At 34.4% G+C, this 144,179-nt stretch overlaps 11 protein-coding genes and 2 non-coding genes across 27 annotated transcripts; 5 read left to right on the forward strand and 8 right to left on the reverse strand.

Moving 5' to 3' along the window:
* Positions 1-18,199: 18,199 nt before the first annotated feature.
* On the reverse strand, positions 18,200-18,271 carry TRNAD-AUC (transfer RNA aspartic acid (anticodon AUC)). Its single transcript has one exon. It is a non-coding gene; the product is annotated as a tRNA-Asp (tRNA).
* Positions 18,272-28,003: 9,732 nt separating this feature from the next.
* LOC120079676 (heat shock cognate 70 kDa protein) lies at positions 28,004-31,079 on the forward strand. Its single transcript, XM_039033977.2, has 2 exons — positions 28,004-28,541; positions 29,169-31,079. The coding sequence occupies exons 1-2, from the start codon at positions 28,328-28,330 to the stop codon at positions 30,896-30,898; spliced, it is 1,944 nt and encodes a 647-aa protein (XP_038889905.2). The 5' UTR covers positions 28,004-28,327; the 3' UTR covers positions 30,899-31,079.
* A 1,616-nt stretch (positions 31,080-32,695) lies between these two features.
* On the reverse strand, positions 32,696-35,625 carry LOC120080089 (uncharacterized). Its single transcript, XM_039034645.2, has 9 exons — positions 35,426-35,625; positions 35,276-35,337; positions 34,990-35,080; positions 34,141-34,227; positions 33,895-33,948; positions 33,508-33,692; positions 33,349-33,431; positions 33,147-33,247; positions 32,696-33,051 (listed from the first exon to the last, which is right to left on the reverse strand). Exons 1-9 carry the CDS (start codon positions 35,474-35,476, stop codon positions 32,836-32,838), a joined length of 930 nt encoding a protein of 309 aa, XP_038890573.1. The 5' UTR covers positions 35,477-35,625; the 3' UTR covers positions 32,696-32,835.
* A 10,760-nt stretch (positions 35,626-46,385) lies between these two features.
* Positions 46,386-50,408, forward strand: PGGT-I (Prenyltransferase family protein). Its single transcript, XM_039034478.2, has 11 exons — positions 46,386-46,678; positions 47,608-47,683; positions 47,761-47,819; positions 48,000-48,139; positions 48,567-48,622; positions 48,706-48,782; positions 48,889-48,934; positions 49,094-49,218; positions 49,454-49,521; positions 49,599-49,686; positions 49,876-50,408. The coding sequence occupies exons 1-11, from the start codon at positions 46,457-46,459 to the stop codon at positions 50,023-50,025; spliced, it is 1,107 nt and encodes a 368-aa protein (XP_038890406.1). The 5' UTR covers positions 46,386-46,456; the 3' UTR covers positions 50,026-50,408.
* A 3,201-nt stretch (positions 50,409-53,609) lies between these two features.
* LOC120080207 (Putative membrane lipoprotein) lies at positions 53,610-56,035 on the reverse strand. The gene has a single exon (XM_039034783.2). It carries the CDS (start codon positions 54,981-54,983, stop codon positions 54,021-54,023), a length of 963 nt encoding a protein of 320 aa, XP_038890711.1. The 5' UTR covers positions 54,984-56,035; the 3' UTR covers positions 53,610-54,020.
* A 7,267-nt stretch (positions 56,036-63,302) lies between these two features.
* LOC120079129 (putative E3 ubiquitin-protein ligase ATL44) lies at positions 63,303-63,830 on the reverse strand. Its single transcript, XM_039033310.2, has one exon. The coding sequence runs from the start codon at positions 63,828-63,830 to the stop codon at positions 63,303-63,305; it is 528 nt and encodes a 175-aa protein (XP_038889238.2).
* Positions 63,831-68,909: 5,079 nt separating this feature from the next.
* LOC120079729 (serine/threonine-protein phosphatase 7-like) lies at positions 68,910-76,901 on the forward strand. Of its 9 annotated transcripts, none has more exons than XM_039034072.2 (14): positions 68,910-69,102; positions 69,677-69,773; positions 70,783-70,940; positions 71,034-71,084; positions 71,158-71,319; positions 71,413-71,958; positions 72,439-72,912; positions 73,247-73,387; positions 75,017-75,121; positions 75,467-75,526; positions 76,028-76,222; positions 76,299-76,370; positions 76,436-76,529; positions 76,631-76,901. In XM_039034072.2, the coding sequence occupies exons 1-13, from the start codon at positions 68,986-68,988 to the stop codon at positions 76,487-76,489; spliced, it is 2,232 nt and encodes a 743-aa protein (XP_038890000.2). In that variant the 5' UTR covers positions 68,910-68,985; the 3' UTR covers positions 76,490-76,529; positions 76,631-76,901. The 9 variants fall into 9 exon arrangements, 4 of the variants coding, with proteins under 4 accessions (XP_038890000.2, XP_038890001.2, XP_038890002.2 ...); XR_016530240.1 differs by having other exon boundaries at positions 68,914-69,102; positions 75,017-75,252; XR_016530241.1 differs by having other exon boundaries at positions 68,914-69,102; positions 75,017-75,252; positions 76,436-76,525.
* A 468-nt stretch (positions 76,902-77,369) lies between these two features.
* On the reverse strand, positions 77,370-80,103 carry LOC120079730 (heat shock cognate 70 kDa protein 2-like). Its single transcript, XM_039034078.2, has 2 exons — positions 79,653-80,103; positions 77,370-79,317 (listed from the first exon to the last, which is right to left on the reverse strand). The coding sequence occupies exons 1-2, from the start codon at positions 79,864-79,866 to the stop codon at positions 77,573-77,575; spliced, it is 1,959 nt and encodes a 652-aa protein (XP_038890006.1). The 5' UTR covers positions 79,867-80,103; the 3' UTR covers positions 77,370-77,572.
* A 5,854-nt stretch (positions 80,104-85,957) lies between these two features.
* On the forward strand, positions 85,958-86,029 carry TRNAP-AGG (transfer RNA proline (anticodon AGG)). The gene has a single exon. It is a non-coding gene; the product is annotated as a tRNA-Pro (tRNA).
* Positions 86,030-89,960: 3,931 nt separating this feature from the next.
* On the reverse strand, positions 89,961-92,984 carry LOC150035460 (serine/threonine-protein phosphatase 7 long form homolog). 2 transcript variants are annotated; one of them, XM_090314938.1, is made up of 4 exons: positions 91,991-92,984; positions 91,003-91,907; positions 90,520-90,912; positions 89,961-90,441 (listed from the first exon to the last, which is right to left on the reverse strand). In XM_090314938.1, the coding sequence occupies exons 2-4, from the start codon at positions 91,027-91,029 to the stop codon at positions 90,274-90,276; spliced, it is 588 nt and encodes a 195-aa protein (XP_090171064.1). In that variant the 5' UTR covers positions 91,030-91,907; positions 91,991-92,984; the 3' UTR covers positions 89,961-90,273. The 2 variants fall into 2 exon arrangements, with proteins under 2 accessions (XP_090171064.1, XP_090171063.1); XM_090314937.1 differs by having other exon boundaries at positions 91,003-92,984.
* A 3,684-nt stretch (positions 92,985-96,668) lies between these two features.
* On the reverse strand, positions 96,669-97,310 carry LOC120080211 (Oligosaccaryltransferase). Of its 3 annotated transcripts, none has more exons than XM_039034787.2 (2): positions 97,210-97,310; positions 96,669-96,956 (listed from the first exon to the last, which is right to left on the reverse strand). In XM_039034787.2, exon 2 carries the CDS (start codon positions 96,949-96,951, stop codon positions 96,838-96,840), a length of 114 nt encoding a protein of 37 aa, XP_038890715.1. In that variant the 5' UTR covers positions 96,952-96,956; positions 97,210-97,310; the 3' UTR covers positions 96,669-96,837. The 3 variants fall into 3 exon arrangements, with proteins under 3 accessions (XP_038890715.1, XP_038890716.1, XP_038890717.1); XM_039034788.2 differs by having other exon boundaries at positions 96,669-96,995; XM_039034789.2 differs by having other exon boundaries at positions 96,669-96,951; positions 97,210-97,274.
* A 35,340-nt stretch (positions 97,311-132,650) lies between these two features.
* On the forward strand, positions 132,651-136,464 carry LOC120079009 (UDP-glucuronic acid decarboxylase 6). 4 transcript variants are annotated; one of them, XM_039033173.2, is made up of 13 exons: positions 132,651-132,925; positions 133,449-133,563; positions 134,037-134,123; positions 134,324-134,411; positions 134,524-134,615; positions 134,730-134,794; positions 134,871-134,959; positions 135,133-135,210; positions 135,288-135,381; positions 135,507-135,573; positions 135,683-135,746; positions 135,823-135,863; positions 135,974-136,464. In XM_039033173.2, exons 2-13 carry the CDS (start codon positions 133,474-133,476, stop codon positions 136,157-136,159), a joined length of 1,041 nt encoding a protein of 346 aa, XP_038889101.1. In that variant the 5' UTR covers positions 132,651-132,925; positions 133,449-133,473; the 3' UTR covers positions 136,160-136,464. The 4 variants fall into 4 exon arrangements, with proteins under 4 accessions (XP_038889101.1, XP_038889103.1, XP_038889102.1 ...); XM_039033175.2 differs by having other exon boundaries at positions 132,872-133,049; XM_039033174.2 differs by lacking the exon at positions 132,651-132,925 and adding an exon at positions 133,061-133,295.
* Positions 136,465-137,162: 698 nt separating this feature from the next.
* Positions 137,163-143,613, reverse strand: OVA1 (methionyl-tRNA synthetase / methionine-tRNA ligase / MetRS (cpMetRS)). Its single transcript, XM_039035109.2, has 12 exons — positions 143,166-143,613; positions 142,061-142,204; positions 141,799-141,948; positions 141,389-141,556; positions 140,873-140,997; positions 140,555-140,648; positions 139,944-140,042; positions 138,578-138,758; positions 138,359-138,474; positions 137,965-138,120; positions 137,710-137,838; positions 137,163-137,612 (listed from the first exon to the last, which is right to left on the reverse strand). The coding sequence occupies exons 1-12, from the start codon at positions 143,478-143,480 to the stop codon at positions 137,454-137,456; spliced, it is 1,836 nt and encodes a 611-aa protein (XP_038891037.2). The 5' UTR covers positions 143,481-143,613; the 3' UTR covers positions 137,163-137,453.
* Positions 143,614-144,179: the final 566 nt, after the last annotated feature.

A 144,179-nucleotide genomic window follows, 5' to 3' on the forward strand; every position in this document is an offset into this window, starting at 1 on the left:
CATTTAAAAAGTAAATGTGTCAACAAATAAATGAATAACTGTGAAGTTGTGCAAGTGTCTGAGGGAATGCGATGGCAAATCTTGTAAAATGTATCAGAAAAAGAACGGGTTGGGGGAAGGACATCGCAAGTTCGTCAATCCTGTTGAGGATGCAACTAATGTTCCGCTTTCCCTTGGCTTACACCTCTCAGTGATCGGCTACGTTCCCATATCTCTATGGTGAATCAGGGATGAACGTTGTGAACGCAAGGTTGTTTCCATCTCTGGAAATACTTCTTACTTTAATTAACGCATTCTATCAACCTTCTTTTAAGAGGTAGATTAACATCTTCACTTCTGCTCTCACAGATGAAGATGCCATTGAGCATGCATTAGCTAAACTTAACTAACTTCTTCAACATGGATTAACTTACTCACTTAATCCTTCCCTCTCACCCTGGAGGATTAGTTACACATGATAAGAGAAATGGATGATGAATGTATGGTGGAGAACAGAGAGATGAAAATGAATATGATAATGATATTAAAAGATAAAGCGTTTGTTACAAATAGATGAAAGAAAGATTAGAAATGAATCACAGTTGATGAACAGAAAGTGAGAACAAATGTGGTCAGCGTGTCAATGTCTTGACACGGATCCCGATCAGAGTTGATTTGCTTGCCGGCATGTAGGAGGAGTGAGGTGGAAACTTCCTTCTCAGGAGAGTTTCCCAGGTAGAAATGATCCTTGCATAGAGCTTCTCTTTGGGATTGTGAATGATTTTCTGGTTCCCGAGACTTTCTTTCAGACTTATCTCGTCTATCTCCCGGATTCTCTGTGAATGTCTCTTCAGACCAGCCTCCTCTCTTTGGAATTGATGTAGCTATTTATAGACCTTAGCACCTCCTTCGCCAGTGGTCCCACTCTGAAAAGTTGCTTTTTCTACCGAGGCTTGGTGGAAACATCCGCTCTGCTCTACATTCAATTTGTCAGATCATATAACAGAAAAGCTGTACAATTTCAAAAATACCCACGAAGGCATCGCTCTTTTTATCTACGATCGATCGCCACATGCGGTGAAAATGCATTGATCTTTTTGTCCACGATCAATCGTATCATGCGGTGCAAATGCGTTGCTCATTTCGTCCATGATCGACCGTCGCATGCGGTGCGAATGTGTTGCTCTTTTTGTCCTCGAGCGATCGTCGCATGCGGTGATACCTATTTTCTACAAACAAAGACTTGGACATCCCTTTTTGCCATCGCAATGTGGTCACCCAGTGTGCTTCCAAAATTTTACAACTTTTGCGTTTCTAAGTCAATTTCTATAGGTTCGACGCAACTTTTTCCTTCTTTTTGCCGCATATCCTAAATAAGATGGTATAAATAACTTGTATTACTATAAGTTATCAACCCCCAAATTTAGATATATGCTTGTCGTCAAGTATATCCTCTACTAAGGCAATTCAGCTTAAGTCCTATCCTTACTTTGCGTCGATCGGCTACTCCAAATGCTCCTCTACATAATTTCTCAAAATTACTGATTCCTTCTATCTTTTCAACATTTCTTCAGCATGCTCTACTTTCTTCTTACCTAAGACAAACCTCTGCTTAAAGTTCTCTTCTTGTTTTGAAAAGAATGTTTTTCCTGTTCTTGTGAAAACAACGAAGTGCGCCTTTTATGCAGTGGCCTGGTTTGCATCTTACTATAGAGAGCGTTGATTATGGTTATACCCTTCGTTTTGGCTTGCTCCCACGGGTGTCATGCAAACATCCAACTTCGGTTGTGTACCAAGCTCAACTTCAACTCTTGACCCTTAGCCAATTTTTCACTTTAGTTGGTCAGTGGAGTTGTCTTCTTTTTTTTATATATTGCGTTGATCCTGGTAACCTACCTTCGTTTTATCTTGCTTCCACAGGTGTCATTCGAACATCTAACTACGAGCAGGTTCCTTTCACATCTTAACTCTTATCAGGTTGGGATTTTCCCTTGCGCTGGCAGCGGAGTTTTTTTTTCATTTTTTTTTTTAAGAACGCATTTGCTTGATATGAACAAAGTTTCCCTTGCGCTTGATCGCATCTGCTCAGACCTTTTCCACCCTCAAATTTAGAGAGTCCCAAGGTCTTCATTTCGTTGTTTTGGACAGAAAAGACAAAACACTTAGTCAAAATTTGAAAAGAAGGTTTGAACAGTGTCTTGTGATAGAGAAGGTAAAGTGGAAACTATTGCGATGAATTGTCTAAGTATTAGGCATAAAATGCAATATATAAAGAAATTGCACTAAGGTTACGCATAATACTCATCATGGCAGCGCAAATAAACAACGCAAAAGAAAAGAAAGGAAATACCGCATTAAATTGACAAAAGATGATATAAGTAAAAACGCCAAGACAGACAAAGAATAGTCACTCAATGTATATAAAAATTGTCTAAGTACACAAAGAATTGTAATGATTGCAAACACAAAAAATTTTAAGCATGTAAAGGAGAATACAAGGGTATAGCTATATAAAAGAATTGTAATGACCGCAAAAATTCAAAAATGTGAAGAAGAATACAATGGTATAGGAGAAGGTGGTACACCCCCAAATTTAACTTTGCGACGGGGGCTCGTGGTGAGAAGGTTGTTGCATAGGAGCTCCTTGCAGTGCTTCTTGAAAGAACAGAGGCTACTGAAGATGCTGAGGAACCACGGGGTCATGCAAATATGCGGCCAAGAAATTAAAGTACTCGTGGTTGCGTTCGGCCATCTATCTCTGATTCAGGCAAAGGGTAAAGATGTTGAGTTAAATGTTTATCATCGCCTGATGCAGCTCTGTGTTGCTCTCTCATAACTCCATCAATGTATGGTGGAAGGAAGATAATTCTTGTGACAAGAATCCCCACATGTTCTCGAGGGCAGCAGCTATGGATGCAGTGGGGGGCGGTGCCGTCGATGTCTCATCTGCATCGGTTTGGGGCTAAGCGAAAGGGCCTTCTCCCAAATCGTGTGGGTCATCAACATACGGCGATGTTTGAGGGGAAAAGTGGGGTGGAGATGGATGGCTGATGGAAGCTACTGGGGATGTGAGGTTGGATTCGGACGCAAGAAGAAGGTTTATAAAATGCTCGGGAAGAGGGGAAAGGGGTTCAGTGGTTGGACTTGGTGGATGGATGACTAAGGGTAAGTGATCCTCTAAGGGTAAATTGGTTTGCTGATGTGATGCACTTCCTTGGATTATTTCCGTTCCTTTGTCATTGTGGTGCCATTTCTTGGGTCTAGGTGGTTGCGGCACATTCAGGTTGATGAGGGGCCATTTCGGTGGAAGCTCTGGGCAATACAGCAAATCCTTGAGAAGGACTCTTAGGATTTTCGTGCTGATAAGGCTGTGAACTTCTGGCATGGGTTCTTCTTCAATGCTCGCGCCCACAGATAGGCATAGGCTAGAGATCATCCATGGAAAGAAGTATTGGCCCCTGACGCGGCCTACATATCCTCTGATTTGCTTCGCAAGAAGTTGGGCCACATCAATTGGAATGTCGTGCGTAATGCAGTATACGGCCATGACTCTATCCCTTGAAATAGTTTTATCATGCAACGTCAGGATAAGCTGTCTCTTCACCAAATAGACACAAAGGTGTGCTTCAGGCGGCAGACAGTTGGAGGCAAGGGTTTTAATGCCAGTCAAAGATACCGTCCACTTGGTGCCTGGTTGCGTCAGTACTCTCAGTGCATCCTCTATATGCTCTTCGGTAGTATCATCAATCAATTTGTTGCTCGGTGCTTCCGGGAAATTCTTCAACTGGTAGAGCTGATTGATGTCCTTCGCACTGAATGGAACTACCCTCCCGTCAATGATCACCGCATCTTCGATGTCATGGAGTTGGCCGTGGTAAAAGGCCCTCACTACCGCTGGAATGACTATGGATGGCATTGGCAGAAAGTTTCCCACCCATGCTCCACCACAATACTGATGACAAGATCTGGTAGTGGGACCGGCACAAGAAAGAAGCCCATTTCCATCAATAAATCATTGTTTTCCTTCGTGGTTTTTGGGCGCCTCCTGGCCGGCAAAAGCTCACTGCCTTCCACCTTCGCTTTTCCTTTTTCTTGAGTGGACACAAGGCATGATTTTTTTCGTTCAATGAATTCTCGTTCCTTGCACTGTCTTGCTTTTCCTTTTCCCACTCTTCCTTTTCTTTTATTTTTAACTCTCTGGTGCACTGAATGTTGGCTTTGCGACGCAACTCTTTTTTCTCCTTTTCTTTCTTGTCCGCTTCCTCTGCTTCTCGCATTTCTTTTTCAAACGGTTCGGAGGCGAGCACAATGCGCTGCTCATCCTCGAGCCTTCTCTTATCTTCTTCTTCTACCCTTGCGTTGGCAAGGCGAACCTTCACATCATGAAGTCGTCTGGCCAAATCGGCCGAGGCGATGATTTGGCGTGCCCTTGCCATTTTTTCTTCCTTCTCCTCTAATTTCCTTCTTCTTTCTTCCTTCTCCTTCTCTATGCATCATGGATTGTTGGGTCTCTTGTGAACCCTTTCGGCGCAATCTTTTTGCGACGCCGCATCAGCGAGGAGATGTTAGGGTCTTCCTTGTCATTCAAACCGTGGAGTTGAGCCTTCGACACAATTAATCATGAATGTTGCCATGAGGTTTGTTGTTACGTTGCTGGTTCAAATTGCGCTGACACTCCCACTTTTACCCTTGCGGTGGTTGATTCTCCATCAAAGTTCGTGCTTTCTGCCCTTTTCCTTCGTTCTTCCTCTTTTTCCAAGCGCTTCTCTTCTCGCCTACGTTGTCTTCTTTCACTCCTCCTCATTTCCTTCTTTTCTTTCTCCAACCGGGTAACTTCATCTTCCTCTGCCGTTTCTCATCGATTCTTCTCTCCTCCTTCTCCGCTTCTTCGGACTGCTCCGTCCACCTCTTTGCCCCCATAACCTCTAAAAATACCCTAATGGGTTCTTCATAGGAGTCTGTTGGGGAAGTCTCCTTAGGATCTAAGATGGTGAGGGTCATCCTCCGCGAAACCGAAACTAACTCCGCCTCTAACGGCAGGGGTTGGTATACTACTCCTACCTCCGACAACCCCCCGTCCTTCTTCAAATAACTCAAGATGCTTCTAACACCTTCTTATCACCTTTTCTCTTTTTCTCACTCTCGGTTGTAGGTAATGGGAGCGCCATCTCAAATCTGGTGGTAGGGCCACTCTCCGTGCTCGGCCTCTTTCGACGGGTAGACGGTGTTGCAGATACTGAGGGTTTTCGCATGGGTTTTCTGGCGATTCTGGGAGTTGGTTGGGTTGGCCAGCGAGGCAGTGGCTGGCAGCGAGGGAAGCCGCCTCCCGTGCTGTGACAGGGACTACGGAAGGGGATGATGGTTGAGATGAAGAATGTGACGACTATCCAGCCATGAGTTTGGTAAAGGGAAAGAAGATAGTGGTGATTTTTCTTTTCTCGGAAGAAAGTACAGATGGCGGTCGAGGTATGTGATGCTTATTGTTATGAAATGAAATTATGGATGATATGCGATGGTGAAATTGCATTGTGCACTCAATTTTCCTCAGCGGAATCCAAGTGTAAATTCCACTGAGTTTTTTGGTAAGTCCAGGATCGAATACAGGGACTTGTGAAAATAGGTTGCGATGGTAATTTTTATGAAAATATTACGGTAACCGATAACTCAATTAATTATGGGTTTGTTGTTGATTGCGTTAATGAAAAATAAACAAATGCAGCGGTTTTGAGAAAAGTTAGTTGTGTGATAGATGCACTGAGTATGCGGATGAATGGGTTGAGAAGATCTTTAGCTAGCGTTACTTGGGAATGCATCAAACTATGCGATCATGCTACAACCATGCACAGCAAGTCATTTTCCAATGCAAATGTGATGCTCCTAAGTCTAGGACACGTGTGTTGAATGCAAAAGTATCCATATAAGCTTATCCCTAAGTCTCTACTCTTTTCTTACGCGATGATGCAAAATGCATAAAGGCAAGGTGACCGCATACAATCATATCCTATCTCTAGGATGCATGTGATGAATTGATAATAAACAGTGCTTATTCTTAAGCTTCTATCTCTTAATTATACGTTCTAATCTAACTCTCCCGAGCCTAGATTCTAACCTGACCCTTCCAAGCCTAGATCTTGTCCTTAGACTACCCTCCTGAGTATTTCTAATGGACGAAGCATACATAATACAAGATAATCGCATAGAATGTCCCTAGTTGTGCTAGCTAAATACTTCTCAACCCATACAACTGATTTAGCTACTCATGCGTAAATAATAGAGAGTGAACAGATATAGAGAAGGAAATTCCATTTTTATAAATGAGTTTGAATACAAAATAACAATGGAAGATAAAGGTAGAGAGCCTAGTAGCAATTCCTTGCGGCCTGAGGCTTTTACAATGTCAATCTCTATTCGGTTCCAGAGATGTTCCTGCTTCTGCAGGCGTCGGCCCTCCCTCTATTCTAGCAGCTTCTGGCACTCTCTCAAGCTTATCGGAACGATCTATCAGCAACACCTTTCTCTCTCTCGTCTGCCTTAAAATGAATGGAAAACTATGAACAAAGACGTGCGAACTAAAGTACGAAATTTTGAACTGTTGAACCACTTTTCTGAAGGTTGCCTCTGGTATTTATAGAACATCCAAGGTGAACAGCGACTTCTCTCTCATGATTGCACCGATGGGAGAGCTTTAATTCCCTTGACTAATGTGCCAAATATTTATCACCGAAAAGTTGAATGTACTTGTTATCGTTAATCGGCTGTCAACTTAATTCGGATTCGACTATCATCAGCTTTTTGTCCCATCGCGATTAATTAGCCTTCCACCCAGATGCGCCCACCATGTTGTGCTGACCAAGTTGCGTCAATACTTCTCGGGCGAATATTTGCGAACACGATCACCGCAAAGCTTTGCAGTAATGCTGCTCTCGACCAATGATTTCCTATTATCGCAATTTCCGCCTTGTATCAGCGCATATTTTGCACAAAAATACAAAAATCAATTGTTCTAATGTCATGAGCGCATGCGTCCGCAATATAATAAACTTAATGCTTTTTGGACGCAATTTAACATATTTTATCAACGCAACCCAACATTGTTTAAGAACTTAGCACTATGATAACGTGCATTTCTGTCCGTTATCACACCCCCAAATTTAAACAATGCTTGTCCTCAAGCATAAGCTAAAGATTTCCTTTAGCAAATCAACCGCAATGTTCTTTTCCTAGATTTCTCAAGGATACTTCGTTTAAATCCTATATACCAAAGTTTCCTTAAGCCTTATTCAAGTCTCTTCTTGAAATATTTTTAAGACCTAGGGACTACAAGCTTAACCTTCAAAAGGACTTTACTAATTTCCGGAACATCACATGATTTATTTCAAAAAGAAAAATTTCCACCGGGGTGTCAAATGATTTTATCCTTGCATATTTCTTGGCATTATTATTTTTTTCTCTGACCTTGCGCTGATCCAATTGCCTTGCCTTCGTTTTGGCTTGCCTCCACGTGTGTCATGCGAACATCCAACTACAAGCAATGTGCTCTTTCTCAGACTAAACTCATACCTTTTTGGCAGTGGAGTTGCGGTCATTTATTTATGCGCTCATCCTAGTTACTTACTTTCGTTTTGGCTTGCCCCTACGTGTGTCATGCGGACATTCAACTACAGGTAAGTGCCTTTCACAACTTAACTCTTATCAACATGGGTTTCCCCATTGCATTGACAGTGGAGTTGTTATTCTCAAAACTTTCCCTTTTTCTCTTTTTTTTTTTCAAAATAGCAATATTGAAAATAAATACCTCAACCCTAAATTTAAAATGTGGCAATGTCCTCATTGCCAAAAGATTGAAATAAGTCATGCGATGTTCTTAGAAAGTTTCGTAAAGAGAGTTTGAAAGAAAGCTAGCAAACACCTAACTTCTAAAAATATTTTATGAGGTGACTATCTGAAAGTTAAGATGACTCTAGTATATATGAAAGAAATAGAAGCATATTTTTCATCATTGAAATCATACTTGGCAAAGAAACAGCATGTGGCGATTTACTAAATTTATCTATGTCAAATGATTGCGGTAATCAAAGAGGATAGGTGATAAAGCTTAAAAATTAACATACGATGCGATAGCGCCAAATTTGAAATAAGGATAAGGAAGAATACACCCCCAAATTTGCGTTGTCGCCTGCATTTTGTATTTGACACACCCATCTTTGCGGCGATCTCTCTGCTTTGGATTGCGGTGATCGAGTGAGATAATTTGCTGCTTCATGTAACATCTCCGCAATCCTGTGCCTTAATCGTTGTAAACAGATAAAGAGAGGGTCAAATGATTTTAAACAAAACAACAAGTTTTTTTTTTTTTTAGAGAAGTAAAAATGCATATAGATAACTAATGATTAAAGTGACAAAGGAATGAGAGTTCAGAAATCAAACAAAGGGTGTTCTAGGTTTTTCAGCTTCACGGAGATCTTTTCTGGCTGGAAATTACCTCCACAATATGCCTTAACTCGTTGTCCATTAACCTTAAATGTATGGCTTCCATCCTTGGTGATCAGCTCCACTGCACCATGTTGGAATATTTCTTTAATGATGAAGGGTCCAGACCAACATGATTTTAATTTTCCCGAAAAGAGTTGCAGACATGAGTTGAAGAGTAAGACCTTTTGCGAGACTTGGAGATTCTTACCGCATATGCGTTTGTCATGCCAGCGCTTGGTGCGCTCTTTATAAATCTTCGCATTTTCATATGCGTTAATCCTCCATTCTTCTAGCTCGACTAGTTGCATTTTTCATGCTTCTTCTGCTTTCTTCAAATTAAAGTTCAGCTTCTTTACCGCCCACAATGCCTTATATTCCAACTCCAAAGGCAAATGACACATCTTACCAAATACTAATGCATATAGGGACATACCTATGGGTGTTTTAAATACAGTCCGATATTCCCATAACGCATCGTCAAACTTTGTTGCCCAATCTGTTCGTGAAGGCTTTACTACCTTTTCAAGTATCAGCTTAATTTCTCGATTGGACACCTTGGCCTGACCATTCGTCTACGGATGGTATGCTGTGGCCACTTTGTGGAGAAGTTGTATTTGTGCAACAGCTTCTTAATAGTATGATTAACAAAGTGTGACCCCTCATCACTTATGATGGCACGGGGAGTGCCAAAATGAGTGAAAATGTTCTTCTTTAAAAATTGAAAGACTACCGCCGCATCGCTTACGGCACACGCCACTGCCTCTACCCACTTGGATACATAATCGACGACTAATAAAATATAATGCTTACCATTCGAGGGAAGGAATGGTCCTATGAAATCAATCCCTCATACGTCGAACAATTCAAGCTCCAAGATGGTGTTCATTTGCATTGCATGTTTCCATGAAATGTTACCTGTGTGTTGGCACTGATCACACTTCATTGCGTAGTCAGCTATATCCTTGAACAATGTAGGCCAAAAGAATCCACTCTGTAAAACTTTGGCTGTGGTGCGCTGTCCTCCAAAGTGCCCACCATATGGTGAGTTGTGACATTGCGATAATATGCGTTGTTGAGCAGTATTTGGTACGCATAATCGAAAAATCTGGTCTGCCCCTCTTTTATACAGATTCGGCTCATCCCAATAATAATGTCTACATTCATGTTTGAGCTTCTTCTGTTGGTGGTAGGTGTAATCTTCAGGAAATTGCTCGCAAAACAAATAATTGACTATGTCTGTATACTAGGGCAAATCTACAATATGGAACAACTGCTCATCCGGGAACACCGCACTCACCTAAAGCTCATTGCGGTCAACCTCAGGATTTTCCAGTCTAGTCAAGTGATCCACAACTTGGTTCTCTGTCCCCTTCTAGTCAATTATTTCTATGTCAAATTCTTGAAGAAGGAGAACCCATCTGATCAATCTTGGCTTTGCGTCCTTCTTTTTCATTAAGTACTTTATTGTCGAATGATCAGTTTGGATGAGTACCTTTGTTCCTAACAAATATGCCCGAAATTTTTCCAACGCAAAAATTACTGCCAAAAGCTTTTTCTCTGTGGTGGTGTAATTTGTCTGAGCAGGGTTTAATGTTTTACTCGCATATGTGATGGGATGCAAAATTGTTTTTCTCTTTTGTGCCAGAGTTGCTCCCATCGCATACTCGCTTGCATCGCATATAATTTCAAAAGGAAGTTTCCAGTCAGGTGCAATCAACACGGGTGCGGTAATTAGCGCATTCTTCAAAACTCTGAATGCATTGAGGCACTTGTTGTCAAATTCAAATTTTTTGTCGGCCTCTAACAACACACTCAGTGGTCGTGTTATTTTCGAAAAATCTTTACAAAGTGTCTGTAGAATCCAGCGTGCCCCAAGAAGCTTCGTACAGCCTTCACGCTTGTTGGAGGTGGAAGTTTTTCGATTGCTTTGATTTTTGCTTTGTCCACCTCCAACCTATCCCTGGAAACCTTGTGCCCCAACACTATGCCCTCTTTTACCATGAAATGGCATTTTTCCCAATTAAGCACTAGATTCGTCTCTTCGCATCTCTTCAGTATCTTCTCCAAGTTGGCTAGATAGACTTCATAGGTGTTCCCATAAACAGAGAAGTCGTCCATAAATATTTCAACAGAGTCCTCGAGATAGTCTAAAAAGATGGCCATCATACACCTTTGGAACGTGCTTGGCACATTGCAGAGGCCAAATGGCATGCGGCAAAAAGCAAATGTCCCATATGGGCAGGTGAATATGGTCTTGTCTTGGTTTTCTGGAGCTATCATAATCTGGTTGTACCCGGCATAACCATCCAGAAAGCACTAAAAGTCATTTCCAGCTAGACGATCTAGCATTTGGTCAATGAACGGCAGAGGGAAATGATCTTTCTTTGTGGTCGTATTCAGCTTGCGGTAATCCATGCAAATGCGCCACCAGTGACAATCCTTTGTGGTATTAATTCATTGTTTTCATTCGGGACTACCGTCATGCCGCCCTTTTTCGGCACACACTACAAGGGGCTGACCCACGTGCTATCTGCTATAGGATAGATAATGCCCGCATCTAACAATTTAATGATCTTCTTCTTAACGACCTCTTTCATCGTAGGGTTGAGTCTGTGTTGATGTTCGATCGTTGCTTTGTAGTCCTCTTCAAGACGAATGCGGTGCATACAGTACGTTGGGCTAATTCTTCTGATGTCGGCGAGCGTCCAGCCAATTGCTCGCACATGTTTCCTTAGAATGTTCATCAGTGCATTCTCCTGGTCTTCATTCAACTTAGAGGAAATAATAACAGGCAGCTTCTCATTCTGCCCTAAAAATGCATACTTTAAATGATTTGGTAGGGTCATTAACTTCAGTGTAGGTAGTTCTAGTAGGGATGGTTGCGTTGTTTTTCTTTCTTCTTTTTCTGTTGGCTCTTCTTCTTGATTTGCAATCTTCTCCTCTTCCTTGTTTGTTTTTGTCATGATCAAAGTACAGACAGCAACAAATGCGCTGGCATCCTCTTCTTCATTCTGTTCATCAAACTTTTCTTCTTCAGTCGAATTCTGGTCATCATTTGAGTCATGCAGGTCTTCTTCATCCGGAAACTTCATGGCACGGATTATGTTAAACATGAACTTTTGTCCGTTGATACTCAAGGTGATTTCCCCTCTATGCACATCAATCTAAGCATGACCTATTGATAAAAATGGTCACCCCAGAATGATGGGCACATCTTTGTCGGCCTCGTAATCCAATATGATGAAGTCGACTGGTAGGATAAATTTATCAATGGTTATCAGCACATCCTTCACCTTTCCTTCTGGATGCACTAGAGATCTATCAGCCAATTGGAGAGTCACCGTTGTATGCACAAGTTGCCCCACATTTAGCTGCCTAAAGATTGACAGAGGCATCAAATTTATGCTGGCTTCTAGGTCACACAGAGCTTGCCCGATGTACAGTCCTCTTATGGAGCAAGAAATAGTAAAGCTCCCAGGATCGCTCATCTTCGGTGGAATGATTGATTTTGAACTTTGAGTTAGCACCACCGTGGAAAACTTACCAGCTCCCCTCTTCTTAGTTACCATATCCTTCAGAAACTTTGCGTAGGCAGGCATTTCCTCAATCGCTTCACTAAAAGGAATATTAATATGTAATTGTTTTAACATAGACAGAAAGCGTTGGTACTGTACCTCTTTGTTTTTTTCTTCCTTAGTCTCTGTGGGAAAGGGGGTAACTGCACTTTCACGATTCCCGTCTCAGTTGGCTTTGAGGTTGATGCAACCTCTAGTTCTACTGCTTCTTTTTCTCTTTCTTCTTCTTGCATCACCGCAATTTCAGGTTCAGCCACAATGGGAGCTATCTGGCTATGCTTCTTCTTAAACTTTTCCACGACCTATTCTCATGAAGTGATCTCTCCCGACTCGAGAGAATATGCCTATTTTCTAGCCTGATCACAAAGAGAAAATGGGAACAAAGTTAGTCGAACTTCTTCGACAGAGATGTTCAGGAACACAAAAGTATTACAGATTTCAATAAAGCTTCGGAGGTGGGCATGCGGGTCCTCGCCACACCTTCCTCCGAATTGTCCTGTAGTATGGATCATCTGTAGCATCACCGGCTTCAATTAGAATCGGCTTCCATCGAGGGCAGACCTCATGATTCCTGGAGAGAAATCATAGAGGTTGGGTGATGCATAGTCCCTAATGGGTCTATTGCGATCGTTTGCCAGCAGGATTGGATTCACCATGACATTATTATCATTTGGTGCTCCATTTCCAGGCAGCACCGCCATCTCTTCTTTATCTTATTGTGGTTGATGTTGGCGGTTTTTTAGTCTCCGTCTAAACGTTCTCTTAATCTTCGGGTCGTAATTCGCCAGAGATTGAGAGTCTACAAAGAAATAAAAAAATTACCGTTAGCAAACTATTTTGCCGAAGTCCCCGGCAACGGCATCAAAAACTTTATGCTTATTTTTATGAAGTGAAATTATGGATGATATATGATGGTGAAATTTCGTTGTGCACTCAAGTTTCCTCAGCGGAATCCAAGTGTAAATTCCACTGAGTTTCCTGGTAAGTCCAGGGTTGAACTCAGGGACTTGTGAAAATAGGTTTTGATGGTAATTTCTATGAAAACCTTGTGGTAACCTGTAACTCAATTAATTGTGGGTTTGTTGTTGATTGCGTTAATGAAAAATAAACTAAAGCGGCGGATTTGAGAAATTTTAGTTGTGTGGTAGATGCATCGAGTATACAAATGAATGGGTTGAGAAGATCTTTAGCTAGCGTTATTTGGGAATGCATCAAACTATGCGATCATGCTACAACCATGCATAGTAAGTCATTTTTCAATGCAAATTCGATGCTCCTAAGTCTAGGACGCATGTGTTGAATGCAAAATTGTCCATAGAGCTTATCCCTAAGTCTCTACTCTTTTCCTATGTGATGATGTAAAATGCATAAAGGCAAGGTGACCGCATACAATCATATCCTATCTCTAGGATGCATGTGATGCGTTGATAACAAATAGTGTTTATTCCTAAGCTCTTATCTTTTGATTATGCGTTCTAATCTGACTCTCCTGAGCCTAGATTCTAACCTGACCTTCCCAAGCCTGGATCCGGTCCTTAGACTACCCTTCTGAGTATCTCTAATGGACGAATGAAGCATACATAATACAAGATAATCGCAAAGAATGAAGATTCCCTAGTTCTGCTAGCTAAATGCTTCTCAACCCATTCAACTGATTTAGTTACTCATGCGTAAATAACAAAGAGTGAACAGATATAGAGAAAGAAATTCCATTTTTATAAATGAGTTTGAATACAAAATAACAATGAAAAGATAAAGGTAGAGAGCCTGGTAGCAATTCCTTGTTGCCCGAGGCTTTTACACTGTCAATCTCTATTCGGTTTCAAAGATGTTCTTGTTTCCGTAGGCATCGGCCCTCCCTCTGTTCTGGCAGCTTCCAATGCTCTCCCAAGCTTATCGAAACGATCTTTCAGCACCACCTTCCTCTCTCGCGTTCGCCTTAAAACGAAAGGAAAACTATGAACAAAGACGTGCAAACTGAAGTATGAAATTTCGAACTGCTGAACCGATTTTTTGAAGATTGCCTCTGGTATTTATAGAACATCCAAGGTGAACGGTGGCTTCTTTCTCATGATTGCACCGATGGGACGGCTTTAATTCCCTGACTGATGCACCGAATATTTGTCACCGAAAAGCTGAATGTACTTATTATCGTTAATCGACTATCAACTTAATTCGGATTCGACTATCATCAGCTTTCTATCCCATCGCGATTAATTAGCCTTTCACCCAGATGCGCCCACCATGTTGCACTGACCAAGTTGTGGCAATCCTTCTCGAGTGAATATTTGCGAACACGATCACCGCACAGCCTTACGATAATGTTACACTCGACCACTGATTTCCTATGATCTCAATTTTCGCCTTGGGTCATCGCATATTCTACACAAAAATACAAAAATCAACTGTTATAATGCAATGAACGCATGCGACTGCAATATAATAAACTTAATGCTTTTTGGATGCAATTTAACATATTTTATCAATGCAACCCAATATTGTTTAAGAATTTAGCACTATGATAACGTGCATTTCTGCCCGTTATCAGTATGCAAAGGTTTTTTGTAGCGTTTTCGCGAAGAGAATGCAAATGAACTCCAAACAAGGATAGGGGGGAGGAAGGTGAGGGGTTTATAGGTTGGGCCTTGATGGGCCCAACGCAATCAGTAGTGCGCTGGCAGGCTTTGGTAATCCAAAAAACTGGTTGCGCCCCTCCCCCTTATGACATAGCAGGAAAGGACATCCTTTCGTCTGCTATGTAATAATTCACCTTAGGAGCTTAAACGATCGTTCAATTACCTTCTTCGCGAATATTTTATCATTTTTTTATTTATTATTTTCGGAGGATGGGTGCAATGTATACCTATTAACGCAACACATCCGTCAACATAATGCATATTTAGAGGATGGGCGCAATGTATATCTATTAACACAACACATCCATCAACACAATGCATATTTGGAGGACAGGCGCAATATATATCTTTTAACACAAGATACACCCGTCAACATAATGCATACCTAACATTGCATTGTATCACTAACATCGCAACGCTTATCCCAAAACCATAATGATAAGACATTGCGATGTTCACTTAAATCATTCATTCAATAGTAAATTAAAATCAACACAATCAGAGATTGAAATGGAAATTAATTCAAATAGGCAGGGAAACTAATTCAATAAAGCAATTATAAAGTGGTAGTAAAGCAGTAAAGATAGTTGATATGGATGCTGTTTAAAATGGGTTTTCAATGTTACCGCAAACGCATCCCCGCAGGCGATCAGGCTTGCCTGCCCAATGTCACCTCTTGACATTGCTCCATCCCACTTGGTCTAGGTGATTCTGAGTTACTGGGCAGCATTCCAGGTGTTTTGTTTCTAAGTTCGGCCGCAAGCTACCCGACCTGTACCTCCAAAGTCTTGATGGAAGATGTTTGCGATTGCATGATCGCATCATTCTTTTCTATGTATTGTTTGAGTAGTGCTTCCAAGGATGACGAATTGGATGAGGTGTTAGATGAATAGGGTTGGTTGTGCAATTGCCTGTTTTGATAATTACTCTGACCTTGACCCTGGTGGTGAAAACCTGGAGGATTTCCTTTATTCCCGGAATGATTGGTCTGCATATTTCTCTGGCCTCCTTGGTCGTTGTTTCCTCCCCTACTAAAGTTGGGATGATTCCTCCAATCTGGGTTGTTCTTGTTACTGAATGGGTTGTTATGGATAGAGTATACTGACTGCTGATTTGATGGAAAGACTTCCACTTAATGACTCCCTCCACATTGTATACAGCTTACTGCTGCCACTTGCATTAATGCATTGGCTTGCACTACACCCTGAGAGAGAGTTCCTTGATTTATAGCCATTGTTTGGAGGAGCAAGGTGGTTACGGCCATCTGGGTGGCAAGTGTGGTCATTTTATCCACTGGTACAATGGCGCTCTCTGTTTTCCTTCGTTCTGTTCCTCTCCCTCTATAACCATCATCAACACAGTTATCCGTATTTCGCATGATGTGATCTAGAATGACTTTTGCTTCAGTATATATTTTATCCATAAACCCTCCTGCCGCGAAGGCGTCTGCAACTGCTTGTGTTGCTCTGTCTAGGCCATTATAAAAAGTATCCATGAGGGCGCAATCGGGAATCCCAATATGCGAACATTTTTCACCAATCGTCGAAATCGCACCCATGCGGTGCTCAGAGTTTCATTTTCTGTTTGCTCAAAATTTAGCACTTCCCATCGTCTTCTTGCATTGACAGTGGGAGGGAAGAATTTCTTCATAAATCTTTTAACCAACTCATCCCATGAATTTATCTCATTTGGCTCTGATAACTTGTAGAAATACAAGTTATTTATGCTGTTTTATTTAGATTATGTGGCAAAAAGAAGGAAAAGTTGCGTCGATAGTATAAGAATTGGCTTAGAAATACGAAAATTATAAAGTGTCGTGAACACACCCACTAACCCCATTGCGATGGCGAAATGGAATGTCCAAGTCTTTGTTTTGCAAGAAATAGGTCACCGCATGCGTTAATTGCTCAAGGACAAAATGTACAACGCATCTACACAACATGCGCCAATCGATCTAGAATGAAAAATGATCAACGCAATTGAAGCGTATGCGACGATCGATCATGGATTCAAGCGATCAACAAATTTCCACCACATGCGGCGATCAACAAAAGATCAAAATAACTACACTGCATACAGCGATCGATTGAAGATGTGAAGAGCAACACATTCGCCGGACTTCTGACGTGTACAGCTTTCTGTTGTACGATTCTGACAGATTGATCGTGCAGCAAAGAGAACTTTTCCATTACGCCATGGCATGAATTATCAGAATTACACAGTGGGACCACCAATACAAGAGCCAAGGTCTATAAATAGCTTCCTAGAATTCATTACAAGAGAGGCTGGTCTGAAGAGACTTTATAGAGAAAATCTGGGAGAATGACGAGACAAGGCTGAAAGATGAGTCTATGAGCAAGATATTCTTTCCATTCCCGAAGAAGAAGCTCTGTACAAGAGGTCACTTCTACCGGGAAAGCAAGCTTGAGAGGGAAGCTTTTCACTCCATCTCATCCACACGCCGACAAGCACAACATCTTCGATCGGGATCTATGTCAAGACGTTGACACTCTTTCCGTATTTGTTTCTATTCTTTCATTCATCTACTGTGTTCATCTTTCTTTAATCTTTCATTCACAAATCATGTATCAAACACTGATCTTCAGATTTAAATATCATTATCGTCATCATTATCATCTCTCTGTTCCTTTTCATACATTTATCATTCATTTTTTCTGTCTTGTGTCCTTAATCCCCTGGGTAAAGGGGAAGAATTAAGCAAGTGAGTTAATCCTTGTTAAGGTAATCGGGTGAGTTTAGCTAAAGCATGCTCGACGGCATCTTCACCTGTGAGAGCAGAAGTGAAGATGTTATTCCAACTATCGAGAAAAGGTTGGAAGAAGGCGTTAACTAAAGCGAGAAGTATTTCTAGAGATGGAAACAACCTTGTGTTCATTACGTCCATCCCTGTTTCACCATAAACGTAAGGGAACGCGGCCAATCACTGAAAGGTGTAAGCCAAGGGAAAGTGGAACCTCAGTTGCGTCCTTAACAGGATTGACGAACTTGCGATGTCCTCGCCCTCAACTCTTTCTTTTTCTGATTCATTCACAAGACTTGTCACCGCATTCATTAGATTCTTTTGTACAACTTCGCAGCCAGTCCTTACCCTGTAACATTGGTAGTTTAGTCATTTATTTTATCATCACAATTTACTTTAATGCAATTTATTTTCATTGCAATTTACATTTTCTGCACAAACCAAATTCTTTATTCTTTATGATAAACCAGTCGCATTTACCACACTAGTATCTCATCTAAACAACAACAATCCCCGTGTTCGACCTCAGGTCATTTTGAGAAACTTGTGTTGGAATTATATTTGGTTCCAACATAAGAAAAATTGTGACATGCACTACATCATCGCATACTACGAAGCATATTACCATCAACGCATATACTTAGAACGTAGTATCGCAACAATATCTTTATCGCAAAATACTTGAGCGCATAGAGCATCATCATATTCATATTCATCATTGTGCATATGCTTAAAGATAAACTTAAAGAAATAAATCTTCATCATCAAGTTTATGGCGCCGTTGCCGGGGATCGAACCCAGGTCGCCCGCGTGATAGGCGGGAGTACTCACCACTATACTACAACGATCCTCAGCCGCCCGTGAAACTTATAATGAATGCAAGGTTGTTTCCATCTCTGGAAATACTTCTTGCTTTAGTTAATGCATTCTTCCAACCTTCTCTCGATAGGCGGAATGACATCTTCACTTCTGCTCTCACAGATGAAGATGCCGTCGAGCATGCTTTAGCTAAACTCACCCGATTACCTTAATAAGGATTAACTCACTCGTTTAATCCTTCCCTTTTACCCAGAGGATTAAGGACACAAGATGGAGAAAATGGATGATAAATGTATGGAAAGGAACAGAGAGATGATAATGATGACGATAATGATATTTAAATCTAAAGATCAGTGTTTGATACATGATTTGTGAATGAAAGATTAAAAAAATATGAACAAAGTAGATGAATGAAAGAATAGAAACAAATACGGAAAGAGTGTCAATGTCTTAACACATATCCCGATCGGAGACGTTGTGCTTGTCGGCATGTGGATGAGATGGAGTGGAAAGCTTCCCTCTCAGGCTTGCTTTCTCGGTAGAAGTGACCTCTTGCACAGAGCTTCTTCTTTGGGAATGGAAAGAATTTCTTGCTCAGAGACTCACCTTTCAGCCTTGTCTCATCGTTCTTCTAGATTTTCTCTGTAAAGTCTCTTCAGACCAGCCTCCCTTGTAATGAATTCAATGAAGCTATTTATAGACCTTGGCTCTTGTATTGGTGGTCCCACTATGTAATTCTGATAATTCCTACCATGGCATAATGGAAAAGTCCTCTCTGCTTTACGATTAATCTGTCAGAATCGTACAATAGAAAGCTGTACACGAGAAGTCCTACAAATGCGTTGCTCTTCACATCTTCGACCGATCATCGCATACAGTGTAGTTGTTTTGATCTTTTATTGATTGCCGCATGCGGTAGAAATGCGATGATTGCTTGAATCCATGATCGATCGTTGCATGTGCTTCAATTGTGTTTATCATTTTTCGTTCTAGATCGATTGGTGCATGTTATGTAGATGCGTTGTACATTTTGTCCTTGAGCAATTAATGTATGCAGTGACCTATTTCCTGTAAAACAAAGACTTGGACATTCTATTTCGCCATCGCAATGGGGTTAGTGGGTGTGTTCACGACACTTTATAATTTTCATATTTCTAAGCCAATTCTTATACTATCGATGCAACTTTTCCATTTTTTTGTTGCATAATCTAAATAAAATAGCATAAATAACTTATATTTCTACAAGTTATCAGGCTCCAACGAATAAGCCCACCTCTTTGCTTCGTCTCTAAGTGTGTATGGAAAAAGATATAGTCTGATGCCTTCTGGAGTCACGCCAAGAATGGAGAATGTGTTGCACATCTCTACAAAACTGGTCAGATGTGCATGTGGGTCCTCTCCTTGCAAACCTCCAAACTGACCCGCATTCTGAATCATTTGGAGCATGACAGGCTTAATTTCGAATCTGGCGTTCTCCTCTACTATAGGCCTTGCGATACCCGGCGAGAAGTCGTATAAATTAGGTGCCACATAGTTCCTCATGGGAATGTTACGGTCAGCGGCTAGCAAGACTAGGTCTTGTGGCGGCCATTCATTCCCCGATTCCCTTTGGGCCTCTCGTTGTTGTTCGCCATATTTCTTCTATGCCTAGTACGGTTTTGACGTGCTCTTCTGCGAAAGGTTTTCTCGATTTCTGCATCGGCGTTGAATTCTGGCTCCGTTCCTATGTTCATGCACCGCTAGCTTGCTCTTCGCTTATGCAGACTGTACGCCAAAAATCTTTCCTACAAAATATCACAAAAATATTCAGCACTAAAATTACCAAACTTGTTGGGTTTGAATTGCGGCGGACGTAAATGCATTGCTTAATCACGCTTCTCGATAATATATGCGATACTACGCTTTATAATGCTGTATGTGATGCTGCTCAAATGCGCTCGTAGTATGCGTTCATGTAGTATGTATGTGTCACAAGTTTTCTTGCATTGGAACCAAATATAATTCCACCGCAAGTTTCTCAGAGTGATCTGAGGTCGACCACAGCGATTACGATGCTAGATGCGATATTGATGTGATACACGCGACCAAAAACAAAATAATAATGCGTTGTGTTTAAAAAGTAAAATGCGTCAACAAACAAATAAATAAACAAATAAATGAATAACTGTGAAGTTGTGCAAGTGTCTGAGGGAATGCAATGGCAAGTCTTGTGAAATGTATCAAAAAGAGAATGGGTTGGGGGAAAGGACATCGGAAGTTTATCGATCTTGTTGAGGACGCAACTAAGGTTCCGCTTTCCCTTGACTTACACCTCTCAGTGATCAGCCGTGTTCCCATATCTCTATGGTGAATCAGGGATAAACATTATGAATGCAATGTTGTTTCCATCTCTAGAAATACTTCTTGCTTTAGTTAACTCATTCTATCAACCTTCTTTCGAGAGGTGGATTAACATCTTCGCTTCTGCTCTCACAGGTGAAGATGCCATTGAGCATGCGTTAGCTAAACTTAGCTGACTTCTTCAACATGGATTAACTTACTCGCTTAATCCTTCCCCTTCACCCTGGAGAGGATTAGTTACACATGATGAGAGAAATGGACGATGAATGTATGGTGGAGAATAGAGAGATGAAAATGAATATGATAATGATATTAAAAGATAAAGCATTTGTTACAGATAGATGAATGAAAGATTAGAAATGAATCACAGTTGATGAACAGAAATGAGAACAAATGCAGTCAGCGTGTCAATGTCTTGACACGGATCCCGATCGGAGTTGATTTTGCTTGCCGTGTAGGAGAAGTGAGGTGGAAACTTCCTTCTCATGATAGTTTCCCAAGTAGAAATGATCCTTGCACAGAGCTTCTCTTCGGGATTGTGAATGATTTTCTGGCTCCCGAGATTTCCTTTGGACTTGTCTCGTCTATCTCCCGGATTCTCTATGAATGTCTCTTTAGACTAGCTTCCTCTCTTTGGAATTGATGTAGCTATTTATAGAACTTAGCACCTCCTTCGTCAGTGGTCCCGCTCTGAAAAGTTTCTTATTCTGCCAAGGCTTGGTGGAAACGTCCCCTCTGCTCCACATTCAATTTGTCAAATCGTACAACAGAAAAGCTATACAATTTCAGAAATCCCCACGAATGCGTCGCTCTTTTTATCTGCGATCGATCGCCGCATGCGGTGCAAATGCGTTGATCTTTTGATGATCGATCGTCGCACGCGGTGCAAATGCATTGCTCATTTCGTCCACGATCGATCGTCACATACGGTGCGAATGCATTACTCTTTTTGTCCTCGAGCGATCGTCGCATGTGGTAATACCTATTTCCTACAAAACAAAGACTTGGACATCCCTTTTTGCCATCGCAATGGGGTAAGTGGGTGTGCTTCCGATATTTTACAACTTTTTCATTTCTAAGTCAATTTATATATGTTCGACGCAACTTTTTCCTTCTTTTTGCCACATATTCTAAATAAGATGGTATAAATAACTTGTATTTCTACAAGTTATCACCTATTGAATATTTCGAGTAGGGTTTTGAGTTGGAATAGGAGGACACTCCTCCATAAGGACGAACCGGAGGTCATCGATGATAAGTATTGTGTTTATCGTGTTCTTCCAACTAGCGTAGTTTTCGCCAGTCAGTTTGTCAACGGCTAAAAGAGCTAAAGTAGCGGTTGCCATTAATTAAAAGTTGCTAAAAACAAGAACAAACTTAAGAAGTCTACTTGCATTACCACTTTTCACACCAATTTTAGGTTTTAACAAAATAGTTATATTGTACCCTAAGTGACATCTATTTTGCAATGATGCCCCAGCGAAGCAGGACAAAAGTCACTGTTGGGGTGATCAAGTGCTCCTTCATTGGGATGAGACATTCTCAACTATTAAACAGAAACAACTGCTTGTAACTAACTCTAACAGTCACCGTTATTCGGTCCAGAATTTGTTAACAACCTTAACAATTTCGCGTAAGTGTAGCCCCCATTTTAGGCCCTAAAGTCCCGTCCTAATGCGTCCACCGTAGAGAGAAAGTAGATTAGGATAAGAGACTAAAGCAACCTTATCCTTTTCAGGAGATATGATAAGGAGTAATGCAAATAGAGCCATCCTTTAGGGGGACACTCCCAGGGTGCCTTAAGTTGATGCATGACAACGTTATCCAATCTAATGAGAGAGACCGTGGGATATATTGTCACATGTCCCACTCCCACTTACTATAAACATTCTCTCCATTCATCTTAGTATTGACCTACCCAAACACCATTCTTTAGGGGAACACTCCTAGGGTGCCACGAGACCGAGGATAGATCTCACGGTGTGAACTTTTAGGGAGAAACGTGTAGAGGTTTAAGTGAAGTATCATATACCCCAAGTACCTCCCACTAAATGTTCGACCTAGGGATTCATTAACTTAGTAAATCTGGCTATTGATTTTAACTAAGTGGGTATTTAATTTGCTCAAAAACAACTCTTGCTTTTGATAATTAAACAAGTTTGATTCAAGCCATATAAACACTTTGACAGACTTTCATCAAATTTGCATGCATGCAACAAATCTATCTAATTCACCTTTTCAGGTTGGGGTGTTTCGTTTCCGTCAGCTTAAATACCCCAGCCTAGCCAGAACCCGCCTTAGATAAAAGGTCCCTTATAGATAGATTTGGTACATATTTAATCTTTTATTAGTCAGTTTAATCCTATTAAACCGAATTAAAAGATTAAACTTAGATTACTAATCTCATTAGAACCGTAATCTTAAGCCTATCTCAATCAAATTTTAAAACTCTTTTAAAAAACATGATTAAAACCTAAGTTTGCATGCATGTCTTCCTTATTGATTTTAGTTCTAATTTCATTAATTATAACACTTATAAAAAAATGAAACTACTAAAAACATCCACATTGCCAAGTTAGACTAGGTATTCATAACTTTTATAAATTAACCTAAGTGTCATGCTTCATGCAATGTTCATTCATTACTATATATAACTCTTATATAATCTATAATGAACTAAGCATACATGTTCTCATACACCCTTATACTATAAAACTTATAATATAAAGATGATGTATGAATATGCTTAATGCATGCATATATTATAACTCTTATATTATACGATGCATGAGCATGCTTTAATGTAATTTAGTCATGCAAACTACTATATTATAACTCTTATAATATAAAGATGATGCATGAATAAATGCATAACCTATGGTGGGTTTTAAAACTATATGACATACTTTATGGCATATAATTAAACATATATCACATTCATCAAAATTAATGGACCGGGATAATTAGCCTCAAAAATCGAAAATAAAACTATTTATTACATAAACCACCGAGTCAACTGGTTCAAACAGGCGAACCAGGTCTTGAACTGCCCGGGTGAAGCCTCGTTCTTTGATCGTATAGCAGCTCCTTGTGATCGTCGAGTAACGTTGATCAAGTAGAAACGATTGTGTAGCATGGATCGAGTGCCTTAGACTATGCAATGAAATATGAAGGCCATGCGATCGTGCAGCACACATCGTGTAACGCATGCCTAAACGATCGAGTAAACGACTACTATACGATGAAGCATGATCGTCTAAACGATCGAGGATCAAGAGTCAAGTATCTTATACCGAATGATCGAGTAGCCAGTGACAATGCGATGAGCATGCTGGCCTACTCGATCGTTTGGTGCGCGCGTCTACCATGCATCATGTATCATATACTCTGCGATCATTTACCTCAGCGTCTAAGCGATTGAGTAGCCAACAACATGATCGAATAAACTCTTTACACGATCAAGTAGAACTTTCTACACGATTGTGTAGCCAAATTTAAACGATCGTTTAGCTTGGGCTACACGATGCGACCAACCCTTGGTCTCCTTCCTCGAAGTGAACAGCATCTCCATGCGTTGAAGCTTCATCATGAACGACTCAAACACACCAAACACTTTGAATACGACTCGATAGCAAAATATTTATGCCAAAAAACGTAGGGGGCCTTACAAATTAACTTTGAAATGTAAAGAAAGCTTTAAAACCAAAGGCAATCATCCCGTAACATCCATCAATTCACATCCACAACTACATCTAACACTTAAACGCATTGTAGAAACATAAACCCCACCAAGACTGCAAATGTAATTCAATACATCAATGGAATTTGGAATATCAGAACAACCTGGCTCTGATACCAATTGAAGGAACTCTAAATATAGAGAACCAATGAGCGGAAACGGATCGTTCCAAATCTCATTATGAAAGAACAAGACATTTCCAATCAAACAACAATTATGCATAACGAGTAAATTACAGCATGCTACAAAGGTAAAAACAAAGGGGATCAAGTAAACATACCCTTGAAGAACCTTTTCTTCTAGTATTTCCTCAATCGAACTCAGTAATGCGTCCCACAGCACGAATGCAACACGCCTCTGGAAAATACTCGAACAGAAACAAGTGAAACTCGATCCTTGACCCTCAAATAGAAACTTGACACTACCACGAGGCTATCTTGGTATTCTCGGTGTGAGAATTCAGGAGGTGTAGGCTCTATATGGATTTTGAAGAGGGAAGGAGAAACTGGACGATCAAGTAAGTGGGAGAAGGAAGAAATCTATCGTATAGACTTACGTACTCGATTGTTTAGCAAGTAAGTCAGTATCGTATAGTATCCTCGATCAGTCGTTTACTCTCTCAAAGCTATCGTATAACTTTTTGCTATTTGTGCCTGGATAAATAAAATAAAAACTATTTTCACTTTTATCCATTCGGTTTCCATAAACTGTCCATAACCAACTACTAAGTCAGTTATTGGAGAAAACCAAAATCAATTATCTTATAATTAATTTATTATAAATAAATATAATAGCTAATTTATCATATTATATTTATAATCTATATTTTTAATATCACATCATATGTAACATATAAACCATAGTTCTTTTTCTTCTTTATGGCATTTAATATAAATCATGTTTATATTAATTCCTCTAATCAAATAATGTATCAAACACATTAAATCAATTATATCACATATAATTGAATCAATTTAGTTATATCATATATAATCAAATTCCCTCTTGTTAATTTGAACACTTCAAACTAGCCCAAAAACTAATTCTCAACATGAATCCATTGAGCTATCAAGGGGACCTTATAAACCTACAGCTTGAAGCTCCAACGGTACGTGAATAACTAACTAAACTCTTTAATCACGATATCCACCATCTGTTAACTACTGGGCACTCCACTAAAGACCGGTAGCTGGATTCTTTGTACTAAAAATATATTTCTGTGTCCATTAGATATAACCAATCAACAGTACGATAACCCTTCACAAATCGCTCGTAAGTATAGTTGGGTCAATTCACCATTTTGCCCCTATAGTTACATCTAACTCCTTAAGTATCACTAATTCCTCTAATGAACAATACATCATAGTCCCACTATGAGTAAACCCTTCTTGTGCCAAGAGAAGGTGTGGTGTCACATTGTCAAGCCCCAGAATCAACCCTTAAGGGAGTAATTTATCTATTTACTCCTGCTTTGGGGAAAGAGTGAATTCCATCTTGTATAGCTGAGTTCTCAGCTCCTCAATCAAACGAATCCCCAAAGTGGTAGGTTTGAGTCGGCGATCTGGCCACTCGCACCCATGCAAATCAAAGGACCGCTTTCATAGGCAAGAGTTCCTAACTCACTCAGGATTAAGGTCATGTTACTTATGTCATCCTAGTGAAATGAAAGTCTCTGTCATGAACGATGTTATATAACGAGACTAAACATATCGTGGTCCGATCTTATACAAACTCCTTTATATAGAGCATCCTCATTCGTATGTCTAATACATGAATGGTCAGGATCAGACCATTTGTAGCACTTTACAACACTTGTAATATCTACAAAGCGGGCCACACTCATAAGGTCACCAGGATAAGGTTTCCCTCCTTTATCCATATACTACAGACCATTTAGGTTATCACTTAAAGTATGATCCACTTGTATGTCTCCACATACATGCTTAAGTTACAACAATAACCATGGATCTTAGTTTATTGATTTGTGGTTAATGAAACTAAAATATCTCATACTTTATAGACTGAAGTGGATAAAATATCTCATATTATAAATCACAAAACTGTTTATTCATACATATGTTTACAAACTACCGGACTCTACGAGATTTAGGGGATCAGCCCCAACAGTTGGATCTCAAGCAGGTTATTTGTTCACATGAGGAGGAACTGCTATACATGGCGATCAGTGAAACAGACCATAACGGTCACTTTCTCAAATCATGCTAAAATTCTTGCAATTCACGAGGCTAGTTGAGAATGTGTGTGGCTAAGGTCAATGACTCAGCACATTCGTGAAACATGTAGCTTGTCTTCTAATAAAAGTCTTCCAACAATATTATACAAAAACAACACAACTTGCATAACCCAAATCAAATGAGGATATATTAAAGGAGATAGAACAAAACATATTTTACCGAAACTTTTCTACACTCATGATCTTAAAAAAAATATGACGACATCACTGATTTGTTCGAAGGATAACCTAACAAACTTATTTATAAAGGCATTAAGAATCGTAGCTTTTGAAAAATTGGTGCACAACATTGCAATGCGGCGACTCAAAGATCTTAAGTGATGTTTTCGTGAGAGGGAGTAAATATATTGTATTCTTTTAGGAGTATATATTATATGAAATATGTACCATTTTTCCTTCACTAGGATTTTTTTCCCATTGAGTTTTTCCTAGTAAGATTTCAACGAAGCATATTTCATATATATATATATATATGGGCATCTAAGGGGGAGTATTATAAATGTCATAAAAAGAGATGTCCAATACTTAGTGTCCTAAAAGTCATGTGTCATTTTTCATGTTATCCATGTGCCTTGTAATAATTTATATTTGGTGTCCATGTAAATCCACATATTACTTGTCACTTTTCCTATTAATAGTGGCATTTGATGGATATTAAAATTATGCATATTGGTGAGAATAAAAAGAAAATTTCATATATTTTCTATTTCCATAAAATCATATTTTTTATTTCTATTATTCCTATTTCCATAAAATTATAGTTTTAGTTATTTATAAGTTTAGTTATATTTTATTATTTATTATTATTATTATATTATATTTTATTTATTTATTTATTATTGTGTCTATATATATATATATAGATATAGATATATAGATATATATTTTCTTCATATCTATTGTGCTCCATTGTGCTCAATTTCACAACACAAACATATTTTTCATTTTTCATTTTTAGAAAAGAAATACCAAACATATTTTTTCATTATTTTTAAAATAGAAAACCAAAAATAGTAACCAAAATGTTTTTCATTTTTTATTTTTTAAATACAGGTGCCAAACATTTATGAATTTTGTTTCTTAAAAACTGAAAATTAAAACAAATTTTCAAAAACCAAATAGTTATCAAATAAAGCCTAAAATTTTAATATAACCTATAAATCATTTTCACTATATATTTTGAGGTGATATATATAATATATGGCAATAAAGGTCTTCGTCTTCCATATAAGTTTAATTTTTACACATCAACTATCACATCAATTTTCGTTTCTTATATAACAAATATTTTAAAACAAACTCAAAGTTGCATAGTAAAAAAGGGGGGGAAATATTGAGTCTAACAACATAGTCCAAACTTGAAACAAACCCTAATTTGTTTTTAAATATTTATCATTATTTAACCCAAAAAAAACATCAATTTAAAACAAGAAAAAGCAAAATTGTGAAGAAACTCCGTGGGAATAATGACGGACAAACGTCAAACGCGGACTGAACCATCTCGATCCTGTTTTTTTCACTTTTAACGGAACATTCTAGACGTAGTTCTTCCTAGAACTCTCCAGACTCGCTCTACCCATTACTCAATAAAATTCCGTATATATTCCAATTTCCATCCCCAAGGTTTTTGCAATTTTTGTTCTAAGCAATTCGTTCCAATTCAATTCTACCAATCCGTTTGTTCTTCAAATCTCTGCTCAAATTCTTTTCTCCATCTACTTGATCTTCTTCAGCTTTGTTTGTAATTCGTTAATGGCGGGAAAGGGAGAAGGTCCGGCCATCGGTATCGATCTCGGTACCACTTACTCTTGCGTTGGAGTTTGGCAGCATGATCGTGTTGAGATTATTGCCAATGATCAGGGTAATCGGACGACGCCGTCGTATGTTGCTTTCACTGACACCGAACGACTCATCGGCGACGCTGCCAAGAACCAAGTCGCTATGAATCCTCTCAACACCGTCTTTGGTATGTAAATTCGTTTGAGTTTTCTTTCTTTACTTTTGTTCTTTCTTGTGTTTGTGTGTTTTGATCTCGTGTTTCTTTCTTAAATCTTTCCGAATCGGAAACGTAGGTTTTTTTTCGTCTCTGGTATGTTTTTGTATCTAGAATTAATCTAAACAACAATTATGAGTATACTTTGCGTTTCTGAATTTGTGTGCAAATTGTGGTTTTGTTAACATATGTAAATTCATTTGAGTTTTCTTTCTTTCCTTCGTCTTTATTGTTGTGGATTCTGCTGTTCTTTCTTGTGTTTGTGTGGTTTTCTTTCTTTGCGTAGGTTTTGTTTGTCTCTGGTCCGTTTTTGTTTTCAGAACTAATTTGAAGAACAATTATGAGTACTTGTATAACTAGAAATTACTGTACGCGTAATCTTGTGGTTTTGAATTTGAGCGCAAATTCTGGTTTCGTTAACATATGTTTCGAAGAAATATGTTGTCGGGTTAATTCTTCAGACGAATGACGCTTGATTTCTGGAACTGTTTACTGCCTCTGGACTTATGTCGCTTTCTCGCCGAATTAGACGTTGTTCTTCGTATCATTCTGTTGTGTTAGTTTAATTGCTAAATTCTAACTATCGTTTACGATCGACAGATGCGAAGCGGTTGATCGGAAGGAGATTCTCCGATCCCTCAGTCCAGAGCGACATGAAATTATGGCCATTCAAGGTAATCGCCGGTCCAGGAGACAAACCTATGATTGTCGTCTCTTACAAAGGCGAAGAGAAGCAATTCGCGGCTGAAGAAATCTCTTCCATGGTCCTTACAAAAATGCGTGAGATAGCAGAAGCTTACCTCGGTTCCTCCGTGAAGAACGCCGTCGTCACCGTTCCTGCTTACTTCAATGACTCTCAACGTCAGGCCACCAAGGACGCCGGAGTCATTGCCGGTCTTAACGTCATGCGGATCATCAACGAGCCTACAGCTGCAGCCATTGCGTATGGACTCGACAAGAAGGCAAGCAGCGTTGGCGAGAAGAATGTTCTGATTTTTGATCTGGGTGGAGGAACATTCGATGTCTCTCTCCTCACAATTGAGGAAGGGATTTTTGAGGTGAAAGCAACCGCCGGTGACACCCATCTTGGCGGTGAGGATTTTGACAACAGATTGGTTAACCATTTTGTTCAGGAATTCAAGAGAAAGCATAAGAAGGACATAAGTGGAAATCCAAGGGCTCTCAGAAGATTAAGAACTGCTTGTGAGAGAGCCAAGAGAACCCTTTCATCCACTGCCCAAACTACAATCGAGATTGATTCTTTATATGAAGGTATCGATTTCTACACAACCATAACTCGTGCTAGATTCGAAGAACTCAACATGGATTTGTTCAGAAAGTGTATGGAGCCAGTTGAGAAATGTTTAAGAGATGCAAAGATGGACAAAAGCTCTGTTGACGATGTTGTTCTTGTTGGTGGTTCCACGAGAATTCCTAAAGTGCAGCAGCTATTGCAAGACTTCTTCAATGGCAAGGAACTATGCAAGAGTATCAATCCTGATGAAGCAGTTGCTTATGGAGCTGCTGTCCAAGCCGCCATCTTGAGTGGTGAAGGAAACGAGAAAGTGCAAGACCTTCTTCTTCTGGATGTTACTCCTCTGTCCCTTGGTTTAGAAACTGCAGGAGGTGTAATGACGGTTTTGATTCCAAGGAACACGACGATACCGACAAAGAAGGAGCAAGTCTTCTCTACTTACTCAGACAATCAACCTGGTGTTCTTATTCAAGTCTATGAAGGTGAAAGAACAAGAACCAAAGATAACAACTTGTTGGGCAAGTTCGAACTTTCAGGCATTCCTCCAGCTCCAAGAGGTGTTCCTCAGATCACTGTTTGCTTCGACATCGACGCCAACGGTATCCTAAACGTATCTGCCGAGGATAAAACAACTGGACAGAAGAACAAAATCACGATTACGAATGACAAAGGAAGGTTGTCGAAGGAAGAGATTGAGAAATTGGTTCAGGAAGCAGAGAAATTCAAGGCTGAGGATGAGGAACACAAGAAGAAAGTCGAATCCAAAAATGCTTTGGAAAACTATGCATACAATATGAGGAATACTATCAGAGATGAAAAGATTGGTGGCAAACTTGCTCCAGCAGATAAGAAGAAGATTGAAGACGCCGTTGAACAGGCTATTCAGTGGTTAGATAGCAATCAGCTGGCTGATTCGGATGAATTTGAAGACAAGATGAAGGAGCTTGAGTCAATTTGCAACCCCATCATAGCCAAGATGTATCAGGGCGGTGCCGATATGGGCGGTGCCACCATGGATGATGATGCTCCGTCCGGTGGCAGTGGCGCCGGTCCAAAGATTGAAGAAGTTGATTAAATGTTTCTTTTTTTCTTTCCCCCTTAAGTTTGTTCAAGCTTATGATAATGTTTTGTGACTGCCATTTCCGATTCGATCAAAGCTTGAAGCTTCGATGTTTTTCATGTAATTTTTCTTTTCGCTGTTTGAAGTATAATTCTCTCTTATAAAAAGTTGCCGCAGTCATAATTTCTGTCTCAAATGGTATTAAAATTTTCATCGAAATATTGATATTTAGTCATACTTTTTCAGTTTTCACATCTACATTGTTATTACAAGTAAATAAGAAACGTTTTGACTTTTTAAAACAAGCGAGGAATATGTATTTATTAATTTGAGTAAATTGTAAAAATCATCTCATTTTTTAATATTCAAAAATCAAACTGTATAATTGTCTTTTAAGTTTTGAGGTCTGATGAAATTTATCATTTGAAGTAAAATTGGGATAAAAATGATTAGAAAAAAAACGTATCTTTCGCGATTTGAAATGTTATATATTAATTTTTAAGTCTTGGATTTAGTTTCAACAATTTAGTTCTTTCAAAATGCTATAATTAAGTCTAGTTTTAATTTAGTTTTAATTTTAGCTTTAATATGAGTTTTGCTTTGTATCTTATTTTTTACTAAATATAACAATTTAATTTGTTAAAAGAATTATAATTAATTAAGTTTTATAATTTTTTTTTGTCACTTTTTAAATAAAATTTTATTTTTTATTTTTTTAATTAATTTATAGAAATTAACTTCAATTAGGTGTGTGTAAATAATTCGATAATCTGAACGACCTGAGTTATTCAACTCAAAATATGAAGGTTAGTAAAGATTGGGTTGAATTATGTGAAGGTTAGGAAAGGTTCGGTTGAATTATGTGAAAGTTAGTAAAGGTTGGGCTGAATTAGTTTTGTTCTTGGATTGGGTTTAACTTTTTCTATTTTTATTAGGTTCGATTGGGTTGGGTCGTGGGTTGACTAATTTGGATTGACCAAGTCTAATTTGAATTTATATATATGTATTTTATTTTTTTTTTGTTTAAAGTTTGATTGTTTTGTATTGATTGTGAAATTTTAATATTTTATCTTTAAAATCGTTATAATATTTGTTTTTGTTTAAAATTTGCAATAAATATCATAGATATTTGGTATTTAATATCTAGATTTTAAAAGATTTTAATTGTTGGTCATGTGTTATATATAAATTTACATCTTTTTAATTTTAAAAAAATAATAATAAAAAAAAAAAGAAAAAGATATAGTCCGATCCGACCTGAATTTTAATGGTTGAGTTGAGTTAGAGACTTTATTTGGTGGTCTAAAAAACACCTTCAACTCAATCCAATCCAATCTATGTACACCCCTATCGTCAATGATTGAAAATAAGTATCTAAAGAAAATTAAAATTAAAAATATAAAATCTTGAAAAATCAGATCAAAATAAAATTCAAATTTTAAAGAAAAAATTGTAATATTTTAAAATTTAAGGACTAAATGAAAATAAGAATTTAAAAACTAAATGTGCAACATTCTGAGAACAAACCTAGAAACCTAAAACATATTATTCCAATTACTATCATATTTCAAGACAGTAGGCTTATAAATTTATACATTTTTTAGATCTCTTTTATTTTTAACTATTCATTGATATCAATGTTTTATTGACATTAGTTATTATTTAAAATATTTTTAATTTTTTATTGGTTAAATTACCAACACAATTTAGAAAAAGTTGAAATGTACACCATATGATTGGCTTTATCATATTACAGGGACAAGTCTAACTTTTAAAATCATAAGACTAAATTATAACTTTATTTGGATTAAATTTGTAATTTAACTTTCTTTTTAATTTTATAATTTGTAAGTCATGTGAAATTACTTCATAACCGAACATTTTTTTAAGAAAAAAAACTAAAAAAAGTTCTTAGTTGTTCTAAGAAAAATACAATTCTTAATCTGGAGGGATCATCCAAGACCACTATAACTAGAAATTCTCCTTACAACATCCTCTTCCATTTCCATTAATTGTTGACAGAAACTCCCAATATCTGTTGCTTCATTCTTCAACGTAAATCTGAAATCTTTCCACTCATACTGACCAAATTCACCATTCACAGCCAAGCTTGGGACTTTCCCCAGCAAGTCAAACCCCTTGCGATCCACTGATAACATGTATGCATCCTTAAACATATGAAAAACAGAGTTACAATTCCAATTGCTACCATTTTCTAGCTTCCCTCACAAATCTCCATAAAAATGATGGACAAATATCATACCTTTACATTTGCATTGAAGTAAACAAGGCAGAAGAGCATCAGAGCTCTACGTCTTGCGTCGCTTTGGTTTATTCCGTCAATAAGCGCTGCCGAGAAAGGTGCTGAGGGGAATAAGAAGCAGTCTGGAAGTTAGCTTAAGAACAAACCACACTTGCATCAAGTAAATAAACGGGGAAGGTTGGGCAAAGTGGGAAGTGCCTACTCAATGAATCGGCTTTCGATGTGCTGAAGTCCTCTGCATCAACCTCATGCATTCCTCCTTTACTATCAATAAACATACTCGATCTAGCGAAAAGAAATCTCAGTTCAAAACATATCATTCGAAACAGATTCGAAGAAGAAGGGGGGAAATATCCAATACCTCACATCAAACTTATACATCACATGTTCTCCATCCCCTTTTAAGAATTCATTAAGGTGTTGGCTACGTGATGTATATTTGAGATTGGAGGATTTCAAGACGTTGGAGACTGTACTACCAAAGTCTTCAATGGCTTTCTGTTCATACAGTATGGTTTCTCTAAGCCTTTCAACAGCAACCTGAGCCTGTAATTAGACTACCCAATAAAGTCGAGATCAAAACATAATACTTCAAGGAACAGCTTGTAATCTGGTACTTCCAAAGTCGTAAACACACCCTTCATGGCATTAGAGAATGGAGACCTCAATGAAGATCTTTACATGCGCTACATACTATTACCAGACTGTAGTGTTTATATTCTAAGTTGGAAGGACGTGTTACTGTTACCTTTTCACTCTTAAGACGTATCATGTCTCCAGTGAGAGCAACCCGTGGTGGTAACTGCACGATGAAAAATGGACAAATATTCAGGGTATTTGCTAGCTATAATCTAAGCTTGAAGTCCAATTATTTGGGTAACAAGTTTTTTCCGGGAAAAAGATAACAAGATCGTGTATGACTTAGGAACATATTAAGTCTCCTACAGCAGAAACGTTTTGAAACGAACTTACTGCTCATACATCTCAAGCTCACCTTTTCCAGAGATCTGAACAAGGAAGCTAGAGGACCTGGGAAAGGACTGGCCACAGCAAATGAACTACGCTCATCAATTATTGTATTCTGTAGAAAAACCGAATAACATGTGTTACCAGTGCCTAGTACAAGGAACTCAAGTTAATTAGGGTCTATTTGATTGTGTCTTGTTTTAGGTTTTTCTGTGTTTCAATTCAATGATTAAAGACTCATAATATCCTCTGTATTCTAATCTACTACCAAAAACGATTTTGAAATCCAAGCCAAGTGTTGAAAATAAAAATTGCAGTATCAGAAAATGTTGGGTTCTGAAATTTGTACAAATTATTAAAAATGTTATCAAAAAGTGGAAAACTAAAAATTAACAAGCATATGTATAAGTGGTTTTTACAGAAATAATTTTTAAAACTAAAACTAAATCATAACGAAATAGGATTAGTTCTAAATTCTATATTGCAGGTGAAAAGAGAGGGAGTACGTAGAGGCAACAGGGGAGGGGAGTTAAGAAAAGATGTAAGACATCCTTCACTAATCCAAGTGTAATCCAAGTGCATAAACTACTCCAACTCTATGAAATGATTAGGGTATTTCTCATTGATTAAAGTAATCGCATTGGCAAACAATTGTTATGTCACTCAACTAACCAATACCAACATCAAAACATCTAATAGTAATTTGACATATAACAACGCTAGATACTAGATACGATAAGTCAATATAAATCCAAGTCAGGAAGTTCATTTGAAATCAGTTAAACCTGAATCTTTAGAGTAATGGAAGGCTTCAAATAACAAGTTCAAGAGTTCTATGGAAAGAATAAATGACTAAATTTGTGAAGAAAAATTATACCACGTTATGCAAATCCTTCTCAGGAATCCAAATGTATGGCCTTCCTTTCCTGATCATGTACATAACTTTTGAAGTGTGAATGTTCTCCTTGCTGAGACAAACACAACAAATCAAAACAAATCAGTAAAGGCGTTTTCTTAACATAATCTTCAATAAACCACAATACCATTCCCATCACCAACATAAACATTTTTCAGTTCACCAGTAGATTAATGACTAAAATGAAAACTCGAGTGTAAGAATATGAAAATAGAACATGACCCCAATTGTAAGAACAAATGGGTACCTTCCTTTAGCATCGGCTTTGATCGTATTGAGAGTACCAATCCAGTTGGAAGCAAGAATATTCTGAAACAACAAGAAAAAACCAGATTTAATTAGCTGCAAAACTAAGCTTCATTATACTAATTTCAGAAGAAGAGGGAAAGGGGAGCACCTTGCACCTCTCTGCAAATTTTAGGAGAGCAGTTTTGTTAGCCTTCATCATATTGGGAGCCAAAAAATTTGTAGTAGCGCCCGCCAAGTGCTCGATTAAATTCCTACTCTTGAGTCTTGAAGCAGCTCTTCGAGACGAGACGGCTCCGTGGTTGCTCGAGAAGAACGGAAATGAAAAATCGAGTGAGGGTTCTTTAGTGGGGGTATGGGTATTGGGCTAACCTCTTTTTTTTAATCAATTTTTTATTTTTTTTTAGTAACTGTCACATGAGATCGAATCTTTGACCTCAAAAGAAAAATGTCATGTCAACTACTAAATTCACCTTGACGTAATAAGTTATAGTGAAAGTTTAGGATTTTTTACACGTATAGCCTAAATAAAATAGTCTCAATCACACAATTGTCTTTCATATTTTTTTACATTATAGTTTTTAGTCTATTATTTTATACAAAATTTCGGTTCAATTTACTTTTTCAAGACTCTTTATATATATATATGTAAAGGGGATTTTCAGAAATAGAAAAATAAGAGAAAATATTTATACAAAATAGCAAATTTTTAATCTCCTTTGATGTGGTTGATAGAAGTCTATCAATGATAGAAACTGATGGAAGTCTATCATTGATAGACGTAGATAGAAGTCTACGTCTTATAAGTTTTTTTTTTTTTTTTGCTATTTTTGTAAATAGTTTGACGTTTTTTTCTATTTGTGAAAATTTTTATATATATAATAATATTAATACCAAAATATGTATACTCCGTGATATGTTCAAGGAGAACGGAAGTGAAAATTAATCATTTCCCTCTTAGCGACTGATGTGGTTTCATTCTTTAGACACTACAATCTCGTATCATTTTTCTTTGAAAAAAAGCGAGGTAAACACATTCCATGCTACCTTCGGCTCTCCACTATACTAATGTGCTCCAATATTTCTTAAATCAACTGTAGTTTTAATTGCAAACGTGGCCTTAATTGCCTTGATATTCCATTTCTTCAAACCAATAGCATGTTCAAGTGGATTGACCTTAATGCCTCATACAAGATCCTACAAGTCTTGGCCTTGGAGATACGATTTCATGCATGTGAACCATGTGTTTGTAATTATGAGGATTAAGCTTCTTGATTCCTTCAACAACGAGAAGATCTCCCATCATTCTCAGTAATGAATGTACTCCACAAGTAGTTGTGTCCTAAACAGTAAACTTCACGGTCTCAAATTGTACTCGATATTTGGAAGCTCCACCATGGCAAGCTAAGCTAGTTGGCTTTAATACATTTATTGAAGAATTTTGTACAAAAGAAAGACAAATACTAGGAAGAAAGAAACTTTTATTAAAAATGTACAAAAATAGACACTTTTGAGATAATACTTTTTTACTTCTTTATGAAGAAGTGTCATCCTATATGTTGTAAAACTTCATAGAATTCAATGAATGATCAACCATTCCATACACGAGTAATACATAGTACAGTCATCTATTTAATTTTCGATAAGCACATGTTTTGATTATCCAATTAATTTTCTACCTTAAAATTAACAATGATAATTCCTCCTCTACTTTAACAAATTACTTTTGTACTTGAACAAAATTTTAAAACAAGTCGGGATTTAAACTTCAAGGAAGAGAATAAGGGCTAGACATTTATTAAAAAAAAAAGAAAGAAAACAGAGAGATGTTTCATCTAGAATATCATTTTTATTTTTTTAGACGGCTCAAATATATTTATTTTGATAATTCCAAACTTGAATTTTAAGAAAATTGTTATTCCTAATCGAAAAAGTTCTTTATTTTTTCAAATTAAACTCTTTTTTTAAATTAGTTTTCTAACTCCTTTCTTACCTTTTTCAACTTTTATTGGAGGCTCGTATTAGGGGTGTACATAATTCGGGTTGGGTTGAGTTGAAAGATTTTTGTAGACTAACCCAAAAATTCGGGTTGACTAATAATGAACCCTATTACTTCTTTTTTTGGAGGGTCAACCCAATCCAAAATTTTCGGATTGGGTCTTCTGCTTTTTGTTTTTAACTTTTATTTATATATTTATATATATATATATACGAGTCGGGTTCGGGTTGACCCGATCCTGAAATGGGGTAACCCGAGACCCAACCCGAATTTAATATTTTTTAACATTTTAACCCAACCCAAACCGCGGTTGGGTAGTCCGGGTTGGTCGGGTTACCGAATTTTTTGAACACTCTCGTATGGTGATGTTACATAAATATCTCTATGAAAAGCAATAAAAGATGTTTGAGTTTCTTTTTTCTTGGTTATTTGAAATGGACCTCTTTCTTACTTTTTCAACTTTTTTTTTTTATACGATTTGAAATGTGATTTTTCGTAGCACCATAGAAAAAACAAAAAATATTTCTGAAGAGAAAAGAGAATGAAGAAATTTCTGTGTGGATTTCAAACAAAATGAACATAGTTGAATTTCACTAAAAATCTCGTAACGATTTGACTTCAAACAAAGATTATTTTTAAAGAAACATAGTTTAACTTTTTCGGGATTGGAATTTTTTTTTTTAAAAAAAAAAAAAAAAAGTCGGAGATTTTTTTATTTAATTTTTAACTTTTATGTATTTTTTCTCTAAGAAATAGACAAAATACGATTAAATTTGATTAAAAAATCCATTGTTGCAAGAAATCGAGGAGGTCCTTACAAAAGACATATTTTACGGAGTAAATTTCATTTAAAAAAAAAAAAATCGTAAATGTTATATCAAAACAATTCCTATAAAATTTCTCATAAATATTTTCTAAAAAGTTGATGCATATCCGACAAAAATATATACTGCATTCTACATCATTAAAAATCATTAAAAAGACATGAATAAGCCGTAAATGGGTCATTTGAAAAAAGAAAAAAAAAATAAAAATCTTACGAGATTCTTTCTTATGGGAAAATTTCTAGATTTTTTTTTTTTTTCATTTTCTTTCTGCTTTTTCCCATACTACCCTTTAAGGCTTAGTCGAATGTTTTTTTTTTCTTAGTGATGCATCTAATATAGTAAGCAAGATTTTGTTTTTTTTTGGGTCAGGTATGCATAGTCTTTTCAAGAAATTTTTTGAGAATCTCGCCTAAGGTCTTATCAATTTTTGTCCCTTCATTCATTATTCCTTTCTTTCTTTGTCCTATAAGAATTGGTCTTTGGGTCGAGAATCGTTAATTTGACTCCAAATTGAAACAAAATTAAAATTTATATATATCGAACTACTCCTATCACTACAAAATCGTAACAATAATTGTAAGTCCGAATCGATCCGCAAGGAAGTGCGATTTGTTTCATTAAGTTAATTTTCTAACTAGAACGGTAAATTGGAGGTTTTTGTGTGGAAAAGATAAATGCATGAAATTGAAATAAAATGGTAAATGTAATCTAGAATAAGAGTCTATTTAATTTCTAAACCAAGAGAGAGTTTCCTACACAATTTCTTTCATTAGGCATCAATTAATTACACTGAATCTGCCAACCCCTCAACTTATTAGAAAATCTAATAGCTCAATTAGCTAAATTCGAATCAAATTAGCCCTAATTCAATTTATAATTCTTCCTTCCTAGCAACATACAAGTTAAAATTGAATTGCATAAAAGTGTTCAATTGTTGAGACATCCTATAAACCGAAAAGCCATATCTTATAGCACGATTTATTTGGAAAATATTATATTAGGGCATACATGTATTTGGTCAAAAAAAGTCTAGACTTTACACATGCGATCCTAATATGTGCAACTAAATCAATCAATATATGCATAGGCTATGATGATTTTGCAAACAAGAATTTCAATAAACTAATTTGTCAAATCAATTTATAAAAGTTCATTAAGATTCAATCAAATTATCCCAAATAATTCACAACAATTCAGTTAAGTTAATTAGAAAACCTTCAAGAAAATAGACATAGGGCTCTTGCTGAAATAAACTAGATAGAAGTTACCTTAATTCATAGACAAATCCGAGATATACATCCAATTTGTTGATTACAACCCAAGACAAAAAGAAAAACTAACATAAAAGATACTAAATTGTGAAGGGAAAGGAAGAAGAATGGAGGTTAACTTCGGCCTCCAAAATTCAGCCTATTTATGACCTAAAACCAAAGGGAGGTATTTATAGAAATCTTTGCAGCATTGCAATACTAGAAACGACGTTGCAACGCTCGAAAGGAAAGGGCCACGAGCGTTAGGAAAAATGTTGCAACACTGAGCATTCTGTCAAAAACTCGATACTTGATGCACGAGTTCCTTTACTCGATGCTCGACGCTCGATTACTTGATAGTATTTTACTCGATTATACTTAATGACACTCGATGGCCTTTTACTCGAGGATAATTTTACTCAATTACTCGATGGCTTATTATACTTGGTGAAACTCGATGACATTTTGGTAATTTCAACTATTTTGAAGCTCGAATGCTCAAATCAACTCCAAATTACTTCAAATTAACCATGTTCTTCACCAAATGATTAATTCTACCTCTTGATTGCTCAGTACCTACAAAATAGGGAAATAAACATGTAAAATCCGATAACGAGCCTGAATTAAGCTAGGAATAATAGCTCTTTTTGAGAGCTATCAAACGGATTGATTTCATATGAGAAAAATACATATGAATTTATAGGACTTTATTTTTTAAAATTAAATTTAATCATACTATGTCTTTTTTCTCATAAGATCCTAGTCAATTTCTTATGGGAAAAAGTATAGAAAATTTTACGGGAAATTTAATTTTAAAAATTTCCCAACTTTTTTCTTAGGAAAAAAAACCTAAATCCTTGTTAAACCCCATTTCTTTAAAAGAAAATTCTCAATTTTAAAAGGAGTTCTTATTTTAAGTTGAATCTTTACAAGATTTCTTGGTGGATTTCAACAAATGTTCTTTTTGTTTGAATCCAACTAAAAACTGTCGTTCTCTCTTCTCTTCAAAAGCATTTTTTCCTCATAATCCCAAATGGCTAAGAGGAATGAAACCGAACATTCTTTTTTTTCTTTTACAAGGGTATTTCTGTAATGTCACTCTATGGACCCTCCAATAAAAGTGGAAAAAGTTAAAAGAAATTAGAAAAACTAATTTTTAAAAAATATGTTAGTATTAAAAACCAGAAAACTTCTTAAGTTAAAAATAATCATTTTTTTCAATTTTTTTTGACAACAAAAAAAAAACTAGAATTGTGCTAAAAGTTAAAGGGTGTTCAAAACCCGAAAAAATCGATCAACCCAATCCAACTTGTGCGGTTTGGGTTGGGTTATCAACTCATCTAAGTTGGATTGGATTCAAATAAATGAAAATTTTATGGATTAGGTTGGTTCATGGGTTCACCTAATATAACTCGAACCAACCCGAATTTAATATAAACTTTAAAATATATTTTTTTTTGTTACTTATAACACAATTATTTAAACATATATTTATTTTAATTTTATTTAATTCTAATACTTTTTTAATAATTTATTTTTTAACAACTCTTAAAAGTAATTTCTTTTCATTTTATAAAGAAAATTTCACTATATAAATTGAAATTGAGTTGTTAATCTTAATTCAATATATAAAAATAATAAAAATAGATTTTTACATATTTACATTTTGCTTTTTTTAGAACAAAATTTTAAATAAATGACCTATTAACTCGAACCAACCCAATCTAAATATTTTATGATTGGATTGGATTCATTTTTTAACCAGAATTATTTGGGTTGAAGAAATTTACAATCCAACCAATTGGTTTGGGTCTAAAAAAATCTTTCAACCCATGAACACTCCTACTACAAGTTTAACTACATTTTGAAAAAATAAAATGATGTAAATGATAGATCTACATCTTTAATAACACACTTGATATTTTCTTCAACTTCTCCTCTTTTTCTTTTAATCAAAAAAGAACTTCTTGCAAAAGCCAAATTACAATTCTAAATCTATCAAGTAAATGAAAATTGATTTTTAAAGAATTAAATTTACGTTTTGTTCCAAACTTTTTAAAGTGATTTTCAAATATTTAAAAGAGATTTTGAATTATTATATTTGGTTCTAAAAGTGAATTTAACATGACTCAACTATTCAAAATTGTATTTTCTATTTAAGAAATTATTATTTAACTAAATAATTGCAGTAAATATCTATTTCTATTTATTTTATTGTTAAATTCTTATATGTAAGATTGATATTTTGAATAAGGTGAATGTTTATAATAGATATTGAATGAAAATTCAAAAAATATATAATTGTTTGTTTTTATTAATGATTTAATGATAAGCTATATCTCATCTGATGTTCTTGTGTTTAAAATTTAAAAAAAAAAAAAAAAAAAATCACAAATAGCTAACCAACAATATTTTAATAAAAACTAAATTAAATAGCTATTTTGGGACTAATTTTCGGTCAACCACCTAACAAAAACCACATATCAACTAATTCCTCCCAAATCAATTTGAAATGATTTTATAATTTTTTAAAATCAATTTTAGCTACACCATCATTTTAAGGAAAAGTGATTTTGGCAAGAGAAAAAGTGATTTTGACCATCTCAAAATCACTCCCAACATACGACTTTGTTCAAATTACTTCTATCATTCCGAGAATCACTTTAAAACATAATTTTAATCATTCAAAATTAATTTTAATGATATAAAAAATATATATAATAGTGTAAAATTAAATATTAAATTAAGATGGTAAATCGAATATCATATTTTAAAATTATTAGTTCATATTCATGTCATTAAGCTATCCTTAAACTGACTATTTTCTTTTTGGAAAATTGCAAAAACCACTCATGAAATATGGTGACAGGTACAATTACACCTTTAAACTTTCAATTTTAAAAATTTAACTCTCTAATTTATATGAATATTAGAATTGGGTCAAGCTTGAATCTTCAAACTTATGTAATTGTATAATTTATAACATTTGCATAAGTTTAAGAGTTCAAATTTATCATTTATGGATTCTATTTTTATAATTATTATAAATTTAAGGGTCTAATTTTAACACTGGTAGAAATTTATGAACTCAAATTTTATAATTAAAAGTTTGAAGGGTAATTTGTAACTACCATTCTATTTGAAGGTGGCTTTTCGAGTTTACCTTTATTGTACTTAAAAAAACAATTTTTATCATAAATTTTTCATTTGATTAAAGGATATTTGTAATACATAGTAGAATAAGAGAAAAAAATCTAAAAATTATATCATCTTTAAAATATTTGCAAATATGGATGAGTTGATTAGTCAATCTTTGGATTTTTTTTTTAATTTCTAATTTCACCGTCTCTTGTCTTATCTTGTTGTACACCTTTTTTTTAGTCTTTTTATTTTCTTTCTCTTCTTCGATTTTTGCTTCTTCCCTCCTTTTTTTTATTTTATTTTATTTTAATTTTATTTTCTTTCTCAATTTTTGCTTTTTCCCTTATTTTATTCTTTCCTTTATTCGATGTTTGCTTCTTTCCTTTATTTTTTTATTTTCTTTCATTTCCTTCTTTTTCCCTTTCTTTTTCTTTCATTTATTTTGTTATTTTCTTTTATTTCCTTCTTTTGTCTCATTTTTGCTTCCTTTTTTCTATTTAATTTTCTTTCCTTTTTTCAGTTTTTGCTTCTTCTCTTTCTCTTATTTTTAAATTTTTTCTTTCCTTTATTTGAATTTTTTCTTCTTCCCCTTTTTTCACAAGAATTATGAAGCTGAGTTCCGTACGTAGGACTTAGGACTTGAAAGTACTCAATTCATAAGTGACTTAACACCAAGAAGCCAATCATCAAGTTTGATTATTATAACAAATAATAAATATAAATAGCAAATGAAAGCCACTAATATTTTCTATCATTGATAGCTTAATCTTTGATTATATTTTCATAGTTAATATCCATTTATAGAAATCTATCATTGATAGCCAACTTAGTCAATTTAATTAATCAAGTTGAATCTCGAACTAAAATGTAAGTGAAATGCCTAGAAGTTATCACTAATAGCATATTTATCAGTGATAGAAACTATCATCAAAAAGAAAAGGGACTTATAAATGTTTGGGAAGGACAAGAAATGGGCAAAAAGGTGTTCACTTACTATAATTGATAGAAGCTACTATTGATAACATTTACCAGTGATTAGCATGTTATCGATGATAGAAGCTACCCGATAGCACGTTATTGGTGATAGAAGCTACCACTGATAGCATGTTATCGGTGATAGAAAACTATCACTGATAGCATGATATCAGTGAGATCATTGATAGCATCTTATTAGTGATGTTATCAGTGAAAGAAGCTACCACTAATAACCACAATATGAGTGATGTAAGTGATATCGGTGATAAAACTTAGGTGATATCTATATATCGAGTTTCTTTCAAAGGTGATTGTAACACCCCGCACATTTTTTAGTAATAATGTAATTTCAGTAACTTTATTATTTGGAATTTCAGTAATTGTTATTAGTTGGAGGGAATTTTTGGAATTTTGGACTTCAAGTGTAAGTGTGAGAATTTAATTGTTGGCATGAAATTATTCAAATTTAAAATTAATGGCAGGAATTAATTTTCTTTTGAAACGGAAAGGAATTTAATAGTATAAAACGGAAATGAATTAAATGTAATTATATTTACTTCCTTTTTTGTTTTATTATTATTTCTTTTTTATAAAAAGTCAAACCCCACCCCCTTTTTTCCTCACGTTTGTGAGCCCGTTCGACGCCGCCCAAAGCCGCCGCGTCAGTTTCTTCTTTATGACCTCCGTCCACCACTGGATCTATCAATTTGGGTAAGATTTCTGCCGTTTGGGTTTGTTTTCGGTTGATTCTTGAATACTCATTTACTTTTGGCATCAATTGGTTGATACTCATTGTTTGTGAAGGTATTGAGGTGTTGTTCAGTGAAGTTGGAGTTTGTTTCAGCGAGTTTTGGTAAGTTTTATGCTTTGATTACCCTCTTGTAGATTAATTTTGGTTGTTGAGAAATTTTGGTAAAGTCATTTGGAAGTGATTTTTTGACAAACTACATATGGATAATTTATTTGAGACATTGGTAGTGAAGTATGTATTTGATTCAAGCTTTAATCATGTAAGCCTAATTTCAAATTATGATTAGGGGGTTGATTCAAGAATTTCATTCAAGATGATGAAGAGTTTAGTTTGCTAATTATTCAGACTTAAAATTAGAGGTTTGGAAGGTGAATTCGAATTGGACCACACCTTAGATAAGGTCATCTGGAAATATTTTGTAATATTTTGGTGTTTGGAATTTGGCCTTAAGTATTAATTTTAAAGCTTGGTTTATGTTTAGGCTTGATTAAGGATTCAATAATTTCATAAAGATTCAATTGCTACCTAATATCAAGGTAAGTAATCTTACTATTGGAACTGCCCACGGGCCAGGCATTAGATGTATGCTAGCATGATAAATGTACGTTATGGCAAAATGTTAGCATGATAGACTGATAGTATAATATGATCACAGTATGTTCTAGTACGAGATATGAATTATTTATTTATGTACATAGACACTTGAATGCTAGTGTGAGATGGTATGTGCTTCCATATGGTTGTATTTGATCTGATGATGTTGAGGTACACATGTATGTTGTAGAACCATGATGTTGAGATACACATATATGTTATAGAACCATGATGTTGAGGTATATGTGTATGTTGTATAGCCATGATGTTGAGGTTTATATGTATGTCATAGATTCGTACAGTGATGATTATGATGTTGAGACCGTGCAAATGTCCTTACTGATTAGTTAGATGTCCGTTAGATTTTGTGTTTCCTTCGGGATTCACCAGTTTGTGTTTCCTTCGGGATTCACCAGTTTGTATCTCCTTCGGGATTCACCAGAGGTAGTGGGCATACTTAACTACAGTAGGATAAGACTCAGTCTTCTTCTTGTTTCATGTGCATATGTGTCCTATGAGGACTAAAGCAGTTTATATGTTTCACCAGAGGTGAGTATCTAGAGGACATAGATACCCAGCTAGACCTTAGTAGTGGGGTTACTTACTGAGTATTTTATACTCATTCTTTCTCATGTTGTTATTTCAGGTAAGGGTAGAGATGCACTGACGATGGACAAGCGAAATTCGTGATCGAGCCATTAGGACTAGTTTTTACGCTTTCGCAACATGAAATTTAGAGTTCTTTTCATGTTTCTCTTAACTTTTAGTTTTGATGTTTAAAACTTACTTTAAGAATCGTTTTTCAGACTCATTTACTATCCATTAGTATTTCAATTTAATTAAAGTCTTTTGAACTTACCATATTTAATTAGCATTTATTTCGCCATAACCGAGTGTCGTTTTGAGTTCCATGCATGCATGTATTTAGTAACGGCCTAACTTAAGTCTTAGGGGGTCGGGTCATTACAGTGATAACCAGTGATCAGTTATAAAAGTCTATCACTGATAGCCTTAAGTGTTAATATTTCAAGGTTGATTCTAATTGATGAAAGTCTATTAGTGATAATGAGTGGTAGTTATTATCGGTGATAGCCATGATAAAAGATTATTAGTGATAATTACTATGGTAATCAAAGTTGTTGTCTTCTTTCAAAGTTGATCACTATTTATAAATTTATCATTGATAGCCAATGATAGGCATAAGTAGTAATATTTAAATGTTGATTCCAATTGATGAAAGTGAATCAATGATAGCTACTAATAATTGATAGTAAATTAAAAGCTAATATTTCAAGATTGTATTAATTTTTCTCAAATTGAAAGCTATCATAGATAACAATTAATAGAAGCTATCAGCGATAGCAACTATCAGTGGTTATCACTAATAGTTGCTATCAGTGATAGCTTTTAATTTGATAAAACCGGGAAGAAGTGAACAAAATGATGACTAGGCATGAATTTTTTAGTCTTTTATCATTTTTGATCTATATATACAATTATTTTATTTTTGTACTACATATTCTATTATTTTGGACTTAATTCTGTTTATGCAACTAGCCCGATTAAAATGTCCAAAAGCCAAAGACATCGCACTTGCCAACGCAGTGAAAGCAGGAGTCTTCCAGGCATCTAGAGAGGCGTCGCCATGGATTCAGAGTCGAACCTTCTTCAAGATTCCTCCACTCCTTCTTCCTCTCCTCCTCCTCCTCCTTCTTCTTCTTCTGGGTTCGATAGAGATCGTCATGTGATGTTCTTGGAGATGATGTACCAGTTGTTGCCTTTTCAGTATCAAACTCAAGAGATTAACCACCTTACACTTGCTTACTTCGTCATCTCCGGCCTTCACCTTCTTGGTGCCGTGGATCGTGTGGGTACAATTTTTAATTCACTATTAAATTTAGATTTGTGTTATCATTGAAATGTTTAGGTTTCCTCTTTTCCGTTGAATTTCTATCCCTTTGATTATACCCAATACTGCCTATGAATTGCTCGGATTAGACTATTTGGAATTTTGGAATTGGGAATGTTTTTCTTTCTGATTATAAATCTTACTCTTGGTAATCGTTGCGGCTTAAAGGAACCTGTGCTAGTTATGTGATCCCATTAATTGTTTGATTGTAGATATGGAGAAGTTTTGCTGTGAGAACTGAAAATGAGGGTGATATTGAATTTGAGGGGTGGGGGTTTTTGGGAAGAGTGTTTTGGGCTGTTATTCGAGTTCTTGTATCTAAATTTTGATCTGAGTTGTGGATTTTTCTTTGTAAATCTATTCAACTCTTAATTATATTAGAGGAATGAGTTTTGAACCAACTAGCTGTAGAACTATCTTAATTATATTAGAGGAATGAGTTTTGAACCAACTAGCTGTAGAACTATTATAGTGATGACAATATGCTTGCTATTAACTTGTGTCTTATATGAGCAGAGAGGGACTCTTGTGAGCTTTGTTCCCTTGTGCATTATCATGTTTCTCTTTGAGCTTCGAATTTGAGGGTCTTTTGTAATTATTCTATAGGTGTTATTTTGTTTAGCTAGACCCCTTCCTTTAGAGGGTTCTCCTTTTGGTGGGCTGGGTTTTTGTCGCCCTTGTATTCTTTCATTTTTTTCTCAATGGAAGTGGTTTTTCTTATAAAAAAAAGAAAACTTGTGTCTTATATGTTTATCACCGTTTGTGCAGCTATTATCTCCATGATTAGCTAAAATGCGCAATGCATTGATTATTTCCTTAACCAACGTATTGTCTTAAAATAACGAAGCTTGAAAAGGAATAACATTAGATATTGGAAATTGTTTTAGGTGGACAAGGACAAAATTGCTAATTGGGTCTTGTCCTTTCAAGCAATTCCTTCAAACAAGGCTGAAAAAACCAATGGTATGAACTTCCTAAGAAAGAAAGTGTAAAATTTATATGGAGAAAGTGCCTTCTAATTAGCTTTGGGTTTGATGCAGGAGAGTTTTATGGATTCTGCGGATCGAGAAGTTCTCAGTTTCCTCCAGACGAGAATGGGGTATGATAAACACATTATGCACAAAGCTCCCTGTTGGAGTTTTGAAGATAGCGTATTAATGTTTATGATTTGTTTCGTCAGGCATCCAATATCTGCTCTTACTATTGGGACATACAGTTAATGCAGTGCAAATGAGACCCGTACATATTTTTTCTAATAATAGTTGATTTCTGCTTATAGGATTTAATTCACAACGGTAGTCACTTGGCGAGCACATATTGTGCCCTTGCAATACTGAAGGTCATTGGTTACGACTTCTCCAATATTAACTCTGAATCAATTGCAATCTCAATGAGAAACCTTCAACAATCTGATGGGAGGTATTCTTATAAGCTTTTATGTTCGTTGATTAATTGATCTAAAATTAATTAAAATTGATTCTTATATTGTATCTTCATCAGATTGACTGGGCTATTTATTGGTACCTCTCACATCTATTCATTATTTGATCTTAAGTAGATATTACTTAATGAAAAAGGTTGGCATGTATTTAAAACTTTTTTTTGAACCAAAAACACAAGGTGTATGCATACTGCTGCTAAGAATGTTGGTGAACCTTCTGAAGTTAAATGTTTATGTACTATTGTGGAAATTTAATATGTAACATGAGAATTTGTTTTTATCATAGATCCATCTCCATTATTATGCTGACACATTCTCTGCTTTTTTTAAAAAAAAATAAAAAATAAAAAATGGTGTAACAATGTCGAATCCAATCCTCTTTGGCACCAATGTTTGTTCTGACAGCTTTGTGCCTATCCATGTCGGAGCAGAGGCTGACCTTCGGTTCGTCTATTGTGCTGGTATATGAAAGTTTGTGGCTTTCTTCTTAAACTATGGGAATATTAGTATAATATATTTGTGATGCCATTAACCCATTACTCAGCTGCCATCTGTTATATGCTTGAGAATTGGAGCGGGATGGACAGGCAGAAAACTAAAACCTATATTTTGAACTGCCAGGTTTGTTTGAAGACTGCCACAATCTTGACGTATGTGTGTTTATTATGTTGTCCTCCTATAGAAAATAATGAATCATCTTGACATTTTTGTAATGCCTTTCTTGTAGTCATATGATGGTGGCTTCGGGTTAACTCCTGGTTCAGAATCTCATGGTGAGATTAACAATACCGTTGATTAATAAATTTAATACCTGTGTGCCTTTATTTGTAGAACTCACAAAAACATAAGGTCTAAGATCGATTGTAGTTTCCAGCGTTGTTCGTTTCATGAAGTTGATCGTTATTTACGAATGGTTGGATTTAGTGACACAGGCGGTGGAACGTATTGTGCTATTGCATCTCTCCGTTTAATGGGTTTCATTGAAGATGATCTTCTCTTTAGAGACAATCCTTCTTCCATAATAAACGTCCCGTTGTTGCTGGAGTGGTGCTTGCAGGTTTGTTTTCATCATTCTACCACAAAAGAGTTTCAACCCCTGGACATCGTAATGCTTCAAAATTTGACTTTTACTAGAAAATAAAGGGCCAAGGGTAGATTGGAAACAAAGACACATTTATGAAAAATAGTTTGTCCTCTCTTTGATTTTTCTCAACTTAGTTGCTTTCTTATGTCAATGCGTTTCTCAACTATTTATCGAGGCGTTGCCTAAATGTTATTGTATCCGGATGTAGAAACAGGCAGCCAATGGAGGATTTCAAGGTCGACCTAACAAGCCTGCTGACACTTGTTATGCGTTTTGGTAAGGAAAAATGTAGGTGTGACCGTTTTTCTAGGGTAATATGGGATTTAGCTCTTGACTAAGCAATGTTGTGGTAGGATTGGATCTACCTTGAGGATTTTGGGAGGCCTTGATTTCATTAATAAGAAGGCTTTGAAGACATTTTTGTTGACTTGCCAGTCTAAGGTAGTATCATTTCTCTTTACCTCCAGTTCACTTTCATTCTTAAAACAAACATTCAAAAATTTCCCGTGGATAAATCATGAAAGCACAGGTTTAGAATCGATAACCAAATTTTGATCCCTAGTCTCAACCTTTGAACTAACTAAAAGGGTTCGAAGTTCAATAACTTTTTGCCGTAATTTTGCTTGACAGTATGGTGGTTTCAGCAAGTTTCCATTGGATTTTCCTGATTTATACCACTCCTACTATGGATTTACTGCTTTTAGCCTGTTGGAAGAACCCAACATCAACTCTCTGTTTGTTGAACTCGGAATAACAGATGCTTCTGCCTGGGGAATCTAACATGGGAACGTTCCTTTGACATGTGATGAATCATTTTCACTGCTTTTGCCGATTTGGGTATCATTAGAACGTTCGTTTGACATGGGATGAATCATTTTCACTGCTTTTGCCGATTTGGGTATCATTCCTCTCCCCTTTTCCAAATCTTTCACTTGGCCTACACAACTTATCACAAAGAAATGTAGAGTTTGATCTTAGCTATTCACAACTCCAGATGGAGCTTCATCCAGAATCCCTGTTTGTATACTATCTAAAAAGCCCGTCATCCCTTCTTCTGATTGTAATTTTATATTTTAAGTTTTAAACACAGGATCTGGTTTTGATGCTATATTTCTTTAAATTCAATTAAACAAGTCTTTGCTTCCTCAGCAATTTATCAGTAACAATTTGTTCATTCTTCCAAATTTGCTTGCATAATCTGTGGGCATAGTGCATGAACACATTCATGTTTTGCCTCTGATGCCAAGATCATCCATTCATTGAACTTGTCTCTGTTAGAGCAAGAAGCTACTGATACTGAAGGAGGACAAAGAAACGGTATAAACACTTCTTTTTAATAGTACTTCAAATCTTATAATGTTTCAGTTTTTGCTTCACTTTCCATATGTCTAAAGAAAGGTGGAAAAAGCATTCGTAAGAGCTAAGAATATGGAATTCACTTTCTTCAAAGGAATGCTAGCAAATCATGCTGAAGTTCAATCAATCTGTCTATTTGATTTGATGATTTTGGTCCTTTTTAAAGACATTATTGGTCTACCAAAATATGATTTATTGCTCTTATAAAATTTTAGTTTGATCTTGTGAATCTTTTTGGTCAAATAAACAAAAGAAATGTTTGTATCAGATATTTGTTAAGTATTTTTTACATATATCTTCGAGTTGCCAAGCTAATTTGTAAATGTATTTGTTTAATGTCATGGGATAACTATTTTAACTTTTTTTCTTTTATAATTGTCAAGAAAATTCGTATAATGTTAGATATCACACTATCCATAGTTCCAAATTAGCCTGGACTAATTTCTATTCAAAATATCGGAATAAAACATAATTTCAAAAATTTTGAAACCCTTTTTTTAAAGTCAAAGGTTCAATCATCTTATTATAAAAAAATTATCGGAATAATATATTTATCTTTGTTTTGGGTGAATATAAGAATATAATTATCTTTTATTTTAACGAATATAGGAATATAGTAATCTTTTCTTATAGCAAATATATTACTTTATTACTATTAACTTCCTTTACTTTTATAATCATGAATGGTTGAATTTTCCTTCCTGACATCCCTAAAATATTGTAACACTTCAAATTTTTAAAAAAGATCAATAATGTAATATGATAAGGGAAGTTTAGAACCAATGTAATTTCTCTCCCACAATTGAGAGTCTGAGTTGGCTTGTGCTAACCCTTAAATTCAAAATCAAAATTTCATAAAATATATAGAACAAGTGAGTATTACAGCCTGAACTTAATTTCAAAATATAATTCCACAACTTGTCTCTTTTGGACCAATTCATACCAATAACAAATATTCCTTTTTGGGATCTACAAAGTACTGGAAATCGAATCAAACTATTAATCTTCAAAATAATAATAAATGTTCTTATTCACTAGAGATTTTTGTACATATGACCTTTTCACGAGCACTTTTATGTCCTCCCCACAAACGTATGAAATCTAACCCATTTTATACCGTATCACATTAGAGATGGTCATATCTATCATAACTTTAACGCGATGGTCATCTTTATTATGGTTTTCATTTTTCTCACCTCATTGTGATAGAGATGGTCATCGCATTAGAGTTACGATAGACATAGTCATTTCTAACGCGATATGTTATAAAATGCGGTAATGTGCTTTTATGTAAGCAAAATGTTAGATTTCATACATTTGTGGGGACCGTCATTAATCATAAAGATACTCATAAAAGGATCATCCGTACAAAAATACTCTATTCACTAAACTATATTTGAATCGACATGAACAAAAGTTTTAACAAAATCATGTTATTACACTCCCAAGAAGTGAAATGTGAGAAAATTGTGTTGAAAACATTTTGAAGGGTATGGGCCAAATAAAAAAAAGAAAGAACATATTATGAGTACATGTGCCACTAAAGTTCAAGAGTCATGATTCAGCTATGGACATATCAGCTTTAAAAAAAAAATATAAAACACAGGTAAAAGGCAATGGCTGTAATGATTCTTAAAGGTGGGGGCAGCAACCTATTCCGACAATACATTTTCACGAGCAATTTCCTACCTTTGTCGTTTTAAGGAAAAAAGAAAGGCAAAAGCATCTAAAAACCTGTCCACCTCTGTCTCTTTGTTGTGAGTGGTACTTTTTCAAGCCACGTACTGCTGAATAACCCTTTGCGAATTCATCTACCTATTTCTTAGTATAAAGTTGATGGAAGGCAAGTCTTAGTCTTTTCATAAGGATATGTTATATTGTTATGGAAGAGTTAAAAGTTGTTAAGATCTTATTCATAACGATTTTGTTTTCGGTTTCTTACTTGTTTCTTCATATTTCTTTACTGTGTTTTCCACCTTCCTTAACGAAATATTTGAGTTTCGAGTCAAATTACAAAAGTAGAAACAAGTTATTAAAAATTGAGTTCAAACATTAAGTTCATGTTTGATAACTATTTGGTTTTTTACTTTTGAAAATTAAATTTGTCTTTCTTTTTTTTGGGGGATAAAGAAACATTTCATATCATTTAATGAATGAATGTTGGAAAAACCCACGCCTAAAGGTGATTTATAAGAAAGCTCTCCAATTGTAAAGAAAAAAAAAATGAACTTTAATGCACCAAAGAAAAGTATTGGTAAAGACCAAATTCATATAATGATCAAAGGTAGAAGAGGAATCCCTGAAAATATGATGTTTACGTTCACACCAAAGAAACCAAAAGATTTGAAGAAATTAAGTTTGTAAACATTGCTTCCACTTAATGGTTTCTTTGTTTGGTTATCTACCTTTTAGTAGTATTTTTTTATATTCGTGAGTGTCCAGACCAGCTTATGCGTACCTCGACTAATCTCACGAAATAGCCTGCCTGACCCTACAACATTTAGGTGTCCAGATATCAATTCCTAGGTAGATGACCAACCATGGATCTTAACCATTTATTGAGACTATATCTCCTTTTTTACTATTAGGTCAATCTATGATGGTCAATCTACCTTTTAGTAGTATTCTTGAAATCCAGTAAAAAATTTGAAAGCTAAAATACAAATAGTTTTTAAAAACTTTTTTTTGGGGCGACTTTTGACTAAAAATCTAAATATATATTCAAAAAGATAAAAACAAATTAAGAGAAAATTGGAACGGTTTTCAAAAACTAAATAGTTATCATGCGAGATCTACTTTTTTCTTTTTAGAACTTAGCTTGGATTTTGATAACATTTTAGAAGGTAGATAACAAAGCAACGAAATAAGAGGTGAAAGTAATGTTTATAAATCTGATTTTCAGCAACTAAAAATAAAAAAGGAAATGGTTATCAAACAAACCCAAGTTTTCAACTAAAAAAGCTTAATGGAAATATGGAAAAAATGAGGGGAAGGGGAGAGGAGGAAGAGGAAAGAAACAGCAGAAAAGCATTAGGTTCAAAAAAGAAAAGGATTTTACAAAGCTCCCTTCTACCCCAAAGTTTCAACCTTACCATCAGCCACAAGAAGACTTATAGGTATCTGACAAGCTTAGGAGACATGGAGATTGAATAAAACAAATATCCCACAAGTCCACCCATCCACTTGCATCAGGCCCACCTTCCATTTCTCAACATCATTTTTCAGAGAATGTTGTCCTTCAAGTTTTTAAGACAGTCGAAAAAGGTAATTGCAATGCAGCAGAGATTAGCTTAGCCTACAAACTCCCACCCTTAAAAACACTTCAAAAGCAACAAGTTTAACCCAACAAAGAAGGGTTAAAGATTAAAAATAAAAAAAATAAATACCCATTTTCGACTTTGGTGAATCAATCCTAATGGTTAGATTGGCTTCTTGGTGATTGATGAACTGAAGGTTGAAGGTGAAGATGGCAAAGGAAGTACCTGTGAAGAAGTGCTTGAATGATACTGTTGTGTACATTGATGATGATGGTGATTCAGCTCCATATCTTGGTTCCTGTCAACAACAATTGTAATATAAGATTTGTCCTCTTCATCTTTAAGTAATTTCTCCATGGAAGCTTTAGTTCTTGAATCTTCAACAGACTCTATGGAATTATTATGAACCCCTTTCTCAGCTGCTTCAAGTAGTTTCCTCTTAAGTTTCTCTTCTGCTTCCTGTAGAAATTTGAATTTTGGAGGTGGAGATGATCTTAACTTGTTAAACTCTGCATCTGATGCTGATTCAAAGAGAGGATTGAATCCATGGGGTTTATAAGAATCTGCAGGAGTAAGAGGTGGTGTAAAAAGAGTTGGAGAAGCTAATGGAGTCAAATATGGAGTCTCCACAGTAAGAAGAAGATCACTCAAGCTCCTACTTTTTGATTCTTTTCCATTCTTATCTACTCTGGACTTTCCATCTTCAGACTCTAAATCTTCCTTGGTTTCTTCTATTATGGTGAAGAGAAATCTTGCTGGCCCTGAGAGACTTTGGAGCCTCATAAACTCTGTCTCTATGCCATCTTCTCCAAAGGGTTTCAGTAAGAAATCATTGTTTGTGTGCATATTAAACTGCCCTTCATCTCCATGAATCATTGTTTCTGTGAATCTTACTGATGAACTTAGATCTTGAGGATTTAGAGCTGTGTGGCTCAAAGAAGATGACCTTTTCCAACAAAACATGTAAAATAGCTCTCTAGCTGGGCTACTATAATCATTTTCAACATCTCTGTCTGTGAACCTCTTCTTCCACCATAACAGATAATAAAGCTCAGCAACAAGAGCCAAGAAAAGACAACCAAAGATCACACTCAAACCAAGTCCTACACTACTCAGAGACTTCATCTTCCTCACAATTACATCAGCAACCAAACCTTCTAATTACTTCAACACTTCACAAAACACAAACAGAATTTCTCATTTCACAAAGACAGACAAAACAAAACAAAAGAAACAACCTTCAAATTGTTCCTTGAGGAGAAAAACTTCACAAGAAATGCAGTAGCCTCAAAATCTTCCCACTTCCCAGGATGCAACTTTCAGCAGAAATTAAGCATGTGATGAATTTAGACCTCAACTTACAGGAAAAACAGTACTACATCATCGAGAAATCAAGAAAAAGAAGAAAAGCTTCAAGATTATCCAACTTTTAATGCCAATGACAGAAGCAAAACTCCCACTACATAAAAATAAACCCCCCCCCCCCCTTTTGTTTCTGAGAATCACACACACACTTCAATCATGAAACATGATTACAACTACGAGCTTCTCTTTTTTCCTTTTAAACCAAGAATCTATTAAACATACCCACAACTCTTGTGCTGAGAATAGCATAGTTTTAGCCAGAAATCAACACTCTACTGGCTTGAAAAAGGACAATTGCAAAGGAGAGGAGGTAGCAAAAGATTCCCAAACTGGAAAACCAGTGTTGTCTGTGTTTAAGGTGCTGAACAAAAACCAGGAGGAAGTGGGTAAAAGGAAAAATTAGAGGCGAATAGCAAAAGGGTGGGCAAATACAGGAGTTGTTTATGGGTTGGGCGGATGGATGCGGGCTTCGAGGGACGCTCACATGGGACCAGAAACATATGGAATTTTGCTCTGCTGTTCTAATTTATTACTCCATTTTCTTTCTTCACCTTCTTCCTTTGGGAATAGAAAATCTATTGAAGCCCGCGCTTCGTTCAACTTCGTTTCGGGCCTTTGGGCTCTCAATCTTACGCCACAACCCACAAGGAAAAGGGTAATCGGAGGAAATAGTAAAATCGGGTACCTCCTGATATATATATATATATATAAACCCGGAAAAAGTAAGATTTTTAGCTAAAGTGTATTACGCACCTGATATATATATTTTTAATCTCCTAAATTGTCCTTAGTATAGTTGATTAACAATTTTTTTCGAATACGGTATAATTGTTATATCGTGTATAAATTCTTAATTAAAATATAGTGTAAATAGAATCATATGTTAAATACAGTATAAAAAGAATTATTGGTTATGAAACTTCAACCTAACGGAATCAAGAGATAAAATTGTCAAATTTTTCTTCCATTTAAAAAATTTGAATTGCCGGTTTTATATCTGTTTTGATTTGATTTAACTACTTTTCGAAAATATTCAGAATTAATCTATCTTTAATCTGTTTATCACCATCTTGATTTTAATTTATAATATATCTTTAGATTTTACATTATTTTATTCATTTTTTATTATTTTAAATTCAGATTAAAATCCTTTTATCCTGATTAGGATTTTATTTTTCTACATATTATCGTATAACAAATCAATTGTATATTTAATTTACATTTTATCATTTTCTGTATTTTTTAAATCACATTTTATTCATTATCATCTTATTACATTATTATATCATTAGTTTATTTTTTTGACAAATAAATAAGTATTCATTTTTTTAATCTTGTTGTTTTTGCAATGCCTCTACAACTAATTAGATTTCTTTCATATGTTTTGTGGTTGATGGAGTTATAAATACAGTGTAATTGTTGGAACTTAAATGAGAATGGAACTATGAATGCATTGTAATTATAACTAAACGAGCTCTGCCTGATTTTTCTCCTCGTTTATATTAGAATTTATATTTTATCATCAAATTAGATTTTATCTAACTAACATAATAAACAAAAACTTCATGATTCTACCCCAGTTTATATTTGAATTTATCTTTTAATGTCAATTTTGATTTTATCTAACTAACTTTCAATTTGCTTAAACATTTGTTACAAATTCAACTGTATCTATTTTTTTTCCCATTATTTTATACATATTGTTATCAAATTAGTTTGATTTTTTTTTTTCATATTTTTCGATATTTTCAATTTTGCATATAGAAATATGTAAAAATGACTTGTTGTACTTAAAAAGGAACATATATATATATATATATGTATGTATGTATATGTATATGTTCAGTTTATTATTAATATTAACATTATCATTATTATTATTATTATTAAAATAAGATAACAAAAGACCCTAAATCTCATCTTCTTCGTCTTCTTCACTTAGTCGTCCCCTAAAATCTCATTTTCTCCTTCTCAATCTCATGTCTACCGTTGATTCAGCTACCATTTCTTGAATTTCATCGTCTGGTCTAGTTTTTTACAACCAACCTTGCCAAGTCGTCGACTTTTTTTACTCACACACATTTTTCCTGGTTTTGTTTCTACTTTGAACATCATTTTCAACAATGGCGTTCTAAGATTGATAGTATTTAAAGCTGGCTTTCAAGATCCTGAGCAAAATGGTCACATGGAATGAAGACGATAAAACTCCCTACAACTATTTTGGTGTCAAATGCAATTATATTTCCTATAGCCATATCGTCCTGGAGTTGTAATTTCTTCAAATATTCACTTGCCAACAACAATTTCATTGGTACAATCAACTTTGCTCTTTCTCACCTTGGAGGAAATTTATCGTTGTAGACATCCATAAGTTTCTAATGACCCCATCGCTTGGTCGTCATCTTCCCTCGCATACATGCGTTCATAGGCAACGGGAAGCATTAAGTACTATATTGGGTGATTTTTAATTTTTGCTTCTGGAATGTTTATATACTATATATTTGTGTTTAGTGTATTTGCGGTATTTGAGTTGTTTTTTAAGCAATGTATCTTTGCATTCTCGTTGTACTTAATTTTATTGTTTTAGGATAGTTTTATCATTTACTAATTAGTATTTTCTATTATATGAATTCATTTTGCTATTTTTGTAATTTTGAAACATTGCCATTTTTCCAAGTGAAACTTTAAAATTTGCCATTTCTTTTGTCAATCCAACAATTATTGGGACGGTGGATAAATGCCAAAATTTTGAAAAAAGGCCAAACGTATTTTTCTTTGTTAAAATGACCGAATGGCTAACTTTGAGACTATTTAAAATTTTAATAATGGACACAAATACTCCTACAACCTAGTTCCTATAATTATGTTGTATTTTGACATAGAAAAATAATAATCTAAAGCAAGGTCTAACAAACTTCACCAACCAAAATCTAACCTTAATTTTAAAAAAAAATATCTAAAATAATATCACATGCAATCAAAACTAAACGAAAGAGATGAATAATCTTATATATATGTGTGTGTTGTAGAAACGACAGGACCCAACAACGAACTATAAACTGTCAAGGCACGACGGTCAAGTGAAGAGCAAAACCTGTAAAACAAAAACTCGTTATAGGCTACCCAAGTGTGCAAGCAGGTCTGAAAATTGTCACGTCGTCCCTAGGATAAAACAGCCAAAGGAAAACTGATCGAAAATGCACCGTTACCGATCAGAACGTACACCCTTTCTAAACTCACTACTCGGAAAGCTAAGATGGAGGAGGAGAGGAAAATGAAGTGGAGAATTAAGAAAATAAATTCTGTGTATTACGAACTGCTAAAGGCCTTGCCTTTTATAGGCCTTTAGCGTCGAATGGTAGGGAACGAAACGTGTGTGGACGTTACGAATGGGTGGATGAAACGCGCGGATGAACAGACCGTTTCCCCCTTTTTTCGATTAAATAATAATAATAATAATAAATAAATAAATAAAATAAAATAAAATAATATTTTTTATTAAAAATAATCATCACACACACCTCGCTCGACCGATCGGACGACAGCGGCGCATGTGGGATGTCCATCGAACCCACATTGGTCTATCTCCTCGCGCGTGTGGGATGTTGATAAAATTAAAATAAGATGTATGACATATCCTTGTTGAAGAAACCACGAACCCAAAAACTTCATTCCAATCCAAAACTACGATTTCTTTAGAAAATTGGGAAATCATGAGCCGCAACACTATATTCTCTAGATGTAAACTATACAATGTCCGGATGAAAGAAGATATTATATTTATTATTAAAAATGTACATGAGATCCATTGGTATCCTTAGGAGCTCTCATAAAACAATTGGGAGAAGGGGTTAAATGATTTGTCTGAAAAAAGGGAAACGATAAAGTTTTAATGAATATTTAATCTAAATATCTCTTATACAGCAATAAGGGTAAATAGGGAAAAAGTGTAACCGACAATATTTGTTTGGTCATATTTCAATAGATTTTTTTTTTTTTTTTGGATATTTTTCAAAAACAATGGTTTGAAACGGCCATTCCACAAAATTTCTCTTTTATATATATAGCAATCATGTCTAATGTAAAGTTATTAATTACTATGCTTATTTGAAGCTTAATATGAGTAAGGCAATGATCAAGTTGAGTGGCATTATCTGCACAAGATTTTGCAACCACGTGATTTAGTTTATTATGAATTACATTTGAACAGAGACAGTTTAAGGCTTCCAGAGGCTTGCGTCAGGGAGGTTCGTTATCACCATACCTCTTTGTTATTTGTTTTGAAGGTCTTTCTACCATTCTCCAAGAAAAGAAATATTGTGCTACTTTTTCAAGTTTGCATATTAACCCTTTTTACCATTCTATTTCACACCTTTTTTTTAGATGACAACCTTTTCTTTTTTCGGTCAACGAAAAAATTACTGCAGTGTTGTGAAGATGATGTTAGAGACATATGAGAATATCGCATAACAGACGATCAATTTCTATAAATCCATGTTCATGGTCAGCAAGAATACAAGGTCGGATGTGATCCAATATTCCGGCTTGCCTTCCTAGATTTCTAAAAATAAGAGTGAGGTGTTCGAGCATGTTTGGAAGTTCCTGCAATGTTGGAAAGAGAAGATTTTCTTTGTTGGCAGCAAAGAAGTCTTCATTAAAGCAGTGGCTCAAATTGTCCCAATTTACATGATGAGTTGTTTTTTCTAGATTCCCAAAAGTTTGTATGATGAGATTTGTCAAATATTTGCAAGATTTTGGTGGGGGATCAACCAATGATAAAAACAAAATCCGTTGACACAGTTGGTCCCATATGTGAAAGGTAAGGAATATGCAGTTTATTCAAATTGCTATGGACCCGACTTTCAAGGGACGGGAGCACCGTGCTTGATAGCTTCTACAAGTACAAGTTATTATTCTCTCAAAGTTGAAATAATTAGGGTTAAAAATGATGTAAATACGGTTATAATAAAGGAAAATGTATGGAATTATATATATGTGATAAGCTCATGCAAAGTATCATTTAAGTAAAAAAAACTGCATCACTAACACACTTTAATGTAGGAATCAGAAAAATTTACTAAGTGTCGCAAATAAAGCCATCATAAAGAGCATGCATCCAACTGTTTCTACGCATAATAAATACATTTGGCTTGTGCAATCAACATCAAATTACAACTTGCAAGTATGGATATCTGACTGGCGGCATCTGATCAAGGAAAAATGGTCGGGGTGTCTTAGAGTATGAAATTTAATGCAATCACATCACCAAATGGCTATTTTGATTGCCTATATAAAGAGATGTCTGTAATTGAGGAGTTAGCTAGATTAGTTAGAGAGTTAGACAACTTTTATCCTTCATCTTTGCCAATTGCAAGAAAGAAATAGGAGGGATGATTGCCATTTTCCACTATTGGTAACAATGTGCTGCTGGAGAAAAGCTCGAGAGAGACATCTCCTTCACCCCTTCTACCTAGTTGTTAACAGCAAACACAAAAACAAGCCAAAGGGGACAAGAGATTGAACCTTGGTACTTGACTTCTTTCTTTTACTTAGCATTTTCATTCACGGTCCTGTTTGATTCAACTAAGATTATATGTATCAAGACATATTTCTTTAATTCAATCTCCATTTCAATCACTCTCCACATCTCCATCTGTTAATTTACCAAGTTGTTTGTGTATGTGAATCTTTTAACTTGATAATTGCATAAAGTTTGTTGCGTGAGTCCACTTGATTAGTTCATTAAAGTGAAAAAACATTTAGTTACTCAAGAGAGTAGTTATTTGTAGAACGCATCAAGTTAGGGCGTAAGTAATTTTAAGATAAAATCATTCATGTTATTTGCATGTTCATTTTAACTAATGCATGCAACCTAGAGATAGGATAAGTGTGGCATCCACATCGAGAGACATTGAGCATAAATTAAAGAGTAGACTCCAAATGCATCACACATCTACACTTAGATTTTAGCAGACATCTTCACCATCTCCATTTCATTCTCATTGTGCTTATATAGGCTTGTTGTTTTCACTAGAAAGTCAACGCATATCATCTAATGCTCGATCCAATCATCCATGTATCTTCTTCCCCTTTCTCTGAATTCCTATTTCCCCTTGCACGTGTGTTGGTAGTTTAGTGTATATAGCCAATGCACATTGACCAATTAGTAACTCTCTGCAATAGATCCAAAGACTAAGTTTGCGCTAATTCACTCTAAATTCCCTACGTTCGACCCTGGGCTTAGCAAGACACTTAAGTTAGATTTATACTTGTGTCTAGCTTAAGAGAACTTGTATGCAACTAGCAAGGTGTGCATGAACATAAGTCTATCCTCTATCTTACGCATAGCATCATCTTCATACCAAGAGATAGATTAATCATATTCCCCATAATCATTCATCTTCAAAAGCACGAACACGATTGAAACGTAACAGTGTCTCTTTGGATACTCCAATGTTTTGTAAGGGAGAAATGCGACATATCTCTTATCAGATAAGGGAGAGTGGAATAAGGAATTGATTCAGTCAAGATTCATACTTACTAATGCAGATAATATCCTTCAAATCTAACGCTCAAGGGGTAGCCAAGATGATGATAGTATCCTTCATCCTCACATTATTTATGTCACGTGATATTTTTTTGTTGTTATTTGGGTTTTTTCTAATTAGTTATTGTCCCAAGGAAAAAAATAGCACACTTTATGTTTAGTATGCGATACTTTATTAATGATACAAAGTTTTTAATACCGATGCCATACATTGAAGTTGTTTTTATATATTTACACAATCAAACGTTAGAAAAGAAGAAATGCAAATCCACTTTTTAACATGTTGGAATTCCTATAATCAAGTTGGACAAAGCACCAATTTTGTTTTCCTAATAAAACTAACAATGCTAGCATATAGCTCATGATCTTCGTGTAAAGCTCCTTTTGAAGAATAAAAATTATTCAATGCAGTTATGATAATATAACTTACTTTTAGTATAATAGAGATAGACCTCTTGATAGTTAATACATATTATATATCAGTTGAGTTATGTTCGTTTTGATAACAATAATGTAATCATCAATATAGATGAAACTAATAAAATATGTACACAAACCTTGCATTTATATTTACACTTTAATTTCTCTTCACTATTAAATAATCAATTTATAAACACTTGAACGATGTACGTAATTCACTTCAACTTTTATCACATTAAAAAGTCACACGTTCCATTTGAAAAGAGAGTAAAAACCCTAAACTTTTAGAGTAGGTTGAGGAGAAGTTGAATAGGCTCCCTGACTTATTAATTTTTTATATTATTGTCTCACGATTAAATAATTTTCAAACTAAACAATTTTACTTCTTATCTCAAACATTGTTTTTTAAGATTTCAAATACATTTAGTGGTAAAAAGAGAAATTTTTTCTTCTCTTTTTGTTATCGAAGTAAAAAGGGAAATTGACATTTTTGGCCCTCTTGAAGATTTTTTTTTGGAATTTAACACTTTTTGAAAAACTTGTTTTTTTAGATGTCTTGATGATGAAAATGATATAAACATCGAAAACTTTAAATGTGCAATTACTTTTGCAATCTCCCCATTTCATTAAACTCACACTTCATTCAATTCATCATACTTAATTCAATAACTAAATTTTCAAGAAATTAATTGTTTTACGACCAACACTTAACCACGATCTTAGAAACATCCATTTTAACCCATATATTAGTTTAGATATCTCAGAAAAATCCAACATCTTAGAAAAATCAACAAAATGAGCAAAAACAAAGGGTAAATCCGAAATTATATTGAAAATTATTTAATTAAATACGGCCGTAATCAAGAAGAAAATGGCAAGGAAAAGGAAATGGAGAGGGTTTCGAGATTTTTTTTTCTTTTCGAAATTCTAAAGGGCAGTAATGTAATTTCATATTTTGAAAAGTTGAAGGAGTAAAAAAAAAACCAGTTGTCAAGAAGGGTCCAAATTAAAAATTAAAAAAAAAAAATAAGAAAAGGGTAGAAATTTACTGTGTTGTCACGGGTTAGAAGGTAATTTTTAATTTTTCCATATATATAAAAGAAAGTATAAAATCACTCAATTCCTCGTGGAAGCACGTGCACAACAATCCCAGAACTCGGCTGCGTTTCAAACTGCAGCCTATCATGAAACGACGTCGGAGTAGCATTAGTACGACACATCGGACAGCTCGAGTGAGAGTAAAGCCACATGTCGATACACGGCACGTGATACGAATGCATACACTCCGGCAACGTCTTTATTTCCTCCCCTTCTTCAAATTCACTCAAACAAATCGCGCACGTGCCATCCCCTTCGCCGTGATCTCCACCGCAACCCCCGCCGTCCACCGCCATTCGCTTCTCATACTTGTGAGCCGGAATCAAATGAACCACCGAATTCTCGGTGCTCCGCGGCGTATCCGTAATCGGCAAGGAGTGAGGGTCGTTTGCCGGCGTTTGGCCACCGGAGTTGAAGCGGCGGCGATCGCACCAACAAGCCATGATGCAGTGGTAAATGGTGACGACGGCGCCAGCGGAGCCAATTGCGACGAGGAAAATGTCGAGTTTTCGGCTGTAAATTGTGGCGTCGGTGTCTGACATCGTGGATGATTAAAGGGAAATTAATGGTTTAATTAAGTTTAATTAATCCTTTTGTGTGTTGAAGTTTGTTAATTGGTGATGGTTTCAAGGCAAAAAGAAACTTCCAAAACACCTGCATTGTAATGGCGTTGTTTGTTATGAATTAGAAGAATCAGCATCTTAGCGAAAATTTCAAAAGGGTCTTTTTTGGAGATCACTTTTTGGCTTAAAAGGGTATTTAGGACCTTTCACCCATATACGTTTGTTTTGTTTTAGGCAACGTTTACAAATCTATGATGAAAATTAATATAATCTATTTTTGATCGCATTCCGAATTCCAATTGGTAGTATTTTAGGGTATATTAATTGAGGTTATAGGAAAATTTAAAATAAATTACAAATATAGAACCTTTTTGTTAATGCCGTGATTTGCTTGATGTATATTCTTAAAATGCCCTTGATTTCAAATGGAAAAATAGATATGCATGCAATTTTATGTTCTCCATTTTTTATCAATTTTTCGCAGCCTCGCACGCGTATTGTTGGTATTTTCCCTTTTTCTTCATTCTTCACCCTGATTTCTATGGTTTTTTTGCCAATTCTTCACTGTAATTTATTCCATTTTTCGTCGGATCTTCACATGATTTCTTCGATTTTTCGGCGACTCTTCATGGTGGTTTCTTCTGTGTTTTTGTCCATGCAAGTATGCTTTAGATTATGTTCGATTTCCTTGATTTTTTGGCGACCTTTCACTGTGATTTCTGGTTATTCTTCACCATGATTTCTTCTATTTTTTCGGCCATGTTGATATGCTTCTGGATTCTTTACCGTCGATTCTTTTGTGTTTTGTGTGTTTTCGCCGACTTTGTTCTCTTTTTCTCAATTTCTTTACAAAATTGGAATCATCTGAATTCATTTGTGATTTTGTAGGATTCATTGATTAATTTAATGATATTGTGTGATTTTTCTTCGGAGTCTTCCTCAGTTAGTTCATTCGTTTTATGCCATATATATATGTGTGTCATATACATATATATATATATATATATATATATATATATATAATATATATATATATATATTTGCAAGGTAGTGATGATTTTTTCAATACGAGTTGATAGACTAGTTTACTTCGCCTCATATCTTGAGTCTATCATCGATAGCTTGAAGTCTACTAATGATATTAGTCTATCACTTATAGGCTCGTTCTTTAGTTTATTGTTGATTTTAGTCTATCACTAATAGATTCCGTCTTCTATTCATTTTTATATATAATTATAGGATATTAGTCTATCAACGTTATGAGTGTAATAGTAGAGTGATAACAGAAATTTATATTTTTTGTCAAGTACATAGATTTCAAGTTATAGTGGTCCAATTCATCCCGTCGGAAATCATGCTAATCGGAGATTTGTAGAGATTAACATGAATATATTACCTTGGTAAGTATTACGTAGGATGGCCTAAAAAACCTATAATGTTATCAGGAGAAAAGTCTCACAAAATGCAGTCATTGTTATCGCATTGGTCACAATGGTAGAACGTGTAAATTGTCATCAATTTTACAATGACATAACATTAACTTTTTTTTTTTTACCATTGATGTGATTATTATATCGTTGATAAAAATATATCATTCTATTTGAGGAATGAAGAACGTTTTTCCATTTTTGTTAACAGTATATACATTCAATTTGCTGGTGACTCATGTATATTAGTGATAACTTACCATTGTTGTTAATCTATGTTGTCACTATTGTTCTCATGAAAAAAAAAAAGAAAAAAAGAAAAAAGGTAGGTATTTTATAATAGGAACCTAGCATTGTAGATTATCGTTTGAACAAAATATATCTGGAGCATTTGGGACAAGAAGTTGGTTATTATAGTCTAGGTTATTAAAGTTGGATTATAATAGTTTGAGTTTGAGGTGTAGATTATTTTAGTTTGTAATAATATGTATTTGAACTGTAAACTATTTTAGTTTAAGAAGGGAATAGTAGACACGGTAGAAAAAAAAATTATACATGTAAAATAATAAAAACTATAGCAAATAGTAAATATTATAGTAAATGAGATTTTGAAATAATATAGTATTAGAGAATATAAAATAGTATTTATTGTAATAAGAATTAATTATTATAATATTAGGATAATTTTTGTCCCAAACATATCCATAGAAATATTCAAATAGTTCATCATCGTCATTATTATTTGCAACAATCACTTTTGCTTTGTCTATGAAATTGCTTTAATCAATGACGTATTAATATTAGTTAAAACATTTTAACACAGGTAATCATTTTTACAAAATATTTATGTAGGACAAAAACAAACTAGGATAAAAAGTTGATTTTCTAAATACAGGGCTTTGGTATAAAGATTTTCCTAAATGGGCTTATGCTCTTGTTATTACATATATCTGAGAGGCTTAATAAAGAATTCATTTTTCAAATAATAATCATCATCATAATTTTTTAAAGTAACAATTTAATCGATAAATTTTGGTTTGCAATAATATAGTTAATATACTTTTCAAAACTGTAACAATTAGTGGTTGAACTTTAGCATGTAAAAATTTAGTGTCATACTCTTAAAATTGTAACAATTTAATTCTTACTATATAAATCTCATATAAATTTATCATTTATAAACAAATTTGATCTCTAATCAATTTATCATCTACATGTATATAAATTTTTTTTATCAAATATTATTTATATTTCTTTAGATAAAAACTAAATTGATACAAATTATAAAGTAGGTTATGTACCCTGTGAGAAAAACCAAATCTGAGGATAAAATCAAGAAGGTTACCTTATCCTAAGTAGACCCAATACATGCAGGAAACAGACACACGAGAGATGTCAATGAAGAGTGGACGAAATAATTGGATTGCTCGACCCAATTCGCTTGTCTTAACCTTAGAAAACGAGGTCGAGGTCAACTTGTCTCTCTTACTTTGATAGATACCAAAGATGAGAGGGTGAACCAATTGGCCCGCCTCGATCTTGAGGAGGACGAGCTCGCCCATTTCCTTTGGACAAAATGGCAAACAAAAGAGAGCAAAGCAATTGGGCCAATTGACCCACCTTGGCCTCAGAGGTCAAGGCCGAGGCCAACTTTGTTCTATTCTTTGGAGCATGTTCTCGGTAGACCTGACACTACCATGTTTGGAATGTTAAGCATGAAAATGTTTAGTCTGGGGTTAGGCTGAGAGATTTAGGTAGCCTTATTTTTTTTTTTTAAAAAAAAAAAAACTATGTTTAGAGTGTAGGTCTATAAAGTCTGGGTTTAAGAAACATGTGTTTAGAGTGTAGGTTTATGAATCTTAAGTTTGTAAAATATTTTCTTGTATTTAATCATTCGTTAAATTGTATATTAGTTTAAATTTGTTATCTTAATTATTTTAATATAGTTGAGTTCAAAATAAACTAAAAAATTTAGAAGAATATTTGTTTTTTTTTTTTTAAAAAAAAATTGAAATAGATATTTGACTAAAATTATAATTTTATTTAATTTATTATTTTAGTAATTTGATATTTTGATTGTATTAGGTTTTGAAATAAAGTTTCACCGACTTTTGTCACTTTAACTAAGTTAAATTAGGACTTTCTACACATACAAAAACCAAAACAAATATACCTAATTGTAGTATAATGAGCTATTATTTTACACAAAAATCTGGTTAAACTTATTTTCACAGCCCTCCTTCTATTATCTAATAATAATAATAATAGTAATAAAAAAGAAGCATGTAAGAGAAATTTCTTGTGGTTATGAACTTTCAAAAAGAGTTTTTTTCAAAACTTATACAAGTAAAGAACCTATAGATAGGTGATCGATTTTCAGCTTGGAAAAATAGAAGAAAATGAATGAAATCTTCTAAAATGAAGGAAAGGTTGATGTTAAACAAACAAGAGAAGAGAGAGAATTAAAAAGATAATTTAAAATAGTGATAATAATTGGAAGAAAAAAAAACTTCAAAAGAAAAAATTAGAAGAAAGAGAAAGTATATTCTAGAAAATATTATCATAATTAAACTAAGGGTCTGTTTAGAAAAATGTTTATACTATTAACCTCGTGGTTTGAGATTCGATTCCCCACCCCACACTTTAATTACAATACTTCTTCAAAAAAAAAAAATATTTTTCAAAAATTCATTTTTATTTTCACACTTTTGATTAAAAAAAACTCCTTACATAAAAACATTTGACAACTCTTTTTTAAAAATATTTTTATATAGAAGTTTGTTTGGTTTATTATATACTAAAAGTGTTTTATTAACATCTTTCAAAGTTAGCTGTGATAGGCAGAGGTTGGTTGGAGTTGGTGGTCGGAAGTTCGCTTGGGGGTCGATGGAAGTGGCAATCGGAGATTGGCCAGTAACGGTTGTCGGAGGTGACTGTCGGAGTTGGCCGACGGAGGTCACCGAAGGTGGCGTCCAGAAATTGGTCGGTGAATTTTCTAGATTAAATTAGAAAATAAAAAAAAAATGTAACTCATGTGTTTGAATAATATTTACTATTCAAACTTATGAGAAATAGTGTATGAAGCCCAGACTTCCTAAACTCTTGCCCCAAACAAAAGTTGGGTTTAGAATGCCTAACCCAACCCAAGCCTGGAAATAATTACTCTTTGAGAGTCTTATCGATTAAATGATGACGAAAATCTGAGCCAAAGATGAATGGTAGTCTAGGTTAGTCTCATTATATATATAAAACATGACAACGCCACATCAAGTAAATTCACTTTATTCTCTAAACGGTTTGCTCTTCGTGTACTAAAAACCGACTTAAGCATCAAGTGTCTATGATAAGCACTAGATCGATGTGTTATTTTGGAGCTAACCTCTTATCCAAAATATATGTTATCGATGGTATGTGAAGGGTAGGTGAATCTCCTTTTCAAATTTTGCTATAACTAACATTTACTAAATTGTTGGGACTAAATTATTTTAATTTCGAAAATAAAGGAAACAAATGAGTGGTTGGAACGTTTGACTAGAAAATATCACTAACTACCTGGCAGCGGCATTATTGTAATTACTAGTTGAACCATGGACGTTCATGTAATAACACAAACGCAAAACAGTGACGGCCGTGCTTCAGTCCGTTTTCTTGATTCTGTATTCTCGTCTCCGAACAAGCCCTTCATCCAACTGCGGTTCGGCGGGAGGATGGAATTTGCCGACGAGCTCACGGCCGGAGCCACAGCCTCCAATTCCAACCGCCAAAAGCCCTCCGATACTAGAGACAGCGGCGAGCTCTCAACCTCCGACAACGACACCGAAGATGTATTTTCTTCCTCCTCGTTTATTTTTTCGCTTTCCATTCTTAAAGTTCTTGCATCTCATTTTGTCTTCTCTGCTTCCAATCCTCTCGAACGCAAAGCTTATAGCACCGCCATCTTTATTACTCTGTTTTTACGGCAACAGCGGCTTCCTGAGCTAGATACGTTGCTCAAGTGGAGTTCCATGTGTGTGTGTTTAGCTCAATTCTTGCTACTTTTTTCTTTTCTTATCCTCGGAGTGGAAATAGCGAGAAGTTGTGGTACATAGAAGAAGTTAATCGATTTCCATTTTCGAACATTTATATCGATGCAGTAGATTTTATGACACTATGTAACGGTAGGGTTTAAGATATTTAGAGTCGAGTGTATTCAATCGATATACGTTCTAGTTCTGTCCACTCAATTATGATTCAAAATTGTTGGCATTTGTGAACAATTTTTATTTCTGGTAATCGGGATCGGCATATTGTTCTTCGTCGTTTTCAGAATTGTAGTTGCCATTGTTCATTAGGTTCTGCTATAGTAATCATGCTCTCATATTTTCAGTCTGGTACGACTTACGTGTAATATTTACCCAGGTACATCCTGTTTTTTCTAACATGCCTGCTTCACTTGCACCACCAGTGTCTCCCATTCTTCCTTTGCAAAGTAAATGTAATGTAGCAATTCAGGCTGGTAAGTATTTTTGAGCTTTAGTAGAGAGCAATTAGCTCTTTTTATTATCTTTGTATATAAATTCTCAATACTCAAATCATTTGAACTTGAACTGATCATAATCTTCCTACCACCGTTTTTTTTTGTAACATTGCTGTTTCTGTCTCGCTACTGTCCTGCACACTTGCTGAGTAATTTTGTTGATTGTAGTGCTTAGACATATTAGATGAAGTTGAGGATATGTGAATGCCTGCATATATGTGATGGGTACTGTGGATTCAAGTGTGCATCGTTTGTAAAATACACTTCAGGCAGCTAAATTGGTAGTGTGTGTGTGATCACTTTACCCCCTGGGAGCATGGATCCTCCAACTCTCACTCTTTGAGATTTTTTTAGGACGTGGACACAATTGCTCTGCCATTTTCTAGCTGTAGTACTTAATATGATTGCTGCATTTGAGGTTAGAACGTTTGGGCGTCCATATTCTCCAACTCCCACTGTATGCCATGAATTAACATTTATTGTTGTATTATTTTCGAGTAAATTCAGAAGAAACAATATTTGCCTCTTGCACAGAAGCTTGTTCCTGGAATTTTCTTTGACCTCTGTTGATATTTGCACCCGAACTGGTGCAGCTGAAAGTGGAGAGAAGTGTCTGTTTATTGATTTTTTCTTCAGAACTGAGTTATACAGAAAGGAAAACAATCTTGAACAAATCTGTTCTATAAGTTGTCAATTGTGTGTAGGAGTTCTTAGAAGTGTGCAATTGGCTTAGGAGTCATTTTCTTGCATTCTTTCTCAATGAAAGTTTGGTTTTTATCCAAAAATAAATAAATAAATAAATTCAGAGACCTTGTTGTGATACTCATCTCTTTTTCTCCTTTTAATAGAATTTTCCATCTCATTTTAGAAGTTCTCTACCTGTCATAGCATAATGAAACTGTATATACTTTAGCAAATTATACTTTTGCATAGTATTTATGGCTTGCTATGATATAGTGTCACATTTAAATGGCCTAATTTATTGTAGATATGGATGATAAATTGGAGACAATACAAAATATATGTCAGAAAATTGTGGACACCACAAACTTGTACTCATTTTCTAAATTGGATGACCAGCAAGTATATTCTCTTATGAGGCTGAGGGAAATTTCTCATCGGATTGTTAATGACCGTGATTCAAGGGTAAGTAAAAATGCTTTGGTGGAATAATAACTGTTTTGCTCTTAGGACAGGGACGTGAGATTTGTAATTAAAAGAATGTTTAATATGTTGTAGGTGACAAGAAATGATGTGATTAGTGCTATGTGCTTTTACATCAACAGGCTGGTAAGATTTGCATAGTTAATCACCTTAAGTAGATCCTCGTTAAACATTCATGGATTGACAAACTATTATGCAGGCAGGTAAGTGCAAGGATATTGTTGACATTTTAAATAAGATGTCATATAAAGACTTGGATGACCAGCAAATGCAGCAGATATTGAGATTGAAAGAGCTTCTATGCGGGATTGTTGATGGAGCTAAAGATGTGGAAACTGAACCTTCCCATATTGTTGAACAGGTAGGGCTACAAGCTGCAAAATTTTCTTATGGTAATATATATATTTCAAAATCGTTTCTATAATAATTACGAAGATGCTATTTACATTAATAGGGCATGGTAAGTGATATGTGGACGACAGAGAGTTTGGAGGTCGAGCCAATTGATTCCTGCAATGATGACGTACCACTTGGAGAGACACAAATTGTAGTGGTTGAAGATGAACAGGCAGTAGCTGAAGCTAGGCTTGAGAATCAATATTGTGACCTGTCACATGTTAAACACTCTGTCAGTTGGCCACCAAATGGTAGCTTAACCTTAGAGTGGGTTGTAGAGATGATGAAAACTCTCGAGCTGTCTTCAAGAAACTACTCGCCTGCAGAGTTTCAACTTATCATGCCAGTTTCTGTTGTAGATGCAATGCTCGATGTAGCTGCAAGTCTCCTTCACAAGGAACCGAACTGCGTGGAAATTGACTGCCATGGAGAAGTTTCAAAAGTGGTTATAGTTGGGGACATTCATGGACATTATCATGACTTACTTCATCTATTCAAACTTGCTAGTTTGCCATCTAAAAGCCAGTATTACGTTTTTAATGGTAATTATGTGGACAGAGGAGCATGGGGACTCGAGGTGTTTTTGGTCTTATTGGCATGGAAGGTAAGATGAAGTTGTTTTACTTGTTATTAAATGTATAAAATAGAAGGCCGAGGCGGGGATACGATTGAATCAAATGTGTTTGGAAAGGGCAATCACTCATTCTTAAAACCAGCATTCTTAAGACCAAAAAAAGGGGAAAACAAGCATGCATACCATAGAAAAATTTTGAACGAGTCTATTTGTGCAAATCTTTACCCGTCGAGAAGAAAAAACAGTTGAAAGTATAGCTCATGAACTCTTGAAGTACATTGCCCTTATGTAAAGCACACACAAATTTGAGTATGGGTCATTGTTCACTACGTTTTTTTCCCCTTCACATAACTGCACCCTTGAATGTACAGAAAAAAATTGGTGCTCTGTGAGCAGGAATTGGATGTTTAGGATTTAAAGAATATAGCATTAATTACTTTATTTTTATTCTCGAAAATGCATCTATTTGACACCTTAATGCCTCATTTATTGATGAGATACACAAAACAGATCTTGATGCCTGATAGAGTATATCTGCTTCGTGGAAATCATGAAACCAGAATTTGTTCATCATCCTACGGTTTTGAGAAAGAAGTAAGAATGAAATATGGCGAGCAAGGTGAAAATGTATATCACAGGTGCTTGGAAACGTTTAAGGAACTTCCTTTGGCTGCAATTATTGCTGGAAAAGTATATACAACTCATGGAGGGTTATTTCGTAAGCCATGCAGTCCTGATGTGCAGAATGACAAGGAAAGGAAGACACGAAACCTAGAGATTGGATCCTTGCAAGACTTATCTAAGCTTGAAAGGTTTTTTGTTGATATTCCAACTAAAAATGAAGATCCAAATATAGTTTTGGCAGATGTATTGTGGTCGGATCCTTCTAAGGTAGATGGTTTAAGGGAAAATCAAGCCAGAGGAGCAGGTCTATTATGGGGTCCTGATTCTACTGAAGCATTCTTAAAGCTGTCCAATTTAAAGGTGATATTCAAACCTCCCATTATTGAATAAGTTTATTTGTGGAAAAAGCTTGGAAAATTCAGGCCATTTTACCTTGGAAATTTTCAAGGTTCTATGAGTTCATTTTGAGTATGCAAATCAAAAGTTATTTCTTCTTTATCCTTCCTTCCTTTCCTCATTGACATTTATGCCCATGTGTAATTACAAAACTTTTTGAAAAATATGTATAACCATTCAGCCAGAAAGGGAAAGAATTGAACTTTGTTCCTTATGAGTTGTGTTTGAGAACCAACTTTAGGGGTTATGATACCAAGCTAACAGGTTTATTATTTTTCTTTTTCTTGTGCATGTGTAGTTGATCATTAGATCACATGAAGGACCAGATTCAAGGGATGGTAAGATTGATTTTGATGATATGATAATGGGTTACAGCACAGATCACGACATAGAATCAGGGAAATTATATACTCTATTTAGCGCTCCAGATTTCCCTCAGGTACCAACTCCTTGCTTCCTCATACTTTCATTTACATTGTCATTAAATCATATTTTATGATAATATAAATCTACTGAACAAGGAAAACGTATGAGGTAGTCATGGGCTCATTATAACGTGCTCATAGTCACATATAACTGCTCTATGTGTGAACCATAAGTTGAATACATTCTTAAAGTTGAGAATGGGAAAAACTTAGTGATTTTTAATCTGTTTTGTGGATGTATTCCTTATCATTTTTCAAACAAGTCTCTGCTAGGTATTTAAGGTAGAAAAACACTTCCATGCATCTTGGGATGCGCCTACCTTTTTGCAGCTGGGTTAGTGGTCCAACCATAGTTTACCATGTGGCAGACCTTTCTTTCTTTTTTTCTTTTTCCTAATATTGTTGAGTTTTTTCTGCTGTGTGATTGGGATGGGTAGCAAAAGAATGGGTCTAGTCCAAGATGCATTATGTATTGCTCTTTAACGTATGTACTAAATGAATTGTATAGTATTCCAAAGGAGAAATTATTCGAAGAGACTGTCACAATGTGGGTGGCAATTTTGAAACTCTAGATGTGAGAGAGAAAAGCTGTAATTTGTAAAAAATACTTCAAAATTGTATCTCGTAGTTCTTAGAGGGTGTGCAGATTATTAAGAGGCACCCAAATTATGGCAGTCTCATTGAATAAGTTCTCATCCCAACGGGCCAGGCTGAATTGTCAGGAATCCCACACCACTAGTATCCAAAATTTTATTTGTTTTGTAGTGTGTAAAATATTTGGCTCTCTTTCCTTCTCATTTTTTATTTCATTCTCAAAAGAGGAATAATTTATACATGACAGTATGATATCCCAATGTACATTTAAAGTAAATTAGTTGAAGGTTTGATTCATCTATATCATTCAAATATGATTGGGTTAAGCGGGAATGCCAATAGATTTGTACTATATGAGCATATTAATTACTCTAGAACCAAATTATAATAATTAAATATGATATTTGTAATAAAATATTAATTGAAAATAAACTTTTTAACCTACAAAATGAATTAAGCATTTGGTAAAATATAATATAACAAATCTATTTCTGGAATCATATTTGTACCTATAATGTGAATCTATGCAAACAAATCCCAAAAATTGCAATTCAGTTATCAAAATACATCAAGTATTCTCACAAATTTTGCTTATAGAAATGAACGAAGTAGTCATCCAAGAATGTCATGTGTCTTGATTCCTTAGCATTAGCATGTGGTTGTCAAACATTTAAATTTCCAACGAAAGGATGGCCCCTGAGGTTTATGTTAATACTTGGGTGGTAATGGTGAAGCAACTATTGAGGAATATGTTTCTTATAAAAAAATTGTGAACAGCCGTTGATCCATCTTTTTTGCTCCTCATGTACTGAATACAAAGAAGAGTCATTCTCATCATATGAGGCTTTTTTCTTTTCCCTTTTTTTTTTTTTGTGACAGCTGCTATTCCTTTTCCCAAAAATTTCTTTCATCTGATAAGTCAATATATTTGCCCTTCTTTAGTTATGGGTTCACATTTTTCTGTGTGACAGGATACATTTTGTGGTACAACAGTGGATTTGATATGAACTAAAATTTCCGATAAACTTTCTCGTTTGGATTTTATGCAGTTTGGTCAGAAGAGTTACAATAATGAGGGAGCATATGCTATTTTGAAGCATCCGGATTTTGAAACTCCATCCTTCCATACATTTAAAGCTGTAGAAAAACCGAAGGTACAGGCATCTATCTTCTCGTTCTTGAGGGAACAATTAGAATTTGATCATACAAGGCAAGATCGTATGCAATTCCAACTCTGATTTGGATTTAGGTTCATGAACTTCAAAGTACATTACTGCATGCTAGGGTAAGGGTAATATTGATCCTTCCAGTTGCTTTTAGGATACTCATCTAATTTATTGATTGGGTGTGAATATTTTTTTTTTTAGAATAGGTATAAATTTTTAAAATGATATAATTTACAGATCAATTATTTCATTGGTGGTGAATATTTCTAGACCAATTTTCGAATTTGTTTTTGCTCCAGCATTTTTAATTCAAATGCTTGGTTTTGTTCACAGATAGACGTTTGCTATTTTGGCTGTGAAGGACATGATGTAGATTTAGATTTGACATTAATGGTAAGTCAGCATTATATTATTCAGAATCTAAAAGCAGATGCACTATATTACCTGAACGTGATATTACATAAACGATTACACATGCATATCTCAATGCACACGTACCATGTTTTCTTGATGAATCTGGAGATGCATATATAAGGAGATAAGTAGATTGCATTTGGATTTGAGTTGATTCAAATTGCCAATGAAATACTAGAATCTAGAACGAATTTTGTATCTGCCTGTCTTGGACGTGCGAACTACTAACCACCGCCATTGTTGTTGCATTATTTCAAGCACTTCAATATTGATCAATATTGAAGCCATTAACCGTCTTAAAAAGATTAAGGGTTTGGTGATAATTGACAGCTTATTCGAGCAAATGCAAACAGTTTGATCTAGGGATGTGAAGCCTCTAAATAGAGAGCTAATGCCTCTTCTGGGTCTGACATTGCATTCAAAACAATGCCTTCAATATCAGCTTCCATCACTTATTTTGTTTTCTGGTGTCTCTTATAGGCTCTAGCTGATGCTGTCTCTTCTAACAACTCTAGTCCTATTGAGATTCATTCTGGGGTTGATTTTGAGGCATTAGGCATATTAAACCCACCTTCTTGGAGCATTACATTGACAGATGATACTACAGGTACCCAAAATGTTCAGATTCCGAAGGCTCCAACAGTAGAAGGGCTGCCTTTGCCACCTAGCATAGAGGTGATCGTTTTTCCTAGTTGTCATTTTACAATTGTCAAAATGTAATAGGATCTAAAGCAAGGTTAACAATCTCTAGGAACCTCATAAGGCTGCTTACGAATACTTCTTGGAGCTCATTGCAGGACTGAAATTTATGCTCCAAGCAACGGTTAGTGAATCATGACCTTCTCTCTTATATTTTTAACTCGAGAAACTGATGGTGATCATAAGCAGGAAAATAAGAACAAGATTCATATTTCTCATCGAAAGAGGAAGAAATGCAATTAAGCATGTGAAGAAATTGAAGTTTTGTCATTCAGAAAGGCTGGTGATTCTTTTTCTCTACTGATTTATTTCTTTCAACTGCAAACCTCTGGAAATCAACCTTTGGGATAAAAGTATGATGCCCCATTCAAACTTGTATTCCAGGTTCTTGCCCAAAGGAAAACATCTCTGATGGGAGGAGGGAATGAATTGACATAGGGAGGAGGTGATTCGAGAGTTTGCAGCTCAATCTACACCCCCCGCTCTCGTTATTGGCTCAGTTTTAGTGATTTTCCTCATAATGTCACGGATAACGTTGGAAGATCGAGATGAGATATAGTATTGGAGCCAAAATGATCACTTCAATTCTTGATTCTTTCTATGCCCATCAAATATTTGTACATTTCATCTCAAATAATAATCTCCTTTCAACGACCCCCCCAAAGTTCCCAAAAAATTATTCCAACATGAAATCACAAGTCAAATGGGAAGACAGGACCTTCCACGATATGCTTAAAACAGTATTTTGTAGTCCACGATATGCTTAAAACAGTTTAGACAAATCGTGACCCAAATAGGAAAGCAGTTCAAAATTAGGAAAGTAAAATTAAGAAGTTTGAGAAATAAAGTTGTATCAATTTGGTCTTTATATAATGTACAACTGAATTGATTAATTATGAATCTAATGTTGTACACTTATTAATAGAGAAGGAGAACGATTTTGGCATTTCTGATCGTATGGATTTGAGCTAGTGCCCCAAAATTTGGTCAATTAGGAGCCCCTAACATAATCAATTTCGAATAACACAATTTAGCAGATGGCCGAATGCAAGAAGACAATGTCGAAGAATGTGGAACCACCCACCCAACCTCAGAGCATGGTTTCCAATATAAAACACGAATAGAACAAGAGAAAACTCAGTATTTTTTTTTTTTATACGGGATTGGCGATGAATAAAATACAATCAAACAAAAACTTCCAGCCTCCCCCCCCCCCCCCCCCCCCAAAAAAAAAAAAACCCCAAAATGTGTGATTACATTAGAAAAAGAAAAAGAGAAATTCCATCGCCCCTAACCCACATTACAGAACAACAATCAAAACCAAATTTAGTCAACTTCCTCAATTTTAGGACCGGCGCCACTCCCACCAGACGGAGGAGGAACATCATCGTCATCCATACCGGCACCGCCCATGCCAGCTCCACCAGCACCCTGATACATCTTAGCAACAATTGGATTGCAAATACTCTCAAGCTCCTTCATTTTGTCTTCAAACTCATCAGCCTCAGCAAGTTGGTTGTTGTCAAGCCATTGGATTGCCTGTTCAATGGCATCCTCAATCTTCTTCTTGTCCGCCGGATCCAATTTAGAGCTGAACTTCTCATCCCTCACAGTGTTTCTCATGTTGTAAGCATAGTTCTCCAACGAGTTTTTAGCTTCCACCTTCTTCTTGTGCTCTTCGTCATCCGCCTTGTATTTCTCTGCTTCTTGCACCATCTTCTCAATCTCTTCCTTCGACAACCGCCCCTTGTCATTCGTAATAGTGATCTTGTTCTTCTGACCGGTGGTTTTATCCTCAGCAGAAACATTCAGAATACCGTTTGCATCGATGTCGAAGCAAACCGTAATCTGAGGAACACCTCTAGGAGCTGGAGGGATTCCAGAGAGCTCAAATTTTCCAAGCAAATTGTTGTCACGAGTTCTTGCTCTCTCACCTTCATAGACTTGGATCAAAACACCGGGTTGATTGTCGGAGTATGTAGAGAAAACTTGTTCTTTCTTGGTGGGGATTGTGGTATTCCTTGGAATCAAGACAGTCATAACGCCACCAGCCGTTTCTAGCCCAAGGGAAAGAGGGGTAACGTCCAAAAGCAAAAGATCTTGAACTTTCTCATTACCCTCACCACTCAAAATTGCAGCTTGAACAGCAGCTCCATAGGCAACAGCTTCATCAGGGTTGATACTCTTGCAAAGCTCTTTACCATTGAAGAAATCCTGCAACAATTGTTGCACCTTAGGAATTCTAGTGGATCCACCAACAAGAACAACATCATGAACAGTGCTTTTGTCCATCTTGGCATCTCTTAGACACTTCTCAACTGGTTCCATACACTTTCTGAAAAGATCCATATTGAGTTCCTCAAATCTAGCACGAGTAATGGTTGAATAGAAGTCAATTCCTTCGTAAAGAGAGTCAATCTCAATTGTAGTTTGAGCTGTAGAAGAAAGAGTTCTCTTAGCTCTTTCACAAGCTGTTCTCAATCTCCTGAGAGCTCTGGGATTCCCACTAATGTCTTTCTTATTCTTTCTCTTGAATTCTTGCACGAAATGGTTGACCAATCTGTTGTCAAAATCTTCTCCACCAAGATGAGTGTCTCCTGCAGTCGCCTTCACTTCAAAAATACCTTCTTCAATCGTGAGCAATGAAACATCAAATGTACCACCACCCAAATCGAAAATTAGAACATTCTTTTCACCAGAGCTGCTCGACTTCTTGTCGAGACCATAAGCAATGGCAGCGGCAGTTGGTTCGTTGATGATACGCATAACATTTAGACCGGAAATGACTCCAGCATCCTTGGTGGCTTGTCTCTGAGAATCGTTGAAGTAGGCTGGGACAGTGACGACGGCATTCTTCACTGTTGTGCCGAGATACGCCTCCGCGATCTCCTTCATCTTTATGAGCACCATAGAAGAGATTTCTTCCGCTGAAAATTGCTTCTCTTCACCCTTGTAGTTCACAACAATCATGGGCTTGTCGCTGGGGCCGGCAATAACTTTAAATGGCCAGAGCTTGATATCACTCTGGACTGATGGATCGCTAAATCTTCGGCCAATTAAACGCTTAGCATCTGTTAATATACAAAAGAAGCTCATCAATATCAATAAACAGTTCCACAAACATCAAACAAAACAAGGAAATCCGCTCAACTCAGCTGAAAACTACAGATATAAATATAAACAAACAGTTGAACTAGTATAACAACATCACTGTTGGTATACGAAAACCGAAACTCAAGAAAATCAAAAGCAACATAATCAAGAACTATTTCAAAAACCTAAGCACACAAAACTTAAAAAAAGTTCAACTCATCAAAGCAATAGCCTAAGACGCCTGATTAGGCAGAACAACCTAAAAACAATTCCTAAGAACTACATCTTGAAGCGAAAAAGAAAGAGAGCTTACCAAAAACGGTGTTAATAGGGTTCATGGCGACCTGATTCTTAGCCGCATCACCGATCAAGCGCTCAGTGTCGGTGAAAGCAACATACGACGGCGTCGTTCTGTTGCCCTGGTCGTTGGCAATGATCTCAACTCGATCATGCTGCCACACGCCAACGCAAGAGTATGTGGTTCCAAGATCGATTCCGATCGCCGGACCTTCTCCTTTACCGGCCATAGTAACTCTTCAAAGCGCTGGAGAAAAGAATCTAGGATAAATGGGAATTTAGCAAGGAAATTGGTGGCTGAAATTTAGGGCAAAAAGATTGCGAAGTTATAGGGAGAAGAAGAAATTAGGAGAATTTATATAGAAATTGTTAAAAGGAAAAGGGTTCTAGAGAGTTCGAATTGAAAAGATACGAGTGCTGAAAAGTTTATTATGTTTGGTGTATGAAAATAGAAAACAGAATGTCAGACCGTTACTTTTCTACTCTCTAGTTTTTTCTAGAACCTTCTTTCCCCCCCATTTTTTTTAAATAATAATAATAATAGTGCAACTCCCTAGGTGAAGCCCAAGCCCACTCATGGTATCTTCCCATACCCAAATCAGTCTCAAACGTCTGTTATGGTATTAAATTTTCAGTTCAATAGAATAAATCAATATTTCTATTATATCTTAGAAAAAAATCTATAAAATACAAAAAATAAGCATCAAAATATTTATAATATAAATAATAAATATGTTAACTTATTTGAAAATCGTAAATATTTATCTACTAATTTAAATTTATTTTTTGAATTTATTATTTCTTTAATTTTTCCAAAAATATCCTTCAAAAGCAATGTCTTATGTTATTTTCATCAACATTTTAAATCTTAATTATATCTCAGCAGATAATCTTTTGAAACACGAGGGGAACATCTAGAGATTTTCATTTGTGAAATCTATAGAACTAATAAAAAAAAAAAAAGAACATGTCAAATAAAATACAATATATAACAAAAAAAAAATATAACATCAAGTATAATATGCAATTTAATATATTAAATAGAGGTTTAGTAATTGAATGAATGGTTTTGTTGTTTGAATATATCATATGATGTACTATATCATATATAACGAATAAATCACAATATATAATGAAAATTATAAAACTAATAATCATATACGTTGTAATAAATTAAATGTGTTTTTAATTCACGTTTATGATAACTCAGGTTGAAATAATGTAATATTACAAAAAAAAAAGTAATATTAAAAAACTATGATTGCAAGGGACGTAGAAGATCATTAATGATATATATTGTAATATATTAAATATACTTTAAACCCCTGATGTAAAAGATCTTGTAGAGCGTCCTACGTAAGGAAAAAAGATAACTACCATATTCCTTAATTGTATGAATATATACCATATTAGTTAACAAAAAAAAAATGAACAAACCAATTTTAATCGTTTGAGATTCGATTCTTCCGTCCCACATTTTAATTATAAATATTTTTTTTAAAAAAGTAATATTCTAAAAAAGATATATATAATGTAATTATTATTAGAAAAATATAATAATAAAGTCTATAAACAAATTAATAAAAAAAAATTAAAGATGAGAGAGATTGTACCAAAAGGTTAATGTTGTTCCAAATTTAATAAAGAAATCTAGTTATTAAAGTTCCATTTGGTAACTATTTTGTTTTTTAAAATTAAGACACTACTTCCAACCAAGCAAAAAAAAATTGAGGACTAAAAAAAAAATAGCTTTTAAAAAGTTGATATTTGTTTTTGAAATTTAACTAAGAATTCAATCATTGTACTCAAGAAAGATGCAAATCATTGCAAGAAATGTGGATGAAATATGCTTAATTTTAAAAAACAAAAACAAAAAATTAAATGGCTACCGGAAAAAGCCTAAATTTACATAAAGTTTGGGAATTTTGTGAAATATTGCTGGTAAAATATGTCAAATCTCTAAATATTTCTTTTATCATTTCATATTTGATTTATACTTTCACATTTATTTCAAATTTTAATTGATTCAATCTTTTATAACAATTATTTTTCTAAAATAAAGTTTTCTCATCCAACAATTTAAATTTGATAATTATTTTAAATGGCGAAACTACTGAAAATATTTCAAATATAGCAAAATGTCACTGTCAATAAGTGATAAACAATGATAATGATACTCAAAGTATTTATTTACCAAACACCTTAACTTGTCTTACAAATATAGAAAAAATTTATTGTCTACCAATGGTATCAGTGGTATAATTATATCACTGATAGACAGTAACATTTTGCTATTTTTATAAATAGTTGACTTATTTTGTTATACTTGAAAACAACCAATTTAAATTAAACAAAATTAGGTACAATTCAAAACATATATGTTTTCAAATAATTATATTATGCTAGTACTCAAAAATATGTTTAAAATAATATATATGGTTAAAAATAATTTTATTTGATCTTTTCCTATTCCAAAAATACCCTCATCTCTTCAAACGTGTAAAACTACTCAAACTTCACGCGTTTTCTTTCTTCGACAATCTCCATCTTTCTTTGCTCCTTCAACATTCTTCTTCTTCGATATTCAACCCTAGAACATCAAGATCCTTCGAAAATCTCCAAGATTTGAAGTTCGAGATTTCTTTTGGACTATCCACAGACAAATCCAACGACGATTTGAAAGTTGTGAAAGTTGGGGAAAATGTATTTGTATTCTTTTATTTTAAATTTTAGCATATGCTTGATTTGTTGATAATCTTCTTCCTCTTTATTATATTTTCTCAAATTTCTCCCATCTTCCTTTGTTTTGCAGCGAAAGGTAATTGTTCCTTCAGTAAGTCCCTAACTTTAAGTTGTAGATATTTTTTAAGTTTCGAGTATGATTTTTTTTCTATGGCATAAAGTAAGCCAATCATGTATATTTTTCCTTGTGCGTGACTTTTTGTCATTGTTGTATTAAACACTTATTTCTATATTTTGAAAGTTGATGTTATCGCCCTTTATTCTATTTTGCAGGTTAACTTGCTTAAATATTGCTTGCCTGACCCTTAGTTATCGATCTTTAGACTTCAAAGCTCAATGTATAGATTAAATAATGTACTTTGTTGAGAGGGTACTTACTAAACAATTTGTCACTTTTGTGTTTGTTGAAAGTTGAGTTTTGTATACAAAAGGAATAGTTGAGATTTTATTTTGTGCATGTACATGTGAAAGAGAAATATTGTTGTGATTTGTGAGGAGTGTTCATATGAAAGGTCATAATTGAACATATGGAATTTTTAGTGAATATATTGAGTTGATAAATCTTAAATCTATAATGTTTATTTAATTGACATAATTGTATTGTTGGAATACAAGGCAGAAAATGAAAATATCAATTGGGGCATTTAAATTTTTTTTAAAAAAAGACATATACTTGACAAATAAAAAACGTCAAGAGTTATCATTATGATACGTAATCAATGTTAAGAATTAATAAACTTGATATACCACCAATGTGTGTATTATCTTTCTTGACATGAAAATTGTATAAAAAAAATATTTTTCTTGACTTTTTTTGGAGTCTGGTCAAGTCATGAAACTTTTGCATTTTGATCAACATGGCTGTACTGTAAGTGGACTGGATTTATGTGTTTAAACTGACTACGACCAAAGTAGTGGCTACTTCAACCAAAAAAAGGGCGACCCCTTTTCAAACCGAAAGAAGTACCTCACCTCACTTACGAAGAAGTAGTTGGAGCTGGGCTCCGAACTATGAGAGTTTGCTTTTCTTTCATTTTCTAAGAGCGGTCTGACCCCTTATTTGATCAGACCAAAGTTATCACATTATACTTGACAGTCAAATACTCGACGCTTTTATAAACGTCAGGTATACCCTTTACTTGACATTGGAAAAACGTCAAGTAGTCTAATTTTTGTAGTAACAAAATAATGGAGATTGAAAGTTAATATAAATACATGATATTTATGATAATTAATTAAATGTATACAAAATAAGATTTAATATATGATTATTTAATTAATGTGTCAATTAATTAAATAAAGACTATTTAATTAATTAACACTAAGGGTAGAAACTTCTTGGAGCATATAAATATATCCTTATAGTTGGTAAGGAGTTTTTTTACACAAGCTTACACCTTCTCTCTATCATTTCTCTAGAAATTCTCTACCATTTTCCTCCTCAAAAATTTTTGGAGGCCACTCTTCTAAATTCTTTGGAATCCTAGAGAATAGTAAGGTAACTTTGTTGGTGGTGTTCTTCTTCTTGGAAAAGTTCAAGATCGTTGATAACAGTAGAAGAGGAAAGCTAGAGGAATCAACAAAGGTGAGTTTTGATTTATTCTCTTATTCATCTTTTCTAGCATGCTTATGTTTTTGTTTGAATGTTGATCCTACAAATGCATGTTTTATTTTGCTGTTTTTGTTTCCATAAAGAACGAATGTCTAAATATAAAGTGTTCACACGCTTTCGCGGGAATTCGATTCCTTTACTTTGTTGTTGCCATTTTAATTTGTGTTTGATTTATCTTTTTGTTTTTTGTTTTATTGAGATTTGGAGAGATGGGGAACGTAGATTCATTTGATATGAGTTTTGTTAATTTATATTTTGGCTGGAGATTGAGTAGTATTTCTTGAGTAGTTATTTTACTTCTTCTTTGCTATCTGATTATCTTTTAATTATTATTTGATACTATATAGTTTGTGATTGTCATTTGATTGTCATCTAATTGCTATCCGATTACTATTTGATACTTAGTAGTTTGTGATCTCTATTTAATTGTTATTTGATTACTTAGGTTAAACCTATGGTGATTTTGAGTATCAAGTACTTGATGGAGGTAAAACATTTTTGGTAAAGTTGAATTGCAATAGTCGTAGTTGTCGTGTTTGGGATTTGAAAGAAACACCATGCAATCATGCTCTTGTTTGTTATTCGTGAGCTTGATTTAAATTCGTATTCTTTTGTTTCAATGTATTATTTTGCTAGCACATTAGCATCAACTTATAGTGGAGTAGTTCGTCCTGTTGGTAATCATAATGAATGAAGTATTGTAGAGGTGAACGACGCAACATTACTTTTGACTGTTAAACGTCAAGGAGGAAGACCTCTGAAGTAAAAGATCCCATCAATTGGTGAATTGGAAAATCGCACAAAGTGTAGCCATTGTAAGCGTGTTGGTCATAATAAAAGAAGATGTTGAAATAAACCAGTTTGAACAATCATATTGTGTACACTAAAGATATTTTTACTATTTATTTTCATTTTCGTACAACAGTGTATTGCTTTAATAGTTTGAGTATATTAGTGGATTTTGAGTATATTTTAGTATATAAATGGCATTACTCTTGAATATATTCCCATTAGAAGGTAATCAAATTGTAAACAAAAAGCAATCAAATAGCTATACAACTATTTAACAAGTAATATACGGTAATCATATGTCAATCAGATGATTTGGAAACAGAAGCATGAAGGAAAGAAGAGCAAGTTTCAGCTTCTATGAGTGAACATTAGTTGTGTTTTCAAGTATCTTTTCTCGATAAGAATGTCATTTTTTTTATATTGAATTTTTTGCATGAAAATTATTATTATTATTCAACTAGTTTGGATAAAAAATTAACTTCGAGAGACTAAATTTAAGATTTATTGAAATTAGAAGGACTAAAATTGAACAAAAGTCCATGAACTAAAATTAAATAAAACTTCAAAGTGTTGGATCAAAAAAAGTATTTTAACCATAATAACAATAACAACTTGGTTTAAAAATATTATTTTGGTTACTTTTAAATGTATCATTATACCGGTCGTAGCAAACATAGTTCAATTGAGATACGAACATTGTAACAACCAAAAGGTATGTGGTTTGTATTCTCTTACCCTTATTGTACTAAAAAAAATATGTCACTATACTCACAACAACCAAAAAAAATAATATTAAACTTAGTCCATGTGGTTAGTTTGTTGTTGATTTTTTTCTAAAACCGCTTAATTTATATTAGCATTTACTTTATAATTTATGAAAATATATTAAAAAAGTTTATTTTCTTACATAAATATTATTATTTAACAATTTTTTATATAAAAAAATTAACTTTGAATGATTAAATTTAAGATTCATTAAAAATACGAAGATTAAATTTAAATAACTGAAAAATACATAAACTAAAATAAAATAGAAATTAAAAGTATCTTGGACCGACCAAAATAGCTTTATTTATTTAATTAATTATAATAATAAAACTTGAATGGACGGTAACCTAAATAGTTTCTTTTGTATTAAAATAATAATATTCTAATAAACCAAACATCATCGATTTGGGCATTTGGTCTAGTGGTATGATTCTCGCTTAGGGTGCGAGAGGTCCCGAGTTCAATTCTCGGAATGCCCCTTTATTTTCCTTTATTTTTTAAAATTTATTTTATTGCGTCATCGGTATTTATTTATTATATATTATTTTTTGGAAAGGTGGAAAAATAGTTTTAATGGGAAAATGATTGGGAAATTAATAATCATTCGGGTTTTTAAAGTAAAATTTACCTCTACTAAAAACTAAAGAAATATAAGGTAAAATTTACTTATGCTTCCATCCATAAGTTTTATATTTTTGTCATTCACTTTTTGTTACTATTTTCTAAAATCAAAGTTAAGTTTTGGAGTTTTTTTAAAGAAAAAAAAATTTACTTTTTTTTTTAAAAAAAAAAAAAATTGTTTTTGTTTTTACAATTTGAAAAATATATAAGAGAAATGGTGAGAAAATAAGTATAAATTTCAAAAACCAAAAACTAAAAATGAAGATCTCATTTGCTAATCATTTACTTTTTATTTTTCGTTTCTTGAAAATTAAGCTTATAAACACATCTTGCATCTCTATATTTATTGCTTTGTTATATACTTTTTAATAATTTTGAAAACTAAAAAAATTGTTTTTACAAATTTGTTTTTGTTTTTAGAATTTAGCTAAGAATTTAACTTTTATATTTAAGAAAGATGCAAACCATGATAAAAAGAAAGAAAGAGAGAGAATAAGGTTACTTTTCAAAAATTGAAATGGTTAGAGCGAAATCATTATCAAAAGAAGTTTTTTTTTTTTTTTTTGGGGGATTTTCAACCATAAATATGTCTTGATTTTCATCTACATTTCATATATATATATATAATAGATTTATTTCAAATATCTACGATGTTATAATAGACTTAAGTTTGTTATATAATATATATCCTATATTATAATTTTGGTCTCATTTCTATTAAAATATATATCCCATTTACTTTATCACATCTATCCATGTATATTTGGTCATTTTGCAAATATATGTCCCATATTATATAATAATGTTATGACAGATTGTAAAATTCATCCTTGAAGTATGATAATTATTTCAATTTTCGCCGAGTTAGATATTTGTTTGAAGAAGTTTCATGGTAGCTGAATAATTTTGGGAATATAACCCACCATAACATATCCCTCAAATTTAGAGATATATAACATGTATTTTTATTAAGGAATAAAACAAAAAATAGTTAAATAGATAATACTCATTAATGATGATATATTTAGTAACTAACTATTAATAAAAAAAACTCTCTAAATAATTAATATTAAATTCATTTTGATCTCCTTTAGTATTTTAATTAATACTATAAAAATTAAATAAGAGAGAATGTACTACAAAGTAAATTTGGTCCAAAATATTTACAGAAATCTAATTATGAAATATGGATCAAGTTTAGACTACTTATGAAATATTATCGGATTGGTATTTAAATCTTTCTATTATTTAGTTCTAAGTTTTAATTTAAAATCTAAGTTTTAATTTAAAAGTCATGTCAACATTTAAATGACATATAAAATAATAAACTTCAATTACTTAGGGACCTTTTAAATTATCCAGTGATTAACCTCCTATCACTTATGAAATCTACAAGTGGCAATGTATTAGTAATAAATTCATAGACTTCTATATCAACACTAGATTTATCGGTGATAGACATCAATTGGATTTGTTGAACATTTTTATGGATCGGACGTAATTTGTGCTTTTTTTTTTTTTTTACATTGTGCTATAGCTCTTTATCACTTTGAGTATAGTTGCTATATTTATAGTTGTACTAGAAACCATTTGATGAATAGGTCTAGGCGAAATGTTACTTTAAATTGATTGTGTTTTTCATAGAACAATGACAGAAAACAGGAAAAAAAAAACACTTGTGGAAGACATCATTTTTGCTCAGTCTAAAATTCCCTCGATCCATGTGGCAGAGGACGATGTAACTCGAGCACAGGTGGTGAGAGAATATCATTTGGTAATTATTTTATTTTATTTTTTAAAGTTAAACTTATAATACTATTTCTTAGATTAAGTGATAAAATAGGATGATTTTGAAAAAAAAATGTAAAAAAACTGGTTGTGTGGAAACTCTTTGTAAAAATAGAGGTAATTTATTTATCTTATTAGGTTCAGTATAGGAAGTACAAATACTTTTAATTGTGCAGAGAATCGACATTTGATACGTATTAGATACAAATATATATAGATACGTGACAGATACATGTTTGATATTACGGGGACGTCCAGATACGTAGCAAATATGTGATTTGAAGTATCTGATTTTTTAATTTTCAGATACGAGTATATGCTTTCAGATACGTGAAAGGGATACGTTTTTTTTTTTTTTTTTTTTTTTTTTTCAAATTTATGTCCAATTACTTAAAAAATCCAACCGACAACCCATTTTATTTAAGTGCAAGTTTTGGAATGATTTTTAAATCATCAAAAATCACTTTTTTCATTTTTAAAATCACTAAAAAAAACACGCTTTTAATTACTCAAAATTAATTTAGTTTTCAATTTCACTTGTAATTGCAATTTTCATGTCATCAAAATTAGTTTTGAAGGATTAAACATATTTTACGTTGATTTTGAAATTGACAAAAGTGATTTTAACCATTTTAAAATCACTCTCAAACATAAAAATCCACTTAAATTGAGCAATCCAAAACAAAATAAATAAAAAAAATGATAAAAACATAAAAAGTTAAAAGAAAAAACCCGAAACCGAATAAATTCTTCATTCTTCTATTATCTCTCATTATCTAAATCATGATTCACACCTCCTTTCATCCTCGACTTCATTCTTCAATCTTCATCATCTACTGTTTTAATCTAACTTGAAATAAGTATTATAACAATTAATAGGGCATTATCGTGTATATATACACACACATAATAATGTATCTTCAACGTATCCGTATCTTAGTGTTTTAGAAATTAACATATCGTCATATCATATTGTATCCTGTATCCGTATCTGTATTTCTTAGGGTTCAGTCTTTACAAGAAACTGAAATCTAAATATTTTGGTCTCGTTTGGTAATCATTTGGTTTTTTTAGTTTTTGTTTTGAAAATTAAGCCTATATATCTTACTTTCACCTTCAAATTTATTTCTTAGTTATCTACTTTTTTACCAATGGTTTAAAAAATCAAAAATTGAAACTAAAAGAAATAAAAAAGGGAAAACATAAGTTTATTTATTTTTATTTAAAAAAAAAAAAACAAAATGCTTACTGACCAATGTTTATTATTATTTTTTTAAAAACTTCTTTGCATCCCGTCTTTATAGGGGATGGAAATTGGGAAAATTAAAAGGATATTGTCCTTTTAGAAACTATTTAGGAAAATATTGTTGTTTTCAAACTATTTGTAAAAATATTGTTGTTGTTTTTTTTAAATAAGTCGAGGGTTCAAAATTTGACCTTCGACCTTCCTTTCATTTGTACGTCGAACTTTGAACCCTCAACCTTACCCTTCCTAACATTATTATTGAGTCTGTTTAATTATCATTCCGGAGACCTTCCTCTATCAAAAGATCGTATTTCTAAATTTTCATAAGGTCCCCCTGGAATTCCTTCCAAAGCTTGTTGAATAATTTTTACGGATTCTGTCATCTTCTGACTAAATAACGAGCTAATGAATCTCCTCCTTTTTGCCACTGAACTTCCCAATCAAATTCGAGAGCGAGATTGTGAGAGAGCGAGAGTTTGAGAGAGCGAGATTTTGAGTGTGAGCGAGAGCGAGAATACCGTACAAATTTTCTTTTTTTCTTTTTTAATTTTTATACATTCCACATTCTTCTTTCTTTCTTCCTTTCTTCCTTTCTTTTTTTTTTATTTTAATTTTTCATTTTATAAAAACAATTTCTAAAAATATTTTATTATTTTATTTAAACTCTAAAAAGAATAAATTAAAAAAATAATAACTCATAAAAGTAAAAAAAATGTAAATTAAATATCTCATTTATATAAAAATAATTACAAAAATCAATGTGTCCCACAAGGCGGACGTCGTCGATTTCGAGCTGGTTGTCGTTGTCGACTTCGAACTTGAGGTTGATCGGGTTCTTCTTGATGTTGCTCTGGTACCTCTGCAGGCGCTTCATAATATAAATATTCATTATGCTCTCCACAACCCCGACCATGTCCATGCACGTATGAAGATGAAGGACCAGCCTCTGAGTCATAATGTCCTGAACCAAATGTTGGCATCATCATCATCGGACTAACATAATCAGTTTGACTTTGCGTCTGCATCATAGGGGGAAACTCTTCCACATTATGTGCAACCTCATCAAACTCATCCTCTTTCCCGAACAGGTCCTCTACGTCTAGGAGCTGGTGGAGGAACAATAGGTATATCATACATATAATGAATTTCCTCCATATAGCTTTGGTTGTCACTACATATAGTAAGAACCTGGTTCGGATCATTCGCAACCTCACGGAGTCTTCTGTTGTTCGATCTCTGTGAATTATAAAACAATTAGACAATATTTAAAATAAATTTAAATTAAAAATAATTAGATAATATTCATTCATCTACCAGATGACCCACAGCTGCTCCCGGATGAGTGACGCAGCGTCTTGTGATATTATTATACCAATGAATATATTCTGGAGTGACATCTGTGTCAAACTGTTCAAGAGAAACCCCCACTGCAATAAACCTTGCACGATAGTGCCATCGCACTACCAAATGTGCAACTTTTTCGGACCAATCTCTAGTCCTTAGGTTAATATCATGCAGTACGGGTTCAATATTACAAGGCGATGGGATATCCTGCTGAAAACTGAATTGTCTCATCACCCTGTCAGGAAGATGCCACTCACCAATGTGAAAACATATGAGAGGACTCATCGTCCGCCATATGTTTTGACCATTCGTACAAAAATTAGGCAAAGTATGCACAATAATTTTGTACGGCTCCCAAATAACCTGAAACACAAAATATTATATTAGAGAATATTAAAGACAAATACAATAAAAATGTGAATAAAATAATCAATTAGGTTTAGTGTAATGTACCTGTTCAGGTTGAAGCAGATCAAACATGTATCTATACTGGTTGACTACATGTGTGGCGGTCCTAGTCACACAAAATTTGTCTTGAACCTACCGAGAACCATAGGCTCGTCCAACTAACTGAGCATCATTAACATGATGTAGCTGTGGAGCCATTGTTGGAAATCACTCCTAAGCCTATAGTTGCAAAAATATGAGAGGCCCAGCTATCTCTTGAACCTCAGGTCTTGTTGCTTTGCATAGTTGTCTATACAACCATGCCAAGCATGCTCCACCCCACGAATACCGACCCGCATCATGGAGGTTAGCTAACAGTGGCAGGAACATCAAGTGAACAAAATGACTTGATTTATCTGAAAACAGACTTCCACCCATCATTTGTAGTATATATGCTCGCGCATATCTTATGACGGTTTCCTCGTCTGCATCATCTGTGAGCTCACGAAATTGTGTTCCTAACCATATTAAACTTAACCTCGATCCTTTAATCTTGTCGGCAGGTGGGGTCGCACCGAGGTACAGTTGACAAACTTCTAACCAGTCATCGTATATCAATCCGGTGACCGGCTCACCGTCAACAAATAACCCCAACAACACTTCTATGTCTTGTAGAGTGATAGTGCACTCTATGGGAATGTAAGCGTCTCAGGCCTCCATCTCTCGACCAAGGCTATGATCAGATGTCAGTCCAATTGAATAAATCCCAATATGGCAACCCCATAGAATCCAGATGTGCGTAGTAGTGGTAGTATTCGAGGGTGGAGCGGAATAGTGCGCTGGAGAACTGCCTCTCGACGTCTGCAAGATATTTCTCCAGCAGTACGATCTCGCCATACAACATATGATCGATGAATGGACTGGTCGTACAAAACATCGGGATCAACAGGTCTTGGGTTTAAAGCCATGATCTGAAAAAAAATATATATTAAAATTGACTATAATTGAATAGTAGAGAAAGGTATGAGGGTAAAGAATAATGTAAAAAACTCACGCATTTGAAGAATGTTATCTTCTTTTCTCGAAAAACTCACGCTCCAATGCATCCCTTATTTCTTCTCTTCTTTTCTCGAAATAGTTCACGCATTTGAAGAATGTTATTTGAGTAAGAGCATTTATAGGCAACATTTGAGCTCCTCTGAGGACTCCATTTATGCACTTTGATAGATTTTTCGTCATCCACCCATATCTGAATCCTCCGTCATATGCTTGAGTCCATTGCTCTAAACTAATGTTGTCAAAAAAACTCAGACAACTTTGATTTATTCCTTTGATATCTTCAATTGCTTTGTTGAACTTTCGAATTTGAAATTGACACCCGGCACGATAAACATAATTTTTCAATGAATTAAATTTATACTTTTTATTGAAGTTGCTGACGATATGTCGTAAGCAGAAACGATGGTAACATTTCGATCCCGTCCAACCATTTGCTGGGTTGTTTACTGCTGCAATTATACCAGCATGTCGATCTGAAATTAAACACACCTCTTCGTGTGTTATAATTTCTTTCAGGTGTTTCATACTTAGTGATCTCGAACAAGCCATCATACCGAGCGGTACTATTCATGTAACAAGTGGCAAGCATTCGGCATTCCATGCTCGCATTTTATGGTCGTTTGCTCACATTTTAACATGAACTACGAAGATTTTATTGAGGACTACTACAAATTGTCAATGTATGCTGAATGTTACTCTCCTCAATTTCAACCTATACCGCATGAAGATTACTGGATCACGCACCCTAATATGCCCTCTTACATCCTGATCCATCGTTGTTGAGAAGACCTGGTAGACCGAAAAGTTCACGTTATCACAACGAGATGGATTGGACAGAACCAACCACTCGACAACGATGTGGATTTTGTAACCAGTTAGGACATAATCGAAGGAAGTGTCCTTCGTTACTAAGACGGGCTCCAGATAGTTAGGGATTGAATAATAAATAATTTTTTTTATTATATATTCATTTTATTGTATATTCAATTTTTTTTATAATAATCTACTGTATATTCAATTTTTTTTTTTTTTTTATAATCAATAAAGTTTTACATTATAATAATCTAATATATTCAATTTATAGTATAATAATCTAATATATTCAATTTATAATGTATAATAATCTAATATATTCAATTTGTTGTCTAATGATTATTCAATTATAGTATAATAATCTAATATATTCAATTATAGTCTAATGATTATTAGCTCTTTTTTTTCTTTTTTTATATATATTTCTATGGAAAGTTCAAATAAAGTGAAGACTCTCGCTCTCTCCTAAGATCTTGCTCTCTCAATCTCGCTCTCTCCTAAGATCTCGCTCTCTCCTAAGATCTTGCTCTCTCACTCTCGCTCTCTCTTAAGATCTTGCTCTCTCACTCTCGCTCTCTCCTAAGATCTTGCTCTCTCAGTATCGCTCTCTCCTAAGATCTCGCTCTCTCTGTTATTGTTGTTATTTTTCCATTAATGATTACTAGCTTTCATTTCTTCTGGAACAATCACAAACACTTTTTTGATTATGGATCTACTACCAGAAACTCAATGCATAATCTTAGCATTCAATGTGTATTCCTGAATAATCTCATTTTTCAATTATTTAACCATTTCATTTTACCAAGTTCAATGTTAGTCAGATTAGTCAATATAAACTAAATCTCGCTCTCTCCAACATTCTCGCTTTGAATCTTGCTCTCTGATTAGTCAATATAAACTAAATCTCGCTCTCTCCAACATTCTCGCTTTGAATCTTGCTCTCTCCTAAAATCTCGCTTTGAATCTCGCTCTCTTTTAAAATCTCGTTCAACATCTCGCTCTCCCCTACTATCTCGCTTTGAATCTCGCTTTGAATCTCGCTCTCTCCTTAACCTGCTTCAGCTTTGAAGTTTCGACATGTGTGTAACCTTCGACAACCTAATATACAAAATTTTGTTCGTAGATAAAGCTAATTCGGAATTGTTTTTCATTCCAAGGCATAACTTGTATTCATGCGCTTCATATTCGCCTGGAGTTCGCTCCCAGAAATATAGCCATCCCCACCCCCTCACGTCAATCCCACAAGCCTCCGTCAATACATATAGTATACCATCTCATTACTTTATTTCCTCTATGAGGGAAAAAGAAAAGTAATAAACCCAAGGGTGGGTGTGTGTTTAAACTTTAACCTTCGACAACCTAAGCGAGATTCGCGAGATTTCTCTTGTCGAGGGTTGAAGTTTCGGCCTATGTATTGTTTTCAAGTTTTTCTTTGTTCGTCAAGTTCTCAACGTTCGATCTCCACATTAGTTGAGTTCTCAACGTTCGACCTCCACATTAGTCGAGTTCTCAACGTTCAACCTCTAGCCTCGAACTCCCAAAACAATAATATTTCTCTAATACGTTTCAAAACAACAATATTTCTCTAATAAGTTTTGAAAACAACAATATTAATATTAAAGGTCCGACGGAAATTCCCTTTTTTTCTTTTTTTCTTTAATTTTATTTTTACACTTATATTCATTCTTTATGCAGCCTATACATACATACATATATATATATATATATATATCAAAAAAGATTTTCTTTTCTTTTATTTATTTTCCTATCTTTTTTCTCATTTATTTTCAACCTTCTTTTCTTTAGTCTATTTTTCTTTAGAAATTACTTTTTTCTAATTTTTTTTTTTTTTAAATTTAGGACACTGAAACTTTTTTAAAACTTAAATTAACAACAAGATGTTAATTGTCTAATTCTATGTTAAATAATAATAATAATAATTTTTTTTACAAAACTTCCGAATTCAATAACATTATAAATTTAAGCCATTCGAATCGGTCCTTATATTCATTGAGTGGAGTTAATAAGTCTATAATTAATATGTTGTAGTTAGTAAGTTTGTGTTTATGACATAGAAGATTAAGATGAAATTTCTCGATAAATGTCAAAAGTAAAAAAAGAAAGAAAGATGAAGTTACTCGATAAAAGTGAAAAGTAAAAATAGAGGAGAAATGGAATTCCTCCACAATATATGAAAAGTATCGAAAGAGAGAAAAGTTAAGTTAATAAATATGCAAACTTCAATAGTGTTGTTTACACCATGTCACAAACTTCTCCAATGACCCATAAAGTTTCAATTATAAACTATAAACAAGAACTAAATATCTTCCCAAATAGATGTTATTATTGTTATTGATTGAAGAAAAAAAATTACATCAACAGTAAATTTATATTTCTAGAAAAAATAGTCTAAGTGCCATAAGGAATTGAGCACTAGTATAGTGCTAATCCACATACACTCAAGTCAGACATTCATACTTCGAAATGCAAATTTACAATTGATCTCTCCTTTTATTTTTTGGCATCAACAACATTTTTTTGAAAAGACATTTGGTTCATATTTATATTTTATAATTCAAACTACAAGTTTACAAATTTATATTTGAGTGATTCAAATGATTGAAATTTATAAAATTGTTAAATTATAAAGTTTTGCAAAAAAATAAATATTTTTTGTTATAGAATTAGATAATATATGTAACATCTTATAATTAATTTAAATCTTAAAAAAGCTTCAATGTACTAAATAAAAAAAATAGAAAAGACTATTTAATTCTCAAGAAAAAAGACTAAAAAGAGAAAAAGAAAAAAAAAGCTCAAAGTAAATGAAAATAAAAGAAAAGAAAAGATGAAAAGAAAAGAAAAGAAAAGAAAACCTTTTTGATATATATTTAAATAAAAACATAGTGGGTTGCATCATAGATGTAAAAAAATGGGAGTTTCTCCTGTAAAGACGGAATTCAAAGGAAAATTAAAAAGTTAAAAAATATACATTTCAGTTTCTTGTAAAGACCGAATCAAATAAGACAAAAATTACCTCTATTAAATAGTTTCCACACAACCTCATTTCTTACAAATATTTTTCAAAATCTCATTTCTTACAAATATTTTTCAAAATCACTCTATTTTATCACTTAATCCCTACTGTTATTTTGTTATTCACTTTCCTAGTAAACTTGTTTTGTTATAAAAATTACTATAGATCAATACTTAAATGATATGATATTAAGGTGGGACGATTAAAAAAAAAAAGTTTAAAAACTATTTTGATTTTTTTTTGTTTATTTTAGTCTAATATTTTTAAAATGTCTATTTTAATTATTAGACTCAACTTTGGTTAATTTTAGTTCCTGGCTTATACTTTAAAAATGTTTATTTTGATCATAATGTGGAGAACTTTGATCCATTTTGATCCTTCTATTTTTAAAAGGCGGCTTTCGTTTTCATTACATATTCAAGGAAAAAAAAATGATCATTTTTTGAAAGTTTAAAGACCAAAATTTAAAAATGTTTATTTTGATCCTAATGTGAAGAACTTTGATCCATTTTGATCCATTGGATGAAAGAAAAAAAACAATATTCATCCAACAATTCTAGTGCATACCGCTACGGATGAAATTTTCTCAGTGAAACTTAACAAACATTCTTGAGATTTAAAATCATTGAAAAAAAAAAAGTTCATGTTAAACATCCTAATGAAACAGAGTAGCCAGTATAAAGAAAAGTTTTGGAAAAGAAATTCCAAATTGCGGATTCTATGCACTCAACTTGCAGACAAATTTGAAGGAACTCAAGGCCGTAGGAAGAAATTCAATCAAATACGTGTAACTAAGTGAAATCAATCAAAGAGCCATGAAAAATAATGAAAATACGTTACGATTTCATAGTGAAAGGTTGCTTACATCGATTGTTGCCGGGAGAAAATTCTCATAGGAGAAAAAGGAAAACCTAACATACAGATCAAAAACAGTATACATCTAACAGTAGTGCATTTTACCAATCAATCTAGGCATCTGAATCAACGAGATCTCAGTTGCCTTCATATTTCGGATCAGCCGTAACGTAATGATAGGCAATCACTAAGGCAAAGATAAAAATGCCGAGAAAATTGGCAAGAAAACCTAGTTCCTGATCGTCAATCATCTGCGCTGCGCAACAATACAACGGAAATTAAAATCTTCAATCGCCTACAATGATTTCAAATTTCAGAAAACTGAACATTTCAAATTCTTCAAAAAACTAGACATCGTAACCTAATAACACAGTTTGGAAGATCGATTCACAAGTCTAGAGATTAAGAATCGAAATTCGGTAAGAAAAGGAGATTCTACTACTGAAGTAAGAAAGATCGATAAAATATTAGAATCAAAATTTGAGAGGAAAAGAGGAAGACGACTTTACCTTCCGATCTGATCGATTGAGAGAGAAACACGAAGACAAAAAGAAGATCCGACGACGAAATTCTTCGAGATGCTATGGGAAATAACCTCGTTTCTAATCTATGCAGCTTTCACAAACGGATGTTTGGGCTCCGGCCCATTAATTTTAGTTTCATTTATTGGGCCTCCGTACTTCACTCAGCCTAACAAGATCCTTTTATGAAATCGTCTTTTTTTTTTTTTTTTTTTTTTTTTCCTCAGTTTTAAAGGGATAATAGATAGTAATTAAATGTTTAACAACATTTTTTTAAGAATTGCAATTATGGTAAAATTTATCAGAGATCAAGTTAAAAAATATGGTTGATTCAAATTATTGACAAAAATGGAATACATAGGAAAGTATTATTAAAAAAAGGTAGGAATGAAAAGTATTGACAAAAATAGGGTAGTTTTGGTATGAAGGGAAATTGTATACCATGTCGACTCAGTTGGTTGACCGGTCGAAGAGATACTCGTGGACGGGGTTCACGATTTTTTTCTTTTTTTAAAAATAGATTGACTAATTTTTGTTTTTTTTAATCGAAGATGTACAACAATATTAAGACTTTAAGATCGAGTCCACAAATTCCTTCATCATTAAACTTAATTATATATTTAATCTACAATAAAAACATAATTATTCTGCACTTATATTAAAAAAAAAATGTCATGATACTAAAGAAGATTTACAATTAGTTCTTTAATTTAAAAGTAGAAGTTTACATGAAATTTAAAGACGACCCCTGGCCCTTACCCCACATGGAGTTTGTCTTCGTGTGCCTCTAAATTAGTGTTGTTGTCGTCTATGACGAATACGTCTTTGATCAGTATCAGCAACATTGAGTCATTGTTAGTTGAATAATACTTTCTATATGGACCAATGTTTGGTGACACATTGAACCCAATTTTGGTAAATTGTGCTGTACTGAATATTGTTGTACATCTCCAATAAAATTATTTTGTTCGATGAAAAAAATAAATATTAAACAATATTCATATCATATATTTGAAAATTTTTTTATTTTAAATATTTTACCATACAGTAACAGTAAGCGCCGTCAGGTGTGATAAATCGTCTCGTGATTGAATCGTACTAGGAAAAGTAGTCATCTGATACAGCTGACCCATTTGTTATTTCTCCCTGTGATCAGGTGCTAGTAGGATATATATTTCGCGTGAATTTGACGCCAGTCTTGGTCGTGCTTACCTCTCAAATCAATCTGGTATAGTGCTGAGAGTGTATAGCACAACGAAGGTATCGTTTGTCGCAGACCGAACTGTTTCAACACACGATCTGGATGATGTCACTCTACTGTATGGAAACATATAAGATGGCTAACAGTCAACCAGGCGTATTCACCATCATGACAGTAATTAGGTAGTGATGACCAAATATCTTGTGTGTATGGTGTCCAATTAATCTGGAAAAAAAAAAAAAGAAAGATAATTATACATCCAAAATGTTTTAAATATTCATTTATATATACATTTGTTACCTGATTGTGCATTAGTCTATCAAATATTTTTCGGTATACTAGCAACATATTTGTTGACTGTTCAGATGCAACTAATACACCACTTCATCTAAAATTAAAAAAAATACAATTAATTTATATTTTTACATAAAATGACAATGAAATAAATATATAAATGAGATTAATAGTTGCCACTAAGTGGACGGATGACCTGTGGCATGTAACTGGACTTGTGGTGCTATAATTGGATATCTATCATAAGCCCATACCTGTACTAGTATCAGCGACCTCGCTATTTTCAATGTTTGTGCATTAGTAGCCCGACAAAGTTCTCTATAAAACCATGCAAGATAGACACCACCCCATGATTACGTACCAACATGCTCGAAATCAGACAGTAGCGGGAGACACATGAGATGTACTAGAGTGTTTGACTTGTCAGCGAACAAAAATCCTCCAATAAGCTGTATAATATATGCTCGTGCATACCTACGTACGCTGATGTCGTCGACATCGACAGGTAATTCTGGAAACTAGGACGCCAACCATGGGATACTCAATCTTGAGCCTTTTAGATCATCTGGTAGAACGCCTATGAGCTCATCACAAACATTCTTCCAATCATATTGTAATGAATCTGTCAATGGTTCTCCGTCCACTCGTAATCCAAACTGAATGGCAACATCCTGCAATGTAATTGTACATTCCCCACAAGGCAGATGAAATGTGTGGGTTTCTAGTCTCCAACGCTCAACTAAAGCAGTAATGAGGTGTCAATCAAGTTGGATAAATCTCATATGTGCAATCCTAAGAAAACTTGCCCGTTCAATATAGGGAATAATACGTTGATCAAATGAGATAGTATGTTGTGTAGATGCCTCCCTTCTCTGAAAACTCAAAACTACGGTAGAAGAACTATCCCATATCGATTGTGAACGATGCGTATTTTGTTGATATAATTGTACAGTATTAGAAGGACGGGGCTCTATTACCTAAGAAGTTCAAATTACATTACATAACAAAATCCATCACATAACAAAATCCAATTTCTAAGTTTAATAAGATCTAAATATTATACATTTAAATCAACCCAAATCTAAGATCCGTAAACTATACATTTAAATCAGCCCAAATAAAAACAAAATAGTATATCTATGATTTAATTCAGCCCAAATGCAAATGCAAATGATATATATGAAGCCATCTTCATTTTTATAAACAAATACATATATTTTCTTAAATCAACTACCAACAAAATCATCTAAAAAAAATAGCCCAACAAAATCGGTCTAACAAAATCCAATTTCTAAATTCAACATATATCAAAAGATTATACATTTAAATCATGGATCCATAAACTATACATTTAATTCAGCCCAAATGCAAACAAAATGATATATATGTGAAGCAATCTTCATTTTCGAACTTGATCCTCATTTTTATAAACAAATACATATATTGGAAAAAAAATTAAAGAAAAAACTTTACCTACAAAGATTGGAGACAACGAGTGGTAGATCGGCTCACGGCGGTAGCAACAAGAAAAAGCTCATGATCGGATGGAGGAAGAAAAGAGGCTACGACGACAGCAATAAGGGGCTACGGCAGTAATGGGGAGGAAGCAAAAAGAAAACACTCTCGGATGGAGGAAGAAGAAGGGGCTGTAGCGTTTAAGGGACCACTAAGTTGTGTACCCGATACATGACTTAGGATAATTGTGTACCTTGGTCAACGCTGCATGACTGCCACATTGGCAGTCTACGCGTGCTAGAACATAGGGACTCGTGTACTGGCTAATCGTGTACCCGGTACATGATTTAAATGTAATCGTGTACCGATTAAAAAACCTATATTTGTCCATATTATCCACCCAACCCTATTATTGTTAATAACTATTAAAATAACATTATTTAAAAAAAAATCATTTATCAACTATAAATCATATTGTTGAATAGACTTCTATTAGTAATACGATAGAGTGATAGACTATGATAGAGTGATAATTGAATTTAAATTTTGTTATATTCACAAATTCTTTTGCATTGTATTATATTTGTTAATATTTTGAATATGATTGCTATATTTGTCATTGTGTGTGTTTTTTTTTTTTTTTTTTTTTTAGAATAAAAGAGAAATAAACAAAACTGAAAAAACAATCGAAAAGATTCCACAATAAAAACGGTCATTCAAATTAACGTCTAATTTCTTCCAGCACAGAAAACAAATGCGTGCCACGTAATTATAGATTTATAGTTGCATTGAACCTATAAAAAAAAAAAAAAAAACTCTTTAATCGCATTACTATAATATAATGTTGTAGAGATTCGTTTTTTAAAATCCACGAAATTCTTGAATCAAGTTAGAATTTAGAGATTTGGTTTTTAAAATTCACAAAATTCCTTTTTTTAGTTCAACATATTATGTTTGGGGAGGGTCGTCCCGTCTCGGCTCCCTTTTTGGGATTAGAATGTTGTAAAAATTGCAAAAATAAGGTTTAGCAACCGTTTTCCATCTATTTTATTCTTTTTTTAATTTTGATTATATAAAATATGTTATTGAAAAATGTATTTAAATGTTATTAATGATAAGAAATTCCTATTTACAGTTTATATATAAACACACAAAGTAAAAATATCTTTTCAACAAAAGAAAAAAAATCGCACAAAGTAAAAGTTTGGACAAATATTAATTTGTAACGGTTAAACTTTGAGTGTCCTATCAATTAAAATTTTAAAATAATAATTATATCAATTTAAATTCTAAACTATCCATTTGAACTCTCATTTAGATTTTGTTAGACCAATATTGTGTGAAACTTATATTTGAGTCAATTAAATTCCTTATCTAACACACTCAATCTAGACCATTCATTATGATTGCATGATTGAAAATCATCCCTGCATTAATTTTCATAAATGTGTAGGCTTCTTCAAATGTTAGTTTTACAGAAGAGGCGATTAGAGTAAATGCACGATAATTTTCAATGAAAATTTTGATCAAGAATCTAAATTGATTAGTTTAAGGGTTTAACTAATACAATTATCTCCCTATCCCCTAACCCATCTAAATGGAGATGGAGCGAGTCAAGGTGTAGCAAAAAAAACTTCTCCATTCAACATGTTGTGATGGAGATTCGAACTTCTGAAAATATATGCTTTGTCTAGTTTTTTTAAGTACTAGAATAAAAAAGAGGATGAAGAACTAAGAAATGGTAAATCAATGATGGTAGCACCAGTAATTAAAAAAAAATCATCAACCCAAACTTCATTCTAACAATATAGTTGCATTTCAAAATTGTTGTGGGTGAAATTGGATTGACGAAATATGTCAAAAGTTAGGATAAAAGATTGGATTAGGATCAAATAAGTCTAAAGCCAACTAGTCATTGATTCAATCAGATCTAATCATAATTTGTGGGATAAGGAAAAATACATCTCATCCTAATTCTGACAATATATATATATATATATATATAAACTACAAATTATTCTCCTTATAAATACATTATTATAATTTCATATGAGTAATTTTGTATGGTCTGTCCTGACTTTGGCATTGGAGTCATTTTTTGTTTGTTTTGTAGGAGAAGTGATCTAGATCATGCCTGTTTCCAATTGGTCCAAATTCCTTAATGAGATCATCCTTAAAAACTTTATGCTAACCTGTATTTACTAAATCACATGCATGATAAACAAATTTAGATAATAAAACATAAACCATTAACTTTATTTTATATAGAAAATAAATTAAGGTAAAAGAACATCCTCAATAACAAACTCCCGCTAAACCATGGAATCAAAAAAGTGACTAACACGCATGTGAGTAACATGCTCATGAAAAACTTTAGGTGATAAACCTTTAGTCAATGGATCTACCACTATAGAATTTGTTCCTAAGTGTTCTATCAAAATTTGACCATTCTAAACTCTTTCTTTAACAACCAAAAACTTCACGTCTACGTGCTTTGACTTCACATTGCTTCTGTTGTTGTTGGAATACATCACTTTCGACTTATTGTCACAAAATAATTTTAGTAATCTTTCTATGCCAACCATTATCTGCATCCTAGTGATAAAAATTCGCAAACATATTCCTGATTGAATGCCTCATAACATTGCTATAAACTCGGCAGCCATGGTAGAAGAAGTCATCGGCGTTTGTTTGACACTTTTCTAGGATGCAACTCCTCTAGCCAACATAAAGATATAGCCAGAAGTGGATCACAAAGTGTCTTGACATCCAACATAATTGAAATAAGAATACCCAATGATCTCCAGAACTTCTAATCTCCGATAAGTGAGCATATAATCTTTTGTTCTCTGTAATTACCTCATAACCCATTTGGTTGCTTTCCAATGATCCATCATCGGGTTGCTCAAATATCTACCTAACACTCCAACTATGAACGCAATAGCTAGACGAGTACATACTTGAGCATACATTATACTTTCAACAATCGATACATAGGGAATCTTTTGTATCTCCTTAGTATTGAGTACAGTCTTGGGGCATTGACCTAAATGAAATTTATCACCTTTAGCGACAAAGGTATTTCCTGGTGTACAATCTTTCATGTCAAATCTACTCAAAATCTTTTTAATGTAGTTCTTTTGTGACTATCTCAAAATACCTTGAGAACGATCTCACAGTATTTCAATTCCTAATACAAAAAGAAGCATCACTAAGATCCTTCATCTCAAATTTTTTTTTTGAGAAGCCTCTTAATGTCATGCAATAAACTTGCTATGAGCGTTTCATCTACATTAACACTAGAAAGATTGATTTTCTCCCACTGAACTTGTGATATACATAATATTCCACGATATTTACCTTAAAACCAAAGGAGGTTATTACATCATGAAATTTATGATAATATTGACGAAAGACTTGCTTGAGGCCATAGATAGATTTCTTCAGTTTGCACACCATAGTCTTTGAATTACAAGATACAAAGTTTTCTAATTTTACCATATAAATCATCTCATCAATGTTCCCATTGAGAAATGTAGTTTTTACATCCATCTAGTGTAACTCTAAATCAAAGTGAGCTATTAGTGCCATGATTACCCTGAAAGAGTCTTTCGATGAAACTGGAGAGAAAGTCTCAATGCCTTCCTTTTGAGTAAAACCTTTTGTAACAAGATGAGCCTTATATCTTTCGATATTTCCTTGCGAATCCCTTTTGGTTTATATATCCATTTACAATGTATGGGTTTCATTCTTGATGGCAATTCGACAAGTTCCCAATGAATCATTATCGTTCATGGATTTTATTTTCTCTTCCATAACATTTATCCACTTTTGAGAGTTAGAACTTTGTAGAGCTTGTTAGAACTTTGTAGAGCTTGTTGGAAGTTGATTGGATCATCTTCCATTATGCCTACATCATCTTGATGTTCTTGAAGAAATACAATATAATCATCTGAAATTGTACTTCTTCTTTCCCTAGTGAATCTCCTTAGTGGCACTTCTTGAAGTTGTTGAGTTTAAACTTCAAAGTCAACAATGGGGACTTCGATGTTGTCTTTTCTATAATTGGTTCGATAGTGAAATCATGAATTGGAGCCTGAACATCATTTATAACCATATTTGGAAAAGAAATCAATTCCTTTTCAAAGACAACTTTCCTTATGTTATCTTCCTCTTTAATCTCAACATCCTCAAGGAGTCTAGCATTTCACATCTCAAACAATGATCTAGAAGTAGGATCATAAAACTTAAAACCCTGAGAGCACTCAGAATACCCAATAAAATAGCAGTTAATAGTTCTTAATTCTAATTTTTTTTCATTAGGCCTGTAAGGTCTAGCCTTATTTGGACAACCCCAGATGTGAAGATACCTAATCTAGACTTTTTTCCTGTCCACCGCTCATAAGACGTTTTAGCTACTATTTTACTAGATACCCTATTTAGGATATATGTTGTAGTCTCTAGTGCCTCACTGCAGAGGGTTTCTAGTAGAGAAGAATGATTAATCATACTTCTTACTATATCCTTAAATGTTCTATTTCGCCTTTCTGCCATACCATTCATGTTGGGTTTTCCCGACATAGTGTATTACAGAACGATTCCACATTCCTCTAGGTATTTGGCAAAGGGTCCTGGACATTGTTCACTTGATCCATCATATATGCCGTAGTATTCACCACCACGATTGGAAATTGACAGCCTTAATTTTCTTTCCAAGTTGAAGTTCAACTTCAGCTTTGAAAGACTTGAAAACATCTAAAGATTGAGACTTCTCATGAATTAAATATAGGTACCCATATCTTGATAATTGTCTATGAACGTAACAAAATATCATTCCAAGAAACCGAAGGGAATACACCACAAATGTTTGTATGTATTAGTTCTAAGATGTTTAAGCATCTGTTGGCACCTAATTTTCTTATGTTTGTTTGTTTTCCCTTAATACATTTCACACAAATGTCAAAGTTACTTAAATCAAGGGAATCAAGAATTCCATCTGAATCAAGTATCTGAATTCTCTATTTGGAAATGTGGCCTAAGCGCTTGTGCCATAACATAGTGGAATTCTCATTTAATTTATGCTTTGTACCATATGAATTAGATAACAAGATCTTGTTAAATGAAGCAAAAGAAATCAACCATATATAGATTATCAATTAAAGAACCGATACTAATAAGCTTAGAATCTTGAAAATGATTAACTATATTATTTCCAAAAGAACATGAAAAACTAACTTTATCCAAACCGGAAATAGAACTTAATTCCGTCTAAATAATGGTACAATAAATTCAAATCCAAATAACAACCAGTTTTAAATGTAATCTAAAATTCCCAACAGCTTCAATTGGAACTGCTTTTTCATCGCCTACATAGATGAATCTCTCAGCCTCACTTGGCGGCTGGCCCCGCAGGCAACCATGCATTGATATACTTATGTGAGTAGTAGCACTAGAACCTACTCACCAATTATCGGTAGGTACAAAAGCTAAATTAACTTCAGAACAAACCAAAGTAAGAAGTTTACCATTCTTTACCCGTTATTTGGTGTATTTGAGACAATCTTTCCTGAAGAGACCTTCTTTTTTACAAAAAAAAAAAAAAAAAAAAAAAAGAGAAAAAGAGAAAAAAAGGATTTTTAGTAATCTGTTTCTCTTTCTTATTTTGTTGAGAGGTCCCTTCTGCAGCACCCTTAGATTTCCTTTTCTTCTTATCATGAGAGTTAGTTGCCAAATGAGCACTTTATGTCCTTTCTCTCTTAATCCTATCTTCTTCTTGCACACATTGTGAGATAAACTCATTAATACTCCATTTTTCTTTCCGAGTGTTATAGCTTATCTTAAACTGAGTAAATTGTGCAGGAAGAGAGATAAGTACCATGCACGAGTAATTTTCATTTATCTCGATATCAAGTGCCTTTAACTTATTTGCGAGATTGGACATTTCTATAACGTACTCCCTTATATTTTCATTGCCTTTATACCTTATAGAAGTTAAGGAAGTCAAAAGACTACTTGCTTCCCTTTTCATTTTTAGTAAAACATTTCTCAATTTGAGCAAGAAACTTATTAGCATTTTCACTTTCTGTAATAGAGCCCCGAAAAGAATTCGGAATGGAGTGCCTAATGGTCATCAGATACATACGATTTGACTGTTCCCACTTCTCTATATTAGCAATATTTGATCGTTCCTTAGTAGAAGTAGGTTTATCAGTCCTTAATGCGAGATCCGAATCCATACATAAGAGAAGTATCTCTAGGCTTTCCTTCCAAATCTTGAAGTTCGATCTATTCAACTTAGGGATTGAACTCATATTTCTAGATATTTGAGTAAAACTAACTGAAACAATAAACAACAAAACATATACTCACAATTAAAATATAATAAAATAATTTCACATATACAGTGGACCCCTTTAACAAAATACCTAACACAACATTGATGTCTAGCCTTTGGGCAAAAACACCAACTGTAAATGGTACTTTCAATGCAGTAATCTAAGTGTTGACAATAAATTACGTCAAAAAATAGCATTTCTGGACCGACTATTTTTCACATGAGCAATATTTATAATTATCACATACTCATTATCACATGCATACCCACAATTTGGCCAAGCAATTATCTTTTTTTGGATCGATAATTATCTGCATAATTTCATGAATATGCACATCTTTCATAATTAAATTAATCTAGACAACATAGACTATTTTGGTATCATATTATTTTGATCAATTCAATCCAAAATATAAGGCACAATAATATAATAATTTTATTGTACAAAAGTAATAGAAGAAAAACACCATATAATCTTTACCAAAATTTTCTCAATAATTGTATACATATAATACAACTAAAGCAATATAAACATGTGAATATCATCAAATATCATCAAGCAAATTTAAATTTAAATCCACCAAAATATCAATCAAATTTAAATTTAAATTTACCAAAATATCAATCAAATTTAAATTTAATCCACAACATGATCAATAAATCTTAAATCCTCAACTAATTAATCAAATTAAAACCAGATTCACAAAATTATCGATAAAAAAATTAAATTTAAAACTACATATTACCAATTATAAAAACTTGATTTTCTTAAAAAAAAAAAAAAATCAAAGTTATTTGTTAAGAATTAAATTTTAAAAAAAAAACATTTATAATTCAAGCCAATAACCGGAAGTGTGTGGGCCACACTTCTTCAAGGCTCTACAGAGCAGCGGCAAGAGACCCAATCCCTTCAGCCGCAAGACCTGCAACCGAAATTCACGAAACAACAGTCGGCATCACCTGCGAATGAAACTCACAATACATATACATACCACCGACGAGAACTTTATGCACATGGATGGTTTCGGGGTGGTTTTTTTTCTTTTTTTTTTAATTAATAATAATTCTTTAACCAAAATCAAAATTAAATCACAAAATCAATAAAAAAAAAAAACGAAGGTAAACCAACAATTAAAAATGAAACACATGTTCTGATACCAATTGTTAGCCTAATTACTTTAACTCTATATTGAATAGATTAACTCTAGGATTATTCATGTTAAATTGTCAAAATAACATACCGAATTCTATTGAAAAAAATTGTGATGGATATAAATTGACTATTGTCTTCTTTAATCAAAAAGTCTGAATACCCTTGTGGAATCTTTTTGTATTCAAGAAAGACTGACTGTTTATTGTTTTGATATATTGAGGACCATAGTAATTAGGATTCCGAATCCCATTAAACCCTAATTAAGTAGGAATGAGCTTCCACCCATTAAATCCATACATATTATTATTTAAATACGTCTAACATCCTTGACACCAAAATGTTGTAGGATTAGGTGGTTAGTCCAGGTGGTTTGAACACTCATATATAAAAAAGGGTACATGTAAGTTGGTCCAGACAATCACAAATATAAAAGAAAAAAAATTCTTTAACATCCTAATCGGATACACACCTTTAAAGTAGAGATTTAAATTCATGGTTTATATCAAAATTATAATGTATTTAATTAAATGTATAGGGCTGAAATTGATATACCAACATGTATCCCTCCATGCAAAATGAATCCATATCTAAGATACATGTCATCTTTAAATTGTTCCCATGATCGAAGTTTAGAGAATGAATATATACTAAAAAAAAAAAAATAGATATGTTTATAATTTAATTGTGTGGCTAAGATATTACTTTCCACTTGGCGAATTAAAAACCCTCCATGAAACCCAGATCCAAATGAGATAAAAGAGGCTTCACATTGCATGTGACCCACTTTGCACTTCAAAGCCGGCCACGTGGCTCGCAAGCTGCCAAAATTCTTCCACATAGTTCTTTTTTGAAAGTAATAATTTGCCACGTTTAAAATGTGATTTCCAACCCCATTTTGATATTATTAAAAAAAAAAAAATTAAATTATAAATTTGGTGATTATTATTTTTTTAAAAAAAAATTAGAATTTAAGCTCTATTTACTTGAGAAAAAAATTCATAAATTATTGGTAATCTGAAAAGTAAACCCAATTTGATCACGTTGTTGTTTACCTGTATTCCGTAATTGTAATGAAATGTGGCGCACTTCTAAGTTTGTAATAAAAAAAAAGTAATATGATTGAAAAGTGGAAGGTGATCAATCAGATTACATTTTCAATATTACGCATGGGACTCGCTAACCCATACTGTTGCTATTATTGTTATGATTACGATATAAGAAATATGAATCTGTCACATTTATTGTTATCTTATCATTACTGTTACTATTACCGCTACTGTTTAAATGGAACGTAACAATAACGGTAACAATAAATGTGACAGAATCGTAATTCTAAGTAAACATAATCAAAAGAAAACCAATTACGTTTGCAATTGTGACCTAGTACGATTGATCTATCAATGAAATTTCATTACGATTGTACCGATTTTTATTACGAATTGTTGAACTGGTATGAGTTCCTATTTTCTATAGTTTTAAAAGTTAAGATTTAGTTCTTATGGTTAGATAAAACCTCATAACTAGTCCTTATGGTTCGATAAAATTCTCATATTTAATCCCCACACCCTGACTACTTAGAAGATTTTATTAAACTATGGGACTAAATTCTAATTATAAACTACCCGACTAAATTTTAACTTTCTTAGAAAAGTGATCGTAGGTCTATGTGAATCATGTTTTAAACAATTTTAAAAGATGATTGTAACTTAAGGTTTACATGCAACTCTTAATTACTGATTTTAATTTCTAATTTCATTTTGTTATAACAAATATAAACCAATGAAATAAATTAAAACCATACATTGCATGTTTTGACATACTTTAGTAAATTATAACATTTATAAATTATCTAAGGTAGTGTCATACTTCATGGAACTTCATTTCATTACTAATATATATAACATTTATATAATAAAGTAATGACACATATAATAGCATACATCCATACATACATTGAACCATATATTATCACATTTATAATATAAATAATGCATGTATATGCTATTAATGCATGCATGCATATATTATAACTTTTATACTATATGATGCATGGACATGCTATATTAATTAAATCATGCATATACATATATATAACACTTATAATATAAATGATGCATGAAATTAAATGCATAACCTATGGTGGGATTTTATTATATATGACATATAAAAAATGAATAAAACATACATCACATGTATATCTAAAATAGTAGTTAATGGACGGGGATTGGGCACCTATTAAAAAAAAATAAGGCTAACTATTACAAAATAAAAGCCTTCCGATTTGAAACAGGTGAACCGGGCCTTGAACCGCTCGAACCAGACAAGGAACCGATCCAGATGAACCCAAACAGCTCGAACCGGAGAACCCACAAACCGAACTGGATCGGCAGAACATGAACTAGGGCAAAACCGCATGAAATCTCCATCTCGGAATTTCTCGACGTTGTGCCCTAGCGTCGCAATGCTATGAAGAATTTCTTTGTTCCCCACATCGCAACATCGTGACGCTAGCAAAACATCACAACGCTATTGTACAGTCGCCACTCTACAGTTTCGAACTACTTCGAAACTCCATCGTTTTTCCGCCTTGAATTCTCCAGAAACCAGTTAGGAACAACCATGAATGACTCAACATATGAATTTACAGACTCGATCGTAAGTTTACGCCTTAAAACACGGGATTTACAACACCAAATTTGTAAAACAAAAGCGATAAATCTAAATGCCCAATCCCGTAAACATCCATTAATGCAAACCATTCATCATAAAACTCATCGTATGGATTTACAGAATGCAAATACCCATCAATGATTGTAAAATTTTGGGAATTTGGATCAAAACCTTGTGTTTTTTTTATACCAATTGAAGGATCCTAGATGAGGAGATTCTTGAGCGGAAGTGGATCGTCCCAAATCCCATTTTTACAGAAGTCATAATTTTACAGAGATAGAAAACAATTGAGATAGAAAACAATTATGTATTTTAACAATAAATAATTATACATGCTAATAACGAGATAACATAAAATTAAAATGGGTTAGAAAACTCTTACCTTTTAAAGAAAGTTTTCTTCAATTGGAAAAAACCCTCAGTATTCTCAAGTAAAGAACCCAGAAGGTGTGGGCTCTGATTGTTTTAGATTTTTTGTGAGGGAAGAGAATTGATTGAGAGAAGAAAATAAGGAACAATAGTTTTTTCTGAGAACCCAGAACTCCTTTGTGAGTTTTTTCAAGAAGAAGAAGGAAACCATGTAGCAATTGTTCCTACTTACGTAATGTGGGGAGAAAAGAGAGGGGGGAAGTTACAACTCCCTCCCATTAATTAATTCAAAACTAATCAAATAATTATATATATATATTATAAATAATTTAATATATATTAATATGATAACTACCTTATCATATAATATATATTAAACTATACGTTATGTCAAATATAACATATAACCTACAGTTGTAATATTGTATCATATATAATATAACCTAGTTTCTTTTCTCTCACTAATGGCTTTAATATAAATCACATTTATATTAAATTCAACTATATGAATCCAATTCATACAATTAATATTTGAATCATATTCAAATATTTATTTCCTCTCATAAATACTTAATATTATAATATATCCAATATATTATAGTAATTATATGATATATAATTAAAATTAAATTAATTATATCATATATAATTAATTCCCTCAATTAATTTGAACAATTCAAATTAATCTAAAAACTGATTCTCATTCAATCTCGTTGAGCTATTAAGGGGACCTCATGGCTTGAAGCTCCAACGGTACGTGAGTAATTAGTTAAACTCTTTAATTAAATTATTCATCATCAGTTAACTGTTGGACACTCCACTAGAAACTAATAGCTGCACTCTTCGCACTACAGATATATTTTTGTGTCCATTGGATATAACCAATCAACAGTACGATGACCCTTCACAAATTGTTCATAAGTATAGGTGGACCAAAATTATTGTTTTACCCCTATAGTTACATTTAACTCCTTAAGTACCAATGATCCCTCTAATGAACAATCAATCAAATCCAACTATGACCAAAACCCTTATTGGGTTAGGAGAGGGTGTGGCGCCATATTGTTCAAGGCTCGGAATCAGCCTTTAAAAGAGCAATTTATCTACTTGCCTCGACATTGGGGAAGGAGTGAATTCCTTCTTGTGTAGCTGTGTTCCTAGCTCTTCAATAAGACGAATCCCAAAATGGTAGGCTTGTTGAGTCGGCGATCTGACCACTCTCACCCATACAAATCAAAGGATTGCCCTTATAGACAAGAATTCACAACTTACTCAAGGTTCAGGTTATGTTACCTATGGTCATCCTGATGAAACGTATGTCTCTATTATAAACGGTGTTATATAATGAGACTAAACATTTTGTGGTCCAATTTTATACAAATTCATTTGTATAGAATATTCCCGTTCACATGTCTTCACATGAATGATCAGGATCAGATCATTTGTAGCACTTTACAACAATTGTAACATCTACAAAGCGAACCATACTCGTAGTGTCACCAAGATAAGGTATCCGACCTTATCCATCAACTACAGACCATTTAGGTTATGACTTAAACATGATCCACCCATATGTCTCTACATACATGTTTAAGCTTACAAGATAACCCGGGATATTAGTTTATTGGTTTGTGGTTAATGCAACTAATTTTGAAATAAAATATCACATGTTTTATTACATAAATAAAATGTTTGTACATTACAATTACAAATTACAAAACCTTACAAGATTCAGGACATCAACCCCAACAAAGACAAAATAGAATACAAAACAATCAATAACATTTCTTTAATTAACATCGATAACTCTTTGATGACGATCAATTGATAACATTTACTATCTAGAAGTTTTAGAACATAAAACCCAACAACACGTTCTCTCATGTTTGCCCATAATGTTTCAAACTTTTTTGGGGAGAAATCATCCACATTGCCACATATCTTATAAATCGAATGCCTAGCTGAGTTCTCAATTTTAAATCTCCTAGAGATGTTTTTCTCAAAATTCATCCCCAACTCCAAATTTTTCCTCCAATTTAACTCCTCGTGTATTTGGATGTTCTTCCTTTATTCATAATCATTCTTCTCATCAATCCAAACTTGACCCAAAATCTATAAAGTGCATTTTTCTAGGTTATTCATCACACCAAAAAGGGAATAAATGTTATTCTCAAACCACTAGAAAAATGTATACATTTATGGATGTTACTTTTTTTTTTTTTTTTTTTTTGAAAATCAATATATATTTTTTTTTCAAATCTCAAATTCAGGGGGAGAATATGAGAGAATTTGATCCATTGGAAGTTAAGTTTACTAAATGAGCTACCTACTTCCATATCTAATTCACCTACTGTTTTTGAACCTAAAGCCTCACAAAGTCGAATTCCTATTTTTTATAAAAAAAGAATAGGAGGCCCCTTGAAAAACTCAGTAGGTCAAGCACATGAACCAAGCTGATTCTCACTGAATCCCATTGGTAAGAATCTTACTCTCATGGCTCCATTGGTTGATGATACAACGTTGTCAATTACTCAGAGAAAAGGTTTCAAAAGTTATACTAGCCATCTCATTGAAAAATATGTGACATATAGAAAGTTGCTTCAATCTTATCAAGCCTTTGTAACTAAGTTGGACAACATTCAAATCCCACAAAATATTCAAGATGCACTAAAAGATCCCAAGTAGAAAAATGTTGTGGATGAAGAAGTTAAAGCTCTTGAAAGTAATGGAACGTGAACTCTTAATAAACTTCCTCCTAGAAAGAATCTTCTTGGTTGGATTTTCATGGTTAAGTACAAATCAGATGACAATATTGAAAGATTTAAAGCAAGACTTGTTGCTAAGGATTTTACCCACTCATATGGTATAGATTACTAAGAGACTTTTGCCCCTGTTGCAAAATTGAGCATTGTACGTGTACTTTTATCTTTAGTTGTAAATCTAGATTGGCCTATTTATCAACTTGATTGTTAGGATACTGATTCTTGAAAGACTTTATTATAGAACGAGTTGGTACAATCTCTCAGAATAGCAACTAAACGAATGAACGAATTCTTTATTAAACGATATGAGACAAACACAGACTAGACGATCACTTATCAAACTCCAAACGGTCATTTACAAAACTCTATACAATCGCTTACAGTCTCTACACGATTGCTGAGTAATACTAGATGATCGCTTACAAAATACCTCACGATCGCTTACAAGATACTACACGATAGCTTACCAAATTCTATACGATCGGCTATCAAATGCCACATGATCGCTAGGCTCCGCTGCACGATCGTTTAGTAGAAGAGGTAGAGAAGATGAGCGGCACACTACGATTGAATCTACACGATAGAGACTTTCGAACTCCCACTCTCGAAAGCTCACCTTCCTCACTTCTGATATTCAAAATCCTCCATCCTCTCTCTTTTCGTTTCTTTCTTCTTTTAAACCTCCACTTCTCCCAACAGAATTGAAAGTAGTCCTTAACTGATTCAACCGCCTCTCCTCTATTCTTTCTTTCTTGATATTACAACATAATTGAAGGCCTATCATTACCTACCCCCTCCACCTTTACCTTGTCCTCAAGGTAAAGTTCTAGTTGTCCAACTCATTTCTTTAGCTGTGACACATGACACACTGGCTAGATCGACATGTCTAAAGGTTCAATTTGTAAGCTACTGATCCCACTCTGTCCACCACCTAATATGGTCCATAATACTTGGGAGATAATTTCACATTTTGCTTTTGCCGAACTGAAATTTGGCGATAGGGCAGTAACTTCAGCCACACTCAATCACCAACTTGAAAACTAACATCACGTCGCTTCTTGTCAGCAAACTTCTTCATTTTCTCTTGAGCCACCCTCAAATTGTCTTTAAGCACGCGCAATACAACATCTCTGTCTCGCATTTGTTGGCCCAAAGTCGCTTTGGCCGTACAATCATTCCCATAGTAAATCAACACTGGAGGTTGTCGTCCATACACAATCTGAAAAGGTGCAAAGCCAGTAGAAGCATTATGCGTAGTGTTATACCAATATTTCACCCAATGCCACCAGTTAATCCATTCTTTCGGTAGCTCTCCACAGCAGCACCTCCAATACATTTCCACGCTACGATTCACCACCTCTGTCTGATCATCCGACTAAGGATGAGAAACTGTACTGCGATGGAGTTTGGTACCCAATAGTCGAAACAACTCTTGCCAAAAGTGACTCACAAACTTCTTGTCTTGGTCTGAGACAATGAACTTCGGCACCCCATGCAGTTTAACTATTTATCTACAAAATGTTTCTACTACAATACCAGCATTTAAAGGATGTTTCAAAGGCAAGAAATGAGCATACTCCACAGATCGATATGCTTCCACAGTCATTTCTTGTTTAATAGCCAAGAATCTTCCACAGATCGATCCCTCTTTTGAAGATCGAAATTTGGCTAACATCATTTTCTTCAAGTTTTCCGAATCTTTGAACGGCTCTTTGTCTACCTTCAACCGGTACCAATCTAATGCGGTGCCGTCGAAACTCACAACTGCCACTGTCATTTTCTCAAATTCAGTCAACTTATGAACTTGAAAATAACGGTCTATTTTGTATAACCACGCGTCTGGATCACTTCCGCTAACACATTGGCATTTCTACTTTCTTGAATTCACTCCGGTAGCAAATCGCTTCTTCACCAGATGCTTTCACCGAACTATTTGTTCCACACACCTTATTGGCATTCAATCCTTCTGCCTCTTCCATCAACTTTGCTTTTTCTTTGGCCATTTTCGTAACATAGGAAATGAACATTTGCTGATGTTTCTCTGCCTGCAATCACAATTGCTCAATGCTCTTTGCTAACGTTACCAAATTCTCCTCTATGGTTGGCAATTTCTGCATTACCCTGAGTTCAGAGATCTCTTGGTTCAATAACTCCAGTTTCTCTTCAAAATGTTTCTGAACCATACTTACCCAGGTGGTTGCTCTAATACCAATTTGTTAGGATACAGATTCTTGAAAGACTTTATTATCATAACTGAAGGAAATCGGATCCGAGATTTTCATGAGTAGCAGAAACAAGATTATTCCAAATCACAATCATGAATGAACAATATATTTACAGTCGTCTTCAAACAAGCGGTTATACAATTGATATAAAAATTCAGCATGAATAACTACAAATACACAAAGGGAAAAATTGTACGAACAATTGAAGATGTGTCTCCACGCTCCTTTACGCATGACCAATCGAACAACAGCAACCTCAAACGCTCGATCTACACGACCACAACGAAGCACAAACTCTTCGCACTCGTCCTCAACTATCGCCTTGGTCACGAACTCCTTAGCAACAGCACGAACGACCTCCAGAAAACCTCGACGATTTCGAATTGAGTATAACACCACCAACAAGGCTACCTTGGTAGTGTGAGAATCCAGAGAGTGGGCTCTGTTCGGACTTGGAATAAGGCAGACGAAGGAGGAAACACCGATTGCATACACGACTGGGCTAGTGGGAGATGACGGAGACCTATCATATAGGTCAATGTCTAATCGTTTAGCTAAAGTTATACGATCGTCTAGCAAAAGCTATGCAATTATTTAGCTCATCGCCTAGTCGGTCTGTCGCTTACAGACACTACACGATCGTTTACTTTGGACAAGCGATTGTATAGCAAAACTATGCGATCGTTTGGTAAATACAATGCGATCATTTAGTTCACCACTACACGATCGTTTAGCTCGCCCTAGACATCGTTTAGTAAATCCATATTTACTTAACGACTACCGTTCGATCCCTTTTTGTCGAGAGAAATCTCAAAAAACTTTTTACAAATTTGTAAAACTTACTAAAATTAGGAAAATCATTTTCCTTTTATCTCACGGTTACCATGAAGATCCAATAACCACCCACTCAATTGGTTATTAAAGAAAAAGAATTAATTATCCAATAATTAATATTATTATAAATATAAATGATAACCAACTTATCATACTATATTTATAACCGATAGTTTTAATATTTCATCTCATGAAACATATAAACCATAGTTCTTTTCTATTTCATGGTACTTAATGTAAATCTCATTTACATCAATCCTCCACTAGATGTATCTCATACATCATACCAATTATATCATATATAATCAAAATACCTCTTGTCAATTTGAACATTTCAAATCAACACCAAAAACTGATCCTCAACTGAATCCATTGAGCTTCCAAGGGAACCTTATGGACTTGTAGCTCGAAGCTCCAACGATACGTGAATAACTGACTAAACTCTTTAGTCCTAGGATCCACCATCCGTTAACTGCCAGACACTCCACTAAAGACCAACAGCTGAACTCTCCTTACCATATATATATTTTGTATCTTAACCAATCAGCAGTGCAACAACCCTTCACAGATCACTTGTAAGTACAACTGGGCCAATAACCATTATGCCCCTGTAGTTACATATGTCTCCTTAAGTACCACTGATCTCTCTAATGAACATAAATCATAGTCCCACTATGACCGAGTCTTCTCTTCCAAAGAGAAGCTGTGGCCACTATGTTCAAGCCCAGAATCAACCCTTAAGGGAGCAATCTTTCTACTTATCCCTGCTTCAGAAAAGCAGTGAATTTCATCTTGTGGATTGAGTTCCCAGCTCCCAGATCAAACAAGTCTCCAAAAAGATAGGCATGTTGAGTTGACAATGTGATCACTCTTACCCATACTAATCAAAGGACTGCCCTCAAAGGCAAAAGTTCCCAAAATACTCAGGATTGAGGTCGTGTCACCTATGGTCGTTTAGGTGAGATGTAAGTCTCTAGTATCAACGGTGTTATATACAGAGTCTAGTAATCTCGTGGTCCAGGTCTTATACAAACTCTTTGTATAGGATACCTCCGCTTGCACGTCTACACATGAATGGTTAGGATCTACCATCTGTAGTAGTTTACAACACTTGCAAATCTCTACAAAGCAGATCGTATCCGTAGTGTCACAAGATCAGGTATCTCACCTTGATCCTTATACCATAGACCTATTTAAGTTATCACTTAAGGCATGATCCACTTATATATCACATATACATGCTTAAGTTCATATAAGATAATCAAGGAGCTTTGTTTATTAAATATGAGTAAATACCAGAATTAAATTTAAACAATGTGTATTTTTACAAAACAATGAGACTCCGGGAGAATTAGGACACCAATCCCAACAGTAACGAGTTGGTACAATCTCCTAGAATAGCAACTAAATGATGAATGAATTCTTTATTAAATGATATTAGACAAACAGAGACTAGACGGTCACTTATCAAACTCCAAACGATCGTTTACAAAGTTCTATACGATCGCTTACAGTCGCTACACGATCACTGAGTAATACTAGACGATCGCTTACAAAATACCCTGCGATTGCTTACAAGATACTAACGATCGCGTACCAAATTCTATACGATCGCCTACCAAATGCTACACGATTGTTGGGCTCTGCTGCACGATCGTTTAGTAGAAGAGGTAGATGATGAGCGACATACTACAATTGAATCTACACGATAGAGACTTCCAAACTCCCACTCTCGAGAGCTTACCTTCCTCACTTCTGATATTCAAAATCCTCCGTCCCCTCTCTTTCAGTTTATTTTTCTTTTAAACCTCCACTTCTCCCAACAAAATTGAAAGTAGTCCTTAATCGATTCAACTACCTCTCCTCTATTCTTTCTTTCTTGATATTGCAACATAATTGGAGGCCTATCATTGATGTTAAAAATGCACTTGAATAGTGATCTTGATGAAGAAGTTTACATGCAGATTGCCCTAGAGTGGTAAACAAGTTTAATCGAAACTTGGTATGCAAGTTGAGAAAGTTATTATATAGATTAAAAAATCTTCCTGTGTTTGGTTTCTCAGATTTGCAAAAGTTATGATTAAAAGTGGTTATTGTCAATGTCAAACTGAGCTTTGTTTGTGAAATCCTCAAATGGTAAAAGTGCAATTCTTATAGTATATATAGACAATATTATCATTATAGGGATAATCCAGAGGATATACTTTATCTGAAAAAGTACTTACAACAAAATTTGAAATAAAAGATTTGGAAAATTTGAGATACTTTTTAGGAATGGAAGTGGCGAGATCTAAGAATGGTATTGTCATTTCTCAACGGAAATATATTTTATGACTTACTAAATGAGATAAAAATCTTAGGTGTAAGCCTAGTGAAACACTTATGGATCCAAATATAGTCCAACACTAAAGTGGAAAGATAATTGCAGTTGACAAGAGCAGTCGTGTGGAAAAATTAATTTACCTATCACATACAAGACCAGATATTACATACTCAATTAGTATTGTTAGCCAATATATAAACAATCCAAACAAACATCATCTAAAGGTTGTAAATCGAATTTTAAAATACTTTAAAGGACTCCAGGTCATGGATTATTGTTTAAAAGGTCACCAAGTAGGATGGTTGAATCTATACTGATGCTAGTTGGGCTAGAGAATTAACTTATCGAAGATCTACATCTGGTTATTGCTCTTATGTTTGGGGCAACTTAGCCACTTGAAGGAGTAAAAAGCAAAAAATTGTGGCAAGAAACACTGCAGAAGCTCAATACCAAGCTCTAGCTTTGGAAAGAATGTGGATTCAAAGACTTTTGAAAGAACTAAAACTAGAAACATTGGCCTCATTCAAAATATGGTGTGATACTCAAGCAACAATTAACATAGCAAAAAATTTTATTCTTCATAAAAGAACAAAGTACATAAAGGTAGACCGTCATTTCATATCTAAAAAAGTCAGCAATAACATAGTGGATCTAAACTATGTTCTATCTCACCATCAGATGCTGATATTCTACAAGTACATCACAACACCTGTAACAATCTATAAAGCGGGCCGCATCCGTAGTGTCACCAAGATAAGGTTTCCCCTGTAACAATCTATAAAGCGGGCCGCATCCGTAGTGTCACCAAGATAAGGTTTCCTTCCTATATCCATATACAACAGACCATTTTGGTTATCACTTAAGGCATAATCCACCTGTATGTCTCCACATACATGCTTAAGTTACAACGATAACCAGGGATCTTAGTTTATTGGTTTGTGATAAAACAAATAAAACATCTCATATTTCATATACAACAGTGAAGAAAATATCTCATATTATTAGAATACAAACGTTTGTTCAATACAGGTGTTTACAAACTATAGAACCCAACGAGAGTTAGGGCATCAACCTCAACAATCTCCCACTTGTCCTAAAGCGAGTGGGGTGTACAAAACAACAAGTACAAAACAATAAAATAGGGCACTAAGGTCCAGTACAAAAATCTCCCACTTGCCCTAGTCCAGTCGCAGGTGGTCCCGTAGACTCATGCTCTGAAGGTGACTCTAAAAAACTATAGTCGTGAGAGCCTTTGTAAACGGGTCAGCAACGTTGTGCTTCAAAGTGATCTTCGTGACTATCACGTCCCCTCAATGCACTATCTCACGGATGAGATGATACTTTTGCTCTATATGTTTGTTATGCTTGTGACTTCTAGGCTCCCTGGAGTTCGCCACAGCACCACTATTATCACAATAGAGAGTGATGGGCCTAGACATATATGGAACAACTTCCAGATCAGTCAGCAACTTTCTGAGCCAAACAACCTCCTTAGCAGCTTCACAAGCCGCTACATACTCGCTCCATCGTGGAGTCAGCAATACACCCTGCTTAGTGCTTCGCTATACTACAACTTCTCCGTTAAGAGTGAAAATTGACCCTGAAGTGGATTTTCGAGAATCCTTATCAGTTCGAAAGTCAGAGTCCGTGTATCTAGTAAGGATCAAATTCTTAGTTCCATACACAAGCATGTAGTCCCTCGTTCTACAAAGATACTTGAGAATGTTCTTGACTGCGGTCTAGTGATCCTGTCCTGGATTAGACTGATACCTACTGACTATCTCCATAGCGTAGTAGATGTCTGGTCTAGTACAGAGCATTGCATACATCAAATTGCTAACAACAGATGCATAGGGGACCCATCTCATCTCCTCAACCTCTTGAGGTGTTTTAGGACACATTTCCTTAGACAATGCAACTCCATGCCTGAAAGACAGTAAGCCCCTTTTAAATTTCTACATCAAGTACTTGAGCAACATCTTATCAATGTACGATGCCTGAAACAACGCTAGCACTTTGTTCTTCCGATCCCGAAAGATCTGAATATCAAGAATAAACTGAGCCTCTCCCAAATATTTTATTTCGAATTGGGTTGCTAGCCAGTTCTTAACTGCAGTCAGTAGAACTACATCATTCCCAATGAGTAAGATATCGTCTACATACAACACTAGAAAAACTACTGAATTGTTGATAATTTTCTTGTAGACACAAGACTCATCAACATTCTGGTCAAATCCGTACGATTTAAACTGAATGTTCCAAGATTGAGACGCCTGTTTCAACCCATAAACGAAACGATTCAGTTTGCAAATCTTTTGTTCTTGATCTTGGTCAATGAACCCCTTGGATTGTACCACATAAATGGTCTCTTTAAGATTATCATTCAGAAAGGCAGTCTTGACGTCTATTTTCCATATCTCATAGTCATAATAAGCAGAAGTGATGCAAACTAGCTTTACGCTTGTTCCACAACTCCAAAGGTGTTCTCACAACACTCTTGAAAGGAACAAAGTTGAGGATATACACTGCAGTCTCCATTGCGAAACCTCAAAACAAGTCCGATAAGAAAGTGTAACTCATCGTCGACCAAACCATGTCCAACAAGGTTCTATTTCTCCTCTTCACTAAACCATTCTACTGAGGTGTACCCAACACTGAGAGTTGGGAAACGATTCCATGTTCTATCACATAGTTCAAGAACTTCGAATCCAAAAACTCTCCACCTCGATTTGATCAGAGTGTTTTAATCTGTCTATCCAAGGTGTTTTCAACTTCAACCTTGAACTCTCTGAACTTTTCAAAGGATTTAAACTTCCATTGCATCAAATAAAAATACCCATACCGAGAGTAATCATCAGTACGATGAAATACTCATAGCCTCCCTTAGCTCGCACATTCATTTGACCACAAAGGTCAGAATGCATAAACTCTAGAGGCTCTTTGGCTCGATAACTTCTTCCAGTAAAAGGTCTTTTAGTCATCTTGCCCTCAAGGCAAGATTCGCACATCGGTAAAGAATTTTCCTGTAACTCGCTTAGAGGTCCATTCTTCACCAAACACTTAATTCTATTGAGATTGATGTGCCCTAATCGAATGTGCCAAAGTTGGGCATTTTCCTTAGGAGAAATCTTTTGTCGTTTATTTTAAGTTACGACAGTTTTAAACATCTTTATGTTATGGAGGGAACTCGTTCCTAACGGCCTTAGCACATACGAGTTATTTTCCAGTTTTGTTGAACAGATCTCAACTCCATCTTCATGAATAAACACTTTATTTAATTTGAAATTAAGAGTATAATTACACTGAATCAAACACTTTATAGAAATCAAGTTTCGCTTTAACTCAGGAACTATATAAACATTATTCAAAATGATAAACTTCTTCTATAAAGTCAACTAGAGCCCTCTCACTATTACGGCTAAGACGACGTGCCCGGTGCCTACTTGCATCGTCATCTCTCCAGCCTCAAGCTACCGCCAGGATCTAATCCCCTGAAAAGAAGAACAAACATGATTAGTGGCCCCAGAGTCAATAATCTAGGCAAAATCATCATTCTCCATTAAACAAGTTTTCAAAACTAGTAAATCATATTTACCTTATTTTGCCTTGGCCTTTGCCTTCTTCTTCTCATTTATCCAATATGGACAATTCCGCTTCCAGTGCCCATCTTGGTTACAATGAAAACACTTTCCTTTGTCACCGAGCGTTGGTCGCCTTCTCTGCTGGGCGACAAGCTGTGGGTTAGCAGGTGCCTTCCCCTTCCCCTTACCACCTTTGTTCTTCTTTCACTTGAATGTGTTAGAAGTAAAAGGTGTAGACTTTTTTCTTGAGGTCGAACTCTTATGGAACTTCTTTGATGACGAGGCAACATTTGCCTCATAAACCTTCTTCTCCTTACTTTTCAACAAGGATTGGAATGTCTGCAACTCGTTGAAGAGAGTTGTAAAGGTATAGTCCACTTCGTTCAGTATCGCATTACTTGCAGGAAGCTATCCGGAAACGAGTGCAGGATTATGCTACGTGGCTGCCCTCATCGATGCGTGATCCATTCATCTCCGCCACATTGAAGTGAACCATCATATTAAACACATGTTCATGAATAGAGGTGCCTTCCTCCATTTTGGAGTTGATGATGCATTTCAGAGCTTCATGCTTGAGCTGTCTATACGGTTGTCTAAAAATCAAGTTTCGCTTTAACTAAAAAACTACATAAACATCATTCAAAATGATAAACTTCTTTTATAAAGTCAATTGGAGCCCTCCCACTGCTACAACTGAGACGATGTGCCCAGTGCCTACTTGCATCGTCATCTCTTCAACTTCAAGCTACCGCTAGGATCTAATCCCCTGAAAAGAAGAACAAACATGATTAGTGGCCCTAGAGTCAATAATCCAGGCATAATCATCATTCTCCACTAAACAGGTTTTCAAAACTAGTAAATCATATTTACCTTATTTTTCCTTGGCCTTGGCCTTCTTCTCCTCCTTTATCTAGCATGGACAATTCCGCATCCAGTGCCCATCTTGGTTACAATGGAAACACTTTCCTTTGTCACCGAGTGCTGGTCGCCTTCCTCGCTGGGCGATAGCCTGTGGGTTAACAGATGCCTTCCCCTTCCCCTTACCACCCTTCTTCTTCTTTCACTTGAAAGTGTTAGAAGTAGAAGGTGCATACTTTGTTCTTGAGGTCGAACTTTTATGGAACTTCTTTGATGACGAGGCAACATTTTCCTCACAAACCTTCTTCTCCTTACTTTTCAGCAAGGATTGGAATGTCTGCAACTCGTTGAGGAGAGTTATAAAGGTATAGTCCACTTTGTTCAGTATCGCGTTACTTGCAGGAAGCTATCCAGAAACAAGTGCATGATTATGCTAACCTAGCTACCCTCATCGATGCGTGATCCATTCATCTCTGCCACGTTGAAGTGGACCATTATATTAAGCACATGTTTATGAATAAAGGTTCCTTCCTCCATTTTGGAGTTGAAGATGCATTTCAGAGCCTCATGCTTGAGTTGTCCAAACGGTTGTCCAAACATTCCTCGCAGAGACTCCATAATCTCATGCGCTGAGACCATAGGCTCATGCTTCTTGGCCAAAACGTCTTTAAGACTAGCCAAGATATAAGCTCGGGTCTTCTCAGTCGTCCGTGTCTATCTCTCATAGGCCTCTCGAATATTTCGAGTGGCATTCTGAGGTGGAATAGGAGGACACTCCTCCATAAGGAAAACCTTAGGTCATCGATGATTAAAATGGTTGTGATCGTGTGTTTCCAACTAGCGTAGTTTTTGTTAGTCAGCTTGTCGGCGCTTAATAGAGCTAATGTGGCTGTAGCCATCTTTACGTTGCTGAAAAATGAACAAACTTAATGATTCTATGCAACACCACATTTTAACACCAATTTGGTTTTAGCAATATAGTTTCCATGTACCGTAAGTGAAAAGACATCTATTTCGCAATGATGCCCCAGCAAGGCAGGACAAACGTCACCGGTGGGGTGATCAGATGCCCCTTCATTGGGATGAGACACTCTCAACCATTAGACATAAATAACTCTTGTAACTAACCCTAACAATCACCATTTTTTGGTCCAGAATTGTTAACCTGTAACAATTCTGCATAAGTGTAACCCCTCATTTTTGGCCCTAGAGTCCCGCCCTAATGCGCCCACCATAGGAAAAAAGTAGATTAGGACAAGAGACTAAAATGAACTTATCCTATACAGGAGATTAGATAAAGAATTGTGCAAAAATGCCATCCTATAGGGGGACACTCCCAGGGTGCCTCAAGGCGATGTACAGAAACGTTATCCAACCTAACGTGAGAGACCGTGAGATATGTTGTCACATGTCCCGCTCCCACTTACTATGAATGTTCTCTTCATTCACCTTGGTATTGACTAACCTAAACACCATCCTTTAGGGGGACACTCTCAGGGTGTCGCGAGGCCGATGATAGATCTCACGGTGTGAATATAAAGGGAGAAACGCGAAAAAGGTTTAAATGAAGTATCATATACCCGAAGTACCTCCCACTAAATGTTTTACCTAGGGGTTCATTAACTTAGACCATCCGGCTACTGATTTTTATCTAAGTCAGTTCAATTTACTAAAAAACAACTCTTGTCTTTGAAATTAAATAAGTTCAAGTAGTCTCATTAAACCCTTTAACAGGCTGTCCTTAAATTTGCATGCATGCATCAAATCTATCTAATTCACCTTCCCAGATAGGTTCTCAGGTAGGGGTGTTCCGTTTCTGTTAGCTTAAGTACCCCAGCCTAGACAGAACCCGCCTTAGACAAAAGGTCCCTTATAGATAGATTTGCTACATATTTAATCTTTTATTAGTCAATTTAATCTTATTAAACTGATTAAAAGATTAAACATTAGGTTGCTAATCTTATTAGAATCGTGATCTTAGGTCTATCTCCACCAAGTTTTAGAACTCTTTAAAACTATGATTAAAGCCTAAGTTCACATGCATGTCTTTCTTATTGATTTTAGTTCTAATTTCCCTTATAACGCTTATAAAAGAAACAACTAAAACCCATTCACATTGCCATGCATAACTAGGTATTTATAACTCTTATAAATTTAACCTATGTGTCATGCTTCATGCAATGTCCATTCATTACTATATATAACACTTATATATCTAGTAATGAACTAAGCAATCATGCTTTCATACACCCTTATACTATAACACTTATAATATAAAGATGATGCATGTCTATGTTTAATGCATGCATAAGTATCACTCTTATATTATATGATGCATGAGCATGCTCTTATGTAATTTAAGTCATACAAACTACTATATCATAACACTTACAATATAGAGATGTTGCATGACCAATGCATAACCCTATATGGCATATAATCAAACATACATTCTATATACATTCAACAAAGACTAATTGACTGGGATGATCAGCCTCAAAACTAGAAATTAAATTCTATTTAATACATAACTCCATCGAACAAACCGGTTCACAGGTGGACCGGGTCTTGAACTGCCCGGGCGAAACCTCCCTGATCGTTTAGTAAACTGGCCAAGCATCCACGATCGTTTAGCTACGATCGAGTACCATCTACAATGCGATGAAGCATGTGGCACACGATCATTTAGTACACCAAATTCAAACACGTAAGTCTAAACGATCGTTTGTGAAGCACGATCATCTAGACGATCATAGAACAAGTGGTTAAGTAACATTTACTCCGCGATCGTGTAGTCAGGGACTAAACGATGAAGCTTGCTGAGCTACGCGATCGTTGAGTGTGTGTGCTTCCACCTTGCTACCGAGTATCTCATACTCAACAATCGCTTACCCCATCGTTTATACGACCTGGCCAATGCTTGGTTATCTTTATCCTCGAAGTACAGTGCAACTTCTTGCTTTGAAGCTTCATCAGGAACGACTCACACTAACTCAAATACTTTGAATTTACAGACTCGATAGCAAATTAATATGCCCAAAGACACATGGGCCCTTACAATTAACTTTGAATGTAAAAGAATTAAACAACCAGAGGAATCATCCTAGAAAACTCCATTAATTTGCATCCACAAAACTATTTAACATTTAAACAGAATGCAGTCATGCTTTACCCACCAAGAATGTAAATGCTATTCTATAATAAATGGATTTTGAATATTAGAACCTGTCTCTGATACCAATTGAAGAAACTCTTATCAAAGAGTACCTATGAGCAGAAGCAAGATCGTTCCAAATTCATTATGACAGAAATACAAGCATTCACAAACATATACAGTAGTTATGCATTTCAGAACAAATTACAGCATGCTTTTAACAATTAAATACAAAGTAATGAGAGATATATCTTTGAAGAACTCTTCTTCTGTCTTTCTTTCATTCTCGCTGTCGCTGTGATCGCCAAGCCAATCGTCTACCCAATCTCTCGCTGTCACTCAACACCAAGTGGTCTTCTACACGAACAAGTAGCAACTTGGACACCACCGCTCAGTGACCTTGGTATTCTCGGAGTGAAAATCCAGGAGGTATAGGCTCTGTTGGATTTGGTAGAGGGAAGGAGGAAAGAGCAATCGTATTCAATGATCAAGCAAGTGGGAGAGGTTTATGTCTATCATATAGACTGGTACTTTATCGTTTAGAAAAGGTGCACAATCGTTTAGGTTATCGGGTTTGCTAGTTTAGACGATCGTTTAATGAATCTCGCTCAGGCATGCGATCGTGTAGTAAAAGCTATACGATCGTTTAGGTATATGCGCGTGTACACGATCGTTTAAGAGACACTTTGAGTTGTCATGTAGGCTCTCGTTAGCTAAATGATAGGCAGTGTACAATTATGAAGCAATACTCCGATTCCTTTCCAAAATGAAAACTATTTTCATTTTATCCTTTTCAGTTATAAAAACTGAATACAACCTTCTACTTTCATGCACGGTTATGGAGAAAACCACCAACAATTATCTCATAATTATTTAATTATAAATAAATACAATAATTAACTTATCATATTATATTTATAACCTATTGTTTTATTATCACATCATATGCAACATTTAAACCATAATCCTTTTCTCCTCTACTAGATATAAATCATATTTATATCCTTTTCCTCCAATTAATGTATCTCATACATCATGTCAACTATATCATATATAATCGAGCAGTTTAATCATATCATATATAATCAAACTTCTTCTTGTCAATTTGAACACTTCAAATTTACCCAAAAACTTATTCTCAACTTGAATCCTTTGAGCTACCAAGTGGACCTTATGAACTTGTAGCTTGAAGCTCCAATGGTACGTGAATAACTGACTAAACTCTTTAGCCACGAGATCCACCATCTGTTAACTATCGAACACTCCACTAAAGATCGACAGCTACACTCTTCTCATCACAGATATATTTTCCGTGTCCATCGGATATAACCAATCAATAGTATGATAATCCTTCACAGATGCTCGTAAGTACAGCTGGGCCAATTTACCGTTTTGCCCCTATTGTTACATCAACTTCTTAAGTACCACCGATCCCTCTAATGAATAATATCTTATAGTTCTACTAGGAGTGGACACCTCTCGAGCCATGAGAAGGTGTGTGGTGCCACATTGTTCAAGCCTTGAAATCAGCCCTTAAGGGAGCAATTTATCTACTTACCACTGCTTGGGAAAAGAAGTGAATTTCATCTTGTGTAACTGAGTTCCCAGCTTCCAAATTAGACGAATCCCCAAAGTAGTAGGTTTAAGTCAACAATCTAGCAACTTGCACCCATGCAAATCAAAGGACTGCCCTCAAAGACAGGAGTTTCCAACTCACTCAGGATTATGGTCATGTTACCTATGGTCATTCTAGTGAAGTGAAGTCTCTGTCATGAATGACGTTATATAACGAGACTATACACTTTGTGGTCCTGTCTTATACAAACTCCTTTGTATAGGACGCCCTCGCTCGCATGTCTCCATATGAATGATTAGGATCAGACCATCTGTAGTACGTCACAACACTTGTAACAATCTACAAAGCGGGCCGCATCCATTGTGTCACCAAGATAAGGTTTCCCTCCTATATCCATATACTATAGACCATTTTGGTTATCACTTAAGGCATGATCCACCTGTATATCACCACATACATGCTTAAGTTACAACGACAACCAGGAATCTTAGTTTATTGGTTTGTGGTAAAGCAAATAAAACATCTCATGTTTCAGAGACAACAGTGAAGAAAATATCTCATATTATTACATCATAAGCATTTGTTCAATATAGGTGTTTACAAACTACAAGACCCAATGAGAGCTTAGGACATCAACCCCAACATATATATACATTTTTTTCATTTTAGAGTTAAAAGAGGATAAATGGTGGCCAATTCTAAGAGTTGGAAGCTCGGTTTTGGCTACTCTTTGCCATCCATGAGATTTTTTTTAATTTTTTTTTTTATTTTGGCTTGTAATGAAGATTTTGGCATCATGATTCAAGATTAAATGACCTACTAGGTCCTAAACATCGACTTTGAGGTTTATTGGTGTTGGAATATAGAAACATGCAGCGGAAGAAAACAGGATTATTAAGCATTCTAATTCCTTAATTTTGACATCAAAATAAGCATGTTCGTAAGGTATTAAGAGGGTTTCAACACATACCTTTGAAGATCCTCTTTAAACACGAATTTGAGCTGCAATATTCTCTAATTGAAATCGAGGACCACCAAGAGATATTCTCTACTATTCTCAACCTTGAATTTAAGTGGTAGAACTCACAATTGAGCTAAATTTTGTGAAGGAATTGGTGTGAGTTTGATGGAGGGAAAAATCGTTTATGCAGAAAGTAGTTTTTAGCCTTGAAAATCTTCCAATCTCCAATTTGAAGAATTTCATCATTCTCTTACATGCAGGCACTTAAGAGACCCGCTGATACCACTTCAAATGCATGAAATTAATGGACGATGTGTATGAATTTAGGAGAAACGCTTCCTTACTTCATCAAAATGTGGAAAAGTCCACTATCGAGTTTCAATTTCCATTTTCAATCTGTAATTTTAATTAATTCAAAATTAATTAAAATCAAAACCAATATTTCAATTTCTGAAATTAAAATTAAAATAAAAATAATTTTTTTTTAATTAATTAAATAAATTTAATATCAAATATTAAATTAATTACATACCTAATTTTAAACATGAATCCTATTCATGTAATTAATATTTAAATAAATATTTAAATATTATAAACTCCCCAATTTCGTTTAATTTCGATAAATTAAATGTTAATTAATTATATCAAATATAATTATACAAACGCTAATTTGAATTTGAACTATTCAAATTCAAACCCTAAATTCAATTTAAACATTTCAAATTGAAATTTAATTTGAACACATCAAATTGATATCATTCCAAATTCACTCAATTTACTAAGTCAAGACGTTCATGTTTTACGAGCTAGTAGAGGGACCTTATGGACCTACAGATCATGAGCTCCAATGATTTGAGATTAATTGGCTAAAACTCTTTAGATCGAATTAATCAATATTTGTTAACTATCGAGTCACACGACTATAGCTCGATAGTTGCACTCTTCTCACTGTAGATATATTTATGTCCACTTGATTTAATCATAATCAGTAAGTCGACTCTTCACAAGTTGTTTGTAATAACGACTGGGTCAAATGTTGTTTTATCTCAAAATTATATGTTGCTCCTTAAGTTACACTGATCCTCTAATGAACAATTAGTTTGTGATTCAATCACTAAACCAGATCCATCTCGGGCCAATGAGAAGGTAGGGTCTTTTGTTCAAGACCTAGATTCAACACTTAAGAGAAAAACCTCTCTCTTATCCCTAAATCAGGTAGGCGTGAATTTCATCTTGCACCCTATGGCCCTAGCTATCTACCCAGTCTTACCCCTAAAATGGGAGGCTTATTGAGTCGGCGTTGTTGAGCCAAACCTTATGCAAATCTAAGGATAATCTCGAATAAACATGAGTTCATAGTTAAGCTCAGGATTAAGATCGAGTTACCTAGGTCATCTAAGCGAAATAGTTAGTCTTAAACAGTAAACAACGTTATAAAGTAAGAGTGACTTATTTCTTGGTCCGATCTTACGCAAACTCATTGCATAGGACGTCTTCACTCCTCATGTCAATACATGAATGAATCAGGATCACTTCATTTGTAGCACCTTACAACAAATTCTAACAATTACAGAGTAAGCCGCATCCTATAGTGTTACTAGAATAAGGTATCCAACCATATTCATATACTATAGATCATTTTGGCTATTTACTTGAACTTGATCTATCTTTATGTCTTCACAAGTTCAAGTATTCATATAATAGTCATGGGTCTTAGTTTATTGGATTTAATCTTTATAAGTGCAATTTACAAATTCAATAACAACTTTATTGAAGAAATGTTGAATAACATATTTATTGGTAATAGAAAATGTTTAACTCTACAAATTGCAAGTTTTAGGACATACAACCTAACAGTTGACACTTTTATTTGTGGGTTTAATGAGATTTTGATGGAATATTAATAAACTTTTCTAATTCTTCTTGTTTTCTACTCCTTACTTGAATCCATGTGCAACGAATGTTCGATTAATGTGATAGATTAGTTGTCTCAAAACATAGGTTCTACACATATGCTAATTATACTTGGTTTATCCTAATTGCAAAGAAACATGCTTAATTTGAGAAGTAAATAGGTGGAGTTATAGTTATGGTTCATTCTCTGACGTTTCCAAGGTCACTAGTAACAAATAGATAACAAAACCTAAGGAATAGAAAACGTTAGGGTCGACTTGCCCAGTTTAACATCTAATATTCTAATCAGTCCAAAAACTTAATGTGATTAATCAGTAGTAGGCAATGAATGAGCACTGTTTAGTTAACTTAGTAATTGACATTGCATTATAAATTGATTTTCTATTAAGGAAATACCAACATTATTGGATCAGTCGATTAGACTTGTTAATTAGATAACTCATTTTCTGAACTAATCCATAAATAACCCAACAATCTTTTAATCGACGAAGGTAATCTCGTGGTATTCTCCCTCTTTTCCAACTATCTTATTTTTCATATTTTAATTTTCTGTGATTACTTTATCCTATCAAACCGAACCCCTCTTTTATTATTTTCCATAAACAAATTTACCTTAAAAGAGATTTTATCTAGGTTTCTTGTGGTTTGACCTAATCTTAGTACTAAAACTATCCAGCAATAGAAGTTCTTGATTAGAATTTATGAATTTCATTTGATCGAAGTACCTCAACAAGTTCTCTCCATCACCCCTTGAATTATAAATCCTTGGAATGTGTAGCTGAAAGTTGATCAAAAGGAAGATTGAATCTTGATCACTGCCACATTATTTTTTAAGGAAAACTTTCTAAAACTATAAGAAAAATATAATATGTGATTTTTTTTTTCAAAATATGGAGAAAGAATGCTAATAAATAATAAAATGTTTTTGGAAAAAATTAACCATAAACAAGCAATAAAGACTAAATTTAAAACTCATTGAGAGTACAATAACTTTTGAACAAAGGTTACGTTTACCAATTCGTAATGAAAATTAGTGTAATCGTAATAGAATTCCGTTAATAAATCAATTGTAAAAGGCCACAATTGGAAATGTAATTAGATTCTTTTGATTACATTTACTCGAAATTATGAATATGTCACATTTAGTACTCGTTTGAATTAACATAAGAAAAAAATGTTCTTAAAAAAACTCATTTTTATTTAAACATTTTTTATAATAATTGATTAAAATACACTTGAAAAACTATTTTGAAAGGTTGTCAAATACTCCAATTTCTTCCACAATAACTTAATTTTCAATTAAACTATATTCCAAACACACCCTTATTGTTACTATTACCGTTACCTTTTAGGGTCCAATGATATCGATAGATAATAATAATGGTAACCGTAATAATAAATATGATTGATTTTGTGATTCTGATGTTCTTTTGATCCCCAAACGGATTGCACTTTTTATTATAGATCTGGAAATTGGCCAAGATATTTGTACGAATACCAAACACAAACAAACAACATCGAACGTAATCGAATGAGACCTACTTTTCAGATTAATATTGATTTATTAAGTAGGGACGAAGAGTATATTTTAACCAATTTTAAAACTATTTCAAATACGTATGGACAATCTTCCGCATATTCTATATAATTATTTGTTTTTTTTTGAGACAGGTGGATCTTCGGCCAAAATAACAAAAGGAAATTAATTAAAAAAAAATGGGACAATAAAAAAAATAGACCATGTAAAGAAAAATGATGATTAAGATGGATAAACAATATGAGGTGTAATCTACGGTAACCATTAATTAATAATTAATCTTTTTAAAAAAATGACAGCTAATCTACGCGAAACGTAACCCTCTTCAATTTCAACTCTCACTTCTCAAATTCCGATTTTTGGGACCCGCGATTTTTGGTTTATCTCCCAAAATATCACTCACCCCATTCGATTTCTCTATAAATTTCTACCAAAAACCTTAATTTTCAAGCCGAATCGAAAGGAAAATTTAAACCTCCAGATTTTGATTTGGTTAATCTAAGGTAAAAATCTCCTCATCATCCACTTTCTTCACTTGATACAGTTTTAAATAAATCACTCATCCATTTTTCTTTTTATTTTATGAGAACTGTTGGCTTCTGTGAGATTTAGATCTGAAATTGTTTGGTGGGTAACTCCTCACTTTCTTTGAACAAAAGCTTTCTACTTTTCGTGTTTTTGAAGTTTTTTTTCTTCATTCTCTTTCTCTTCAAGTCGTTGTAGTCTGGTCTATTGATTCTTATATTCAATTATTTGGTTCATTTTTTTTTTAATTCCCATCTTATTCATATCTATATAAAAGGGCATTGGTAGCAACTTATATTTTTCAAGCAGCTGAATCAAAGCTTTGATTTTGGGGAATTGCTTTGAAGGGTTGGAATTTTTTTGGTTTGACTTTGTTACATTGCATTTCTAATGTGATACATTCTTCATTTGCATCAAATCCAAGTCTCTTAATGAGAAATTTCAACTATTTTTGTTTTTGGAACTCAATTGTGATGTTTGATGATCTTGATGATGATTCAGGGTTTGAAGTAAAGATCCGAGAGTAATGGCTAAAGAGGGTTCTAATGGAAATTCCCATATTTCCTCAAAGCCACCACCAACTCCATCTCCTTTGAGAAGTGCCAAATTTTTTCAGGTACCATTGTTTTTTTGTTTTTTTTCCTTTCCCCCTTGATGATTTCATTTTTGTTCTGGTTTATTCTTGCTGTATGGTTTTTACTTGTTTTGTGTCAAAATTTGGCATATTTCTATGGTAGTGTACAATGTTTTTGTTTATTTTCTGAACCGGTTTGTGATCGGGTTCTTATCTGACAAAACAACAATGGGAAGAGCTTGTTCTTGTTCCATAATTGTGAAATCAAAGATTGTTCTTTTGAAAATAGGGATCTAAGATGATTATGAGCAGGATGGGTTTTGGGATATCCTTGATCGGGACAGAGAAAGAGATGTTCATTAAAATGATGTAGAAAACTATGTATTAATTCAAAATGAAGACTTTGGATCAAATTAAACTTGAAGTTTACAAGATCCTTGGAATTTGCTTTTCCTAATCTCTTATTAAGCCTGGTTCATTTCCTTAACCAATATTGTGGTCTTGCTTTACAACAGGCAAATATGAGAATTTTGGTGACTGGAGGAGCTGGGTTCATTGGTTCACACCTGGTGGACAAATTGATGGAAAATGAGAAGAATGAGGTACCTTCTTCAATACTTTAGCTGCACTTTCTGTACTTTTCAATTGTTGGCCGAACCCTCATGTATTTATGAGTAGTGAATTGAGCTGTTCTTTCTTAATGAATAAAGTGTAGAAGAGACTGGATTATAATCCCTGCGTTACACTTGTGACACGTCGTGTTGGTTGCTTTGACACGACATTCTGTTTCTTTGCTTTTTAGGTTATTGTAGCTGATAACTACTTCACCGGATCGAAGGATAACTTGAAAAAGTGGATTGGCCACCCTAGATTTGAGCTTATCCGACATGGTATTCCTTCTTTTTTCTTTGTTTTTTTCCTTTAATGTTACTTGAAGGGCTTGTGAATTTTCTCATTTTGTTTCCCTGATTAACACCATCCCTAAATTTTTCTAACCCACAGATGTCACTGAGCCGTTGTTGATTGAAGTTGACCAAATATACCATCTTGCTTGCCCAGCATCTCCAATTTTCTACAAGTACAACCCTGTAAAGGTTCGTGTCCAATTTGTATATGTTTTTGATCAAAAGATAATACTATCATCATATTTGAAAATATCCATGTTGTGAATTTTCGGTGATCTGATCTTCTGATTGGTGTTTTGACAGACTATTAAGACGAATGTAATCGGTACACTGAACATGTTGGGACTTGCCAAGCGTGTCGGAGCAAGGTTTTTGAGATATCCATTCTACCTCTCAGTTCGTATATATTTTTCTGCTCTGTTACTTATTGACCTTGTTGAATAGGATTTTGCTTACCTCCACATCTGAGGTATACGGAGATCCTCTCATTCACCCTCAAGATGAAAGCTACTGGGGAAATGTCAACCCAATTGGTAATTTAATTCAAAGATGCAACTAATATCTTCTTTTTCGTTCTAAAACAACAGTAGTTTCACGTGTAACAGTGTGAATTATGATTTTGTAATGCAATGAAGGAACAATATCCAACAGTTCATGGCTCAGTTAGCTAATTCATTGAATATTGTGTTTGTTTGAACTTTTTCAGGTGTGAGAAGTTGCTATGATGAGGGCAAGCGAGTGGCCGAAACTCTGATGTTTGATTACCACAGGCAACATGGGATTGGTGAGTTTATTGGACACACAATAAGGACTACATTTTCCGTGCAATTGTTTATCTCTAATGAACATTTGCAATGACAGAGATAAGGATTGCAAGGATTTTTAACACCTATGGACCCCGAATGAATATAGATGATGGTCGTGTCGTCAGCAACTTCATTGCTCAAGCTATCCGGTAAAAAGTCTAATACCCACATAATCATCTTGCCTGAGTAGTGCATCGTTCATCTCCAATATTTGTCTGATTTCCTCACTCCACACTAAACAAGAAGCTACCGTTTATAATTTTATATTGTGCAGTAGCGAGCCTTTGACAGTTCAAGCACCCGGCACACAAACAAGAAGTTTCTGTTATGTCTCTGACATGGTAAGGAAATCTTGGTTTGGGTTCTTTCGTGTGTATAGATTGAAACATCTTACCAATTATCAGCTTTTCATGTCTGATTCATTGCCTAATTTTTAACTTATGAATGAAGGTTGATGGCCTCATTCGGCTAATGGAGGGCGATAACACTGGACCAATCAACATTGGAAACCCAGGTTTTTCATTTGCTTTTCTTCTCGATAAATGCCTCCTTCTTGCCCTACCCTTGACCTAATTTTTTTTGTGATTCAGGTGAATTTACAATGCTCGAACTGGCCGAGACCGTAAAAGAGGTAAACTTAGCAACTTAAAGTTTTCATTTTTTTTTTCCAATTACAATTGCTTCCCAATGACAAGAGATTCAGGGATCTCTAACTGTGATTGTGAATGTCAAACTATGCAGCTCATCAATCCTGCTGTGGAAATCATCATGGTGGAAAACACACCTGATGATCCTCGCCAAAGGAAGCCCGACATCACAAAAGCAAAGGAGTTGCTTGGATGGGAGCCGAAGATCAAGTTGAGGGATGGACTTCCTCTCATGGAGGACGATTTCCGAACCAGACTCGAAGTCCCGAGAAAAAACTAAGCTTGTTAAGCTTAGTATGAGTATGTCGAAAATGGCGTCGGATGGGTGGAGTGGAGTTTTCAAGAGATGATTGGCGAGAGGAGATTGTGTTGGTTAGGCGATGGTTAGGTGTGTTGTGTTCTTTATTATGTCGTTCTCTTTATTTAGAATAAGTGACAGTCAGAATTTTTGTTTTACTATATGATGTTATTCTTAAGAAGGAAAAAAGAAAAACACAATCTCCATTTTGGCTTTTGTGGGTTTGTATCCAGTACAATCTCACATACACATTTTTATATATATACAAGTATAAAGACACTTTCAAATTGTGGGTTTTAGAATATGGTGGTCAAAAGTAGTGTTCGGTTACTCATTTAAAAATTTAATATCTTACGAATTGTCTTGACATTCAAATATTGTAAGATAAGATAGGTTGTCCCATTAGCCGAAGTGTGCTGTAAACTGGTTTGGACATTCATAGGTATTAAAAAATTGAAATGTCCAAAAAAAATTAAAATAAAATAGAAAAGAAAGAAAAATTGATTGTAATTAATTTGTATATTGCTTTCAAACGTTTAAGTGGTTAAAAATAATTAGCTAAATCGAACCAAATGTTTGGTAATGTATTTATAAATTACAGAGAAGATTCTATTTATCAATCAAATATTAAGTTGAATTCTAATTAATATATTTAATGTTATAAATTTCGTACCATTATTATTTTACAATATCATACTGAAAATGAAACGAGTTTATAACTTTAAATATTAAATTTATTTATCAGAGTTTTTTTAAAATGTAATTTTACGTTTTAAAATTTAAAATTTTAAAGTTTAGAAAGGCTGGTAAGTTTTAATTATGCAATTTAAAAACAGTTTTAAAAACAATATGCCACATTGATTTTGAAAATATAAAACGATAGATTTCATAAATAATTTGGTTAAATTAACCAGAATAGTCAGTTTAAAAAGTTAAAATGACTTCTGAGGATGAAATTCTAACTTTTAAAATTATAGGGACCGCATTTATAATTTAATTCAATAATTCCAATTTAATGAACTACACCAATGACTTCAATAATTAGTTTGAAAATCAAGCCAAACAAAAATAGATGTACAAGTACAACCCTACTATATGAGGGCCAAACATGGCTCAATAATAGTTAAGTTCATTTTAATTGTATGAGCAATTGTATCTGATAAATATTAAAATAATTTAGAAAAACTCATTTATGAAGAAGGAAAAAAAATGGTAAAGGGAAAAACCAAAGATAGGAGAAAGAGCACTTCAAAATTTGAAATTTGAGGGCATGGTTTTAGGCTTCTGCCACCCCTTGTGCTATTTTCTTCTTACTTTTGACTGGTTTTTTAGGAACTTCTTCACCATTAACAATGGCTTGTTCAATCCTAGCAAAGACTGGATTTGGAGGAGCCATAACCTGGCCAGCCTTCAGACCTCCCCACTTTGTCTCATTCTATATAAAAAAAAAAAAACCCTCATTATTAATCACTAGCTGAAATCAAACATATAATAGGAGATTGAACACAAGATAAGTGTAAAAAGAGAGAGACCCATGTTGCAGCATTAAACTGGTCCTCCGAGTAGCCGAGTTGTGCGTATATTCTCCAGCTTAAGCGTGGTGTCACTGGGGATAGAGCAATAGCTATAATTCGCATCGCTTCGAGTATAAGAACAAGGTCCTGTCAAGAAAACCAACTCAGATAGAATTCAGAGAATGCGTTCTTGAGTGTTGGGAGGCAAAGTTAATTGAAAATTTGTATCTGAAATCTTGTTCGTGACAAAAATGGATTCTTGAACTAAATCACCTTGGCAGCAGCATCTGTTGAGGCACCACCTTGTTTAAACAGAGACCATGGTGCTCGCTCATCCATGTAGGAATTTCCAGCATTGCCAATCTCCAACACAGCCTCACAAGCTGATGAAAGGGCGAGTTCTTCGTAATGATTCCGAGCTTTCACGATCTACAAGCACAAATAAAATCAATAGGGCTTGCAAAAAACTTGTGAACATGTTGTCACAGAGTCATAGACGGAGGACACACAGACATACACACCACAGTGGATTCGATGGCTAAGAAGCCATTTACAGAATTGATCCTAGAGAAGATTTCAAGATTTACAAATTAGGTGTAGAATTATTTCACTAACTCAATGCCATCTCAGATGATAAGTACCAACGTAAATTCCAAGTAGACCCTACCAGTTCTTCGACTTTGTCCTTGAAAACGTTTCCACCGGCTGCGGCAGTGGAATCAACCACCAAAGTTGATTGGCAGTTCTTCTGAAGGAGTCCAAGAGTTCGGTTTAGCAGATTTCCTGCAAGAAAAATGTCAAGAATTATGGTTGAGTGAGTCAAAGAGAAGTCTCCAGTAAAAGGGCCGTAATTTTTCCATTCAAAAGAAATTACAGTTCATAATACCTATTGTATTTGCAAGATGCGCGTTGACAATATTAATGAAGCGATCCTCGGCATAGTCCCCATCGCTACCAAATTCCACCTCTCGAAGAAAGAAGTATCTCACTGCATCAGAGCCAAACTTTCCAACCAATTCATTTGGTTCAAGAGTATTGCCTAATGACTTGCCCATCTTCATGCCATCCTATAAAGTTAAAACAAAAAAAGTTGCTCCATGAAATGAAATTAGTAACGAGAGATTTTGTGGCTTGGCAACAATTTTTAGAACAGACAAAAGAAGGCCAGGACCTCAAATTCCAGCATAAAATGTTGACAAACAAGGTTATGATGTCAAATTCACGGAACCAATGAGGATTATGAATCTTTGCTCTAGTAAGAAAACCCGAAAATTCCTACCAGGTTCAATCATCACCACTCGTACCATGAATCAGAGAGGAATTAGGGACCGATCATAAGCATTCCATTTATAGAAAATATCGCACTTCATTACAAGAGAGATAGATTACTAGAAAGAGAGACAATCATTTTACATCCGAAACTTACAAAATGGAAATTCCACCAGCAAATTTATAAGAAGGAATTCCACAAGCAACTCAAATAGATTTTGAAAACAAACAACTTTGCTCCACAAAAAGTATTATGATATCAAGGCTTTCTTTAAAGTCAATACTCATACTCAACTTTGCCCCATGAGGCATGAAACCACAGAACAATTTGTAAAATACATATTTCCATTAACCGGGACATTTTTAGGAACCAAAATACATACATAGAGAATCCTGCACAAGAAAGAATTTTTTATTTTGAAACGGAAACAAGATTTTTCATTGAAATAACGAAATGAGTGTAATGCTCAAAGTACAAGATATGAAACAAAAGGAATCTTAGCAACAAATGAAAATACAATGACATAAATAGACCAATAATATAGCAAAACATATAGTGATAGATTTATAGTTTGTGTTTTAAGCATTAAAATGAAGTTCACCAGAAAGAAGATAATAGTGAAGAATTTGTGCCTCTGCAACCATTTTCTGGTTCAAGCTTCTTTATGAATATGAAGCTAAAAGTAAAAAAATCCATGAATTTAGACAAAACCAAATTGTTGGAAGTATTTGGTTAGGAGGGGAAACGAATGTTGACCAACTCCAAGAGATTCAATAAGAATCACAAGACAACCAAGACCCTACGTAATTCACAAGATGAAACAACATTAACAATTTAACATTATATAAAAAGCAATGGTGACAAGTTTCATCTTTATAGCCTTCATAGAATATTAAATCTCCCCTGCATCATTAGATTACAGTTAGACCATTACCATGGCCAACTAAATTCCTTTGTAGCAACTATAAAAAGCCAAACATACCTTTGTCAAGAACCCATGACCAAAAACCATCTTTGGAAGTTTTAGTCCAGCAGACATTAGCATAGCAGGCCAATAAACTGCATGGAAACGTAAAATATCCTACAAGAATAACAAAAACATCAGATTTGCATCCAATAGAACGAGCTTGCACTCAGTTGAGAAATGAAAAGGGAATCTACAATAGCACAGAAATTATAGCTCGAGGATATAATAATAACACAGAAACCTGAGGATACAATAATAACACAGAAATTAGAGCTCATTAATAGTTTCAATTTTTGCTATATTTCAGAAAATATAGTAAAGACAAATCCGAAAAATGGGCCAAGGAAAGGAAAAAAAAAAAAAAGAAAGAAAAAAGAAGAAGAAGAAGTTCCAGTGAGGGCAAGATAAGGCTATGTACCTTGTTTTTAAGATTGAGGAATAAAAGGGAGGAAATGCTAAAGAACCTAAAGGTGGATCACATGAAAGTTCTCTAATTAGAAATCAAAGAAGACGAACTATAATAGGGGTGTTTATATTCACACCAATATAAAACATCAAGATAAGGCTAAGGACAATTAGGAAAATTGCACTCAAATATCATCGAAGAACAGAAATGTAACTCTTACCTTGCCAATCAAGTGTAAAGAGGCAGGCCACCCAGAAGCAACAACTCTTTCTAAATTTGGTTGCTCACCATTCTCTGATAGCGCTGATATATAACTACATTACGGAATTCTCATATGATTAAGATTGAAGGCACTGACTATAGTTTCGATTTCAACTTCCTAACAAAATTGAGGAGAGTTGTTGCAAATTTAAGTAAACCATAAGTTTATAGTGATGAATAATTAAAGAAATAAATTTTTAAAAGAATAGTTGCGCATAATCATGAAGGTTCAAAAGGTCACAGTTCCAAAGTTAGAAAAACATAAGAAAGAGATTACCCTAATAATGCATCAAACCAAACATAAATTGTTTGTTTTTCGTCATTGGGAACTGGAATGCCCCATTCTACTGATGCCCTGGAGATAGAGAAGTCTTTTAGGCCACTTCGAATCCAGCTTTGCACCTTGGAAGATATGATGCTGAATTAATCAAAAGGATAATTCAAGATTGACAAGGTGGAAAGGATTGTAACAAAGAATGAAACTGACATTTGGTTATTTAAAAAATAGCTATATAAATATGACATCAAATTAGATCAAAGAGATTTTTTTTCTTTTTTTAACTTCTCATTGTTTTAAATTTCAGTTGATTTGGATGCCTCCTCGTAAGCTCCAAGTTATTGGTTTCTATATGGGATGCAAATATATGTGATGCAGAAAATTTTAAAGTATGTAAGGCTGTACTTATTCTAGGAGACGAGAAATAAATATAACACATAAACATGCGCGCGCGCGCGCGCACACACAAAAAAAAAAAAAAAAAAACAAGCAAACAAAAAAAAACCCTATAGTCACCTCATTCAAACGGAAGGCAGGCTGCACAAAACCAGGATTCTGTGTTAAAGTTTCTTCGAGCAATCTTTGATATTTCGATAATGCAAAAAAGTAATTGTCTTCTCTCCTTGAAGCACAGGGCTTTAGATGTATAGGACAACAATTGTCAGCAAGAAGTTCCTTTTCATCCTGCAGGTTTATAAATGGATGTTCTTACAAAATTCAAGAGAACAAAATTTAAAACAGGCTACACACCTTAAAAAAGTGAAGAAATGACTACTATTGAATGCACCCTACCCAAGGAAAAATATCTACTGGAGAAGTGATAAAATCATGAAATTTTTGTGCGACTATCATATGAACCCAGAAACAAAATGTTCTAATGTGTGAGGGAGGAAGACAAGTAATTAAATAGAGTTTAAAAACAATACCTTGTATTCTTCACAATTGACACAATAGAGTCCCTCATAATCAGCTCTATAAATATCTCCATTGGCAAGAACCCTTGAATAAAATTCCTTTACAATAGCCTCATGTTTAGGATCTGTTGTCCGAATGAACCTATCATAAGCTACATCTAGCTGCAAAGGGGAAAAATAAATAGAAAATAATAATAAGATATATTGAAAAACTTTTAATAGTAAATTAAATGCAGCAAACTGACGAGAAAATCCTGGGATGTGTTTGGACTACATCTTTCCAGAGTGTCTTGTATGCCTCTGATATGACATCGCAATGCTCACTTGGGCTAGAACCTTGAGTAGCAGCAGCAGTGGCAATCTTCTCCCCATGCTCATCTGTGCCAGTAATGAATATAACTTTCTTTCCCAGCAGCCTCTGTCATTATATTTTACACAAGGGGTTAGCCAAAGTATAACATAATATCCTGAGAAAACTGGCTTTAAGCATGGAGTATATACCAACTAGTGCTTATACGAAAAATCAACCATGTAAAAGGCACGCTAAAACTTATTAACCATTTATAATTTCCCTTAAAGAAAAACTGCAAAAGTAACTGCAGAGTGTATGTATCAAATGGAGCACACGGATAATATATATATATTAAAAAGCCCCATGTGATATTAATAATGTTTGATGCTCTTCTTCTGAAAGCTGCTTCTAATATCACTAAAATGTGGCTATGCTCGTACAGACGAAAAAATAAACAGTAAGCAAACAACTTAATTTTCATAAACAGAAACCTCAAAACAATTTTATTATCCAACAAAACCTGAGTAACACCACTTATAAATAATTAAGTTAACACATCTTTAATCACTCAAAATCAGTTCAATGTTTAATTTTACATTTTCAAACGCATATTTCATACCAGTGAAACTGATTCTGAAGCACATTGATTTTGAAAATGACAACAATGAGTTTAACTAGGTTAGAATCACTCCCAAAAAAACATCTTGCAGCAGATTCCCGTTCAGGAAGGTAATGAGAATTTTGAGTGATTTATGGTAAAACTGCATTCCAAACTTGAAATATTAAAAACGGCAGGTATCAGAAACAGAGAGGTGGGCAAATTGAATTCCTCAACGTTCTTGCTCTCAAACATTGCAATAGATAAAAGAGTCAAGCATGATACCAATATCTTCAATTTCAGCTACCAAGTTCCGATAAAAAGAGACCCAATATCCAACAATAGAGAATAACAAGAATTACTCAGAGCTAATTGAAAACAAGCGTTAAACAAAAGCCCCCACTACAAAAGAGTTGTAAAAGCAATAATCGAAAAAACAATTAACAGGAACTACAAATATGAAGAACCCAAATAAAGGGAAAATGGTACCTGAAACCGCGCAATAGCATCAGCAGCAATGGTGGTATAAGCACTCCCCATATGAGGAGCAGCATTAACATAATAAAGTGGTGTAGTGATGACAAACGGGTTTGTTGCAGCTCCGTTATCATGGGAATTGAAACTGGTCGCAGAGGTACAGAATATGGCTCGTTTTGAGGAAGAAGAAGAAGATGGGAGCGATAACAGATTTTGATAGAAATGGAGGCGGGTTCTGAGATGGGTGGGTTTGAGATTGAGAGAACTCTGGCAAGGGTTTAAGAGCCAAAGAGAAGTTTGTATGGAGGTGTTTATTCTGGCGGCCATCTTCGTTTTTCCGGCCAGAAGATGGCTCTCTCTGCTCGTACCTGAAACTAGTTACCGGTGGATTTGGTTTTCAGCAAATGCCCATATCCGATTGTGGTTTCATAGGTTTTTGGTACATTCCGTTATATGTATAATTTTACCTTCTACACTAACCTTATATTAAGGTGAAATTACTTGGGAAATGTTTGGCTCACGATATGAGTTGAGTTGGTAAAATATACCAATTCATTGTTTGGCCTACAGATTTTAAATATTGGCAGAAGAATTGATATATTTTACCAACTCATCCCCACACTCTGTTCTTCCATTGTCACACCCTAGGAACTAACTCCGGGCTTCGATAGTCACCTCCGATGACAACTCCGGACAAAATTCGTGCTCTGACAACCATCTTCAATGACAATTCCTGCGACCAACTTCAAGCTCCGACAACCTTTGCGCAACGAGCTTCGACAACCATTTTCAAGCTCCGGCAACCACTTTCGGTGACCCAACTCCGACGACCACCTTAGCGCTACCAACTTTGACAACCACCATCGTAGGCTCTGACAACCACCTTCGACTACAAACTTCGATGAACATCACTTTCGATGACCACCTTCAAGCGAGCAACTCCGATGACCAACTTAGGGCTTCGACAAAAAAAATCTGGTAACCAACTCTAATACCACATTCATGCGACTAAATTCGGGCTCTGAC

Source organism: Benincasa hispida, chromosome 6, assembly GCF_027475165.1.
Source record: "Benincasa hispida cultivar pf3 chromosome 6, pf3_genome.v1.1, whole genome shotgun sequence".
Classification (NCBI taxonomy): Eukaryota; Viridiplantae; Streptophyta; class Magnoliopsida; order Cucurbitales; family Cucurbitaceae; genus Benincasa; species Benincasa hispida.

Coding starts and splice junctions, on each gene's coding strand:
- LOC120079129 (XM_039033310.2), bottom strand. CDS start 63,830: ATGTCAGACACCGACGCCACAATTTACAGCCGAAAACTCGACATTTTC.
- LOC120079729 (XM_039034072.2), top strand. CDS start 68,986: ATGGAATTTGCCGACGAGCTCACGGCCGGAGCCACAGCCTCCAATTCC. Junction 72,913..73,246: donor TAAAGCTGTCCAATTTAAAG/GTGATATTCAAA, acceptor GTGCATGTGTAG/TTGATCATTAGATCACATGA. Junction 75,527..76,027: donor ATTTAGATTTGACATTAATG/GTAAGTCAGCAT, acceptor TGTCTCTTATAG/GCTCTAGCTGATGCTGTCTC.
- LOC120080089 (XM_039034645.2), bottom strand. CDS start 35,476: ATGATGAAGGCTAACAAAACTGCTCTCCTAAAATTTGCAGAGAGGTGC. Junction 33,432..33,507: donor ATGTATAAGTTTGATGTGAG/GTATTGGATATT, acceptor TCTTTTCGCTAG/ATCGAGTATGTTTATTGATA. Junction 33,052..33,146: donor ACTTCAATGCAAATGTAAAG/GTATGATATTTG, acceptor CATATGTTTAAG/GATGCATACATGTTATCAGT.
- LOC120080211 (XM_039034787.2), bottom strand. CDS start 96,951: ATGATTGACGATCAGGAACTAGGTTTTCTTGCCAATTTTCTCGGCATT.
- OVA1 (XM_039035109.2), bottom strand. CDS start 143,480: ATGGCCGCCAGAATAAACACCTCCATACAAACTTCTCTTTGGCTCTTA. Junction 138,475..138,577: donor GCATCTTGCAAATACAATAG/GTATTATGAACT, acceptor TTTTTCTTGCAG/GAAATCTGCTAAACCGAACT. Junction 138,121..138,358: donor AGGACAAAGTCGAAGAACTG/GTAGGGTCTACT, acceptor TTGTGCTTGTAG/ATCGTGAAAGCTCGGAATCA.
- LOC120079009 (XM_039033173.2), top strand. CDS start 133,474: ATGGCTAAAGAGGGTTCTAATGGAAATTCCCATATTTCCTCAAAGCCA. Junction 135,211..135,287: donor CCACAGGCAACATGGGATTG/GTGAGTTTATTG, acceptor TTGCAATGACAG/AGATAAGGATTGCAAGGATT. Junction 135,382..135,506: donor TTCATTGCTCAAGCTATCCG/GTAAAAAGTCTA, acceptor TATATTGTGCAG/TAGCGAGCCTTTGACAGTTC.
- PGGT-I (XM_039034478.2), top strand. CDS start 46,457: ATGGATTCAGAGTCGAACCTTCTTCAAGATTCCTCCACTCCTTCTTCC. Junction 46,679..47,607: donor TTCTTGGTGCCGTGGATCGT/GTGGGTACAATT, acceptor AAATTGTTTTAG/GTGGACAAGGACAAAATTGC. Junction 49,219..49,453: donor TGCTGGAGTGGTGCTTGCAG/GTTTGTTTTCAT, acceptor ATCCGGATGTAG/AAACAGGCAGCCAATGGAGG.
- LOC120080207 (XM_039034783.2), bottom strand. CDS start 54,983: ATGAAGTCTCTGAGTAGTGTAGGACTTGGTTTGAGTGTGATCTTTGGT.
- LOC120079676 (XM_039033977.2), top strand. CDS start 28,328: ATGGCGGGAAAGGGAGAAGGTCCGGCCATCGGTATCGATCTCGGTACC. Junction 28,542..29,168: donor TCCTCTCAACACCGTCTTTG/GTATGTAAATTC, acceptor TACGATCGACAG/ATGCGAAGCGGTTGATCGGA.
- LOC150035460 (XM_090314938.1), bottom strand. CDS start 91,029: ATGTTTGATCTGCTTCAACCTGAACAG. Junction 90,913..91,002: donor ATCTGCTTCAACCTGAACAG/GTACATTACACT, acceptor TTTGTGTTTCAG/GTTATTTGGGAGCCGTACAA. Junction 90,442..90,519: donor GAGCAGCTGTGGGTCATCTG/GTAGATGAATGA, acceptor TATAATTCACAG/AGATCGAACAACAGAAGACT.
- LOC120079730 (XM_039034078.2), bottom strand. CDS start 79,866: ATGGCCGGTAAAGGAGAAGGTCCGGCGATCGGAATCGATCTTGGAACC. Junction 79,318..79,652: donor CCCTATTAACACCGTTTTTG/GTAAGCTCTCTT, acceptor GTATATTAACAG/ATGCTAAGCGTTTAATTGGC.